Source organism: Columba livia, chromosome 1 (genome assembly GCF_036013475.1).
Source record: "Columba livia isolate bColLiv1 breed racing homer chromosome 1, bColLiv1.pat.W.v2, whole genome shotgun sequence".
Taxonomy (NCBI): domain Eukaryota; kingdom Metazoa; phylum Chordata; class Aves; order Columbiformes; family Columbidae; genus Columba; species Columba livia.
The window spans coordinates 85,478,576-85,609,507 of NC_088602.1; the positions used below are offsets into that span (position 1 = coordinate 85,478,576).

A 130,932-nucleotide genomic window follows, 5' to 3' on the forward strand; every position below is an offset into this window, starting at 1 on the left:
AGCCACAGTAAGAACCAGGGGCTGCCCTGTGGGAGAGAGCCTTCATCTCACAGTATGCACCTCCTGACTTAGTGTCACCTTCACGGAGCTCAAAGCTGAGCAGATGCTCTGCCAGTCACAGGCAGAGCACCTCACAAGGTCAGCAAAATATTTCTCTCTTTAGCGATTGATCATGAGGCTGGAGGTAATACTGATTTTCAGATATGCACATCTTCAGCCTGCAAAGGTGTGGCAGGATCCTGCTGGTAATAACGTTGGTTTTGACCACCAAACCAAAGGCTCGTGGTGATTTCTTCCAGATTTGTCACAGTTTGGTGATTCTCAATATTTTAAAACAACAAATCATAGTTTTAATTCGACTTTCTTGTAGATTGCCCTACAGCCTTCTTTTCTGTCTCTTAACCAGAAACCCCACAAGGGCCTGCACTTCCTTGGATGACTCTGTACTGCTCTGTGGGCCATGGCTCTGGGGCCAGCATCATAGCTCTGCAGGCCACCCTTCTTCAAGCCCTCCTGAACACGATCCAGAAAACAGAGACTTTGATATCTAACTCTGGGTCCTAACCCAGAGTTAGATATCAAAGGAAAAGATGGAATTCAACGGTCAGTGGAGCTGATAAAAGCTAATGGGCTTCAGATGGAAGTCTGGTACTCCTCCCTGCCCACCATCATACCTCTTTGTGGGGAGGATGGGACAGGTTGCACTCCTGAAGAGTCCATAGGTTGCCTCCACTAGATGAGGTATGTCAGATGGGCTCTGCTCCCCTCCTGTCTGCAGCAGAAAAGGAGAGCTTCCAGTCCAATTCCAACTTGCCAGATGCTGTGGGATGCATCCATGTTTCCACAGCTCTTTATGTCCCTTCTCGTTTTCCATGCTGTCTTTCCAACCAGATTCATCTACTGCCAGATGTTTCTCACCTTGCTGAGTCTGTAGCTCATGCAGCTGTTAGATTTTCGCAAGGGTTTAAACATTTTACCAAGAGTAGCAAAAAATTTGACAAGACGCTTAACAGTTCTGCTGTGGCTGACAGAATGCTGAGTTTCAACAAGAGAAATGGTAAGGTTCTTGTTCAGCTCACTCCCATGACGCACGGAAAGCTAAGAAACAGCCAGGCAGGCAGGGGAGTGATGGCTCCATCTGGAGACCCAGGATGCTGAAGGTCAACTCTGCAACTCAGAGATGTGAAAGATGGGAATTTTGAAATGAGAAAAATGGCATTTTACAGAAATAAATGTAAGCAGTTTCCAGGCAAGCATCAGGAAAATACTTTCCAAATGCCCATGCCAGCTGGACAGAGCCTCTCCTGGAAGGTGTGCATGCACAGAACCCACAGTGGTGAGCAGCAGATCTGCACGGCAGGAGCCACAGCATGGGCACTTGTGGCCTCCCCGAGCTCCAGGCCTTGGTGCTTCCCACAAGAAAGGAGAAGTTGCTACTCAGCAGGAGTGGGGAGGCCACGTGTCACAGTACTTTGGGGTTCCTGTTGCATCAAAGACTTCCTGACCGATGCTGCAACTACTTCCTCCACCCTCAGCATGCAAATGACCCCTGCCACCCATGTTTGGTGGCCACCTGCCCTTTCCCTGGGGGGATGGCAAGGCACTGCAGCACAGCAGCCAGACAAGTAGTACCCCTCGCAGTAACCCAAACCCTGCAGACAAACCATCTGCCCCCTAGGGCTCTCCTGGCTTTGATTACATCGAGGGACTGAAGGACAAGGGGTTCCTGATGGGCTAGGTGAATACGAGTCAGCAGTACACTGCTGCAGCAACAAAGGCAAATCAGATACGGGGCTGCATCTGCAGGGACATTACTAGCAGAAAGAGAGGGAGACATGATCATCCCTCTCTACTCAGTGCTTTTTAGATCACATCTAGCACATTGTGTCTAGTTCTAGTCCCCACAATTCAGCAAAGAAGTGCACAGACTGGAGGGGGTCCAGAGAAGGGTCTGAAGATGATCATAGGGCTGGAGAACCTGCCTTATGAGGAGAGACAGAAGTTAGATCTTTTCTCCCAGGAGAAGAGAAGACTCTGTGGGGACCTCCTCACAGTTTTCCAGTACCTAAAGTGTAGCTACAAGTTAGGCACACGTTCTCTCTTTGTAAGGAGTCACATAGAGAGGACAAGGGGCAACAGGTGCAAGTTGCACCAGGAGAGATTTAATCTTGACAAAAGAAATAATTTTGTTACAGTGAGAAAAATCAATCACTGGAACAACCTCTCCAGGGATGTGGCAGAGTCCCTGTAGGTTTTCAAGACACAACTGGACAGAGTGCTAGATAATCTTCAGCTAGTCTCCCTTTACCATGGACCAGACAATCTTTCAAAGTGCCTCCCAACCTGGGCTGTTCTATGCTTCTATGAGACTTGTCCTGTCTCCAGATGCTGGGCTGCCTCCAGGCCTTTGCATCTCCCGGACACTGTACAGCCCCATTCCTGGGCATTTCCCCTGCTACCCAGGGACACTGTCTCCAGTTGTCCCTCCCAGGGTCCTCTCCCCTGCCTCTTAGGTGGGGGAACCATGACTGCACTGTCACCAGACAGCATGTGCCCTTGACAGGAGAAGCGTTGTCTCTGCTTGCAGATCCCTCACTGCTTCTTTTCTGTGTGAAGATTTGCTTCCTTGCACATCCTGCCATGTCCTCCTGAAAAAGCAGAGAATAAAAAGGGAGACAAAACCGTCACTGCGTTACTCCTAACCAGCAGGGTGCAGGGAGTGGGAGCGGCTGTGTTTAGGAATGCACCTGAAGGATTTTGGATATCCCACCCACACACCCATTCAGCCCGTGGATCCAGACTCATCTGTGTCATTTATACTAATCTGTCCCCTAGCACTGCAGAGCAGTCACCCTTCACCATGAGATCACACAACTCCTACACCCACAAGAGCACACACATCACCAGGCACAACCCTGTCCCAAATAAATCATGACTAATCTACCTATTATAGAGGAAACGGCAACAAATCACCTGCTGACCAAACAGAGCCAGGGAAGTGCATTAGAAAGCGTGCTGCAAACCATGACCAACATGGAAACATAGACTCCAGCTACAGGGCAGGTCCCAGTGCTGGAGAGACAGTGCTGATAGTTACCAAAAGGTCTTGCTATACGTTTATACGCATCTCTGTTGCCCATGCTGTTCTGCCTGAATTTGGAAACAGCTCCCCTCCAGCCCAGTGAGAAAAGTTTCTGCACTGGGCTTTCTAACCTCTGTCACATCAATGGGGACCAGATCTGAGGATGCTGTCCCAGGTCACACTGTTCTAGATCCTTCATTCTGCTCCATAGCATCTGCAAATTGTATGGAGGTGGAAATGCCTGATCCAAAGCTTAACCAGCTACCCTGAAGGTTCAGAGTGAGTTTTTGGTCCTAATTCATTACTAAATGCTGGGAAGTTCATAGCACCTTACAAGCCTACTATTGAAGCAAGTGCAATAGGGAGAGAAATAAACCAATTTCTGTGCCAAAAGTGAATTCAATTTTGTAGAGAAACTGCATAGTCAATACCCAAGCATCCTGTGATCAAACTGTTCCAGTCTGCTCTTTTTCTTCCCTAACAGGATTTTCCCAGCACTACTTGCCTCCTCAGCCTTTCATTGCTACTAAACCAAGATTCCCAGACAATCTGTCCCACTGCTCAAAACAACTTTCTGTCTATCACTAACAGGTCTGCAGCACCCATATGTCCTGCAGCCTCCACTGTTAACAACAGTCTTAATCTTCTTCCTTAACACCGGTTATCAAAGTAACACTGCGAGGCAGGAATAGATGCTGAATTTCAGATCATTAGCAGAAAACAGAACCAATTATGAAAAAAAAAAAATAGCCAAGAGAAAGAGATCTTACACTGGATTAAAAATAGTTTTGTTTTTTTGTCTTTTCTTTTTGTTCATTCTCATTATTTCAATTTGGCGTGCAAACAGCAAGCTCTGCAAGCTCAGAAGGGAAATGTGCCTGGCTAGGACGGTGACAGAGATGGCCCACACAGGGACGTACTCATCCCACTCATGCCTGCGGTGTGGAGGAAGGTGTGCCCAGCACCAAGGTTTGTTCTGTGGGCCTGGGACACCTCCCAGGGAGATGTAGGCAAGATGGGCTGAGGAGTGGGCAGAGTTGGTTTCTGTGCTAGGTGGCCATTGCTGCTGGGCATGTGGGATCAGAGGCACCACTTGGACCTGAGGAGGCAGCCAAAGCGTGACAAAAGTTGCTTTTCCCATGCAAATTAGTTCAATACTTCATAGGCTAACATAGGTCACGCACCTCCTCAGTGACTTGAAAGCATCCAAGGAGAAAGAGTGTCCATCAGGCACCTGCATATCCCCTCATTGGTCTTACTGAAGGGGTGTAATTTCCCTTGGCAGCATCCTTTCCTCACACCTTGAAAAGCTTGGAGCTGGAAACCACCACCAAAGGAGAGACATAACCACTGCCATCGCTAGCATGCACTTTTGATGGTAAAAGCATGGCAGGTACTGACAAAACAACAAAGATCTGTCCCAAAGTGGGCAGGAGGAGAGATGGATGCCTGCAAAGTGAGTGTGGCTCTCAGCAAGCACTAAGAAACAACTGAATCTTTGGGAGATAAAGCACAGCTCTTCCATCTCCCCGTGAGAGAATATTTTGAGAAAGAATAGTTTCCAGCTGTAAGGGAAAACTGAAACCCAGCAGAGCCAGGGGACAGCTTAAGCTGCTGCTGCCCCACTGCTAATTGCCCAGGCTCCAGCAGCAGCCTCTTCATCAGTGACCATCACCACCCTGGTTTGTGCCAGAGGACAGCACTGGTGGCCTGGTGGGTGACGAGCAGGGGAGATTGTTCACATGGACTCAACAGCAAGTCAATAGCTTCCACATTGAACATTACATTAAGATGGATTGTTTAAATGCCTTGAGAATTTGTTTTGGCTGGGTCAACCACAGGGACTCAGGGGAGGGAAGAAGCAAGCTAGATACAATTTCCTTGACTATTAGTTGTTCTTCAGTGTCTGAAGGGCATCCAAAAGTGTTTATCATCAGTAGGCTTAAGTTCATTATGTGGAGTTCTATAGTTAGGATATGAAATGCTTGGGGGAATCTACAAATAGGCACCTCCCCAAATAAAAAGTTGAAAGCAAATGTGAAATAAAGAGGGAATAAGAACAGGGAGTGTTTGTATGAAGAAGAGCAGCCACAGCTCGGCTACAGAAAAACTTTGTCTATTCCAAGTATAGCAAATGGGAACGAAACTCTGAGTCAGACCTTATTTGTCCTATTAATTTGGCTGAGCAGAAAGTCACAACAGAGAGGGAAAAAAGATACACAAAACTGCTTTAAACAGCTTAAACTAAAACCAATCATTTACCAGCACACAGTCACAATAAAAGCAATTAGCATGCAAGATATTAAGAACATATCCCATCTTTAAAATGTCTATGGGCCACAAATAGAGGTGCACAAAAGATAAATTAGGAACAAATCTCAACCTCTTATGCCATCAATTCTCAAGTTAATTATCTGATAATCACCATGGCGTTCATTTACAGAATAAACTTCCCATGTAAATTTAAATCTGCATGTAAATAGAAAAAGAGTTAATTAACAAAACAATAAAGTACCCAGCAAAGTAAACACTCTGCTGACTCCACTCCCCCATTAGTGGGAAGAGTCTGCTGGAACTTTGTGCTGAACTCCCAGACTAAAGCACTGAGGTCTGTACTTCTAGCAGCAAAGCCCCACGAGCTGTCATGAAAAATAAGTTGCAAGTTTGTCAGTGGTGAGGAAGCCCAAGAAAACCCAGATCCCAATTCGACACAGCTTATCCTTATTTCTACCTCCATCAAATAAAGCACATAAGCCTCCATGGAAATCACACGCACGCATCCTGAGCTGAATAGGAATAGGCAAAAAACATGCTTAAATATTTTGAAGAATTAGATCCACAGTCTTGATTTCATACTGCTGTAATTCCACAGAAAAAGGTGGGTTTTTTTCCTGAAAATTAAACTTATTTTGGGTTCAGCAGAGAGATTTTTCGCTTTGATTCTCACTTTCAGAGCCACTCTCCTCCTGTCTCCTCCTCTAGAGATGTTCTAAAAAACCAGATTTCTGATTTCTTTGCATGTTTCACAGCAGACTGCTGTGTCCAAGCTCCCTGATTTGTTACGCAGAGAAAATTCTCAACTACACTATTGCGATGCCATGAAGTCCTTAAATGGAAGATACTGTAGAAAAAGAAAGGATAATCTAAGAACTTCACCTTGCCCGGTGGCCTACAGATTAACACAATTTGCTTTACTGAAAGAGGATTCTAATGCTTTTAGAAGTGTTTTTAGATAATGGGGGAGAAAAGGGGGAGAAAAGGGGGAGAAAAGGGGGAGAAAAGGGGGAGAAAAGGGGGAGAAAAGGGGGAGAAAAGGGGGAGAAAAGGGGGAGAAAAGGGGGAGAAAAGGGGGAGAAAAGGGGGAGAAAAGGGGGAGAAAAGGGGGAGAAAAGGGGGAGAAAAGGGGGAGAAAAGGGGGAGAAAAGGGGGAGAAAAGGGGGAGAAAAGGGGGAGAAAAGGGGGAGAAAAGGGGGAGAAAAGGGGGAGAAAAGGGGGAGAAAAGGGGGAGAAAATACGGAAATTTGAGTGAGTGTGTGTACATTTTTTTTGCATCTTATACAGTTATATGTATATCTACAAAGTAATCATGGAATACAAACATTAAAAAGGTCTAAACGGTCAGACTATCCACCACCTCACCTTGTCGGAGCAATGGCCGAAATCACAGGCCTAAAGCAGAAGCATTCATATGTAATACTTCCCCAAACCCTACCAATTCACAGCTCAAGGACTTACCAGGATGGCTACTTCATGCTTAGCAATGCTCAGTAGCCTCCCTTCTTGATTGTTTTCTCCTGGGAAATCAAAAATTATAGCACAACAAGAGCTTTCCAACTTCATGTTGTGTGAAAAGCCTGGTCCTTTTCATTCCTTTTGTTTTGAGGCTGCCCCCAGCTAGCTTCTTCACCATCCCACTGCTCTCATGCAGGGGAAAAAAAGGAAAGCCCCACCGCTGTTGATCTTTTCCTTGCCATTTCAGACCTCTCTCACTGCCTGGGGTCATCTCCCCCCGACTGACAGGCCCAGGTGGTGCAGCCATTCCCCACCTGAAAGCTGCACCGTGGCTCTCATCAGTCACTGCCAGCTCTGCCCCTGCCCCTGCCAGGTCAGCTGTGCTCTCTGGACAGACTACAGCAGGGGCAAAATGTAATTTTAGGAATTTTAGACTACTCTTACATTTATGCAGTGCTAAAATTACACTCAGCCCATTGAAGGCAACGGTGAGGCCGATGTGGCCCCTGGTGTAAATGAGTTTGACACCCCTGGACTACAGCCATAAGATTTTTCTCACCCAGATGTTCACTGACTCCTAATGGAACCTAATAGGTGTGTGAGCCACTCATGCCTTTTTCAGTAGCCAGACCATTTCTTCCTTGCTTGGTGCAGAGGTCAGTCTTCCCAGCTGTCTGCAGGTCCCTCAGCCTTCCCATGTCTGGCTGGTCCAGCATAGCAGCTTGCAAAGCTATCCAAGCCTCTGAATATCTACATGAGATATACAAACTCTGGCCTGCTCCTAGGACCCAAGAGCCTTGTGTTAGTGAAGAGTGTCATAAATATCCCTTTAGACATCCATTCTTCAAAACAGGCCAGGTCTTTGCCCAAAACAGAGTCTCAAAAAGATGGTTGCCCAGTTCGAGCTACTGGGCTCTCAGATCACTCCTTCTGGCTTGATGACCCCATTCTCAGGAGCCTCAAAATGGCCTTGTCACTCAACTCAGAAAAAATTTTGTCCTGCTCAAGTCCAATTAAATTCTCAAATGATAGCACAAAATGAGCTACTCGGCCTCCCATACCTTTGCCTCTACTGAGGAATGCACCAAACTGGTGTTCACACTGAGAACAAAGAGCAAGATAACCTTGCATATAAAAAATGTGTGCATTAAAACATAGACAAGTAACAGTAGGACAGTATGTTCATAGCTCTCCCTCTAGGCACAGAGGGGCAGGGGTTTAGCCACAGGCCCAGCTTCCCAAGGACAGAAAACAGGGGAATTTGTGCCACACCGATAGTGGTGAGACTTACCCCGCGACGCCCCCATCCTTCCTCCCTGTCTCTTTAGACCTTCAGTAATTCCTCTCTGAATTGCCTGCCCCTCCTAACATTATCAGGCAGAAGTGTACGTCCCACTTCATTAAGCCTGTAAGCCACTGGCTGGATGATATCTGACTTGCATCCGTTTGCAATTTAAAACGGGCATTTGCTTCAGATCAAAGCAGCAGCGGCAGCAGGAACAGAAATTAGCATCTCACGGTCTCTCTCTCCCCGGTTTCATCGCCACAGTGTGTCTCCCTCATTACCAGGGAAATGAAATGTCTTTACAGTTCAGGCTGCCTCTGCCTTTTATCCCGTGGCCACCATGTGAGGCATTACCACCACATTTAATAGCGATTGGTCATGGCCCTTCTCTTTCAAATGGGACAGTGGGCCTCTCCTCCCTATTAGCATCCCTTAAGGGGGGTGCGAGGTGTCACAGCCCCTCCTGATTTGCCATACTGCTCCCAGCATTCACCCATTCATTCCATCACATTTAAAATAATGATAAGAATCAATGTTTTCCCTCCTGCCAGTGAATTTTCACACTTAGTCGGCAGTCTCAGAAACAAATGCTCCTGCCACCCCTATGAGGAGCAGGTAACAGCACACACAAGGCCAGAGACCACCAGCCCTACTGTGCTTTGCCTTCACCATGGTCCTTAAGGAGCGGGGTGAGGACAGCACCCATGGTGAGGGCAGGCTCCAGGGATGCTGGAGAAGCAGCTCCCTTCCCTTTCCCTTCACTTTTGCCCAGCAGCCCAGGCACACAACCTGCACTTGGTACCTGCAGGACAAATGAGCACGGTGTCAATTAAAAGACAGAATACTCTCTGCTTGGGTTATTCTTTTTAAATAAAGCTGCTGATGGAGGTGAGTGGTTTGCAATGGCACTAATGAGCTCACACCCACATATCCCTGGAGAGCTTACTGGCACTGGCTGTGCAGGAGGGCTCAGCTCCCTGCCAGTGCCACTTATAAACACAGAATTCTCCTTAGAAACATACAGGAAAAAAAAATAATGAATGAGTGAAAGCAAGAGAGCCACGATGAGCACATACTTGAACGTGTTGCCTGTTTCCTGTCTGGATTGCAGAAAAAAAAGTAGCGCCTGAACCTTGCTTAGCAGTTTGCATTTCTAAATAGGAGCTGCTAAGGAAACACACTTGTGTTTGGTTTAAACAATGCCCATGAAAGGATTTTTTTTTTTTTTAAATGCCCAGGCAGGTAGGAGACCATTAATCTTGTCAGTCCCACCCCACCACAACCAGCCCTTTTGCTGGTGAGTGCAGCTGAGCTGGTCCCCCCTGCTTGCTGCCGTAGCAAAGCGAGTCAGATACCACATCACCCCTCACACATCCTTCCCACCTCTAGCCCCATGGTCTGTACTGCTTCTGCCTTGGAAACTATCACTCTAGGGCAAGGGCCGCCTTTTCCTGCCCTGTTCAACAGGACTGTAATCCCCTATTGTCTGTAAGAAGAAAAGAGGGAGGAGGCAGAGGACTGGAGGAGAAGAACCAAAAAACAGCAGTAGGCAGGTACGAAGCAGCAGTTTCTTAGTGGTTAAGGAAGGTTTAGAATCCTAGAAGTGATTCTGCTTTGTCTTAGTTGCCAAAGACCAAGGGTAAAGGGCATGTAAAACAAGCAGGGGCTGCAAGAACCAGCTAGGATGCAAAATGGCATCAAGTGAGACCAAAGCACATACCAGAGCTGCATCTTTTATTTCCAGTTTTTAAATATTTTATCACAGGAAAAAAAAACAATGTCAGATTTGAAACTCAGAGTTAACAGGAAGTAATGAAGCACTGTTGCACTTTTTAATACTAGAGTTAGGTTATGGTTGGACTCAATCCTGAGAGTCTCTTCCAACCAGAACAATTTTATGATTCTGTGCTTGAGACAGGACACCCCGGGAGAACTCCAAGTCATTTGTTCAGAGGCATTCATGGAAAGTTTTGTAACCTGCCTCAATAGCCTTGGCCTGGCAGTACAGGACAGCACGCTGCTGCTGTACCTCCTGCTCCCAGGGAGCAGGGCAGGCCAGGAAACCCTGAGCCATTGTTTGACAGAGGCTGCAAAATATCATTTTCCATGTAAGCCACTTCCCACCGCTCCTGCACAGCAACTAACCCATCACCCACCTTCCCTCCTCACGGGATAGAGGAGCCCTGCAGCAAAAGGTCCTCGGTGCACCCATCTCCAGGTGAGAGAGTCAATGGTGCGATCCTGTGTCCCACTGCATGTTGGGTGAGCTGCCTTGGTGGTGACTGAGCACTGGCCTTGCTCCTGTCCTGCCACAAGGCAGGTGCCATGAAAACATTCCAGGAAGGCGACACAACACAAGGGTTATATTCCCAGCTGTCCCACCCTCACGTCATCCATCGTCTGGAACAGTGAGGGTATGCTGAGCTGCAGGGTGTGCTGGCTTGCTTGGGAGGTCGTGCTGCTCTCCCTTTGCCTTACAGTTTTTGTATCTTCCTATAGAACCACAAGAGCACAACACAGCTCTTGCATTTCTATAGCCCTGTGTGCAGCTGCTTTCCAGGGGATTAATTCCTCTTGGGCCCAGCTCTGCATTGCCCTGTAGCCCCTTCAAACTGCTTTAAAACCTATGAATGGACCCTGCACCTTCCCACCACACATTGCCCTCACACAGGACGTTCCCTGGGCAAGGGCACATCGGGGGGACAGGTTGTGATGGAGGAACTGCTGTGCTGCAGGGTCCGCACTGTTGCACTGTTTTTCCCCATGGGACTCTAACAGGTAAATATGTATTTTCTCAGTTGTTCTAATTTACATCAGAGGCTGGACTTGGAAAAAAGGTGGTGATGGGGGTGGGTGAAGGTGGCCAAGAGCCCCGGCAGCAAAATCAACACCATCCCCTGACCCACCAAGCACATGTCTCTCGCCCTCTCATACATTTACCTCAGCTGAGCGAAATGTTCTCTTTAAAAATAGGACTGTTTTGGAGCTTTTGCTGTGATAAGTTACAACTCTTTCTAAGTTCACTCATGGAAAAAAATACATCTTAAAAAATATAGCTGAAAGGTTTGGCAGTGATCCATCAAAGCCAGAAAATAAAATAAAGAAGAAAAAAGCCCCGCCACTGTAAAAACACACATTCTTCTTGCAGATCCCTTCTTGCAGTTCTAGGCACACTTTGCAAACTTAAATTAAAACCTATAAACCTGAGTGAACAGAAAAGCTGCTACTTACACAGGCCTCTGCTTAACTGAACAAAAATGGGCCAGGAGAAGAAAGTGCCCCATTAATGAAGAAACCTCCCTCTCCCTGCTTACTTTCTTTCCCCAGTCCACCAGAAACAAAAATCTTGTGTTACAGTAGAATCTGCAGCTTTTTAAGTGAAGATCAGAAGGCAGCACAGGTGCCTCCACAGGCCTGCAGTGGAGTTCTCTGGTGGCTGAGTGAGGGCTTGGGGGATGCACTAATCCCAGCCAGGTCACTCATGGGGCTTGCACGGAGACTGACCCCCACACACGACTGCTGCAGTAGGGGAAGGGGCTGTCCCATGCCGCCACCTCCCCAGCACTCTGGTAATGAGTAGCAACCTAAATAAATCAGATTTTTGAGCAGAAGGCTGGTTTTGATGAGGTTCACCCTAAGACAAATAAAGAATAGGCTGTCAAGACATCTGTTAGTGGTTTGCTGCAGTCACACCTGAGGAGGTGTGAGACACCAAGTGAAAAGGGAAAAAATATTTTTAAAAAGAAGGGGAAACTGAACACCCGCATCTTCTTAACTGCAACCCTCAGGGAGATACAGGGATAAAGCACAAGCACATAGAAGAATGCAAGAAAAAAGAAAAAAAACCCTTTTTTTTCTGTTTGTTTCAAGCAATAATAGAACATGTCAGACCTATCTAATATGTCCTGCAAGAAGGCTTGAAAGCCTTGTGGGAAGGGGTAAGCAGTAGGTATCACATATTCTTGACTTTATGAAGCTTGCGGAATACGCTCCCAAGGTACACTTGTAGGCAAGCTAAGGAAACAATCCAAATGAAAACACAGAGGGACAGCACAAAATTGGTAGACAAACTATATGCACAGGTTAATTGGTCATAGTTTATGGTCAAAACTGGTTTCTTCCTTTCTTTCCTTTCCTATGCCCTAGCACACCTACCTCACCTTTCTGTATCCTCTTATTAGAAGCCGGGCACCAGGCAGCTGGCATACGGCTGGCTCAGGGCTGGCTGTCAGGCGGCCCACACTGCAGCCTTCCCTTGGTGGGACAACTCACCTGCCTCCTCTCCTTCATGCAGCTACCACTTTCATGAAACCTGTAGGAGTCTGATGCCCTGGGAGCATCTGCTTCTCTGTCAAAACAGGCTGAAACTGGTCCATGAGTTAAGCATTATCGAGACAGGACTAAGACAAACAGACAGCAGGATCTTTCGCAAACTGGTACAGAAAACTGTTCAACAGACCCGTGCAAATGGTGCTTCAATTAGATAGGAAAAGTCAACAGCCTGAACACACAGTGGAGAAGCAACTTGCTAGACAGCAAATCTGCAGGAGAGGAGCCTGCTGATTGCGAGCCAAGGGCAAACAGTGCCGCGCTGTCACACGCACACAGAAAATCAAACATCCTACTGGGATGTGTAAACGGGACATAACCCATAAGGCTGTGGGGGAAATCTCTGCAGAGAGCCCCACGTGTGGCTCTGAGCACTCACGCTGTGGGAGAGACAGCTGGGGTCAGGGCAGCAAAGGGAAAAGCTGCACAAGGTCCAGAAAACATAACCCGCAGGGAAAAGCTGAGCAAACTGGAGCCAGCCAGTACAGAGGTGGCTGAATGGGAAAAAAAGAGCAGCAGTCTTAAAAATTTTGCAATAAGTGCTTTTTTAATAAAAAAGGGACTGAAGCACCACCCAGTTCCTTAGGATACAGGGCTAGGAGCTTTTCTAATTGTAAGTGGAGGACTCAAACAGATGATCTAAAGCAGCTGTGGTGCCTCCAGCCCTCCCTCTGGTCAAAGGAGGTGTTCATAAACACCTGCCTTGGTTTCCATATGGGTGCTTTTGTCTGAGGACAGTGCTTTGAGTGTCCTTCTGACACCTGACCTTACAGTTTGCTGGGACCACATCCCACTTTGTACGAGTAGCGGTTGAGTATCACTTGAGTTATAGGGACTGGGTTGAAATCTGCTTTCCTCTAATGCATCAGACCATCAGCCTTGAGCTAGCAGAGCTCCTCAGCCTTGAAAAGGTGAGCCTGAGCTGGATCCCAGAGCATAGAGAAGCTGCCCTGCAAGCACAAATATGGCTTTTATCTTACATGGTGCAACCTGGAAGCATCTAATACCAGGTTCCAGCTGTGAAACTTCTTGATCCACAGACAGCCCAAGCATTAGGGGTTGGATGCTGTCTTCTCCTACAACAGTTGCAGCAAAGGTAGGAGCTATGAAGTCTTTGTACACTCATCTCCAAGACAGCTTGGTGTCCACTTCTTCCTTCTGGGATCCAAGACTCCATGCAAGTGTCTTACTTGAGTCAACAGGATTTTGTTTTGTGGATAGCTGTGGTACTGCTATGGACTTTCTTCAGCACCAGCCAGCCTTGCACAGTCCTCAAGTTTCTGCAACAGGTTTTGTGATTAAGACCCATTTCCTTTTGGAGAAGGTGCTCTTTGGGTATAGGCACTCTCTCTCTATCCACCAAGGGATAGTGGTGTCTGAGAGCTTCTCCAGCAAAGGGTAGGCAAGGGCAAAAGCAGTGCCTTAAATGGGAAGCCAATATGCCATTTCCAGATCTGCCACTGATTTTTAGCCTGCACATCACATAGATTTTGTCAAGTTACCTAAAACGAGTAGCAATTTTATACTTTTGTGTCACAGAGCAAAGAGCTGGTTTTCCCCTTATGCCTGTAGAGGACTGTCCTGGTCTCCGCAGTGGGAGGCAAGGACCTCAAATATGCCACAATGAACAGAGTACGAAATGGGTGCGTACCTAACCTTAAAGACAGCCATACCTGTTAGGAAAACCCTGTTTACTTAGTAATTCAAAGCCACTTTGTTCTACTGAAAGTATACATGTAATTCCAAAGATTCATCGCAAGAGCTACTACAAAACAATAAAAAGCCCCTCTGCAAGTGCTCCGTCCTCTGCAGCTGTCCAGTTCCACTCCTTCAGATTACATCTGCCATTACAGGACAGCTAAGTTGTCTTTCCAGCCCCTTGCAGTTCCAGCATCTGGGTGCCTGTGACGTTGCCCTTCTTGCTTTTTCTGAATTTGAAGTACCAGCAGAAGACAGCAAGGGCCAAGAGAAGAATCAGAACCAGCGGTAAGTACAGGATGAAGTTCAGCAGTGGTGGGGATGAGCAGATCCTGGACAAAACAGTTGACTCTGGATGAAAAAAGAAAAAAAAAAGTGAGGCTCCAAGCTACTTTGAGTTTCTCCTACTGTTTCTGTACATAATCTTCTTATCACTTTTCCCTCAGTCTTCAACAGCTACCAGTTTTTAAGAATTCATACAGGCTACCTGAGGAGAAGAGGGAGAGAAACCAGAGAATTTACTTCAACTTCTTGTTTTGGGAGGTCAGATAGGGCCCTAGCTTGTTCAGCTGAAACATCTCACCAGAAACAGCATGGCTCTCCAGCTAACCCATTCCACACTGGGCTCAGTAAGAAAAAGCCACAGACTCTTCACCCCCTGGGTCCCTGCCTGACACCAGTGACAGCAGGGTGAGGTAGATGTCTGTCAGGGGCTGCACCATTGAACAAGGAGGGACAAGAGAAAAGCAAAGGACATCAGATCAAGTAGGTCCCTCTCTTCCTCAGACACATGCCTCTCCTTGCTTCTGCTGCTCCGCTGTCCTGTTTCAGCCACACTGAGCTGCAGGCAGCTGTGAGCCTCATCCCCAGCAGCTCCTGCAAATCAGTGCCCAAGCTGAAGTGGAGGCTGCCTGTACTGCTGGTGAACCCCCTTGGGTACTTCAAAAAATCATGTTTGATCAGTCCCATGCTAGCTGAAAAGCTCTCATTTGCAGTCTCTCCATTTTTGTCCTGGGCTCCTTACAGCCACCTGTTAATTGGACATAAACATCTTTTCACTTGACATGTAGCTTCAGCACCACAGGCTGACCTCAAATGCACCTGTCCTACCATGAAGGGTCATGCCAACACCTTTGGGTCTGTTATATCCACCTCAAAGTGTCCTTCCTCAATTCCTCTCTTTACTCAAGACACATATGCAGACAGTTTACACTCGCTCTGCAGAACCATGCTGAGTGTGTGGGTCTGCTGGTATGAAGCTGTCCATGGAGGACTCACACAGCCTGGTGGGCTAGGTGTGACCCTGGGCATGAACCAGCCTGGGGGCTACTCCTCACTGTGTAACCAGCTTTTACCTCTCTACTTCTGAAGCTCGGTGCACCATCCATACAGATGGAAGCAACATTTGCTTTCCCATAGGAAAACAGGTAGAAGTCTCCACTACATGAATGCCTCTGTGGTACCAGGGAGGTATCCTAAAGGGCAGCATCAGGGATTAGAGATAGTTACTCCTGGTTAGGGGTATACTTGCACATGGCTGTGTCACTGCCCCTCAGAAAACTCCAAAACATTGAAACTCATGAGCCAGAGGGACATTTCAAGACACCTGCATCACTGAGGTAACACACACACAAAAGAAGACAGGGGAAAAAAAAAAAAAAAAAAAAAAGAAAAGATAAAAAGAAAAAACACCCAGCTAATCTTTCGGATTTTGTGAAAACCACTTGGCAAAAACACTTATATAAAAATTGGAGGAGAATTTTCCAGCAGTTACTGAGTAATTTTAGCAATGGTTACCCTACCAGCAATGGGTAACAAGAGACAGAGGGAGCTGATGAAGGAGAAATCTGAGTGCTAGGGGGAGCCATGATGGACAACAGCAGGAACATAACAGCAGAGGGATGAAGCCCTGTCAGTCCCTCCCTCTGCAATTAAATCCAGATTAGCTCTGCTGTAGGCACAGAGATGTGAGTAGGCTCCGTGCCTGCCTGTGCCAGCAGCAGGCACATGGAAGGGCTCTGGGTTCTCCAGGGTCCCCTGAGCTCTTCCACCTCAGACAGCACTGGTAATTGCTGCAGGAGCTATAGCCGCATGTGGGCACCCAGGCTGGCTTTGGGCATGGCACCTCCAGGGCTGAAGGCACAAGCAAAACTACAGGATCCTCTCAGCTGGTGCAACATGATTGATTTCACTGTTCATATTTTTTACTCTGCATGGGTCACCTGAGCCTCTGATTTCCCCAAAGAGGCAACAAGAGAGCACTTTTTTCCTGCCTGTTACCTCCCTAAAAACATTGTGTGTGCTTGACTGAAACCTTAGCTTTTATTTATGTGAAATTCTGCATGCAGAATCCAGCTTAGATAGATCTGCACTCAGCATGCACTCCAACTCACCCCAAGAGGACAGAGGCTGTTTTTAGAGATCTCACTGGAGATGGACTTGCCAGAAAAATCACATCAATAACTTTTCCTCAAAAAAGTTAGCATTCTGGCCCCAATGGCACAGCTGAGAGCAGGGGTTTGTGCCCATGGTACCGCAGAGAGCCTAGAAGCTGCAAAGCACTGCAGACACAAGTACACTCAATGGTACTCTTTGGACCACATACCTCACAGTTGAAGTGCTTGGTATCTCGTCTGACCACCACCTCCAACAATTACAATGCCAAGCATCTAGGTTTCAGTCCTGGCAGATGAACAGGGATCTCATTGCCTTCCCCACCAGGTCCATAGCATAGAATCATAGAATAATAGTTTGGGTTCAAAGGCACCTTCAAAGGTCATCTAGTGCAACCCCCCTGCAGTGATCAGGGACATCTGCAACTAGATCAGGTTGCTCAGAGCCTCATCCAGCCTGGCCTGGAATGTCTCCTGGGATGAGGCATCAACCACTTCTCTGGACAACCTGTGCCAGTGTTTCACCACCCTCATTGTAAAAAATTTCTTCCTCACATCTAGCCTGATTCTCCTCTCCTTTATTTTAAAACCATTATCCCTTGTCCTGTTGTAACAGGCCCTGCTAAAAAGTCTGCCCCATCTTTCTTATAGGCCCCTTTTAAGTCCCTTGAAGGGTTCCCCTCTCTCCCCAGATTCCAAACACAACTCTGGCAATCTCCTCAGCACTGATGCCATCTGCAATCCCTTAGCAAAGGTTCCCAGTCCCACTGCACCCTTGCCACTGCAACCAGCATAACCAGCAGAGAGCTGCCATTATTTCCCCCACAACACCCCAGCACTGCTAAGGGGGCACCAGTGCAGGGCGAGCAGCCCCTCACACCCAGCAGCATTACCTGGCGGGATGGTGGTGAGCTGGGTGTACCCTGAGCGTGCCCGGGCATGCAGAGCCCAGTCCTGTCCCTCACTCTGCTGCTGCCACTGCTGCACCTGGCAGTGATACACGCCAGCATCGCCCTCCTCCACACTGCGCAGCGTCAGGCTGAAGTCTCTGGCGGTGGGCCGGAGGAGGTGCAGCCTCCTCACCAGGACCTCCTGGAAGTACTTGATGGAGCCGTCATGGTGGAGGGTGAGCAGAGGCCTGATGTGGCCACTCTTGTCCTGCCGAAACCAGGTGGCCGAGAGGCGGGCGGCAGGCAGGCGGGCGCCCTGCAGCAGGCAGCGCAGCGTCATCTCCTCGCCCTCCCTTGCCGAGATGCTGCTGTTGGTTTTCTCCAGCTGCAGTTCATGCTCTGGGATGGGATGCAAGCAGTAAGAGACTTTGAGGTGTTGCAATGCCATAGAAATGCTCCTGCCTGTGCCCACAGGCTGATAGAAATCTTGTGGAGCAAAGCGTGGGGGACAGGGATGGCCTTTCGGAAGAGTCTCTGCAGGACACCCACAGACCCTTGTTCCTGTGACTCATTCTCCCTGGGGTGGTTTTTTTCCCCTTATCATCTCTGACTACTGTTCACAACCCTCTGCTGTAATATTTTCCACCCCCCTCCAAATAAGTGATAAGGCATCCTTTGCATCAGAAGCTATTTAAGAAGCTGGAATTCTCTGATCCACTTTACTTAGGGCTGCAACCTGTAAGCCAAGCGAGGCCAAGAAATGGAAGAACTGAGCAAGGGAGACCCACTGTGCACCCCAGCCACGTAGTCCCCAAAGTGGCAGCAGCTGAGCCCTCAGCCTTGTTGTCAGCAGCAATGTGCTGCACAGTAAGGAGAACCAAGTGCCCTGCTCCAGGATGCTCAGGAGTACCAGGAAAGGGCTTCTTTATTCACAGCACTGTACAACTAACCAAGTGCACCATGTGTTGGAGGGAAAAGAAAATGCCATGATTCACTTTGTTAGAAAGCATTAGACGTCATCTGCCCGTGGCAAAAATACCAGCTTGGTTGGCTTGGGAGACTGTGATAAATCCTCCTAAATCCCTTTTTCCTTTTGAGGGGCACTGACACCTCCTGCATCCCTAAATCTCACATCCAAGGCAGGAGCTGCTGCTTCTCCTAAGCCCTGACAGCTTAGGAGAGGCCTGTCAGGGGCCCCATTGTAACTGATCCAACCTTCTCTAGCAGAACATATACAGGAGATAACCACCTGCTCACCTGGGAGCTTGAAGTCCAGCGTGGTCCTTCCCGATGCTCCCTCTCCGAGTTTGTACCAGCTGTCCACCAGCCAGAGCCATTCCTCTACCACACAGTAGTACCTGCCCTGGTCCCCGGGGTTCGCAGAGAGTATTCGCAGCCAGAAAACGTTGCTGGACACCCTCTGGCTCAGGAACCGGGACTTTTGTGCAGGAGAGCTGAACTCAGCTCCGTATTCCAGTATGCTGCTGTAGTTGGCCCTTACGATTTGCAGAGGGGTTGCATCTGCTGGAGAAGGAGGCAGGACGTACCAGGTAATGGTGAACTGAGAATTATTTGGGGCAAACACAATCTTGCACTCAATGGCTGTGTCAGCACCGTCGGCAATCTCCACAGAGCTCTCTTTTGTAGCTACCTGAAGCTTGCTTTCTAAAACAGAGACAAAAAAAAAGAAACACACCGGCTGCAGCTGCCAACACAGGGCTGTTGGCAAGGAGAGGAATAAGGATGGACTGAGAGACCTGCCGAAAGAGAAGGGAGGATGAGGGTGTTCAGGGGGGTGGAGAAAGGAGGGAAAGAGCAAATTCACACACCCTTATCTGAACTGTGGTGTGGAATTACTGGGTACTACTGGGCACGGGAGTAGTGGAAGAGGCGTCTGGGGAACCACAGGGCAGGAATAGGGGGATGTAGGTAGGTACTGTGCTGGAGCTTGCAGGCAAAGCCTCTGTCTGAAGTAAATGTGTCCATCTGCCACTGCTTCTTTCGGCAGGCTCACACGTAAGTGACAAAACCAGCCCATGGCTTTGGAGGCTGTTAACAAGTGTCTTATCTCAGAGAGACTGCAGAGCCTGCTGAGTTTCACTGGCATTCACCATCTCAGGGCAACCACATCTCAGAAACCACATAATACAGTCCTGGAACAGGACCCAGGAATATTACTCAGCCAACCTGCTGAAGTCCAGGAGGTTTTTTCAGGTACCTAGAAGTGAACTCTGCCAAAGGGAAAGAAAAAATACTCCCAGGTATTTCAGTTGGAGACTTTGCTCCTGTTTCAAAGGCCACAGGAGAGGAGAAGGCAGGACTAGGGGAGGTGGTGGACATTGGGGACAGCCTTCCCATGTCAGACACACAGATGTCCCTTCCCCAGCTGCAGCTGCGGTCACACACCGCTCTGCCATATCTCCCAGCGAAAAATAACTGCAGAAAAGATGTACCAAATGCCTCCCTCCAAGGGAGATCCTCCTGGCAGTGCTGCTGTGGTCAGGGGCAGTCAGGTAAAACCCAGGACCTTTCCCCAAAAACAGAGAGGCTGCCAGCACAGGAGACAGCAAACTGCCCAGGGGTACCTCTCACTTGAATAAGGCCTGACCTGACACCTGACACTTCCCCAGAGCAGAAAATGCTCTGGAGAAGAAAAGCTACTAGAGCTCAGAAAGGAGCCACAGGAACCACTGCTGTGAGCACTCGATTTTGATGAGAAAAATTGCTGTTACACTCTCAGAAAAGATCACCTCGAGAGGAAGCAAAGCACTTGCTGCAAAGCCCCTTTCTTTCGGCTCCAAGTCTCCTCTTGTTCCTGTTAAAGATCAATTACTGAAAAGGGCAAAGCGGCTGCCTGCCTTTTCCTTAAGCACAGAAAGACGTGGTGCTGTTTTCACTTTGAATTCCAATTTAATTAACCAAGCCGAGCCTCTTGCTGCTGGTCTTGCCGTGAGCCCTGCCTGCTGATGCCATGCTTTCTGCCCAGCCCAGGAGCAGCGGAGCAGGCAGGAGGGCAAAGCCACTGCAAAAACCCATACAGGAGCACCCCTGCTAGGGCTAGGCAGCATCTGCCTGCCCAGGGCACTAATTATGGAACCCCACCAAAGGTCAGATGCTCAGCTACCTGAAAAGTTGGAAACTGAAAGGATCTGTCCTCCCTCCCCTCCTGTTACCCCTCATGCTTATCCCTCCTGTCTGAAGTTATAAGCCAGATTCATGGGGGCATTTAAACACCTAAACTGCCGACAGACACCGAGTGGTAAATAAAATGCAGAAGCAGAAGTCTAGAACTAGAGTATCTCTGCAGGTTCCCACCATGAGATTTTCTACATGAAGGAACAGGCTGGTGATTTTCATGATTTGCAGCTTCATTTTCAGCAGCTTTGCCTTATCCCCTTGCTGCTAGAGCCGGCTTCCTTCCCAGATTTACTCTCTACCTTCCTAAATATCCTACACCAGCTCATGCTGCCTTTCTTAGGGAGACCATACTAGAGCCAGCAGCCACCTCCCACCATGCCTCCCCCACTCCTAGTTCTCACCATCTTCACAGCACTGCAGTATCCAGTAATGGCTGCAATGCATTTGAGGCCAAATAACTTGCTCCTCCGCTGCTCTTAGATGATCTCCTCTTAGATGATCTTAGATGATCTACATGTGTTCATCTTAATGCCATTTACACTACTAATGTACACTCACAGCCACTGTCTGTTGTCATCCCCATCCTCACTACCACCCTGCAGAACCCATGACCCAGCTGTCTGTCACTCGGGTAGTAAGACAGAGCACCCCAGCACCCAGTTCCGCGGGGGTGAGGAAAGGGCAGCAGTAGAGCAGGAGGGAGTGCACCATGGTAACGAGCCCGAATAGGGAAGGCAATGTTATCAGCTTATGCTACAGCAAACCCAACAGTTAAAAAACATGAAAAATGCATAATTTCGGTTCACTGACTTGCGATGGCAAAAACCTAAGGATTAGGGGAAGGAGTACTTTATGTATGAAAAAAAGAGCAAGAACTCTCCACTGCTGGCAAAACAGACACGGGGAAAAATAAAACCATATTCTCACACCTGCCCCACATGCTCAGAGTTTTTGGTCAGGACAACCCCTCCAGTTCCCCCGGCAGCCCCAGCCGAGAGCAGGGCAAGCTGACACTGTGCTGCTGCCAGGGCTGGCGGGGAGCAGGCACAGGGCGGGCTGGCCAGGGCTGCGGTGCCTTTGCAACATCTCTCTTCCATAAGAGGACGAGGCTCCCTGCACAGCGCTGGCAGGCACGGCAGTGTCACAGACCCTGCCTGCAGAGGTAGCCATAAAAGGGAACCCCAGGCAGGGACTCCGTGTGAGCAGTCCAGCCATGCCCGGGAGGAGATACCTTTACCCATAGCCCCTTGAACCTTGGTGGATCTGTGCTGGCTCCCAGCTCAGCAGAAAGCCCAGGAACTTTTCTCACCTCAAATACACCAGGGGAAGCTCAGGGGGACACATATATCCCAGCACCAGCTTCAGGGGCCAGTCTCTGTCCATCGCCTTTCAGCCCCACACAAGCCCACACCATGGGAGGCACCTCGCACCACCAGCATTCACCTGGGTTCCTTCTGGATGACTATTTCTTCCCAGAAACAAGGCTTAAAATCCTAGTGGTAAGGCTGATCCCTATATGCTTGGCATAATTTGCAAACAAATACATATTGCTACTCCTCAGCAGCAAATTTGCTTCCAACAGTGTTGTCAGGAGCCGTGGGTGCTGAGGAAGAAACAGGACAGGCAGGACCATGTCATGTGGCCCCACAAAGTCCTTTTGGTTTGTAAAAGGGGCCTATAAGAAAGATGGGGCAGACATTTTTAGCAGGGCTTGTTATGACAGGAAAAGGGCCAATGGTTTTAAATTAAAGGAGGAGAGATTCTGGCTAGACATGAGGAAGAAATTTTTTAAAATGAGGGTGATGAAACACTGTCACAGGTTGCCCATAGAGTGGTAGATGCTCCATCCTTGGAGACATTCAAGGCCAGGCTGGACGGGGCTCTGAGCAACCTGATCTAGTTGCAGATGTCCCTGCTCATGGCAGAGGGGTTGGACTAATGAGCTTTGAAGGTCCCTTTCAACACAGACTGTTCTATGATTCTATAATGTGACCCTGCTGGGGACACCCCAGCTGTCAGTGGTCCTGGTTGCCAGAGTCACATTTGATAGATTTAAAGTTGCAGAAGGAGAAATTTCTGCTGAAGCACCTGTGGCGCTGCTTACCTGGCAGCACCACCTTTATGCCCACAGCATTGGATTTGGTGGTGGCTGCTGGTTGCCCCAATGGCTGGCTGTTCCTCCTCCAGACCTCCACCTCGCACTGGTACGTCCCCTCATCAGCAGCTGCAGCATTGAGGATGCGCAGCCTGAAGGAAGAGGCAGCCTTTGTCAGCTGGGATTTCTCCTGGAAGTGTGGCAGTGCTGCTCTCCAGGCCACCGTACCACTGGGAAAGACCTGGACTAGCTCCTGGTAGTGACTGGTGGGTGGGCTGGGCTGGAAGAGCCACCTCACAGACACCGGGACCTCCCCAAAGGTGTAGTTGGCACCTGCTTGGCAGACAAGTTCAACACTCTGCCCGTATCTGACACTGGCAATTCGGCTTTTCAGCGTGGCATGCAGACTGAGACCTGCATAGAAGGAGAGAGCCCTTGGCACCGGGACAGAAACCCTGCCCTTTGTCACCTTGCCACCACCCTTCCCATGCAGCACTGTCCCTGCTGCCACACCACCGCAGCCCCACGGCAGCCACAGTCCTGCTGCTCCTCTGCCAGTGCTGCTCTCCTCCAAATTGCACCATGTTATCTTCCAACCCCAAATGGTCTCTGGGCCTCTCCTACTTCACTCCCCACCCTCCCTCCCACCAAGGAAACCCTGAGTACCCCCTGCTCTTCCAGGCTCCCCAGTCCCACTCTGTAGCATGGCACCAGGGATGCACTGCTGATGCTGCTGTCCCGTTTGCTGCTTCTTTCCACCCTCCACAAATTCCTGACAACTCCTGTGGCCCCACCGGTGCTCTCTGGCACTCAGCCAAGCAATAAAAAAGTAAAAACACTTTAAATCACAGCTAGAAGCTGTCTCGCCATAAAGGCACCCATTCCAGCAATCAAAAGCAGCAACGGCGTGGGCATTGCACACTGGGGAGGTGAGTAGCTCTGTACTCAGACAGGAGGGCAGGAGAAGCGATCAGATGCCAGCACCAGGGCTGTATCTCTGACAACAGCCATCATACAACTCAGCAAGTGCCTTCGTTGAGCTTAATTACTGTAAGTAATTATGCTGCTAGAACAGATATTTTGTATTTCAAGTTAAGGAGACAGTCAGAAAGACCTGCTGAGCCAGCCACTGCCTTTCAGGTCTCTAGGCATTTTAGCTGTTGCATCCCACTTTTCTCTCCCAAAACATCTCATGGAATACTCAAACACCCTGCTAGGAATGAGGAAACTGAAGCACTCCAGGGCCAAGAGATCAGCTCCAGGTTCCCCTGCAGCAGCAGCAGCGTTGCTCAGGGCACAGCAGACCTCTGTCCTACCCACATACATCCACCCGTTTCTCCAGCCTTGCCTCCAGCATGTCCAGCTTGAAAGCCCAGAAATAGGAGTGGCTCAACTCACCCATAGAGATGACTGTCACTGTTGTCTCCCCCTCCTCTGTCCAGCTCTGGCCTCGGGACCACTCCGTCGCTTTGCACCCGTACCGCCCACCGTCCCCCTCGTCCAACGTGTTGGGGATCACCAGGGTGAACATGCCGGAGCTCGCTTTCTCCAGTCGGAGGCTCCCCCGAGTCCTGCTGTCCTGGTAGGCACTGCCCAGGCTCAGGGTGCCGTCCTGCTCCATGGTGGCCACCAGCACCCGGGGACCTGGGTGCTGCGGTGGCAGGTGCCACCACCGCACAGACACAGGGCTGGTTGCTCCTTGCACCTCACAAAGGAGGATCAGGGCATCTCCTGCCACGACCTGCGGCGTGCTGGTGGACACAGACAGGTGCATGTGTCTCTCTGCAAACAACAGTTACTGCATGGGAGGGGACCTTGTTGTGCTCCTCAGAGAAAGCCAGAGATAATGTGGCATTAAATTGAGACACTAGATAAATCTTGATATTGGAAAAGGAAAGGAAGTATCTGAAATTTTCAACTAGCCTTTTCTTATAACTTTGGAGAGGGACTTACGTGTCCGGATTTTTACTGTCTTTCCTGGGACATGGATACATAAAGAAATACTTAAGAAATGAAGTCCCAACAGGCAGTTCCTGCTACATCAGAATAGTCATCGTCTAGCTGTGACAAGGAAGCAAAGAATCTCTGACACGTCTGTCTTAGAGTGGCCTCTCACAAGTCATCCCTCTAAAATAGGGAGACAACTCTGATGGAAATGGCAATGATTCCCCACAGTCCAGAAGCACCTGTTCTGATGGGTCATCCTGTGGTCCTCGGGAGTAGCAAGAAAAATTGCTCACAACTTTCTGTACCAAAGACACAGGAAGACCCAACCTCCCCAGAACTCTACCTACTTGCCCCAAAACATATAGCCAAGAGACTGAGCTAAAGTTTTATGCTTTGTTGACAGCTGCTGCATCTCTCATGTTAATGTTTTCCAGAGTAAGCATTGTTCCCTTTATTATCTACCAAAATCTATGGCATGTTTGCACTCTTGCTGCAAACAGCAGGTGTCCTGCCCCTGCCAAGATGATCCCAGTCAGGGATCGCTACAGGCTCTACCCAGAAGAGCAGCCATCAGGATTTACTAACCTATGGGCTTCACGTTGACTTGGATGCCTGAAGAAAGATTGGTTTGGGTGCTGTGAAAGTCTCCAGTAGTCTTCACCTCCGAAACAGAGCAGCGGTATGTACCATTGTCCTTCAGCCCCACGTCATAGACAGCGAGGACATAAATTGTGTTGTTTTGCTTGAATGCTTGGAGCTGACCCAGCTTGGCTCTCTCTTCATATTCTTTCTCCCAAATCAGTACCCCATAGGGGTCAACCCTGGCCACTTCCACACCATTGAGGAGCCAAAGCACCTGGAAGTGCCTGCTGCTGCTCTTCTGGGCTCCCACCATGCAATGTAGCTGCAAGGTATCACCTTCAGAAAGGGAGCTTTTGGCAGCAGTGATGTCCACGGAGAGGTCTTTGCCTGTGGGCAATGAAAAGCAAAGAAGGTCATGGGTGCCCCATGCTTCCCTCCCGCCTGGCAGCACTGATGGCTGTGCAGAGGGAAACAGGAGAGAATTGTCTATTGAAACATTTTCTTCCATTCAAAGTGGTGGTTTTAACTCTGCTGTCTGTGATGGGAGAAGGTGTGTGGAGGGCTGGCATTCACATTGCTTGCCTGAATCTGATGCTGCTGTCCTGCATGCTGCATTTCTCGCTAGCTGAGGCAGGATGTGGGCAAGAGACATTCTTCAAGTTGGAGAGGTTTTGGGCTAGTTCCTACAGAAGACAGAGATCTAAAGACTTGTCACAGCACTGGGAGGTCAAAAGGAAGCAAGAGGAGGTGGAGGTCATCTCCTAGTCCCTGTCCTGCCTCCTATACTGACTATCAGCAGGTGCTGAGCAAAGATGGCAGTGACAGGGGGAGCACAAAGTCATCTTACCCCTGGCAGACTCTCTTGGGCTGTCAGCCACACCTGAGGTAAGGACGCTGCCTCTGGGTCCTATGATATGATTCATCATCTTCGTGGTGCAGGCAGAGATCCACAGGGTGCCCCGAAACCCTGCACCATGACCCCACACAGCAGTGTTATGGCCAAAAAACAGGAGGTAGTGCTGAGCCCCGAGTCCCTGGGCAGGCAGCCTGGCTCACAGCACTCCATCTCCTTGGATCACTGTGGTGTCCAGAGTCTCTAACAACAAGGGCAAGGCTACGTGCTGTAGTTTGGAGGTAAAATAGAGCAGCTCCCAGACTGCCACTGGAAGGGCTCAAATAATTTATTGAAAGCAGAGTGTCCTGTGAATTTAAACACCGGTTCATAAACAGTTTGTGAACATGAATCCCAGCTACTGCAGATATATTTGGCATTCACAAATATTTGCTGGAGAGTTTATAGAAACCACTGTAGCAATGGGCCACGGTCAGAGTGGTTGCTGGCTCCTGGTGTGACGGGGTGCTCAGCCCTTGCTCTCCCATAGAGTGCTGGAGGGACACCCCAGCCCCACAGATGTGATGGAGGGCTTGTATGCCCATGGCTTCCTCCTGGCAACACCAGCAGCTCTAATACAACCACCATATTGTCTTCTTACCACCGTCACATCTCTTCTACCCTTAAGAGCTACCACAGGGCAAATATTAAACTCTGACAAGGTTTCTCTGTCTCTAAACAATCCTGTGGCACTGGTACCCAAAGTCACATGCTACCAGTCATGATGAACCCTCTTAAACAAGCAGATGAAGGAAGGTGCACCAACTGCCTTTGCTCGCCAGGCATCAGTAATGGAAAGCCATTGCTGCAAACAGTACGTGACAAGTGGAACAAAGCTTTGCCTGTCAGCCAGGCTTCAGGAACAAGGCTCTGACAGTAGGAGACCACACTTCCTTCCCTCCCCCCTATACCTTGCTCCCCCAAACCACACGTAGCGTGCTTGGTCCTTACCCATCCATTTCTTTGGTTTCCTGCTCTGACTCACCCCCGTCCCATGAGACAGCAGTTCCCTTCACCAACCCAGCTCTGCAGCCTCCTCCATCCACCCCAAGGCACGGGGACAGGGTACACCACCTCCCCAGGCAGGTTTGGAGTGAGAGGCTTGCTCCCGCCTTACTGCATACTGCTGAGTATGTTAAAGGGCACCAGCTAGACCCAGTCTTCTCTCGGCTGCTTTGAGGTAAAACTGGTGGAAAGAGATTTTTTCCCTTCCTCTAGACACAGCTAACCACATGCAGCTGGGGGAAAGAGTAGGGCGAGGGACCACAACCAGCAAAGGGCTTGTGGCAGGAGGGATGGCAGGCAGGGTGCTCAGAGGAGCAGCAGCAAACACACAGTGCTGTAACCATCCCAGGGGAGTGCGGGGAGAGAGGTTTTCCCACTGGCCCTGGGCAAGGGGATGCAGAGCTTGCAGACAGCAGGAGTCATGGGAAGCTGAGTAGAGGAAACAAGAGGTACCTGGCAGAGATAGGGTGGAGTGGGGGAGGATGGGCAGCACTGGCAAGGGACTAGTTTTCAAACTTAGCTATTTTAATCTGTCTCATACATGATAGCAGGTCTAAGTCTCCTCTTTCTAAATACCCAATATTACGTTTTCCTAGAGCACAAGCCAGCAGCTTGGTGCACCCACTTCAAAGCCCGGTCTGACCCACAGCCCCATTACTGCAACAGAAGAATAACTAGAAGGAGACAGAGGGATGGTCTAATAAACAGCAACACCAGTTGCTCTGGAAATCAGTAGACTGGTAACAGCACAAACAGACAAGCCACCTCCAGCAGACACTAGAGCCATGCAGCACACGCAGCACATCCCCGTGTCCCTTGGTGCCTGTGGCCGAGGCACCAGGATGAGCAGCTGACTGTTGTGTACTTCAGTTTTTGAAGCCACAAAAGCCTGAGGCACTCTAACAACGTGGTTTTCCGCACACTGGAGCTTAACACTGCCAAGGACCCAGGCTGCTATGGGCACACACTGCTCTCCCTGCTAACACCTCACGTGGGCCCAAAAGTTGGCATAATTGCTGTTGGCATCGGAGTGTCAGCTGCATGAAAATTCAAAGTGAGAAGCACCAACAGCTCCTGAACTAGAGGCTGTCATGGCCCCAAGCACAGCCCACCCCACTCAGTGCCCAGTGGAGACACCAGTGTGGCCCTGGGCTGCAGAAGAGGGAGGCAAAGGCCACTGAAGGCTGCTGTTATGGAGCCTTGAATGCACGAAGGAGTGGAGCCAACATGGGAGTTCATAAGGGCCTTACCCTGGCTTGTGACCACCAGCGATGTCGTCTTTGTTTGCTTGCGGGAGATATCCTTCCACATCTCATCGGGATCCTCAATCCACTCGGCTGCCTCGCAGTACAGCTGCCCCTGGTCAGACAGCTTCACCCCCCCGATGGTGAGCTTGTACGTCGTATTCCCAACCTTGCTGAGACGCACATCCCCCGCCAGAAACCTCTGTGTGTAAGAGGGCCCTGGCCTCAAGATGAAGTCCTTAGAGAGGGTGAGGACCTCCTCAGCTTGACTTGCTTCTGCTCCCTGAAGACGGTACCAGCCAACGGAGAGATGAGTGTGCTGGGTGGTGGACTTTGACACCTCACAGGTGAGCTCCACTGCTTCCCCTTCATCACGGGTGAGGACCTGGGGGGCCATGGAAGCTGAGAGGGTGTCTGTGATCACTGAGCATGGGGGAGAAACACAGAGAGCAGCAGGTCACAGGAAAAACAATTTCTTGGTCTCAGTGGGCAACCTGCTTGTCACCACAAAACTGAAGCCAGGCCTTGAGGGACCTGACAGTGTAGGAGAAATATCTTTTGTAGCTGATTGACAAGGCTTCAGACTACACAAAGGTGTGAAGTGGTTAAAACCTCAGCAGAGAAGGCGGCACAGCAAATCTCTCTGCAGTACCCTCTTCAGACTAACTATGGGCAGGATTAATTTGGCTGTCCCGAGGAGATTAATGAGCAGCTTGGCACACTACCACGATAAAGGAGGAAACAGGGGTGAATACCAGATGGAAGCACTATACCACTGTGTAGACTTGGTGGGCTCTTTGCCTCTCCACTCCATTGCATTCCATCTCCCAGTGCTCTCCAGGAACTGCTCCCTCCTTCTTTCTGTGGGTATCCCACTTGGATTAAGTCCCATACCCTGACCTGGGAGGACACCAATAGCTAATGCACAGAGACTGAAAACTCCTGTCCTCCTAAGCATTTGTCTGTGAAATGCTGTGACTGTGACAGGAACTGAAGTTAAAGTCAGGCCATGGGACAGCAGAGGCTTCCTCTCCCTTTCCTTACCCTGACTGGGAGACAACAGCCAAAGCAAGCTGTTGAGGGACATTTGGGCATCCCAACCTTGGCCACCCAGGGGTAGGACAGCAGTCTCACAGTGGGGAGAGAAAAAGAAAAATTGGTGCCCACCAGTCCTGCTAATGTCCCCTTTCCCCAGCTGCCCCTCTGTCAAGGGAGCAGAAGATGAGCAGTTCTCCCCAACACCAAGAGGGGGACACTGGAAGCTTGCCTGCCCCCCTGCCTGGCAGGGAGTGAGGCACTCTTTGAGGACTCACCTGAGAGGTTTGTCTTAGCGCTGTAACTCCCAAAGTACCTCTGGTCGGTGTTGGGCGTGTGGCACTCGTACTCCCCGGCGTCCTGGTCCTGCAGCTCGGTGATGTGCAACAGGACAGCGTCCCCCTGCACCCGCTCCACGTAGATCCCCCGGCTGCGCACACGTTGGGTGTAGATGGCGTAGGGGAAGGATGGGTCGACGGTGCTGACGATCTGCACCTCCCGCTCAGGGGCCGAGGGCGAGTAGATGGACCACTGGAAGTTCTGCTCCGCTGGGCCCTGGTAGCCACTCACCTTGCACCACAGTGTGATGTGGGACCCCTTCACACGGTAGAGAGGTCCCTTCTGAACAGTCACCACCCGTTGGCCAGTGCTCAAACCTGCCAGCAAACAGTCAGCACAGGCGGTGTTTGCAGGGGTACATGCTACCCGGAGGCTGCACACCCAAACCAGCAGTGGGTCTGGATGTGCACAGGACCACAATGTAGTACTGAAAAGATTTTCTGTGCAGTCTAATTCTTTGAAGCACCAAGTCCAAGGCACTTCACAGCCCTTGTGATTTTAAGAACAAGCCAGCCCTGTAACAGCAGACCTCCAAACTTTCTTGTCTCCTAGCACACTGGGTCACACGACAGATACCAGAGCCTCATGGCCAGAGGGCTGTCAAGCCTGTTCATGGCTGGAGAGCATCTCTCAGCCAGCTGTTCAGAGGGGGCAGAAACCAGGCTGAGATCACTGAAGGAAGCTTGTAGTGTGTTAAAATTAAGAGAACCAACCACTCAAGCTCTGTACAAGCTGGGGAAGAAAGGGAGCATGTCCAAGAGCTGACCACTGCCAGATGAGAAGTAATGCAGAAGCCAAGGGACATGGGACAGCAGAGGGAAACAGCAGGATGGGTGCTGGTGTTCCATGGACAGAAACTGGGGAGGGTGTGGGAGAGGTTGCCAGCAAGAGCTCCTCCAAAGGCAAGGGGCACTGGGAGGCCTCCATTTCTGCCTGCAGAAGGTTTGGGGAGGTGATGGCCACCCACACATCTTTCCCTCCCCCAGAGATCCCACTGGTGACCCCACTGGAGACCCCACTCAGTCTATCCTGGTGCCCAGTACATACATGAAGCAAAATGCCCACAGGACATGGGCATCACGTGAAAAAAAGACCATGGAGACCGGGCCAGGGCAGAGAGCACAGCCTAAGAGACCCTCAGAAAACCCCTCCCAAGGGAAGCGGAGGGTGAGGTAACCCCCTCTGCACCTCCAACAGCCACACAACAGTGTCATGCATATCAGCACTGCTGGCCACAGCAGGGCTGTCCCGGTGCAGCCCCAGCAAGGTGCCCTGCCGAGCCATCCACCCACAAACATCCCGTCTGCCCCAAGGGGTTGCTTCACTTCCCCCTCATCTGCCCCAAGAAAGCCCCTTCCATGGTACAGGGCACTCACCCGGGAGGAGAAGGAGGAGGAGGAAGGCAGCTGCCAGGCACCACACCAGCCCCATGGGAAAGGTCTCCACGTGGGTCCTCTCCCCAAGGGGTGGTGGAAGGCTCTTGTGGGTGATGGTGACAGTCACCCTGCTATTTTGAAAGTGGCTGGGAGGAAGCTGTCTAGCAGTGGTGGTTTCCTCTGCTTAGAAATGGTGGGGAAGGGTTGGGGAACGGGATGCAACAGCAAAGTAACACCCCTCTGGGAGGTGACAGCCAGCACCCCAGCCCCATGTCGCCTGGGCAAGGGTGATGCCCAAGGTCCCTCCTGCTGCTGTGTGCTTGCCAGGTGCCTGGCACTACCAGCTGCTGCTTTGCTGTCCCACAGCAGCTCACAGGGTAACCCTCTGCCTGGAGACTCCTGCTTTGTTGTGTGGAGTAGCTTGCTTGCTGCTAACAGAGGGGGCAAGGGGTCAGACCTTGAGGAGTGATGGGAGCAGATTTCTAGGGCTGAAGCTCCCCTCAACTATTTATTTTCTGTAGCTGCAGACAGCAGCATGATGTCTCAGGTACAGGCTGGGTTGGCACAGGGCTCCCCAAGCATCGCTGACCAAGCTCTGCCCTGGGGTGCAGTAGGGCACCCCAAGTGAGGCGTCTCTCCCACAGCACTCCCACCAGCCACACAGCCAGGAGACCCTCCCTCATAACAGCCAGCCCAGGTGGCTCATCGGCTCTTGGAGGATCACCACACAGCCAGAAATGGGCCAGGAACACTCTCCTGTGAGCACATCCCATGGGCAGGCACCTGGCTGCGGGGCATCCCAGACCAGCACGGCTCATGGGGGAGTGAGACTGCGGGCAGCTGCACCAGGAGGGCCCAGGCCAGGAGGCTGCTGCCCACAGCCCCAGAGCCAAGCGTGGTGGTGGCATCACAGCGTCAGCACCACGTAGCCGGGGGCACACTGCTGCTCCTCCAGCAGGTGCCAGGGACAGGTGGGAGGCTGACGGGGGACACATGTTGGGGAGGGGAAACCCAGCGTCAAGGGCATGCAGCCAAACACTAGGGAGGGGCTCAAACCAGACACAATCTCTGAAAGGATTTTTTTTAGGGTTTTTTGGGGGGAAGAAAGTGTTTGCTCTTCTGTTCTGATTGTTTGTTATTTTTGTTGTTGTTATTTTTTTTTTGTTTGTTTTGGTTTATTTTTTTTCTTTCCCCAGGAAGGATGGTGGCACAAAGCACTCACCCCTGAGCCACGCTGCTCCTGCTGTGCTGCCAGGGCATTGACTGAACAGCTAAATTAGCTCAGGGATTCACAAGCAAAAAGCAACCGTAAAACAAGTCCTTTTGCTTGATCCCACGGGACTCCTAGAGGGAATGAGATTCATGTAATGAATGAAAACAAACATGAGGTCCCTCCTTCCCCCATTTAATAAACTGATTCATATGACAGCCTGCAGGGCCAGGAGGTGGAGGCAGAGGTTCCTTGCTGCAAGGCTCGTGCCTCCATTAACTGGCTCCCCGTTATCCTACATGCACAACTTCTGTGGCATCACACAGCTCCAGAAAGCCAAATGCAGGATGGGGGACAGGCTGTTACAGCAGGCAGAGAGGTCACTGCAGGGTCTCACCTGTCCCCTTCCACCCACCCTTGTTGCAATGGAACAGAGCAGAGGAGCAGCACCCGTTCTGCAGGTAGGAGGAGGGTACAAGGCAGGGCTGAAACCCTCACACTGCCTCCACAGAGGAGGTGAGCGGGTAAGACAGAGGCTGGCAAGTGGTGGGGTAGCCCAGCACACCTGTTGGGAGGAAGGACTCATGTCCAATGGCAGAAGGATACAATCACACACATAGCCATAACTGCATGGTAGGCTTCTGTTCCCTGCTAGAGGATGAAACCCTCCCATCTCAAAGAAAAAGGATGAAGCAGTTTGCTTTCCAAGAGCAACCTGCTGCCAGCAGTGCCCGTGGGATGATACTGCTGAAAGTGAGCCAACCCACTTACCAGTTTGGAGGAGGGAAAAGCATCTCAGTTACAGCGACAGAGTAAATGGAAAAGAAACTTGGAGTTCAACCTCAGTGAGTTTCCAACAGTCAGTGTGCAGATAAACACACACACCGGGACAATTTAACTCTAAGCTTGCAACTCTAATGATGCACGAGTTGCTTTTTACATTTGCAATAGAGAAACTGGGGAGAATAGGATTGCCTGGCCCAGCCCTATCACCAGCAATGATGATGCTCTGTGGACAAAACCAACAGCTCCCTCTTCCTGGGACTGTGCAGTCAAAAACTTACCCTCTTCCTCCCTGGGAAATTAGTGCAACCAGACATATGGCAGGGCTATTAACCACACAAACCAGGGTAAAGGAAGAAGATCAGAGAATCCTTTACAAAGATATGGTGTTAGAAACCACATCAGGGAAGCCAAATCCATGGGGAGAAAGATCCTTTTACTCTGTTTTCTTGGGAATGGTACCAGATTGGAAGTGAGAGGGAAATATCTTTCTTGGATAGCACAGGGGGTCCCTGCCTGTACCTACAAGGAGCAGAGGATTTGCCTCCTACAAGCCAGGCAGTGCATGTGCCTATGCACCTCACCTGGTGAGCTAAAGTGCTGCACCAGGGCTGTGGGGATTGAACACTATTGACCCTTAACCCTTGGCAGGTCTTGAGCAGTAGGGCCACCTCTTAGCACATCCCAGCAGGGTACCACCGTCCCACTCCAGAGCACAAGGCTGGAGGTCAGGTTGCCATCAGGACTGGCTTTGGCTTTCACGCAGTTGATGACCATCTTTAGTTGCATACCTCCATACCCATTCTCCTTCTTCTTGCCTCCCTGGATCCCTTTGCAGGCACACTTTTTTGATTCTGCTCAGCCACTTTGGTCCAAAGCTTTCCAGAAAAACACCATCAAAAACGCAGCATGGAAAGTTCTACCAAGCTCAGCACAGCTAGGATGAAGTTAGACTCTACCTAAAAGAGCACAGCAGCAACACCCATGGTGACTTGGAGACCTCCCAGACAGGAAAGTGCTGACCAGACACTTGCCTTAGACACTGCAAGGAGCCTGGGGAGGGATAGGGATAAGGAAGGATTACTCCCACAGCAGGGTAGAAATGCTGTGGAGGAAGTTGTTGAGGATGAAGGAGAAGACCCCATGGTCAGTGTTGTTTTTTAGAGGGAACAGATTGCTGAGACCCAAAAGCAATTATGCAAGTATAGAAGAAAGGCTGCAGACCAGATTCCCTGTCTGGCTATATGGCCCCCATGAGCTCCTTTACCCCATTTGGATGCCTGGGGTTAGGGCAGCTGTGGTTTCGTCTGCCTGCAGCCATCACATTCATTTCTGGTTTCATGCATCACAGCAGAGGGCACAGCCTACCACACCTTCTGAAAAGTTAGCAATGAACCTCACCTTCCAAAGCAAACCAGACGTCAAACCATGACTTAGACAAATCCAGCTTTGCACAGGATGGGTTTTCAACCATTGCTAAGGTTGCTTGCTCTGGCAGAAAAAAAAATCCTTAGTGAAGTGAGGGTTCCCCCATGAGCTTTTGGCATTGCTATGCAAGATCCCAGGTGAAAGCAAACTGCTCTGGGAGGAGCACAAGCTCATGGGACTCTGCTCAGCCCCTTGACTCTACCATCCCATCACTCTACATCCACACCAGCCCTCAGAAGTGACCTGCTCTCTGCATCTCTGCTCATACAGACAAGCACTCTGGGGCTCCCCAAGCACTGAAGCACAGGTGGCAAAGGAGCTAGAGACTAATGTGAAGCAGCAAGGTCCCAGCAGAGATGTTGCAGGGAGCAAAGACAACACAGGGACTCCCTCATCCTTCGGCTTGCACAACCTGCCCTGGAGCAGTGTGAATGGAAGCCCTGCTCCCCAAAGGTTTTTTGAAGGCAAAAGGCACGCAGTTCCTGCTTGGCTATAAACACCAGTCAAGGTGCTGCAAAAGGCAGCCACAAAAAGCTCCTATATTTCAGCCTGCTCTTGTGACCAAACAGAGAGGCAGAATACAGCCCAGGGGCACAATCTATAGGCAAGCTCTCCAAAAATGCCTCCTCTGCCTTTGCTTCATAGATCTCAGGAGGCACATCCCCTTGCCCAGAAATGTCATTGTCACATACCCACAGTAACCAGGGAGAGGCAGAAGGACAGGAAGGGATGGAGGCTGCAGCCCCAAAAGTGAGGAGCTGGCGCCAGGCAGGGTAGAGGGATGCAGGGAATAGCGCAGCATTAGCCGGGATAATCTGGCAGTCTTAGGGGACGCGCCAGAAGCCTACAGATAATCAGGGGAGCTGGCGCAACAGACTTTGAAGTCTGCCATCAGGTTTTCTCAGCCCGGCTCAGACATCAAAGGCAGCTGGTTACTTCCCCCAATTACAGAGCAGGAGCGGGCCAGCTGCCTGGCTTCCCCAAGGCCGGCCGGCTCAGCCGCGATCCTTCGGGCACACACTCGTGGGCAGAAACCTCCTGACAGAGCACAAATGTCCAAATCCTCCAGCTCCTGCTGGAGCCAGGCTCGCTTTGCTGGGAGTTTGCCTCACAGCCACGTGGGCTTTCACCTTGTGCTGCTGGAGCAGAGTGAGATCTCAGTGGATAAACATCTCCCCACCTACACGCTGCTGAACCAAACCACCCACCAGTTCCAGGGAAACCAGACAGGGGGAAACAGGGGGAAGCCTAAAAAGGGTGAAGAAAATAGTGACCTTTTCTTATGGTGTTGAGAAGGACTGCTTCTGTTACTCAGATCCCGTGTGTCCTGGGCCCTCGTGGGACATGGTTCCAACGTACAGCAAGGACAGAGTCTTCATGAGCAAAACCTGTGGCAAGGACAGAATCTTCATGAGCAAAACCCACAGCAGCAGAGAAAGGCTGTTGTGATTGTTTTGCACTGAAAGGAACTGTCATCATTGACACAGAAACTGAAACATCATTAATAATAATAATTTTTTAAAAAATAATTGAAATCTAAGAGCAGAATGGGCTGGGAAGCAGAGAAACATCTGTCCTGTGCAGCTGCAGCTTTCTAGGACCATGGTTGCTCTCAGTAGTGAGCAACCAGGCCTGGCCGAGGAAGAGAATGCCCACAGCTCTTATTTTTGGTGAACTGGTGCTTGCTGGCATTTGCACCATCATTTTACTACAAAAAGTCAAACGAGAAAAAAATTGGCCATGGCACTACCGAGACATTAAAGTCCTTTAGGAAAGTGGGATGGGTTATTCCTGCTTCCCCGCCACATCAGCCAGCAAACACAGTTGTTCCAAATCTGCTGAGCCTCAACCACATCTCATTTCTTATCCTACTAAAAAGTGCTCTTTAGTTTGCCCCTCTTCTTTTCCCCCTTGTATTTTTTCTAAATCTTCTACCCACACAAAGGGCTGGAAAGCTGCACTCCTCTATAGCCATAGTTCCACCTGTCTCTGTAGTTTGGCCCAACGGTGCATTTCTGACATAAATCTATTGAACATCTCATCTTTGCAGGCAGCAGAAAGCTCAGGGGGGCGACATGCTGCTGAGGACCAGGAGGGTTGGTGCACCAAAGGCGCTAATTCACCTCCTCCCTGCCAGCTCCTCACAGCACCCCAGGATGGAGCCAGCAGTGCAGCCCCTCAGCGAAGAGGCATTGCTCAGCAGCTGCCCTTGCTCCTCTAGCCTGTGGGGCTTGGCTCCCAGGGGGCACAGTCTGTCCTCTGTAAATCCCAGCAATCCCCCGCCACAGCACACGCAGGGCTGTGATAAGGTCATTGTGCAGTCTCTAACTGCAGCCCCCTGCCCAGCTCGGCTCCTGCATGGCACCAGGAGCTGCTGTGCGCCACCCCCGGACCTCTCTGTGCTGGCATTTGAAGCAGCGTCAGCATCTTTTAAGCAAGCAACCTCATGACAGGCTGCTTGAAGCAGAGCAGCAAAGGATTGCGCCTGGTAGTTTTGGTTCCCGATGGACACAGTGAGGGCAGAGGCCGGGGAAGAGAGGAGGGAGGTTAAGAGAGGGAAAGAGGGAGAGCAATCTCAGTGAGCTGTTGTTCAGTAGGAATTGCTGTTGGGGAATACAGAACAGTATTACATGTTGGGAGAGAAGCTAGGTTTTAATATTAAGCTGCTTATTTAGGTCTCTAAGTTATGGAGATGCTGCACTTCAAAACTAATTAGATTGACAGAGCTTGGATTCGATTACAGGATTTCCAGAAGCAAGAGGGTTTAAAAAAAAAATTAAATAGCTGCCCTGGAAATGTTAGCAAGGGAATTAAACAGCCATTGCTGCAGCCAATTGTGAAATCCATCTAGCTGGGAAAAATTACAACTCCAGCTGCCAAAACCCATTGCACCAGTGGATGAAGTAGGGAGGTGCTCTCCTAACAGGCTTAAGTGGAAGATGCACAAAATTTGTGCCTCCCAGTACTTAAGGTAGGCAGAAGGTCTCTCCAAGGCCCTTCAGGAAGTACATGCCTCCCTCTGATGGCAGCGTGTGAATCTGAAAGTACGTGGACTTTTCCCAACCCTGAACTCGCTGCAGTGAGCGGAGCATCCAGGAGCTGTAGGCAGGCAACTGTGGGGCTGGGGCTGAAGGGGGAGAGGCTGTAGATCCCACGGGGAAACACAAGGACTACATGGGGAAACCACACTGCCTGCACAGACAGGAAGTCCCATCCTCACAAGCCAGAACACCAAAGCACTGTCTGCAGCAGCAGTGTGCCCAGCCCAGTGCTATGAACAATGTGGGAATAATACACAGCTATGCTCCTGAGGTGATAAAGCAAGGTAGCAATGGCAGAAGTACACTCACAGCTCACCTAGCATCAAAGCCTTTGCTCATCTACCTGAAATAACTCCCCTTCCCACTCCTCTGAGATCATGGGAAAAGCAACAGTTTCACAAGGCTCAAAAGCAGAGCCAGAGTAACCCTTTTTAAAGCCCCAGAACTGCCAGCTTCAGGTCTTCTTGAAGCTCCTACAGTACCCTTTATCTGTGAATATGAAGCTTTTCTTCAAGGACACATACACAGGTGTCCAAAGAAACTTAGCTTAGGGCCTGAGAGGTTGCCAGGAGGGCCTTGACTCAAAATGTAGTATTAGCATGTTGTTTAGTGGTCTGTTTATAGCTATCAGTAGCTGGCCATGCAGTAGGTATTGTTCCTATATGCCACCTTTTTACTCTCCTCAGCACTGGTTTGGGTAGAGCACTCCGGACAACACCGCCCCATGTTGCCGTTGTTGCTGCACAAGCATCTCAAGAGCAGAACACAGTGCAGGCAACACTGGTGCTGTTGCTGCTGGTATCCTCCGTTTGCACTAAAGTAGGATGTCTTTGCTATAGTCACAGAAACACTAAGATAGATATACAATAAGCCAATCAAGTTTCCTTCAAACAAAAAGCAGGAGCTGCAGTGAACTCCAGGGAAAGCCTGCAGGGTGCACAGCTTTGATTAAATGGAGATGTCAGAAAGAGTTGCAAATGTACAAGCTAGATCTCATTTCTTTGAGCTTGGACTGTCAGTCTTGGTGTGAAAGCAACTCCTTCAGTGTTGCCACTGAAGGGCTTGATAAAGTATGCACGCAGTACTGCAACACGGCAGCAGTTACCTTACTTTTGCCTGGCACTTTTCACCTAAGAGAGCCTACAGCACCTTCCCTGCTACTCTCAGACACTTGGAGAACATCTCTCACCACTGAAAGTCTTGGTCAAGTTGGGAAGAGATGACACTCAGATGACACAGTGCTGCCACCACTGACACAAGGTAAGGGAGGGTTTAACCACAGCAATGCCATGCCCAAGGCTCCTGAGAGCCATCTTGTTAACACTCTATAGGCAGTCAGGTCGAGGAGGGGGAATTAAGTGAATAGCAACTTACGAATGACTTTTCTGGATTAATGCAGGGGACTGTGGGAAACAGATGGAAGAGAGAAAAAAAATATAATAGTATCAGGCAAGGACATCTCAGCATGCACTTGAAAGGCTGCAGGAAAGCCATCAGCTTCAAAAGGACCTCAACATCTTATTTCTAAAGAAAATGTAGGCTTCTGCCAGGCCAGGCACTCAGAGCTGAAGGAGTTGTCCCTGAAACAACCACAATGGACATTTCTGAGCCAGAGGAAGAGGCTGTGCTTGTCAGCCCACAGCGATGGGGTGGTGAGGGGAAGAGAGTTGGCAGTGACAGAAAACAGCTGGTAAGTCTGTCTGTGTGGAAGAAGGCCAAACACCCGTTAAAGCAGAAAGACATACAAATCCTTTTCATTGCTAGAAGACTCACCTTATGGCAATGATTTTGCTCTAAGTACTTCAAGACGACTGTACACTCACTAATGGTACAGCTACTAGAAGAGATACCTTCAGAGGGACTGGGCACTGCGGATAACACACCAGGGACCTCAGTGTGAGACTTGGTTGACTCCAGTAGTCACACGGCAGAAAAGCTGCACAGCTGAAGACTAGGAGCCTGCGCAAGGATAAAAACTACAATTAGAGTGGATTGGATCCATCCTGGTAACTTTCATCCAAGGACTATTCTTATACAAAGGCAGAGATGTTATATAAGTGAAAAAAAAAATAAAATTAAAATCCATCCTGGAATTGTTTTCACAAAAACATAAATTATGTGAGAATGGTTGTTAACATTTATCTTGCCTAATTCTCATGTCCTAGGTGAGCAGCATGTTCTTTTACAGCTAATGGTGAGAAACGGGTAACTTCACGTTCTTATTCTAAAACGCATGTCTCAAGCAGCTCAGATAAATTGCATTCTTTAATCATCTGTTTCTCAAGTCCTGGGTGGCTAGCCTGGGTGTTAAAGATGAATCCCGTCATTGTTATCTTGAGAAATGACTTTGTTTCATACTAGCTACAATGTTCGGCACAGTTGTCACTTGTCTGGAACTCATAGGCACTGAGCAGCACTTCTGTTACAATAGCAAGCAGCCGCTCAGGAGAAAGAAGAGCAAAACCATCTTTAGACAGAAAATCTGTCCCTTCAGCTTTGGCAAAGGGAGTGTGAATGTCTCTTCAGAGTCACCTCCCCATCAGAGATGCTTGGTTTCCTTGCATATTGTCTGGGATCCTCATGAGGAGAGAGACAGCAAAACATTTGTGTGCATGTATGTGTTGTGCCAGCCTTGCAGATGATTTGCAGTGGGTGCTGGGCTGGAGTTCTGCAGCTTGAGCTCTCAGCAGACGATTCAAGGACACACCAAAACAACATACTCTCACTCTCCCCCAGAGAGATGAGCACAAAAGAGCCTGGTCCTTTAGAGACACAGAGAGACAAAGGCAAGAAGAGACTCCTAAAGGGAATGACGGGAAATGAAAGAGGGGAGACAGAGCTAACAAAGCATGGAGGAAATGAGCAAGCAAGAGTGGGGACAGAGAAAGAGGATGAACCTGAACACCAAAGGGGAGGTTAGTACTACTGTACTTGCATTCAGGACCTGCATTGGGCTGTGACACAGCTTTCATATACCCAGGCAGATGCTAAGCAGCACAGATATTTTCCCTGTTTACCATACCTCTAGCATCCCAGCCACTGCACACCATGCTGAGGGCCTTTGTGGAGCTGAAGTCAGCACAGAGACAAGAGCCACAAAGGTAATACCAGTCCCATCCTCTCAGATATCTCTGTGAGTTCTCAGATGCCAAATAACTGGCAGGTTCATACTGCTGGCTCCACTGGAGAAGTTCTGGATGCATCCTCCCCTCTCTGTAGCCCTACCCTTTAAGAAACTTTTGGGAACTTTGTATCTTTGAGACTCCCTATGTCTGTTGAATATGTCAAAACATTGGCAAGATCATACAAAGGAACCAGAGGGCATGAGCCAAGTTAAGTTGCAAACAAGAAACAGAACTTCATGTCCATCTATCTGTAGCTCCATTATTAACTTCTGAAGCCAACAGAGGTGCACTCAGACTAAGTCTGTGGACTAGTCTAAGGCCTTGTACTTGCCAGAGTTTATAAAATCCCACATGGACAAAGCATGGTATCATACTAACTTGCTTTCACAAAGTCTGCTTTGGAAAGTCCTGCCTTTCTACCCCCTTGGCAGAGGTGGAAGCAGACATGCACTTACACTTACGGCACTTTGTAGAATACAACTCGGCTGCCGGGGAGAGGGAACAGCCTGTTTGTGGTGGCTCTTCTGAGGGACCTGGAAATCTGCAGAACCTGGCTTCCTCAATAGCACAGGCATCCCTCTGGAGCTCTCAATATCAATCACCTGCTGTCTACAGCCTAATGCTGTTTCCCTCTGTAATGGAAAGAGATCCCTGGCAAAGGGCTGTCCGACAGAAAGCTACGTGCTGTATTTAAGGTGTATTTATCTCACTCAAGACTGAACAGTGGCTTTTTCTCCAGTTGTCACGTTCCACGGCTTCAATCATTTGCTAAAGGCTCTTTTCTTGAAACACCTGCTGTGCAGACCTCAGCCCCCTGCAATCACAGAAATGTAGAACATCCCACTGGAAAGACAAAAGCCACACATTTCCTTGGAAGGTTTGCATGACCAGGCTTTACCTCCACATAACGAGGAGGAGATAGGTCTTCTCATGCATCCTGCTCAACACCAGTCAGCTTCAGCCCAGCAGCAGTTTTAGGACTGGCCCTGACCTGAGCAGGCAGCCAGAGCCAGTCTGCACAACGGGGCTCTCTCATAGACCAAGCACAACCATGCATGTTGCTCAAGCCTGGTGCTATAGAAGTAACTGAACCCACAGGCTCTGGCACAAAAGTGCTTTTCAGACCACCTCTGTAACAGTAGCCAGCTAGATACCTCTATTGGCAGGTAGGTGAACCTGTGGCAGATACAAGGTGATGCTGGAGACTCGGTAACTCCCATCATTCACCACAACACTCAGGCATTTACTTGCAAGTATTCCCCTCATCTCCAGACTTTAAGTTTTGGCTTTCTTTATTGTGATAAAATCCTAGCATGCTTACAAGAACAGTATAAAGATCAGGTCATCCTAGGGGGTGGGAGAAGCAAGAGGATTTCATAAAGTTAGTCCAAACTTACCAGTAAGCTGTAACCTGCACAACTAGAGGCCAATGACTGCTGTCCCACTAGTGTGCTACTCATTGCCCGTGTGTTAAACATCTGCAGCTGCCAAAGGTTCTGCTGTGGGATCAGAGATAATTTATTATATTTCTCTATCTCAGCTGATGGTCCCTGTCACCCCTTATCGCTTAGTGCCACACACTCTACAGAGGACATCTTTCCATGCCAGCTGCAACTCCACCATCTGGAAAGAGACAGATGGTGGACAGTTGACACCTTCCTGTCAACTGGCCTGCACTGCAGCCATCTTGGACATAGCATAGTCTGGACACAAACCCACCTTGCCAAAGCCTGTCTTGACCTCCCAACATCACTTCTGCCTCAAGCAACTTCTTGTTGGAAAGCAAGTCACCTCCTTGCTGTGCTGTCATGGTGTCCTCACATAGTTTCTGGGGGAGAGGGGTAGAAATACTCAATTCAGCCATCGGCAAGGCAAGCAGGAAGTTTACTTCCAAATACTGTTTTTCCTCATGGTACCTTGGAAATGAGAAGCCTCAGGAAGGCTTCAAGGAAGACTCAACATCTAATGCCCACGTTTAACAGCAGATTTTAAACACACACTCCTAACTGCAACTCCTGGTCCCAGGTAATCAGAAGGAAACTCACCCAACAAAAAGATTGATTTAAAATGGCGTAGAAACAGGACAGACTCAGAAAACAATTATGTTCCCCAATTCATGACACAAATATAGGCAAATATTTAAAACTTACTGTTAAAAATGGCTGATGCTTATTTTACAGAGTAAGCAGTGCTGGAAACAGGACTGTAAGGTTTGCCTCAAACAATAGTGCCTGTATACACTTGAGGTACATGGGAAGAACTGCCCATAGCTCAAACATCCAGACTCACAGCACAGACATAATCAAAAAGGCTCGCTCTTTATTTTAAACATAAAAAGAAATATTTTACACATCATTGTTAGAACTATTCGGTACCTGCATTCCAGAGTTGTGCCCAACACTTTATTTTATAACTTTGAAATTAAAACAAAAGAAAGAAAATAACTTGCCTTTCTGCTATATGATGTTCAAGCTTGTTCTAGATCGAAATTCCAAGTGTCTGGAGGAATTTACCAGCTTAACCAGGAGATGTGGCAAAGCAAACACAGGAAGATCAACGTGAGCCCTTAGGATACTTTGACAATACCACAGGTTGCAGCAGGGAGGATACAGATGCTTGCACTGCATCTCAGGCAGCTTACTCTCCTGATACTCTGCAGGTTTAATACATGACCAGATGCACATACACTTCCACTCACACAAACCCCGGTCACACAGGAAATAATAATAATAAAAAACATGAAAAGTGACCTAGATATTTTTTTTTTCATTAGAGATAAGATTCCCACTCTATTTTTTTAAAAAAGGAGATAATACAAAATTGGCACAAGTAGAAGGAAACCTGGGGGTTAAGTGTAGCCCCTCAGCTTCTAGCCTTCCAACTACAGCAAACACAGGGTGGAAGGGGATGCAGCATTGCCTTCCAAGGGGCTGGCAGCAGTACAAGCTAGCAGCAAACTTGCTTCACTTGGAATGACAAAGATGGTTTGTTACAGGCCATGAAGGAAGGTCAGCATTAGCTAAGGACATAGGGACCTTTCACTAGAGGAGCAGGGAGCCCTGACCAAAATAACCCTGAGTTTTTTCCAGCAGGGAGAAAGTGTGCTATGTTGTGTGCTTGGGAAGAGCTGGCAGTTCCCTGCTCATTCATTCCCTAATTATTGCGTTACAGTCATGATCCTCTCTCTCCAAAACTTAACCAAGAGCACATAAACAAGGAGTCAGTCTGCAAGGACAGAAAGTGACTGATGCTGTGCTTCAAACTTCACCACCACTACCACCCCTACCCAAGATGTCCCCATGCAACAGGCCTTCTGTGAAGAAAGCGGATGTTAATGCAGGAAAGAAGCTGCTAGATCAGTATGGGAGGGACAGGCAGCATCCCAAACATCAGAATGGTGTTTCTTAACATCCAAAGAGAAAGCAAGACTTCACTACAGCAGACAGACATGAGAGGAAGAAAAATTCTTGCTGCCGAAGTAATATCCGAGTGAATCCCTTCCTTAACTCTCTTCCTTTGGAAAGCATCGCTACAGATTTCTGGGCTTTCACAGCAGAAACTAGAGACTGCTTCTGCCCTGCTCCTCAGCAGAGACAGCTACATCTGCCTGCAACACAGGCCTTTTCAGAGCTCTTCCAGAAAGGAAAACGTCATGCCAGAAAGAAAAGTTGCTACGAATGTTCAAGCCAAAGTCTTCCACAGGTTTATATTGGTTTTGGGTGTCCCCATTTAGGAATAGTACATTAAATCTCTTAAAGAGTCAAATAAGAAGTTGCAAGCCCCAACTCTGTAAATCAAGCCAATTTTGAAGATGTCTCACATTCAGCTTCCAAAAAAAAAAAAAAAAAAAAAAAATCATCGGACATCTCTATGCATACATACGTATACATTTGTGACTGCACGTGTGTTTGCATGCAAGCAGCAGAACAACCTTCCCAGAAAAGCCCTCACATCAGCCAAAGGTCACAGTGTAAGATAGGAAAAAAGCAAAACAAACAAACAAAAAAACAACAACCTACCTGTAGAAAACCTACCACAAAAACACCCTGGATTTTGGAATAGCTGCAATGTGGAGTTGAAGATTCCACAAACACTTACGTAAAATGAAGCCTTCATAGCACAGATACTACACCTGCAGCTCCCCTGGAATGTGCAGTGGGATGAGCTATTAGTGAAGCAGATTGTCTAGCACTTAACTAATGTCTAGACTGGCAACAGCACACCACAGCCAGTACCTTCCATGTATGCTCTCCTTTAGCGTCTTTTATCTTAAAAAACTCCGAAAAGGATTGAGCCCTGGCCTCAACTCCACATTTCTCACCCTTCTTGATGCAAGCCAAACCCTGGCTGTGATGTCAGATTGTGGTATAGTCCTCCTTCCTTGTTTGTTTATACACAGTATCTTTATTCTGACTTTTATTGCTTAAAACACCAGCTGTGCTGAGAAGACAGAACTGGGAAAGGAGCTGCTCCTACTCAGGAGCCAGGTCAGTGTATGTGGAAGACCAAAGCAGGACTTCTATACTCTAGCACCTAGGAATAGGTCTCAGACCCTTGGGGAAAGCCCTGCTGCAGGCCCATGCACAAGACCAGGACCATTGGAACCTGAGGGATTCTTGCAGCCTTCTTGGGCTTGATCCTATTCCCACCCTGAGCTGCAGTTCAGCTGCTGCAGATCTCAGACTGCTCACAGGTTCAAGGCTTAACCACTGAGTGACTGGAAGAAGTAGCACTGGAGTCTGGTCTGTGCATTTGGTAATACATAGTTTACAAGCCTTCTCTAAATATGATTAATTGGACAACTGCACACAAAGATCCATCTCATTTTTTTTTCTTTCATAAGAGGGGCAAGGTCTCTGTTGAGCCAAGCAAAAGGCTGGCCCTTGTCCTTAGACACCATGTGCCCTCCTGCCAGAAGCAAAACAGGGTCTCAGGCACAACGTGAGCAGCTGTAGTGGGGAGAAAAAGTGGGTGGGGAGCAGGTGGCCACAAGCAGACATCCAACAAATGCTTGCCTGAGGACTGACTCTTCAAGGTTGCCAAGTTAGCCCCTGTTCACCACAGCTAAGAGCTTTGAGCACTGAAAATAAAATTTTTAAAAGTATTTTAAAAGCGTCTCAAAGACCTCCAGGCAAAATATGTTTTGTGGTTAACTGCAAACCTTTCGAAAGCCAGGGAAGGGAAGGCATGCTGACAATCATAAAACCAATCATTTATTGGAACAGCCTTCTGAGGCAGCAGCAGAGGAACCTTCTCCAGCCTTCAACTCAACACGGAGAAGTCTGAGAGATACCAAGGTGGACAAAGGGAACTGGATGGTGTGTTGGGGGTAGAGGGGAAAAGTAGACTGCTTAATACAATGATAGTCTAACACTTCTACCAGCCCCTTTTTCACACCCACTGCCCTGCCCATCATGCTTTCATACAGGGATATCTTTGCAAAACCAAGGCGGGGGAACACTAAACAAGAAAAACAGAACAAAACACAAACAAAAAAACTTAGTGAATTTTGTCACAGGGCCCTGCTGAAAGAAGGCTCAACAGTTTGCACATTAAAAGGACATGATCCCTATGCAGAAAGTGCTGCTGGAAAAGGAGAACTCCGAGTTGCTAAATACGGCCTGAATGTTCTCAGGACATGATGTGTAACAAGGAGAAGCTTGAGGTCCAGGCTGAAATCAGAGAGGAAATGCATTGTCTTGTCTGGGCCTGCGAGTGAGTGTCTCAGCACAGTCCAAGAGCCCTGTGAGTCTCTCCTGAAATGCAAGTGTGTCCAGCTCTCATGCTCAGTCCATCTCCATCGACATCAGCCGGCGACGCTCTCGTCTTGTTTCCTGCACTTCCTTCTTGCAGCACCAACGAGAGGTGCAGTAGCCAATGAGGCAGGATAAGAGTCCAATGACAGTGGCCAGGCCGATGCCAATCAACAGGGGATACTTGAAAGCATTCAGAACTGAAAGAGAAAGGCAAAGTCATTAGATATCACTCAGAATGTCAGAGACGCCCTTTATTTGTTCTTGCATAAAAAAGGAGAGAATCTCACATTATTTCATCATGGCCAGATTAATTACTTCAGAAGGAAATTACACTAATTTTCCTTCCTGATTTCTGTCTTCTGAGGTTTGGAAAACTGGTCTCTTACTGGAGTCCCCTACCTCCTCACCCTAATTCTTCCTCCACCATTTCAAAGCCTCAGGGAGGAACCTTGGAGCGAGAGAAGAAAGTAGAGGTAGTTCCAAGAGATATCCCATTATCTGTTCCTCCAAACAAAAGCCTTGCAAAGTTTCCCTGTCAGAGGCAGCCTGTGGCTGCACTCTTTATAATATGTTTCCAAATGGCAAGGAGTGTACTCCTTTACACTTTGCTTAATTAGAACTACTCATAGAGTGTATTAACTGCCACTCAGCAACCCTGTCTGATCAACCTCTAAAGTTGGTACCTAAACAAGAAATTTGATACGTAGGCACCTAATGCTCAGTTAAAAGGCAGGGTCAAAAACTCTAAGGACAGTTATAATAGTTATCTGCACAGCAGGGAGAACAAAATCTTTAACTCCTTTTAAGTTCATGGAACTTCCCAACGTGACCTCTCCTGGAAATACTGAGAAGAAAGCAACTAGTTCAAAACCCCTCCTGCATTAATTTTCCTCCTTAGCTACGTGCTGAATGCAGCATCTAGTGTGCAACTTCATGAAGTCTAGCAATACTTGCAACTCAGGTTGGAAAGCAGACAAGGCATTCAGTGCAGGAAACAGCACGTCTTGTGGTTAGGAGAGGGAGGAAGGAGTCAGAGCTCTAATCTTTTGTTCTCAGCTTTGATATTAACCACAATATGACTCTAGTTGAGCATGCCCCATCTGCAAACCGAAGGTTCCTCCTGCAGGCAGCAGATGGGTTAATACTTGCAGAGAATAGTACATCTTGACTGAAAGATGCCCCAGCTGTGCAAAACATCACAAAGAGGTGATCAGGAAAGAAAATGCTCCAGTCTTATGACTATGATCTGTTCAGGCCTAACTAGTCTACAGAATCTGGAATCAGCAGGTGGAAACAATAGAAAAGGATAACAAAATCTAATAAGATTATCACAGGCACCTTTAAAAATAGTAATGAGGAATATTTGTCACAGAAAGACATAACAAGGTGTTAAAATGCATAATGCATGTTGCAATCTCTTACCATCCATTTTCACAGATAGAAAGATAGGTTTGGCTTTGATGTCAGGTTCCCGCTGCCACACGCCAGTGGCAGATCGCACCCACGGGGTCACTACACAGTAGTGGTTCCCAAAGTCATGGTCTTCACAGCCATGCACGCGGAGCCGGAATTCCAGTGGGCTGATTCTCTCCAGGCTGAGATCGCTGCTCCCGTTTCTCCTGCTCTGCGTCACGATCCCTTTTCGGTCCAGTGAGGCCAGCCAGACGGGCTCTCTGTCCAACGCAAAGGAGCGCACAGCAAACCAGGAGACATCAAAGGACATATCATCTGCGTTTGTGGACAAAGAAGAATTTAAACATGTTGGTGAACTCTGAAAAGTATTCAAAGTGCCACTTCTCAGCAGAAAGGTTAATCTTCAAGCAGCATAGCCAGCACTGGTCTGACAGCAGAAGAAAAAAGAAAAGAAAGAAAATAAAAAAAAAAAAAAAGAAAGAAAAAGAGTATGCTCTGACCATGTCCTTTCTAGGAGGATTCAAGCAGCAAACTGCAATGAAATGCCCTGGCAAACAGCACACAGCTGCACAGAAAGGGTGACTTCCTACAGGAACGACAAAAAGGAGATAACCTTGCTTTCCTGCCTATCCTAAAAATTATTTTTCATCGCTGATCTGAGTTTTCACCAAGCAGGTCTATAGTGAAGAAGTTCTATAACTATGCTGAACCTATGGTAAAGAGGTATTGGAAGTGCTAGATGTTTGCTAGCAGAGAGCGATTTGCAATCACTACCTTTGTTCAGGGCCTACTCAACCACAAAGTCCGAAGGCTCTTTCCTGAAGGCCTCTTCCTTATATCGAAGTCTGCCTAAATAAATACAGAGATTCTACACAGAGCACAAAAAATTAACTACAAAAGCGCAAAGCATTCAGGAGCAAAGCCTGACCATTAAGCTTTTATATATTTTTTTCCAGAGCTGTGGGTTACTGTCATGCCTCACCAGGAACCACACTTTATACAAGTTTTACCACCCAAGGAGTTTGTCTATAAAGCACATTTGCAACACCTTGCACATTTAAACATAGCTGACAGGTAGCCAGAGTTCGTCAGTACATCCAGCTCTTTCTATGTTGATGCAAGAGATCCTATTGGTCCCATTAGCAGATCTCAGTCTTAAACCTATTAGGCTGACATAGCTGAGTATCTACTTTAAAAGTCAGGGCTATTCTTTGCTAATGTGAGCCCAGCAACACCTGTCATACAGTCTGAAACCTGGCATGACCCAGTGCACATACAGGAAAGCCTGCTCACTTCTTTCATCAGCAGGTCTTCCTCCCTGGCACGTTCTCAAAGTGACGGGCCCAAACTGGAAACAGAGGTCACTATTTCTGTCCTGAGTTTTGGGCACTGGTAGAATGTGTGCACAGGGCTTAACCTTTTCACACCTCAGGCAGTCCCAGTGATTTTGGTGATGTATCAAATCTCCATTTGGTAGTATAGAGATGTCTGAAAAACAGAGTGTTAGCAAACTGAAATTTAAAACTTAATTTTCACCTAATTGAGTTTGCTCTTCTTTAAACTTCCACATTTGATCTCCAGGCTAATGGCAAAAGTAAAGCCCTAAACCTGCTGCTGTACACAAATTCTTTGTAGATATAAGTGAAGATTATTTTTAAGCCTCTATCAGGCAAACTAACACTTCAGAAAGAAAGAGAATCTTAAAATAATATTTCAAAGTAAAGGGATAGCCTTAGTTCTGCTACTTGAAGTATAGTATCAGCTGGCCAGGTAGAACATTCCCCCTTACTGCAGACAAAAAAAGACCCACTGTTTGGGGTATAATTAACTTCCCTGTAAGGTGCAGTTTTTGTTACACACATCTTAAAAAATGAAACTAAAAGATGAGAAAGCAGATGTTCCTAGCAGAGACACTGGCTGACCAAACTGGTTTGGGACACCAGCCAGCTTCCTGCCCTGCCTGCCATGGCAAGCTCTTCCAGGTGACAGCACAGAACCTCAAGAGAGCACCTGGCCTGTTTCACAGCACTAGAGCAGGAGTAGGTCTCCTATGTGGGGGTCAGCATAGGGCATATAGACTAGCACCCTTCATAGCAATCACTCTTGCCTATCATACTACAAATCCTACTATTAGTTACTTGGCATAGCACTCAGACCACTTCCCTTGAAAGCAAAGTTAATAAAAATTACCATAAACACATGTTCAGCTAACAGGACCAAACTCTGGCCATTGCTTTGTGTACTCATCCAACTGCCTGTGGGAAGCAGGGCCTCTGCTGGAGAGAGCTCTGCTTCTATAAACTACTCTTCGTCTCTGCTCCCTGTTTATGCCAAATAGGGTAATAGCACCAGTCCACAGGCAGTCACGTTGGGAACAACCAATTCCTTCCAATTCCAAATCAAGACTGCCATTAGCTCTTTTGTTTCCAGGTACCACAGAAGCATATGGACACCTTCCAGGCTAAGTCAAACTACCCCAAACAAACCATTGCACTTGCTAAAAAAGGTTTAAACAATAAATTTAGATATTAAAAAAAAAAAAAACCAAAACAACAAAAAACTAGCCTTCAGATTCTTAGGCAACTTGCTACCTTTGAAGAATCCCTTCTCTTCAGCCTCAGTTAATTTGAGAGTCCCTCCCTTCCACATACGAAGATGAGTGCAGGCACTTGCTGTCATTTTGAAACAGCTGAATCTATCTTCCATAATTACAACATGGGACAACAGTATTATGCCAACATATTTTATTAGTCAGTATACACAGTGTGCAATTAGTGACTCACTACAGACAGTCAAAGAGAGGATTTGGCTCTGAGTGCTCTTTGTCACCATCCTCCTTGAATTAGCTTCATACAGCAAAGTCATCCGATTCATTTCTATGTATCTCTGGCTTTCATGCAACAAAACCGCAGGAAAATTTAGCAAAATCAGGATATAAATCAGGTGCTGTCTAGATCAGTGATAAACATGCCTAGCAGCTCCCAAGTGCTAATATAATAAATATGTAGTCTTACTGACAAAAAAAAAACCCACGTCACATGCTAGGCTGCCCAAAAGCATCTGTACCATTCCATATACATCTTGCATTAATGTTGAAAAGTCAGTCTCACCATTTTTGTCCCCCATCTACAGAAAACAAATGCAACCACAAGAACCATGCTCACATTTAACACTAGCAAGGTTTCCTTCACTGGTTCCTTACATGCTCCACAATGCTGCAAGTGGTGTTGGACACCTTTACAAGGTGTCCCACATTATCATAACATCCCACTGCCAAGCTTGAAAGACCATCATGGACCTCAGTGCCCCCAGCTCAGGCAACTCAGCTGCTTCCGCAAAAGGACACAAAGCACTGGGAGCTGGATGCTTCAGAGCTCTGTGAGTAATAGTGGTGCTAGGCTTCCTCCCCTCCTCAGTTAGTGAGGATCATCAACATGTAAAGCACATCTTTATGCACATTTCAATTTGACACGCAGGACTAAGCTGTCTGGGTCTTAGCTGCTTCCCCAGCCAATCACTCCTCAAAACAGGGAATCCTATTTCTAGACCAGCTCTTAGGAACCATGCACTTCCACTGCGTAGAATAGAGCTCTCTCAGCATCTTGTTACAGTGCTGAATCACAATCTTGAGACCCTTTTTGTTTACTACATTTAAATGAGGTTGAATAGAGCTTCCTAGAGAGCTGAGCAAACCACTTCGAGCCATACAAGAGGTAAACAAGCTGGTTTTGTTAAATTCTCCAGAGTGCCCACTGGGTCTGTCTGAAGTAGATAAAAAACCACCTCCTTTCAGGCACAGTAAGTAATACTTTTAAATCCCTAAGCACATAGCCCAAGAAGGGGTGATCTGGGAAGTCTAGAGAGATCATTTGTGAAAATGTGTATTCAACAGAAATATCAGAAGCAGCTTTTATATCTTCAGGGCACAGAAGAACTACTATTCCCCCTTGACGCACACATACTCCCCTCATATCAATTCAAAACACCAACCACAGCTGCCAAGCCAAAGGAGCACTTCTTTAGATGGAGCACTTGCTGCCATGTACTAAGCTTAGTAATACACACTCCATTTCAGCAGGGTCTCAAAGAAGCAGAGGAAATTAAAGCATGCAGTCATGCCAAAACCCTTTCCACTCTTTTGAAAATTTCCCACAGGGTGGGTACACACGAACATACACATAGAGTATTGTGAATCGCCTCTACCAGATAAGGGGCCAAGCCGTAAGAAATGCTTCTAGAAATGAAGGGATCAATCTAACTGTAACAAATAAGGGCACTGACAAAGATCATGGGTCATTTAACTTCTCTTCCACTCCTTGGAAGTACTTTATTCTTCTGACAGGGCATACAAAGAGGGAGAAGAGGTGGCACCTGACACCTCAACTTGTTATAATAAGCATACATACTAATCCACATGCATGCTTGCAAAGTTGTTGCCTATGTGTACAAGAGCAGAGCTGGCTAGCATACCAAGTGCGTTTGAAGTGTTTTGGATGCACATTTAACAAGACATCCTATGAAATTCCCTGATCCTTCTTTGCTCACAAGAGGGCCCAAAATACAATCCCGCAGCAGGTCTGCCACCAGAAGAGTAGATGGCCTTTGAAAGCCAGTATGCCCCTGAGAAGAGGGTCAAATGCAAATGCTCTGCTCTCCTTTCTCATCACATTCCCAAATGGAAACACCATGCCTGTACTGCTGCCATCTGTTCTCTTCTAGGAGATGCTGGCAACTCTTGCTCTGTTTATCTGACTACCTGGTGCAGGCTTTCCCGTACAATGTGCTTCATTTCCCCACTGGGATGAGACAGCCCTAATATTTTCACAGTCTGTCTAATGTTTTTGGAACTCATTTAAAAAGCAAGTTCTCCATTCCAATTGTTAATTAAATTGTGATACTGACTGAGCACAGAGACAGATCAAAGATGGGATACAGGGAAAACGAGGATATGAGGAACTACATCTGTGTGTTGTCATATGAGCCCTTAAGGCCCTTCTTCACTTAACCTGCTCTGGTATCCCACAGCTCTAGCCCTCTCCACCTCTCAAGGCCAAGAAGGCAGACTGACAAGGGAAGTCTGCACACTCTACAGCTGTTGCATAGATTCCAGCTGTTCCCTGTGGCTCTTCTGCTGGTGTCATCCAGAGGACCAGCAAAGACTGGAGAGGGGTCAGCTTCTCAGGCCCAGATGGAGTATCTCCACACAGCATGGCTGGTTAGGCCCCAAATCCTGCTCATTCAGCAACTGGAGGCTCAGAGGATGGACCGAAAGGTTCCCTCAAAACCTGCCACTGGACAGGGCTCTGAGCAAACTGATCTAGTTGAAGATGCCCCTGCTCATTGCAGGGGAGTTGGGCTAGATGAGCTTTAAAAGTCCCTTCCAACCCAAACTATTCTATAATTTTATGGCCACACTTCACTCCTTTCTATGTGTATCTCTTGCCTGTGCCTCATCTGCCATGTTGCAGACACACAGACAAAAAAACCCCAATTCTCTCCCCACCAAAAAAAACCCCCAAACCATTGAGGCAGAGATCTGGCACATTCAAGATGACATTACCCAGCTATGGAACAGATTATGGTGCCGACATTTAAAATTCTGCACTGGCTGCTCAGGACTACCGGAAACAGCATCATTTCCAATTCCAGGCATCATCTATCAATTCAACAAACATCCATGAACCCTTATGAAGTTGCCCAGTTAAAACTTAATTGTGTTGATAAGCAGCTCCTCAAAGAGGCCACCTTTTTAGTTCGATCTCTTTGATTGTCCTTATCAGAGCTTCTCCCAGTCTTGAGCCATACAAATCCATCACAAAGCCAACTGCAGCAGAGCACTGCCAGGAGAGCCCCACTGTTACTAAGCGGCCTCATTTCAAGTTTTAAGTGGGTCAGGGATGCTGAGACCTCTTTCATAAGGCAACCCCAAGCTTATTTTAGCTGTCGAACACCAGCAGAAGCAGCAGCTGCTCCCTGCCAGCAATTATTGCTTCGCAAAGGAAGCCAGCTGCTCTGGGAACTGCCTTGCCACAATACCTGTAAGAGCTTGAGCACACCTCAACTAAGAGGCTTCCTGCTGAGTAGGAACCACAGGACAGGCTGAAGTATACGGTAAGCAGCAATGTATGCCTGCATGTACCCAATATGCCAAGCTATGAATCGTTTGACAGCAATAAAGTTTACTCAGGTTTTCCTCCCTCCCAAGCATTTCAATAATACAACCTACAGACTTCTATCATTTTTTCACAGGCAGCACACAACTGTAATCTAGCAAATTGCTTCCCTGCTACATTCTGATTTAATGGAGAACAGACATCCTGGAATTTCAAAGTGATGGGCCTTTACTAAGCTTGATACTTCATCTCATCAGCTACTACATTATGAGTAATATTTTCTGCACAGCACCTCTTTTGTAGTGGCTTATGCATAGATTTCTAAGTTTTGCATGAATCATGACATCTTTATATTTATGTATGTACATTTATATATTTATATTTACATACATATTTACAGATTTATTTAAAATACTTTTTAATATTCATATATATCTCTCTCTCTAAAACAACTTTAAAAAACTAAACTCACTCCAAACCCACATATTGGGCATTATAACCAGTTATTCTCACAGCATTTTGATGAAAAGCAGCTCAGGCAATGCTTGGCAAGCGGTTAGGTTTTGAACAATTCTCTGAACTTTTCAGCCCTTCATAAAAATTTGCCTTTAAAGTGTCCGCTATCCTTTTTACAGCAATTAAGTACCATGTTTCTTCTTCCACACAAAAAAGGAGCCTCACCGTGGAAGGCATCAGTAATAAATATTCATTTTTGGCATTTAGGCTGCAGTAGTCAATTATTGTGATATTTAGATTTATATTAAGCCTTAAATTCACTCTGAAGTGTGAACCTGACTGGCAGGTGACTTTAAGAGTTGTTTACAGGTGACCATTTTCTCCTAACAGATTTTGCCAATAGACATCCTTTCTAATTAAAGGGCCCCTCAGTTCAAGAAGGACAGGGAACTGCTGGAGAGGGTCCAGCGCAGGGCAATGAAGATGATTAAGGGAGTGGAGCACTTCCCTTATGAAGAAAGGCTGAGGGAGCTGGGTCTCTTTAGTTTGGAGAAGAGGAGACTGAGGGGTGACCTTATTAACATTTATAAATATATAAAGGGTGAGTGCCATGAGGATGGAGCCAGGCTCTTCTCAGTGGCAAACAACGATAGGACAAGGGGTAATGGGATCAAGCTGGAACACAAGAGGTGCCACTTAAATTTGAGAAAAAACTTCTTCTCAGTGAGGGTGTCAGAGCACTGGAACAGGCTGCCCAGGGAGGTTGTGGAGTCTCCTTCTCTGGAGACATTCAAAACCCACCTGGACATGTTCCTGTGCGACCTCACCTAGGTGTTCCTGCTCTGGCAGGGGGATTGGACTAGATGATCTTTTGAGGTCCCTTCCAATCCCAAACATACTGTGACACTGTGAAACAGGACCCATTTTCATGGCCAGTCTAGTGGCTGTAGGCTGAGATTGCCAGCAGTGGAGTCAGCTGGTACAGACAGCATAGTGGGGTTTATCAGTAAGAATTCTTTTTCCTCCTTCCTTCAGAATATTTAACAAAAACACCTTGCTTTAAATTGTGCTGTGAAAAGCAAACGTGGTCTCCTGTATTTATTTAGTTCTACAGAATTTTCAATGCTGGTTCTCAATTCTCCAGCCTCTCTCAAAGGACATACAGTTTAACTGCTGGTATTATTCTGCCCAGTGAAGACAAATGAGTTACAATTTAAATCATTTTGCCAAAATACCTGAATCAAGTGCCATTCCTTCTGTTGTGACGATACACAGCAAATCTGCCAGTTCACCCTGGTAAATCGTCGGGTTGTCAGAATGCACGGAGACATTAAAAACAGGACCTAGAAAAAAGTAACCACAATTATCCATGACAGGCTTTTCTTCAGTGTCCAAAACCTTTCTTGCATGTTTTTGAAGTATTCTCTGCTAGTTTGTAGACATAGAGCACTGAAGAAGGGATCAGCAATCATGTAAGTTTTTGCAGAAGTTATCCATTTTTAGCCATTAATTCATGCACTACAACAAGTACCCAAACTGCCAGACCTGTCAACCAACATAGAGGCAGCTGCCTTCTACCATCCTGCACAGAAGGAGCCAATCTTCCACTGGTGACTCCTCTAAAAGCAAGAGAGTTCATGTCTTCAGGCTAATCTAGCATGGATCTTTTCAGCTGAGGCTGTCAATAGGAATTCAAGTTAGAGCAAACCAGTATTTTAACAACACAGATGGTTCTGCTATGGAACTGAAACACAGACAATACAAGAAAGGCATCTGATAACACCTTCTTGGGGGTTTTCCTTCGGGCTCTGACACAGATAGCTTCTTTTGTAGAAGATGTCTCAACACCCAAGGGTACGGTAACTCCTTCAGCTGCAAAGTGGTGATGATATTGATGAAAACCACAAGGCTGTTATGAAATGCTCAGACACCATGACAACATGTGGTGTTTGACTTCTGAGATACATGAGTTAAAACCCAAAACTTCTGCAAATATTGATAACATATACATCTCTGGTGCAAAATTAACAAAACCACAACTCCTCAGACATGCCAACACTTCTTTGTTTCACAGGGCAGAAACTGAAGAATGTGTCAAAATACCCTTCGAGAATTCTCTAATAAACAAGGTGAAGGAGATTAGTAGAAGGAAACTGATGCTAATGGTGGCCTCCAGGATCACTTTGCGGGAAGGGACCAGGGAATCCAAGAAGGAACTTGGGACTCAGTTTAAAAAGTAACCCTTTTTACCCTCCCTGGATGTCTCAGACAGCAGCAGCAGCAACAAGCACAGAAAAGTGGTTTGGGAGAAAGGAAGAGCTGTTGGAAGGTTTGCCATCCTCCACTCTTACACACTACTGTTTAAATATAGGAACTTTAAATTTCAAATCCACTGAAAATCAGTGGCAAACAATGCTTTTGATGGAAAACATTTAAGGAAATCATCCAAGACAATCCACTTCTCCCTTGCCTTCCCAATAGGCCTCTGTGGAAAGCTGTGCTGATAACTCATCATACTGCACACACTTACCACATCGCCTCCAAGCTGAGGTTCTGGAAATAAACTTGCATGTGCAGTGAAGCTAGAGCTGACATTTTTGGTGAAAGTATTCTAGACTACATGGGCCTGGCTTGTTTTGGTCAGAAGAAATCACACAGCACACTAAGAAATGAATTCCAATTATAATGCAATAATTACTTCTGTGGCTTCTAAAATTCCCCCCACAAATTCCACTGGGCACAATGTGCTGCTCTTTGTTATACCATAAATCTCTTACAGCCCTCTTCTCTGCCCCAGCAGCAGTTGTACTTAGTACACAAGGGCAGTATGTAGACAGATAATCCCAGAGGTTTGTACTTATTTTGACACTCTATCCCCTCTATTAAAATCTAAGACTCCAAGTTACCCTACCAAGCAAGGATAAAAAGGTGGTAGAGATGCAATAGAGGTTATGTGTGGACTAGCAGCCAAGACTCCTACATGCTTGTGCTAGAACGTATTTAAGGAAATAAGAGACCCAGAATACTTTGAACTTTAGCTGTTCAGGTAGAGAATTCAAGAGCAGGCTTCAGCCCTAACTTGAGCTCAACATGATGGGATTCTTTTCTGGGGAAATGGAGAAAGATTATTCTGATTGTTTCCTCAGTGTCTATCCAAACTCTACATGAATTCAGTTCGTTTTCTGATGTTCACACACACCCCAACCATATCCTCTTTGCAGCCTATTTGATTATTCATCTACTGATAAAACAAGACATTCTACATAATTTTCTTTGGTGTTGTGCAGATAGAAGTTCAAGGTCCTAGAGGACTAAAGGCAGCACGACCAGGGCATTCCAGCCAACCCTAAACACAAAAGTCTCAAGCTGTGTGTGAACTGTCACAGCAACAGAAACAAAGAGACTGTCAAAATCTGCCAGAAACATCCCTGCATTGCCAGCAAACACCCTCTGCTGCACTGATCAAAAGCAAAACAGCACCATAATAATCCTGGTACTGTCTACAGCTTGCAGTCTATCCTAAGTCTCAATAGTGAGTGCAATGACATCACGTCAGGAACATGGGACATGTTCCTGCAAACAGGCTCTGTCCTGACAGGGATCAAGCAATGGAGGTTAACTGCATGATCCAAACTTTGTCAGGCTAAGAATGGGCTGCTTTACCCCTGCCCTGGCAGGGTAAACAAGGAAATACATTGGGTACATATAGACAGGACTTTTCAGGCTTTATTTCTAGGCTGAAGGTCCAGGCATCTAATGCATTCAAGAGACACTGGCTTCAAACCATGGCATGCCAACAAACCACTAATGCAGAGTGGAATCTGTGCTCTCCTGGTCACTGAATGTCACAAGGTAAAAGTGAAGTTTGTATGGTCACTCAGCCAGGAAAGGCCATGATCACGGTAATGCAGCATCCCCTACATACTCTTCAGTTCTGGGTCACCAAGTGCATCTCTAGCCTGCCTCCCACACAAAGAGTCAAAGCTTCCTACGCAGTAAGAAAGCTGCTAGGCAGCAGCTGCTCTGTCATTTCATGATTATACTTCCCCTTGGTAAGCCACAAACAGTTATCTCCCCTTGCTCATTTTCCTACTAGGGTACATCTTCTGCAAATTACCATCTGTACCTCCAGGGAGAAATCACTGTCCTGTGTTAGAAGAACTGGATTTCAACAGAGTGCCTAGAGATGTGTCAGTGGCTGTGCTCCTCCCTCTCCAGCTGCAGACAGAAAACAACTGGTTTTTGTTGTTGTTTTTTTTTTTTTAAACCTAAGCAAGCTTCATTACAGCAAAAGCTTATTAGTTCAGTCTTGAAAACTGTATAGTTGCAAACTTCCTAGGAGGAGCACCTTTCTTCTTTGGCAGTATCTAAGGCCTTTTGCTCACATGTCTCATGCCCTGGGCCTCAGGCTGCCTTCAGGCATAAAAGGACAGAATAAAACAACTTGATACATGTTTCCTCCCCATAACAAAACCTGAAAAGGCAGGAGTGCTGTTTGCAACAGAGACCTGTTAGACCTGAGCTGGACCACAAAGACCATTTAATCCCCTGCCCTCCATTTGAGTCAGAGTTGGTCACTACACGGCCTGGGAACGATGCACCGAAGCTGACAACACAGCTCTAATCCCTCATTAAAAGTTACCTGCATGATAACCTTCTCTATAGAATGGTTCTGGTCTTGTTCTGGTTTTGTTTAGTTTTATTCTAAAAAGCACAATGGACCAGTGCTTTTAGCCTGATTATAACTTAACTGATCTATTTCCCCAGCTTAAACAATTTACCCTGGCTTCAGCTGAACCTGTCTGGCAACAGCATGAGAGAAGCAGGAATAAGCTGCATGCCAGTACCAAACAAAAGCAGCAGCAAACTAGTGTTTGTTAGTGGGTTATAAGCAAAACCATCACCTTTTCTAACTGGACATCCAGCTTTACTGCAGGCTCAAGAAAAGCATCTCGGCAAAAAGCAGCACCAGGGCAAACACATTTTCAAGGCTCCTGAGGACCTTTCAAGAGGTCACAAATGTGCCACAAAAAACCCTTCTGCAAGGTGTTGATCCTCTTGTAGGTTTTTTGGGATGCTAGGTTTTGTTTTTGCCCCCCATAAGCATCACACAGCAGTATTCAAGAGACCCTGGATCTAGACTCCACCAAGCAGGGCTTGGCACATAAAACCCATGTGAAGTTTTCACCCTCCAAGACAAAAAAAAACCCCACAATCTTCTTCCCAAAGCTTACAGATGCAGGGATGTGGTAACAGGCATCTCCCTGTAGACACTGATGACACTATCAGGGTATCAAACATCGCTATGCTCAAGCACTTGCAGTGTTACGGGAAGGGCTGGGGAGGTAAGATGAACTCCTTCTATGAGATCTGAGTTCATGCTACATTAACACTGAGAATAGTAGAACTCTACGGATAACAGATGATGTGGCTTTGCTCACCTGGCCACCTGTATTTAACAGTTTGAAATACCTTTGTTGGCACATACTGGTCACTTGGGAGAATAAACAAACCAGAATTTAGTTTCAGTTGCAGGCTTGACAGATCAAGTGTGACCTGTACAGCTCATCAAGAACAAAGCAGAATTAAATTTAGGAAAGCTGCTCAGTTGTTTGGAAGCTGAGAAATAATTAGATTTGAATAACTTCAGGTATGAAGATAAGTGTCATGCCTGCAGCTGATTTGGATACTAAAAAGCACAGATTTACAAAACAATTCAGCATTCCCATTTCTAAGAGATAAGCATCAGCCTTCTCCTAGATTGCTATCTTCTGCTGAAACCTTTGATTTAGACTAAGCCAAAATCTCTGCTCCTCAGTACAGTAAGGCCACATGAAGCTTAGATACAACCTCTAAAATAAGTTTTCTTCTTTATTAAGGGAATAACAATTTCATATTAAAAAGCATCTGCAGTCAAGATAGGAATTAGAGGTTTCAGAGAATTTCTTGACTTCTGAATACCTGAAAACCACTATATAATTATAAACAGAAAGTGAAGAAACTGGGGTTAGAAGTCTCCTTGTTCAAATCTAAAATTGCTTAAAGAAAGATCAGGTTCCAGGATCAGGACCTGTTTGGTGTCATTTCTTCTGAATATCCCCTTTTATGGCAGATCTCACTGCTCAAACCACTGATTTTATGCAACCCAGGAAGGAAACTCCAGTATCTAAAGCCTGTAGTGATACAGTTTTCTGATAAAAAGTGTACTGGAAATTCTTCCACAAATGGAAATGAAAGGAAAAAGTTAAAATGCTGCACCAAATTTGGCTTATTACTTTGTGCTCAATCAGATTCACACTGAACGAGGCTGCAGGGTGGAAAGGAGGAGTTAAAGTTTATTGAGTTAATTTAATTTACTCAACTTAAAGATTTATATATTGGAGAAAAATAAAAAGCCCTGAGCCCTATTTACCTGATGTCACCCCATTCTCCCTGCTTTCCTTCACTGCTCAGTAGTCCAAACACCTTAAATCTGCAAGGAAAAGGCGGCAAAAAAGAGGGAGAATAACTAAAGCCAGTTAACATCTAGATTTACAACAGAAGAGATCCTAATTACCTAGGTCCTAGGTGACATTTTGGCCTTTTCTGTATTATTTTAGCCAGTACTTCTCTGCAAAAATAAGGTATAGTCTCCCCACAGACACGAGTTACCTTTATTTTCAGACAAGTAAAGTAAAGCAGAGAAAGGTCAAGTAACCTGACTGACAGCCGAGACCCAGAGCAGGCTGTTCCACCCCAGCAGCCCATGCCCAGTCCACTACCCAGCAGGGAGACCGCTGCAACTTCCCTGCTTGCAATCAGCCGGCACCACGAACCACAACGGGGAAAAAAACTGATGCAACCCACAAGTTCTCAGTCTTCCAAAATATTACTCATGTCTGCCCTGGCACTAAATCATCCACTCTTGAACAAGGAATCCCATGACCTGCCTCTCTCCAGATAACAAGCTACTTCACCCACACTATTCCAGCCTACTGCCCTCTCCCTGCTTCTTCACGGAGTTGTTCCCTCACAAATGTTACCCCAAGCCTCATAATAGCTGTTACTGGAAGAAGCCCCAGTAGTTCAGTCTGTGGTTTCTACTTCCAGCTACAAGTTAATGCACACAGGCACAAAGGCACACAATGACAAAGCATGTTCCTGCCCATTAACAGTGGCCGGAAAATACCAGCCTTTCTTGCCAAAGAGTTTCTGCTGGATTGCTCTTCATTCATTTCCATGATTAAGGTTTCTTTCCTTTAAGAACTTTCTATTCTCCTTTCTTGAAACTGAGCATCTCTCGGGGTCATTGCAGGTCATAATTTCATTTTAATTTGAAGTTTAACATCAATACTCAGCTCATATTTCAGCAGCTCTCAGTTTATCTCAGCTTCTTCCAAAGTGAATGATAATACATTGCTGTGCAATGAGGTCACATGCAGATGTAATCCAGAGTTCAAGATTTCATTGAGATGCTTCCCTTAAAGTTTTCTTTTATTTTTGCTTCTCCAAAGCTTTCCACCCACTGCTGAATGGCACAAGGAGAAGCCAGCTGAGAGCACAGCCAAATTCCAGATGGTTCTCTCTCATAACATACTTCTTAATATAAGATTAAAAGCTTCCTTCTCTCTGCTTCCCTCAAGGAAAAAGAAAATAAGTCACTTCTGTGGAAATCCCTCTGAGCGTATGGTGGGCAAAGACACTCTAAACACTAACCTGGGTTGGCAAGTTCAGGGTAAAAGGGATAGAAAATTAAAGGATGAATACCGAAGAAGAATTTATGATGCCAGGATAAACCAGGTGGATTTCACAGAGACCAAACCAACAGCAGGAGGCCACCTGGAGCCATTTGAACCAGAGATCTGTACACATACCTGCATCAGATAAGCACTCTGATCTCAAATGGGTTCCCAGCCATTTGACTCCCACCTTTGCTGGCCAGCTCATCTAAGGCTGAGGGCAAAGAGAAACACAAAAAAACAGAAACAGCCTCTCTCATTCACTGCTCAGCCCTTGCCATGCAAAGGCACTGGAGCAACACCTCCAGGTGAGCAGAAGACAAGTCAGAGATTTCAATGTGGGTGGGAAGGCTCACAAGCCTTACATAAGAAGCTGTCTTGATGCACTGGCTTCAGAACAGCAAGGAACAGAAGGCAGGTGTGTTCCAGGCTGAAGGCTATGTACACATATATCATCCAATAGCTCACAGGAGGAGGAGAAGACAACTTAGAGTTTCAGCAGAAATGATGCAATGAAATTAAGAGAAAATTTCAAGACAAGTCACTGGCTCTTGTCCCTCATATTGCTCAAAGATCTTAAAAAAAAAAAAAAAAAAAAAAAAAAAAAAAAAAAAAAAGAAAGAGATGGCAGGACCTTTGTTCTAGACTGGCAAAACCAAAAAGAATCACTGAAGAATACTGAAGTCTTCATATAGGAGAGCCTTCCCCTGCCCTCCAGATAACGTTTGTTTGCTTACAGCTATGGACACAGAGCAGGCATTCATTTTACGAAATTAGTAATTAGTCTAGTGATCCATGTTATTCATAAAGCCAGATCAGAGGATTCACAAGATCCTCTCTGGTCTTAAAAATATATCCAGAAGAGAACAATTTGCCATTGACTAAATTTTTGAAAGCTAATGACCTACTAGACTCCTTCTCACCATAGCCATCACCACCCCCAGACTTCCAGTGGACAAAATCCATATTTCATTTTTTAGTTCAGGAAGTTTCAAACAAATGCCTTTACATTAACATTTCAGATTGTTAACCAAATGGAATAAATACGTCCCTCTGCAACAGCAACTGGAGACAGAAGAGAGAAGGTCTCTGCTTGCAGCCAGCAAGTTCTGCCTTGAATGGAAAGAATCTGTGCAAGACATTTTCCACAGATGTTAATGGAAAAACATTTCAGAGCACTGCCACATTTCAAGCCTATTGTGGCAGGAAACACTGAAGTTTCATGTGCACAGTCCCCAGCTCATATATAAAAAGCTTACAGGCCTCCTGCTGTTCTAATAGATCACATTGCACAATGCGTATCCACACTAAAAACCCCTCCTTGAAACATCACTCAACTTTGATCTGGGAGGGAGTCAAACTGGAAGAAAGGATTTCCAATCCTAGCAAGCCTCCCCACTCCTATCAAACACAAATCAATAAAAACAACCAAGAAAGAAATTCCTCCTATTACTAAAAGCTTCATGTAAAACCCTTTAAGGGCTTCCTTCTGCTGAAAACGCTGTTTCCGTATTGATCATCTCCCTGCTCCATCCCTCTTGGTGCAAGCTGAAAAATGCTGTCAAAGTCCAAGCCTTCAAAGTAGAGAGGAGACTGGAACACCTTCTATTTTTGAGTTGTACTGTCTTAATATATCCTTCACCATGAAAACTTACAGTTAAAGTGCTTTTCTGCTACGCTTTGAGAACCCCAAGTCAGGAAAACTGCTACTGAGTCAATTGCACTAGCAGGGACAAACACACTCAACAAGCTACCCATCACTCAGGATTTAGCAGAGTGATGCTACCCAGCTTTTACAGTTACCTGGAAAGTTGCATGCCCCTCTGCTTTTTCTGACCCTGTCCTGTTGGTATAGTCTCTCCAATTTTGGGGAGCCTCTCATTCTCCCTAGAAATGACTAGCTACTTCAGGACTGCTGCCTTTCGCTGTTCACATTAGGGAAAATCTGGCACCAGCTTCTTTTACCGAAGAACAAGTTTGAGAGGTGCCCATACCACAGGATGCAAGACCAGGGCATGATATCTGAGCTGTGCTTTTAAGGCTGCTCCACAACTTTGCCACTTACCTCTAGCTCCCTGATTCACTCTTAGCTTGCATCAAAGACAGTACACCTCAGCACGCAAAGTAACACACCCACAAAACATCTTCTGTCTTGGATACTCAATTCCAAATAATTTTCCAAATAATAATTCTGCAGTTAGTCCATTCTAACTGTGGTCATCACATGTCCTCATCATGCCCAGAGATTAATATCCAGCAAGGATATCCGAGTAACAACTGAAGGGACACAAAGTTCATTCATCAGTTGAAGAAGGGAAGGTATTTGAAGAGAGATTTTGCTACATGCCAAGATTATTTTGGGAAATAGCTCTCTAGTAAATTGTGCCTGGGATCTCATTTCTCTCTTCGTTCTTTTCTAAAGAATGAAAGACTGACAGGGCTTCAGGACCATTCCTCCCTCTGCTCCTGGAATTTACACATTCCCAGGGCAGTGCACCAGGCTGCCTCCCTTTCTTCACTCCACACTCCAGAAACCCTATCTGGGTGAAGAGGCTGGGAGTAGAGAGGGACAGAAAAAAAAATGCAAGACTGCAACATGCACACTTCCCTCCACTGCATAGCTCACAGGTCTCCTTCTGAACCATCAATATTAATAGCATCCTGCCAAACTTCTTGAACGGGAGTTCAAAGTGACATAACACAAGCAATGTTGGGAGAGCCGCCAACCACCACTTCTGTGCAAGAAAGCCTCCACATAAGAGCTTGGAGGGGAGGGGTTTGGGACAGGTTTCATTCTTGCTGATTCCTTGCATCACCCCTTTGCAAATGCTGCTGTCCCACTGTGTTAGACCCAGATATCAATGGTAATAAGGCTAAAACTGTAGCCCATTAAACAACACTGAGAAGTCAACAAATCTACAGCAATATTAATCTGTGACAGTGCTACTCTAAGAGGCACTTGGAATACAGACAACTAATAGATTACTTTCAGCATAGTAACTTACCATAAAACTGAAAAAAAAAAAAAGCCAACCAGATATTACCTGGTACTGAGAGAAGCACTGAGATGAGTCAATGTCCTCTCTCTGGCCAGTTTAGGTCAGGCTGCACCTTCACTATGGTTTGTACCAGGATGCTACACTTCAAATCTTCTTACAAAGTGAGGTCCTCATTGCAAGGCTGTCCCCCTACACACAGCCCTTGTCCTTTTCCCAGTGTGCCTAGTGTAAGGAAGTTTAGTTTTTAGAAATGATCTCACAGAGAATAGTTACCTTTGTAATGGATGGAACCAGAAATCAGGTTGCTCTTGCCTAGTCACAGACACACCTAAAAGCCTACAGCCCCACTATTATAAAAAGAACAACTCACACGAAGAAAAAGGGATGTGAGGTGAGACCTTCTCCCAAACTGTGCTTGTGAATAGGAATGTGCTTGTGAATCAGAGATAAAACAGCTAACTAGAGAGCTCCAACATAGGATACAACTTTGGGCAACACCGAGAGCTCTTGAAAACTGCTCGTCACCAGCTTGGGTTATCAAATCCTAATATGAACCCAGTCCTAAGTGCACTACCATTACAAAAACAACTCCTGCAGCACTTCCCACTCACATAGCATGATAGAAAGTCAGTGTTAAAATCGATCTCTGACGAACCAAACCAATGCTATCCCTCTCTCCCTCCCCCCAATAATACACAACAACAGGCAAGCTTCTCAAGAAAAATCTTAACAGGCAGGCTATGTTACAGCTGAACGTGAGGGTTTCAGCAAGGATATGAGGAATAGGATGCACTTTTCTGGGTATTGACATTCCTCCCAATTTGTGGAGCTTTGTAGTCCATCCACAAGGGGCCTCTAAGGTCTTCCACTGGCAGGATACACTAGCAGAGACAGCTAAAATGTTACCATTGCCTCAAGCGGACCATTTTCTGCAATTACATCAACAGGAAGGTGTGCTCAGGCAATTTAATGCTATGCTATTCAAGTCTGTTTTGGAACAGAAACCCAGATTATATCAATATTCTTCCAGAGCAGCCACTACCTGACAGCAATCTAGTGACAAAGCTGGCAAATGTGGCAGCAGTTATTCCATACCGGGAATCAGCTCTGAGCCTGTAGGACAATAAAAGCTGCATTAGTAAAGAAAAAAGAAGGGGTTATGATTACGACCAATTCACTACATGTCTTTCTGTAAACAATCAATAGCACAAAGGACACAAGTACCAACAAAGGAGACAAGCAAAGCTCTCAGCCATCATACCATTTGGAGACCCCCTCCATGTTTCAAAGCGTAGGCATTTCCCTGAGACAAAGGAACCAGTGAGAGAGCATCACAGCATGGGCTCCCTTTCCGGCTTAGATACACAGTTGCCAGATTCTATACCAACCTGAAGTCTGGAAGTCTATCTGGATAGGGTTGGATAAGCCATTCACTGCTTCACGCCACATGCCACCACCACCTGGAGACCAGGCAGTCACCACGCAGCGATACAGCCCAGCATCAGAAATCTGGGTCTGATACATCCTGTAGCGGAACTCATTCTCCTGGACCTTCTCCAGAACCACGCCATCCACACGAGTCTGGTCCGTCCAGTCTTCCAGCCGCACTACTGAATCCTGGTTCAAGGAGATTATGCGAGTGGTTCCATTGGGATTAGACTGATCCGTCAGTGGCTTCTCTGCTGTAATGAGGACAGAATAGCGTGGCGTCTTGATGTTTTTTGAAGACACTTTGCACGTCATCTCAAAGGTGTGGCCTGCTACAAAGAATGGCTTCAATTTCACCGCCTCCACTGTAAGTGTGTAATCTGAAGAGGGAAGGAAATAAGCAGCAAGAGAGGGGTTAATAAATAGGTGCAGATATTTATGCAACACCTTTCAATCTAGAAGATTACAAATAAGCAAAGTACATTTTTTGGAGAGAGAAATCCCAGCACATTTATTTATACACATGTGGACTTCTCAGAATGCGACTCAACAGCACATACATACAAGTATACAACAGCTTGGGTCAAGATGCAAGAATTTAAATGAACACTAAATAGTGAACAGATAATGCAACATACAGGTCACAGCATGACAGGACCTCCAGGATTTCTTTTATTCAGGAGTAAATATATTAATCAGACAAGACTCACTCTCAGTTTTACATTGGATGTGGAAGAACACCCCCAGCAACAGGGTACAAGGACACTGAAGCACCCATGCCTAGCAACAACAGTTGCCACTAACTGAATCAGTAGCACTTAGTGTAGCTTCTTTTATTTCCCTTCAAAATCCAGTCTAACAGCAATGCAGACAATTCAGCTGAACTCCCAAGATCAGTTGAAACTGCATGACAAAAATTTGGTGGTAAGATGAGATGTCTCCATCCCCAGCATCCCCACGTACACATCTCTGTGTTGGAAGAGTTCAATACACCTCTGCCTCCACATGTGTTCTTTTCCTCTGCTTCTCATGCATTCACCTGAGTACAAGACTACCAGAAGCCTTTATATTTCCCAACAGCCCGTTTGGCAGCAAGACTGCCAGCAACACTTACTGTTCAGTTTCCTTCCCTCTCTTCAGCATTCTCCAAGTCTGCCAGCTCCTAATTCCCAAGAACCCTTTAATTACAGGGTTTGGGAAAATCATACATCTAGGAGCACAGCCTCAAGACACAAAAAACTCAAGCTCACAGTGAGAAACTGAGAAAATGAGGAGTGACTGAAATCAGAACCAGATAAAAGGAAAGGGTTGCTAGTTTCTAGGGTTGCTGGTTGCTAGTTTCCTGGCACTGTGATGAAGAAACATCCCACGCACTCAGGTTCTTCCTAAGGAAAGGGTGCTGGGGCAGAACACACAGCTTACAGCTACTTTCCAAATAAGCAGTATTGCAAAAAGTCAGCCAGTCTGACTTTCTGAATTACTTTGCTGCAACCTGCTCTCCCTTCCCCACATTATTAAAAAAAAAAAAAAGTGTAGACTACACAGATCACCTCTATGCAAGGTGGAACTTCTCAGGAAAAGGGAAATAAGCAGTGATGAGATTGTAACACATACTCCAAAACTGAACTAAATGCAGTAATATTTATGCCCTCCCCACAAGAGCAACAAGATACTTGTCAAGATTACATTTTGCAGTGTTTTGCCTTCAAGCAGCAGTTTTCACAATGAGTAAACACAGCCCACAAGATGAGAAACCCAGTATGACAACTTTAAATCAGTACTGTACAAAGCAGATCACAGAACAAAGCTATATAAAGAAACAGCAGGAACGGGAAGGCTGAGCTGCTTCTAGTGGTCTAGCTCAGCATAGAATTACTTGATAGTCCACACCAAACCCCCCTCACACTTCCACCTGCTAAGCAAGTGGGAATATAAGAGATGTACATTTAGACACTCAGGGTACGATCACAATTGAAGTTGCACACACAGAATCATTCTCTGCTTCACTGTGTGAAAACTCATCATGCATCTGATTCTAGACTTCAAATCCAGTTTTCCCTCATTTTGCATCCAGGAGATTCTGATATCACCCACTTCATAGGGTTGCAGCATTTAGGAGCCCAGTGCAGAACAGCTTGCTGAATATTTTAGAAATATAGTAGACAATTATATTTTGCCCCAAAAGCAGAAGCACAAAGAGCTCAGGGTACTTCTCTGCCATATACTGCTGCTTTCTAGGCCTTGTGAGGAGGCTCTGGGCAAAAATCCTTCCTGAGGCAAACTTTATTTACGCTGTTGATCTTCAGGCTGGAACACAGAGTCCTATACACCAAAAAAAGAAATCTTGCATTTGGTGTCTCATAAATGTGCTTAGGACAAATACCTTCACTTGATCAGAGCAGTACAGATGTAGCCGAGAAGACAACTCTCCCCACCATCTGGGCTCCAAATGCCTTACTTCAACTACTACCTGAGCCGCAGGTCAGGAAGCAGTACATGGGAGTGTCTTGTCCCCTGCTAGGACAGAACAAACTTTGTTCCTAGACATCCCATCCTGACTTTCTATTTGAGGGCAATAGAAAATGCTGCTTTTACCAATTATTTTTGCTAAAGAGAAAAGAGAAAGGAGTGGTGGTTGCATGGGACAGCAGCAGAAATGCCATCTGTACAGTTTGGGGAAGAAAACACCTGAGGTCCAGAGATGCAGCTGGAGAACAGGGGTAGAATTAGAAATGGTTAGAAATTAGGATGCTGAACAGAGAGCAGGCAGATATATTCTTATCAAAGTCCTTTCAAAGGCTTTTTCTACCATTTAAAACCCAAAGCTCCTTAGGTTAGATGAATACAGAAGGCAGAGGCAACTCCTCTTACATGATACCGTAAGAAAAGCAGACAAGAACAGAGAAGGGGACACAAAAACCAGCACATACAGGTGCTGAATGTTTCTTGTTGTAAGAAAGCCCAAAAAAAGATCAAAGGAACATTCCTGAACCTGCAATAATATTAGAGACCTGCATAAGTAGTACAGTAAAACAACCAAAAAAAAGTCCCATATCCTTTCAACTAGAAAAGCCTGGATTGCCATCCTTAACAGAATGGTTCTGTGCCAAAATTGTTCTCCTTCAGTAGCAGCAGATGAAATGTAATTAGCACTCCATCACCCGCACCTAGAAAAGCACATAGTTGTCTCTGTGTGTGACAGTCAACATTATGGGAAAGAGAAGAGACCAAAGATTTGGCACTTAGGTTAGAAATAACAGTAATCTGCAAGGAAAGTTAAGTGAGAAAACAAAGTTTCTTCATGTTTCCTATGTTAACATAAACCACTCATCAGATCTTTCAGCATAGGATGGGCCAGAAAGGTCAAAGAACACTTTCTTCCAAAAACTGCAGCCTAAAATCTCATTTCTACCCTTCTGAGAATTGCCAACGAAGAAATTTCTGTGCCTTAACCACTACCTGCCTGCTTACCCCTCCACATACACACCTTCAATCCCACGCAGAGTCTCATGTCTTTTTTGCAAGCTACATCGATGAAAAGCATGACAAAAGACAGCCCAGTCAGTCATATACAGGCAGCTGCAATCTGCAGAGTTTACATTGGAAAGTTGTAGGGGAAGAGATCCTAAGTAAACCATACCCAAAGCTTAAAACCAGTTTGGGCACTACTCCAAGACAGAGGACTAGTAGCAGAAGAAATTCTAGCCAAATGATTCAGATAAAATTTGAGTAATAAACTGTATTTCGGAGCCTGGCAGTGCATGCTTCTGCCTTCCACAGCTAGCCAGTCCAAGTGGTTAAGCCACACTGTAATCCTCCTGTTGCTCTCAACCACGAAGTGCATGCTCAGCTTCAAGAGTACTTCCTGAGTAGTGACTAAAGAGAATTTTCATGTAATCTAAACCAGTCCAATTTCTAGAGAAGCCTAACAGCTACAAGGGCAAGGAGACTTTAGGAAACAGCAAACACCTTCCCTGCATTCCACTGTCTCTGGTCAGAGAAGCAGCATGATGGCCATGGCTAGCTAACTCGAGTCAGCAGCCTCAAGCAACGCCTTCCCAATATTCATAAAAGCTTCTTCATCCCTTGGTGCACTAGCTTGACTGCAAGTACAGCGAATGCAACAGACATTAAGGTAATGACAGTTTTGCCTTCATAGAAGGAAGAGGCCATACAACACCCTGAGGTACAATTGTAGCCCCAGCAGCTCTGATACCAAGAGCTCTGAAAACACAGCAAGGACATGAAGGCCCGAACCACAGCCTGATACACATACATACAATGGCTCTCCCCACCGTTGCGCACACACAACTAGACGACCCTCCCTGGCCTGCTCCCCTGCCAGACAAAGAGCATAAAACCCTCACACAGCCACAGGGATGAGAACCCCAGCCACCCCCAAATGGGGCTTGTACACCTAACTCAACACACTTTCTTGTTCCTACACCTGAAGTGGCACATGCACCTGGCACCCTGGTGCCATGGACATGGCAAATTCTTTGCTCAGGAGGAACTGTAGGTCCGTACTATGCGGTGTCTATTATACAGCAGCAATGGTAGAGAAAAGTGGGTGGCAAAACTATCACCTGTTCTCTATTCGCAGGACTTTCTGAAAGATTCAGATGTCCTTGCCCCCAGTTAAATATGATGAGAGGGCCTGGGCAAACATTTAGGACAAGTAACATTACGTTAAATAGAATTATTTTGTAAATCAAAGACAGAAGTATTAACAAAACCCCAAACAATAGTACCTTTGAGATTTGGAATTTCACTTAAAAGGTAATGTTCTCTTTTGCAAAGAATTCCATGCAGTTCCAAAGCTGACAACACTTGTTTAGGAAACAAGCACCAGTTCTGCATTCCACTGCAAACAGCAACTGTGTTTTAAATATAAGCAGTACTCACACTCAAATTAATAAATAAAATTATATTTTAAATGACCAAACTTTTTTTCTGTGTTAAAAATCATCTACAGAGCTAGTCAAAAAAGGTTTCCTCCCTTTCTTTACCCCTTTTTACTGATTGGAACTTTTATTCTAGATAAATAAATAAATAGCTACAATATAATTGATGATTTTTCACTGTCAAGGTAAGATAAAGATGCTTTCTTTGTCATCTTGGCAGGGGAGAGGGTAAAAGAAAGACGGGAAAAAAAAATCAGGCAGATCATGTCAAAAACAACAGTGATCTATGATAGTGATTGGCTGCATTTGCAAAGCTGAGTAAGCAGAAAGACATGTGAGCATTATTGGTCCCAAAAGAACAAAACAGAAAAAGAACATTAAAAAAAAATTCAGTTAAAATGGGCAAAAATACAATTTATTATACAAGGCACAAAAAAAAGACTGACATTTCACATGATGTTTACATTTCAAGCAAGGGCTTCCTTATCCTGAACACCCCTCTGTGCTTACTGACTCACAGACACAACACAAAACCATTTCTCCACCCCCACCCCCCCGAGAACCGCTCTAAAGTTAACACAGATGATGCAAGTAATGAAATAGTTGGAAGAAAAGTCTCTACGCATGCACAAGCTACCCAAGGAAGAGGCAAATTTCTGTTCTCTCCTTAGGCAAACACGTGGGAGCCTGTTTGCTGGCTTTTATAAGCAGTAGGAGCAGTTAGGGACTCAAATCACCAGAGATACTTGTCAAAACAACAGTAAGAGAGCAGAGGCAGCAGCAGATTAACTCCTTCAGAGTTGCTGGTTACAGCACGGGGCTCTCAGCTGAGTCCAGAGCTCACAGGAATAGGTTATGGCAGGGGACAGGGCACGCAGAGAAAGGCATCTATGGCACGACTACTGAAAGAGCAGGGGCTGCGTGAGGGGTGGAAGGGAAGAAGGGGAAATCAAACCTATATATTGCCCTCCCTCCTCCACTTATATACATATACCATGCTTTTTCAGGAGGAAAAGGTGATTGTAGGAGAGCTCTCTTTCACATCATAAATCCCCCACTAAGTTTTGCCAACAAAATGTACTTTTCAGCATGGGGACTATAACATTTACATTTGCATTGCAAAATTAGCAGAGTTTTTGGAATAAAACCAGAAACGAGGGAATGTTCACACCTGTCATGGTTTGTTTTCCCTCAGAAATGTCAACACAGGCTGAGACTTTTCAACTCCAGCTGGTCTCTCTAGCTGCTCCGAGGGCGACGATCCATTATGCGTGCATGCACATACACACACACTCCGTGTTGTGGCATAACAACTGAACTAATTGTGACCAGCATTCAGCATTAATGAGAGATTTCATTCCTGCTGGAGAAGCCAGCTTCAGAAAAAAAACCTTTTCATGGACCACACTTGGTCTGGGGATGAAGGGAGTACCGAGCAAGCAGCCCACTATTTCTCTCTCCACTGAAGCAGAATCAGAGCAGTACCTCTCCAATTTGCTGTTTAGAGACTATCCCTAAACAACTTAAAACCGATTACAAACTACTTGTCTCTGAAATACAGTTCTCTGCCTGTGGCTGCCTGAGCTAGACTGTTAAACAAATCTATCTGGATAAATGCAGATTAGCTAAGCACAGATTTTTGCCAAAGATGTTACATCCCACAATAATACTGCTATTCCTTCTGTCTCTGTGCCACAGACCCTCTTGCATAACCTCACACCCAAGCCAAAAGGGTATCAGTCTACAGGACATCCAAAATACAGACATCTATTTTAAACCAGCATTAAGCAATTCAGGTAACTCTTCTAAGAAATGCTTCCACAGTCAGTTTAAATAAGAGTTAGTTCACTTCTGCCTAAAAAAAGGCCCAGAACCAAGCAAATCACCGGATGACTTTGCTCCGCCATTCAGTTATTGATACTGTGGTACTATTATGCCCATGAACTTCCTCAGAAGCACTCTCTTAACACGGGCTTGTAGGAGAGAGGAAAAAAAACCTCTCAAACTGACAAGACAGAAAAGACTTGAAGTGAGTGACATTCCTCTTTTCACCCCAAGACAACCCTGTTGCTAGCAGCAACCAAAATATAGAGACCAAAATACTCAGAATCATGAAAGGGGGCACTGATCCCAACATCACTGCTGGATGCCACCCTTGCCACAATGACAACCTGACTCCTGGAAGTCTTAGCACAGTATCTCTGCTTTGCATTTCCACTCCAAACTGTTGCATAAAACTGGTGAGTGATGTTAAGTAGTTACTTTCCTTCACAAATAAAAGGCCTTTACACAAGGTAACAAGTGTTTTTCCCTCTTCATAACACAGAACTCCATTTCCAAAACCAATCAAGCAGGCTTTCCAGCTAACAGCCATACTCAAGAGAAAGCTATCTGAGCTATCCAGATCTTTCAGTGAATAAGTGCAAGGTTCCTACCTTGTGTAGCCCAGGAAATGCTGACAGGTGCAGAAGTCATATCTTTGCTTTTCACCCAGGTGTTGTTGCGGTGCCTACTCCATGCAGAGATGACACAGAAATAATCCCCTCTGTCATTTTCTGAAGTCCACTGTATTCGTAAACTGAAGGTGTCAACAGCCTTTTTAAAGAAGATTATTTCCCCATTCTGAGTCCGCTCTCTGCTCCTGTCCCCGGGCAGCAGAGTCCAGTCTGCATCCATCGTGGCCAGGAGTTCCTCTGTCACCACATCATCACTATGCAGGCGCTGCCTGTAGTACCACGAAACAGTGAAGCGGATGTTTGCTTCGGTGTCCTGTGAGTTTATGATCCTGCAGTCGAGCTCTGTGGGGTCATCTGAAAACTTGGGTGTTTTAGAGGCATTCAGAAACACTTCATAGTCTGGCTCTGCAGAAGGGGAAACCCAGAAGAAGGAGGTTAGGAGGTACAAGCAGAAGGGAGAAAGTGCCAGGGCTTTTTAAGAGATAATGCTAACTTCTGACCTCCAGTCTGTGAAAGCACCTGAGCTACAAGCCAAGTGAGAGCATATGCATTTTTCTTACAAAACCTGGAGACTGGGAACTTGGGCCCCAGCTCTCAGACTTGCACCAGTCTGAGACAAGTACCCCTTGGCCTGCATTTCCAAACAAGACCTTTTGTTTCATATGTTTAGTCAGACCACTTCAGAAAAATCAGGACTAAGATCTTGTCAGGCAAAATAATTCCCTTCTTTAGGCCTGGCCCTAAGAACCCACCACATGGGTTCAGCTCCAGCCCAGCCAGTCACCTTCTGTACCTGTTCAAATGCCCGGGGCTGCCTGCAGCAACAGGAGACTGGTTATCCTCTAGCTTTGAACTGAATAGAGACATCCCATTTCCCCAACTCTTCTCCAGGATAAGAGGCCATTTCCCGTCCTGAAGTGCCTTCTTTTCCACACTGAACCATCCCATTATGTCTCTACAATATGGTTTAAGAACACTACAAAACAACTCTAAAAACAAAAGCCTTACCCACTCAGAGACCCAAAAAAAAGGGGGCTGGCACAGGTACTACCATTGGCACTGGCCACAGCCAGCACCAATAACGGTGCACAGTAAATTTCAGCAGGCAATATAAGAGTCGAAGATGCGTAGATCAGAAGAGCTCCACAGTCTGTACAGACCAGTACACGTTGTACAGCTATGAGGCTGGAACACCTTAAGCTTGAAAGAATGCCTGAAATTTACGAGTTAATAATGGTGCTGTAGTATTTAAATCTGAAATAGCTTGCTGTCCAAAGCCTAAAAGCGATAAGGCAGCCACATGACTATTTTCTTTCAGTCTACAGAGATAGTAAAGCAAAAAGATTACAGCAAGAACCTCACACCACAAAGGAAATACATATTTATTTACCAGTGTTAGAATATTTTTGTGCCTTGTTGTCTACTATAATTCAGAAAAAAGACTAGCTTTCCAACTGTTCAGACAATACTCATCACGTGGCTTTTACATTGTAAGTGTATTCAGCACTCTATATTTATTTCTCGCTTTATGTTTTATTTGGCATTTTGCCCTCCTAGAAACAATTAACCAAAGCTATAATTGGGACAGAGAAGGCAATCCAAGGCTAAAATACTTAGGCTTAGCTCACCAATGAGCCAAGATAATAAAGCATCTTAATAGAACTGCTGTGCAAACGGTGTGTACACATGCACTTTTGGACTTCAGATGCAAAGGATAAAAACAATTGTATCAAGCAAGCTGATGGCTGCTACGTCAGCTTGCAGCACGTCTCTCTCACCATTAAGTGTTATACACACAGTGTCCTTGCACCTATCAAGGACAAGGGCATTAATAGACACCAGACACTAGAGTATCTAGTGATACCGATGGTAAGTTTCTGCAGTGTAAAGGTAACGCACAAGCATAAAAGTACTGTTTATTTAAGTCTGTAGTACCAACATCAACGTAAGTGCAGATTTCTGTGCATTTTCAGTATAAGGCAAAATAAAAATGCACAGAATTCCTCTGCTGCAACCAAAGCACAGTTTGTTTAATAAATGTGGCCAAAATCCACTTTTGGTGTCACTCCCCATAGATCCTACAATTACATGACTTTTCCCATCTCATTCTCAAAAGACTAGTCTTCTCTGGGGCCTCATGATATATTGCTCATGCTCTGCAATTTTCTTATAATTCCCCCTTGCTTCCCATTCCACCCAAAACCAGAAGGCATTCAAGACCAATTAATATTTTCACAGCAACAAAGACTACAAAATCAGAAATGTACTCTAGACAAGAACACCAGAAGGAAAAAGTTGCAAGAAAATGGAGTACTTAGAAAATCACTTCAGGTTTGTTTTATTTGCAGGCAGGGGAAGGACAGCTAAGAAGAGTTTTGGCTTTGACAGCACCACTCCACATAGGCGCTTCACCCTGACAGACACTCAAACAGAGGATTTAGAAAGAATAAAAGGCTGGCTGGATAAACCTCATTCCTCCACTCTGTCAGCTGTCAAAGAACAGCCTCACTGACAGTTCAATGACTTAATACTCCAGCAGCTCTTAACTTCCATTAAGGAGGAGGAGTTAGTGAATTCTGGCTGCAGTTGAATACCTTAAATGCTGAAAATTTATTCTTTCCCTTGCCCTAGCAACCAAGCATCTGCTCAAGAGCAGATTTTATTCTCTCCTGTTCTCAAATTATGCCAAATTGGAACGGAAAGAGTCCTACGGTACGGGTATTATGAGAGTACATGAGCATGCAGTACACCTGTGCATGTATGAACCTGTGTGCACACATGCACACGCACACAACTGGGGGAAGGAGAGAACACTCTCAAGCTGCATGTGCAATCTGAATGGCTGAATGAGGACAGGAAAGGAAGACGTTCATCACTTGCGCGCTTCTAGCACACATTACAAGGATACTTGGAAACGGCCACGGCTCAACTGCTCCATACAATGCTAAAATGCAAAACTTAAAGTCATTGTCGCTAGGATTTAACCCTGTGACACAGCTATTTATTTCTGAAAGCCAGGCTTCAGTGTGGGCTCTCTATATGCTGGCATCATTCAGTACATTTATGGTGGAGGAGCAAAACCTTTGTAACAGGACAGTGCCACCAGTTTCGGATGACAAAAGGCTCTGAAAGGGTACATTGAGGTTTTCGGCCCAGAGACTTGCATCCAGTCAAAGCTGGGAACAAACATCAAGTGCTACAGCTCTGCCCATTCTCCCCCAGCTCACAGCTAGGTTCATCCATGTTTCCAGCACAACCAACATTTTGTGAATTTTAGCAGATGCAGATACCTTACCTACAGCATCCTGCAACACTACCCTGAGTTTCATTTCTTCTAAACTGAAGCTCTTCTCTTCCCAAGATTAAACTAGGAGATAGGATGGGTAGGCTGACATATCTAGACCTATCCACAAAACAACAGGTTTTTTAGAACATGTGCTGGAGTTTCATTTTTAGTATTTCTCCCAAGTAACTTTATTTCTAAAGGTATTTGCATAAAGAGAGATCTCCAGAGCTTAAAGAATTCAGCTGGGATAATGCAAAGCAAAAGCTTCACAATCTGTAGGGTGCACATGAGACAGCGGATTTCCAAAACAGATTCGTCTTGGGAAAGGCGCGTAGGGAAAGATACTGTCAGCCTGCTCTTGTAGGCCAGGTAGATCAGATAAGCCCATTGAATCTTTTAGCAACATCTTCTGTTCCTCATTCAGGCAACAAGTCTTAAATGAACAACTGTTAAACACAGCTGCTTCTAAGCAGCTCCTTGCAAAAAAGTGGATATTGATGGTATTAGAACTGTAAGAAAGGAAAACCACCAAGAACAACTGGTGGAAAAAATGGACAGAACAAAAAGATGACCAAGCTTCTGTAGACTTCCCCCCCACCCCCACCCCGCACTGGTGAATTAAAAGAACTTGCTGCAGAAATGCTGAAACAACATATGGAAGCCATAACTTTGAGTGCACAAATCATCCTTTGCTTGTCCAAAAAGGCTAAAAATCCACTCATCTCTAGGACTGAATGATGAAAAATGCATCACGCTGAGTGGGATGTTAAATACTGCAGTAAAATCTGCATTAGTAGCCACTATGCTAATCCATATTGCTGGCATTAAGTTAGCTACAAGCCAGGTCTCTCTCAGTCACACTACTCAACAGCTATGTGACATTGTCTCATAAAATGGACATGTGTGTTGAGGGAGGAGAATAAAGCCATATAAAGTCATGTTCCATTCTAAATGCATCAGTAGGTTGTAGTGTCTCTCTAATTATTGAACCCAGATACTGTACATACAGGTGATAGATGCAAACAAGAAACAAACTTGCACAGCAAAGGTTCTGCAAGGTCCCCTCCTTTTTCTGAAGGGACCAAGGAATGAGCAGTACATTACCCGTGAAGTCTGAAAGTAGAATCACTCACCTAATGCTGTCACCATCACACTGACTGGCGCAGATGTCCTCTCCACCACCTTATGCCAGCTCCCGTTGTGCAGTGGTACCCAGACAGCTGCTTGGCAGAAGTAGTAGCCAGAGTCTTCTACATCCACATCACGTACCAACAGGCGATAGGAATTCCTATCTACATGGCTCAGACTGATGAGAGTTGAATCACTGACAACAGAATCATGGTCCATGCTCAGCAAAACCTGAGCATCTGACAAGGTATCATCAGGTGATGCAGAAAAATACCATATCACCTCTGCTTGGAAAATACCACTCCTGTCTGTTGTGATGTTGCATGTAAGATCCAGGGAGTCTCTTTCGGTCACAGACACATTGCTTGTTGAGATGACCACATCTAGAGCTTAGAAATGAAGAGACAAAAATTCAAACAAAAATATATTAAAAAAAAAAAAAAAAAAGGAAAGAAAAAAAGAAAAGAGTCCGCTCTAGGTTATGCAGGACTTCAGATTCTATTACAGAAGCTTTTGAAGGAGCTCAGTAGCCCTACCTTCATATGCCTGTTGGTTACTGAGCTGTATTACCTATTACAAGTGAAGTATATGTCAGTCAAGCAAGGGATGTGTTGGGAAGTTTGGAAGCTGAGGGTGTTGGGAAGAAGGGAGGGAGAACGGGGTTTTTATAACTCATCATCAACTGGTCCACAAAGGCTTTGTCCCAATCACAGACCACACATGAGATTTGCACAGTAGGAAAATGTGTTCCATTCTCCCAGGAGGGTGCAGGTGTTTCAGTGCTATCTCTTAGAAGAGAAAGTATCCACTAAAATCACTAGGAGCTACATTAGAACTCAGTTTCTGCTGAAGTGGTTTTGAGCTCCTCTAGCAAAGCACATTTAGATGAGAAGCAGCCACAGCCACATGTTGGAGTCCTGAATGACCTCAGGTGTGTTGCAGAAACATGAAATGGAAGCAAATAGAAGACAGCAATAACTCCTTATACTGCTGACTCCTCCACTTACTGCTTTAACTAACACACACTGGGGACTTCAAAGTGATGCCAATAGCCACTTAAAACACATTTAACAAACTCCTCCACTGGCCAGTGAACATTTTAATATACATAGCACATATGGTCATAGCCAGCATTCAAACAGGACCTTCTGCATTCTGTAGGTTATGAGGCTGGCCACAGCTTTGTTAAAAGAAAGCCACAGGATTAAAGTGTCAAGACCAGTAGAAAAGCTGGTGAGCGGTGAACCAGGGGTGCTGTATGTGCTGCTTGTAAACCTCAGTGCAAATCATTCACCAAGTTACCTGGCCACTATGTCTCCACTTGCTCATTCCCTCATTCTACATTGCCTACAAATTAGATTTGGATCTCAGCACAGCACTGTACCCACAGTGTGTAATACAGCTGCTCTTAAAGTCTCAGCTTAGGCCAGGGCTGCTACATCAGTAGATCTTCTCAGCAGATTTACAACCAAGACCATGAGCAAAAATATAGATTCCTGCCTTAAACAGGCAGCTACATCTCTGGTGCAGATTAATGACTTACAGGTAAAACTATACTTACTACATAATAGGTGCCCACCTGTAAAAGCTTTCTAGGATTATCATCAGGAATGAGAGACAATATATAACAGACAAAACCAAACTCAGCAGCCACAACTGTTGCTATGGATAAGATCAAGCAATATTCATCTCACCATTCATCACCTGATAGTGCAGAGCGATCAAATTGAACAGAGGGGAGCAAGCCCCACCCAAGTGGTAAAGCAAAGTCCATGGTCTGATGAGTATCTCACTTGGACACCCCTCACTGTCTTATCATGGGAGTAGAATCAGTAGGAAAACCTAGTTAATTTAACAGACTAATACCAGAATACATAAAAGGACTCATCTGCAATGTTAAGAGCAGCATTTCTCCTAGAAATATTTCTGTCTTCATGAAACAGTGATGGGCATTCAGAATCTGGCAGTATATGTGTACAAAGAATTTACCCATATATATATTCTCAATACTCTTTTTTTCAGTTACTGATGTGTCTGAAGGCCTCACTTAGGGTTATATACCTGTTGTGCAAGGCACTAGTAAAAAAAGACATACAAGAACAAAGTCGAGCCCAAAGATGTCATTATTTTAGGAGATGAAAGTGATGGGCAAGTAGACAGAAAAGCAACAACAGGAAAAAATTAACCAAAACAACAACAAACAACACAGTTACACAAGTAACCTGTGCATGACTTTTTTCATTGGATTTGTTAATTCATCATTTTGTTTGTGGTGGTGGTGTTTTCTTTGGTTTTTGTTTCATTTTGGTTTGGTTTTTTCGTTGTTGGTTTGTTTTTGTTGTATTTTTGTTATTTTTTTGTTTGGGTTTGTGGGTTTTTTTGTTTGTTTTTGGGTTTGTTTTGTTTTGTTTTTTTTTATTTAGCTTCTACAAATTCAACCTCACAGTTTACAGCAGGTGAGAATAAGGAAAGTGCAGCAACCAGGCATACCATTTACAATTCAAGGTCATTTTAGTATGCAAGTGCAGAGGTCTCAGGTATCAGCACAAGATGCTATTGAAGTCCTACTACAGGATGTATGGGCAAAAAATATTCCCAAACATTTTGCTGGAGAATAACCTAACCCACTTAGCGTAACTTTTAAAAAAACTTCATGCCTCAGCCAAAGTGCCTGCTGAGCTAAAAATGACAGCAAAAATCCCTAACCAAAAATAAAAAACAAACACAACCAAAAAAACCCCCACACAAATCCACACATCCAAACCGCACTAAAAAACTTCACTACTACTGGTCCTGGCCATCCTTACCCTGTCTTCAGTCATTGATGAAAGCCCACCTACTTAAACTAAACTCTCCAGAAGTATGACAAAATAGAGAATTACAGCTCGAAATTGAGTCCTGCCTCAGAAGAGAGCACCTGCAAGCTTCACTGTGTAACAGACACCCTGAAAAAGGGAGGGCAGATTGATTCTGTCAAATTTCACAGGCTAAGTACCACCAGGATACTAAAACTACATCCAAATGAGCTAGCCAAAAAACCACAGCAGTTCTAAGATCTCCACATAGTGATTAAAGGATTACAAAAATGAAAATATAGCCTTTACTGTCTGAATACTTCTAAAATATTATAATAATCTCACATTTCCGAGGGACCATCACTGACTGTTTTTCTGCCTATTGAGTGACAAGATGCACCACACCCCGCTTTCCCTCCTCCAACTAGCAGTGGTAATGCTAATGCAATTAAGTGCTTAGTGCATCTACTCCTGAAATCCATATGGGTAGGGATATCCGGATATCCTCAGAACAGCACTATATGTATTTTTGTCTCCTTAGTCAAACATGTCATGATATGTTTAACAGAACCATTACTGTCCTAAACTGCTGCCAACACGATGGAGCAATCAGACCAGTGATCCAGTGTCAGTGATAATAAATTATCATTGCCTTCTCCCTTTCTCTTGATCTTTCTGTGCTATTTTAATAAACAACATACAGAAAAGCTTCACATCTGTGACTGAATCATAAGCCACTTTTATACGGCAAGTGCAGCTTTTCAGTGCTATGGGACAATTCTATGTTAATGAGAGAGCAGAAGGAAGGTTTGGGGTGTTAATAGGTTATTTAAGAAATACAAATGGGTGTCAATGTTTATTTAAGAAATACAAAACCCAGAAGCAATCTGAACTAAGGATGAGACCAAATCTAGGTCTAAGCATCTAAGAGGTTCCAGTCAACCCTCGGATGCCATCACACCCCTTGTCCCCAAAATAAAAGCTAGAGAAATTGCACCAAGCATTTTCTGTTGACTCAGATGTAAACAGGCGAGCTAACCAAACAACACTCTAGGCTCTCCTGGAAGATATCCTCATTTAGTTCAGCTTACCCAATTTCAGCTCTCAAAGTATCAGAGTCTGGACACAGCAGTGCTGTAGCTACAAGCTGTGACCCCAGCCCACCAGTAACACTCACCAGTCCGTTGGATTGCCACACTTGCGATCTCCACGCTCTTCTCCTGAATCTTCTGCCATGAGCTATCTGCTCCTCTCACCCACTCGCTCACAAGACACCTGTAGGCACCCCCATCCACTGATGAGGCCTGGGATACAGATAACCGATACGTGTCATTTGCTCCTGTGTCCAAACGGATATCTCCATTACGGTAGCGCTCCTCATAGCCTGGACCTGGCTGGAATTTGCCCTCATGAGTCAAAGATAGGATGTCCCGCCAAGTCGATCCACTTTTGATCTGCCAAGTCACATGCAGGTGAGTGTGCTCCGGTGAGGTGGTAATTGCTGAGCAGCGCAACTTGAAGGAGTCACCCTCAGACAGCCTGAGAGACATTGAGGAACGTGCTTTGGAGCCACTCACCGTTAAGCCATCGGAAATCACTGTTTAAAAAAAAAAAAAAAAAGGCCAAAAGACACAAACATCATAAAATGGAACCAAGAAGAGAACACCCACACTGACTTGTTCAGAGATGAGGCTGTAAAAATACCACAGAGCAACACCTGGCCAATCATTCCTCCTTCCACACATCAGTATATTCTAGGAACAAGGAAATTTGGCTGAAAATCCATTAAAGGAAGTGCTCCACTTTAAACAATCCAAGACAAGCATTCAAATTAATTTATCCTTCCCCTGATTTTAGTTTCTCATCCAAATGTCATCTTTCTGACTATTCCCATCCAGAACTATCTTGATTTTCATGGGAATGAAAGATAAGACACTTGAAAAATATAGTCTCCAAAGTTATTACTAAAGAACCCTAAATGAGAGAGCAAAGCTAGGACATGACCATCATATCAGCATGCTAAAATGGAAAAGGAAGATTACCTCCTTCATATAGAAAGATCCCTAAATTACACTATAAATAGCAGGGAAGACAGGGTACGTTTTTTACCTGAAGTTAGCCTCTCTACCCAGAGGCTTAGGAACATTAAATATTTGCAGACTAAGACTGCTTAGTTTTCCCAATTTTATTTACTAGGCAGAAAAAAAAAAAAAAAGGAAAAAGTGTTTATAGTAAACAGCCTTTCTTTGCTTCTTCACCTCACTTGCCTTTGCTGTTATACTTTCCAAATTTCAATTTTGGCTTTAGGAGAATTAAACAGAAACAGCGAGAAGAAAAAGAAGAAAAAATAAAAATCACAATGCTCATAAGTAACAGAAATTCAACAGTCTTAAGAGTACATCTATAATTAATATCAAAACCAAATTTAGAGCACACCTCACTCTTCAGAAATACCTTTCACTTGGACCTCTGCATCATAATTTCCCTGAACGGTGGCATCAGTGCTGGGCGTGGAGCATTTGTATCTCCCTTGGTCAGTTGGCTGGATGTTTCTAATCACAAGTTCCACAGCATCGTTGCTGCTCCGTCTCAGTTTGATATCCCCGTGGCCCACGCGTTTTTGGTACTCCTCAGAGGTGAATGTAGAATCCCAGGTACTCACTATCCGCAAGAAGTCAGTCTCCCGGGAGAACTCCCAGTCAAAGTTCTGTTCGCTGGGTCCATCGTAGTCGCTAACGCTGCAAGGGATCACCACCTCTGTGCCCACGACTCGAATAAGAGGGCCTTTGGGCACCCTCACAACACGCCCTCTGCAGAAACCTAAGCAGAAGAATAAAGAGAGAAAGAAAGAATACACAGTTAACAAAGGAATTGCCAGGAGAGACTCCAACCAAAAAAAAAAAAAAAAAAAAAGAAACAGAATAAGGCTGGGCACCCCACATACAAAAAGACAGAAATAGCAAGAACAATATTTCTCATTAATATTTAATCTCACTGGAGCAGGAGCCCCTAAACACACCATTTTACTGTGGGCAATCTTTGTTTCATTGTTTATTTAGTAACACATTAGGTAACAAAATACTGAGGGAGAGGAAACCGTAGGAAAGGAAAAAAAAAAAAGGAGAGAACTAGCCACTGCTCTAATGAGTACCAGTTTCTCTACTACAAACCAAGGTGCTATGTAAGACACTTAAACAACATTAACAAGTGGTTTTCATTACTACAATGAGGGCATAATCTAATCAGGAATTTTTATAACTCTTCTGCTGATATCAGCAGAGGGTTCAAAGTAGGAAACTAACTCTTCCCTAGCTTGAAGGCTCTAAGAATAGTAAGTTGACTTTCTCCAAAAATGAGCATAGTCAATCCTAACCTGAAGGGTCACAGCTTCTTTAACACAGGTGAGCTTCCCTGCCTTCCTAATTGATTTAAAAGGAAGAACTGATTTCAGACACAGTTTGCTCAAACAGATTTCTGCAATCACACCTGTTTCCAGCACACATTTCCTCTTTGGTGCAAGTCCCAGAACATGGGAGCATAAGCAGAGCAGGCCCCCTTCAGAGCAGAGGAATACACGGTGTTCAAATCATGTTTTCTGAGACTGTCTCACTAGAAGGGTAAGACAAGAACAGCAGGTCTCTGCAGAGGGCTGGCAAAGCTGTTATGTTATGCTCCAGGCAAAAGTGTGGACCACTTAAGCTAGCCAGAGGACCTGGCAAATATGCAGCAAGATACTTTTCTAGTTGATTTGGCTCTGTAGCCCTAAGAATAACCCCAGCACCTGAACATGGATTTTGGCAAGTTACTTCCCAAAAGAGCAAAGTGCTTTGCTTCATAGTTCCAACCAGAGAAATCTTTTCAGAAAGATAGGAATGCTACCTAAAGTTAGTCTCCAAGCATGAACAGCCTACTGCATCTCACCAGCTCCACATCCATAGCAAAATATTTTAGTAGCCAGGTAGAACAGAAAAACCAGAACACTGAAGGACAGACCTTGCTAAAACCAAGTAGATGGCTGTAACAATAACAAAAACATTTGGACCAAAAGGTTGATGTGAGATGCCACAGAAGCAAAGCCAAATTTAAACAAACAAGTCCCCAGCACACAAAGTCCTGCATCCCACAACTGCTCTAATTCACCAGCTACATTGGGAAAAACATCAGCTAATGACATGAATGCCAATATACTTGCTAAGCCTTTCCTTTCTATCACTCTGTATGTCATCTTGATTTAAATTAAGACCCCCTCCCCCCTCACTGGCTCAGAACCATCATGTCAATAGGTATCCAGGTGTGCACAAAGAAGTCAGTCTCCTGGAGAGAAACCACCCACTGGGGAACCTGTTACAAAGTGCAGCTTGTCCCCTCCAGAGCAGCCTGGAAAAGGATGGGTTAAAGAATCATGATTTCTGTGGGTGCTTAAAACTACACAAGCAGCTGTAAACACTGAGTATAACTACAAGAGAAAAAAACAATACTTTTCTCCCCAGTTACAGTTCAGCAAACCGAGGACTGATACTGTCTTTACTTCCCCAGTTCATAACTCCCAGCATGCTCTTTGCTTTGCAGGCTGCTCACGCATACAGGCTCAGTCATAATGGTCCAATTTCTTCATTGCTGTGACCTTCTGTATTCAACATTAGTACTTCATTAAACTTATTTGTAATGCAGACTGGGGTTAATCTCTTACCTCTTATATCCCTCCCAGAAGACGGTTATTATGTACCTGATCAAGTGATTGACTAGTTCTAATAAGGCAGCTGGACTTCTCTGCACCATTCACATGTGAAGTGGAGAGAAAAACCTCCACTGCCAATGTATTGTTCCACAACCAGGCGTCTCTAAGGACATCCCTCTAAACACAAGCACCATATAGTAAAATCATTGCTACAGAAAAATAACCAACAAAAAAATAAAGCAAGCTGCAGGGCTCTGATATATTTCCTCACTAGGTCTTAAGTTGCAGCCCCATTCAATCCTTCAACTTATCCTCTTACAGAAAGCGGTAACAGCAGCTGGTAAGCTTTAAAGCACTGCCTGACAGTCAAACCAGCTTCAAGTGTGAGAAGTCAACTCAGGATCCTGACTGAGGGCACTCCTCAAACAGTGACGTATCTCTAGAAAATACTCTCCCATGACACTAAAACAAGCAGACAACACTGTTCTGCATGTGTCTTCAGCTGTAGACCCACATACCGTGAACTGCACTAATCCAATCCAGAGGTGACAAAGGCATGACTAATGTGGCAAGGACTGCACATTTGTGTTTGAGATTAGCACCGACAGCTCAGTTTCTCTTCTTCCACGGTCACTAAAGACCCTTTGACACTGAATAAAGGTAGGGGGTGATTAGCACCTTCATAAGAGAAGGCAGGCCAAAGGGAAAGACAGGGGCACAGGGACCCCTCAATAGATCTGCTCAGAGTCCATACCCTATAGCTGTAAAGCAATGACAATCCCCCTTCCTCACAGCACAGTCTCACAAGCAATCCCAGTTTAACACAAAATTGGAAGGAAAGCAGTGGGACACGCTTCAGCAGAGAACAGGGACAGCCTGCAACAGTTTTAATTTTATACTTTATAAACAGTAACATTTGTTACTACTCAGATAAAGTGGGATTCTCCTAATGCAGAAGCACGGAAAAAACATCACATGATAAGAGAATGAGAACTTGGTGCAGAGCACCTGCTGTGCCCTGCCCACAGGTAAGGAGGAACGTGCACAGGGCAGACACTCTAAGGGTGAGCTGCATTTCTTGATGAGCCAGGAGGCTCAGTAGCCAGCAAGCTGTAAATTTAGCGTTCTGCCTTTTGTTCTGCAGCAGTCAACAGGAAGAGTAGCCCTAGTTACTAAACAAGGTGTTATGTTCTTTGCTGTGCATCGGGGATTAACATTTCATGTCACTGTAGCAGAGGCACAGAGCTACAGACTGATCTTGGCAAGAATCGAGCTCCAGTTTACTCGGGCAGATAAAGGAGGAGCTTTTACAAATATTTTATTCTTACAGTGTCCTGTGTTACTAACACACATTGCTTCCATCTTCCCAGAGCAATCAAAGTTCAGCTTTTATGATAGGAGAGCTTCAAACTCTAAATGTTTTGGAAACATTTATTTTTCATGACACCTAATATATTTCACCCTTAATATTAGGTGACATGTTCTTAATGAATTAACTTGAATACCATTTAACTATAGAGACAGATGGAGCAGGACAAAACAGCGTATACACTAATGACAGAAAATGACAGAACTTTGACAATTCAGTATTTTTCAGTATCAATAAGACCACCACAGATCCGTATTTAGTAGGAAGTCAAAAACTGGCTCTGTATCATAAACTGATGCTGGACATCAAACCTGCCTGAGCACAAGATTAATTGCCTAAATACAAATCTTTATTTTTACAGAGTTACCAGACCACCAGATGAAATTGCAAGGAACTATTTTCCACAACAAAAGGTAATGAAGCCTCTGTAAGGAAGCCTGCACACAAAGACAAGGGATGGGACTTGTTCCTTGGGCTCAATGGACAAGTGACAGGTCTACCAGGCAACACTGCTTTTGCAGGACTGGGCCAGAAACACCCAAAAAGTACAGCAACCAACAGAGCCTCCATGGTTGTTTGTCAAGCCCTTGATTAGAGAATTCTCCCAAGGGAACACATTAAATACTCCAGCAGGAACATGGGCAAAGTGTGGCTAAAGGTAGAATAAACTGGGGCCTGCCATATTAATAATACAGAGGAAAGATAACCCAGACATAGCCTAGGCAGTTTTGAGCTACTGTTTATTCCCTAGCAATGGTCCATGAAGTACTTAAATTAATTTGTCCCATCACCTAGATGCACCATCTCATTGCTGTCACTAAATGAAATCCTTTCAAAGAGGAGAACAAGGAAAGCAGTTGACTGAATAGATAGATTGTGAAGTCAATCCAAGTACATTAAATAGCAACCTGTCATTTTTAGGATAACCAAGAAAACAAGGCAGCAAAATTGTGCAGGATCTACAGAACGGACGGTCTGTTTAAACTCAACAAGCTACACAACTCCCCAAGGAAAGAGCTGGTGAAGATTTACATCAGGGACATAGTTATAGTTGAGGAAATTCTTCTAGGAGCTTCCAGTTCAGAGAGGTTTTGCACCTACATATCATTTACAAAAGAACAATATGAGAAGTAATCTGTGGAGTCACCTACAAGGCTCAGAAGGTATTCTCATTGCAAAGAAAACACTTCTGCTTCAGCCCTCTCTTGCACAAGGTGCTTCCTCCAGCCTGCGCTGAACAGCTCTATCTAATAAGAAAACATGTTCTCTTAGCAGCCCAGAGAAGGAGGTCAACTCTCTACATCCGCCAGCCAAAGGAAAATGCAATGTGACATGCAGTAGGAAGCCAATTAAAGCCAAAAAAGTAAGAGCTGAAGAATGAGTAAATTGGCTCAGACTAAGCACTCGAGCCTCTGCATCAGAAGGAACACACAGTCCATCTCGTCAACCAAGTCAGTCACGGGAGACACAGCGACAACTTTGCTGATGCCTTTCATCTCAAAAGAGCTTTCGTAACAAAAGGTTGTTTGATTTGCCAACTAAATGTTACCATGTCTGGGAAGGAAATACAGCAGTCGTTTCCAATTCACAACACTTTATGACAGGAAAAAAAATACTGCAGTCAATTTTGCAAATGGTGGTAAAGATTTGCCCATCATTAACTCCTCCATGTACTTTCAATCTAGGCACCACTTTGCTGCAGCACTGTGTAAATGAGGGGGTTGAGCAGGGACAACCCTTCTTGTGCCACACTGGAGAATAATAAACAGATTCCCCACCAGTAAAGCTGTGCACTCTGCCTCCTATTTCTAGCAAAATCCCAAATCTCCCATTTCTGTACTACACTGCTTAACTACAGTGCTTGTGATATTTTTACAAAATAAATGAAGAAAAAAAAAAAAAAAGACTTGATTTTTGCATATGTTTTTTCCCCACCAAAGGGAAATATCCATACAAATCCTCTTTCTCGATTTGGTAAGAGAACTGACCAGGCTCCTGCTGGGAGGCATTCAGCCACTTTCCCCAGCAGCAGGAAGGTGAAGGGACAGACAGCATGCCACACATTCACAGGCACTTCTCTGGGGAAGGAAAACCAAAGCATATCAACATGGGAGATTATAATCTTTATGTCTCCAATCTTTCCCTTTTCCCCTTGCCTCTCCTCCTAGCTCCAACTATCATCAGGCAACTACCCATCAAGAATGTCATCTGCAACTGTCTGGGAGAGAAATAAGTTATAAGAAACATGCCTATAATGTTTGAAAACCTTTCAATGTTGTTAAAGTTTGTTGTTGTTGTTGTTGTTTTGTTTTCTAAATATATAACATGATTTTCCTAGAAGTGTCACATTTACACAAACAGTATGTTGTTTCGGGACTTCCCCCTTTTTAAATGCAGTAAATTACATTTACTATCCTACACTGTATATGTAGGAGAGGAAAAGTCAGAGAGATTAAGTAGGATAAAAGCAATTTCTTTAAGTACCAGAAATTCAGCTAACTATTGAATTTTCTTTACTGGCCTTAAAAAGAAAAAAAAAAAAAAAATCTAAATAAGTGAGATGTCTCACCATTCCTGCTTAACACAGGATAACATCATACTCTTCTTTCCAGCACAGACAAACACCAGGGGTTGGGATCTGTGCTCAATGAAGTGGTACTCTCTTGCTGCTCTTTCCAAATTACAAAATTTAGATAGCCCTGACTGTCAGAAGCAACCCATACCTTACAATCAGACAGCCTGCACAGGGAGGGAAAAAGGGGCTCCTTTAAAAGAGACCAAATTTGATACCTCAGGTCAAAGCTGTAATCACCATAGTAGCCTGGAATCATCTGAAGCACACAGGGCTCCCTCCATGCCTTCCAAGCCAACAGTATTGTCACACCTCCCTGACTGTAATACTCCCTGCCTAAAAAAAGACTGATAGATTTTTATGGCTTGAAAGATCTGCAGCATATCATCTGAAGGTATCACAGAAGAGTGAATGAAAGAGTCCATGAGAGAGACATTTACATTGTTCTTTCCCAGGCGGCTAGGATTCTTTTTTTAGATAATGTAGAGCTCTTATCAAAAGGAATTAGCCTGGGTGTAATTGCTTAAAACCCATTATCTCTATCAGGATGAAGAAATGCATACTGCATCTTAAGTGAAGCTTCAGAAATGCTATCAAACTGCAAGGCAGCTGGATTGCTCTAATCTCCATGCCATCTGAAATATCTCAGAAAATCCACATCAAAAGCACTGGGTGAAAAAGCAAGTACCTTCCCAGCTGGACTCCACCTATATACCATGTGGATTAAGATTCATACGAAAGGACTATAACAGCATATTTTGCAGCACAGTTACAAACTGCTGTCTTCCCCATTCACTCCCCTCCTCCAACATCCCCCAGAAAAGCAAATGCCCCTAAGCAAATCACGAGGCTTTCACTAGCACACAATTCTTAGGTTATCATAGAACCACAGAATGGTTTGGGATGGAAGGGACCTTAAAGACCATCTAGTTCCAACCCCCCTGCCATGGGCAGGGACACCTTCCACTAGATCAGGTTGCTCAAAGCCCCGTCCAACCTGGCTTTGAACACTTTCAAGGATGGGGCATCTACAGCTTCTCTGGGAAGCCTCTTCCAGTGTCTCACCAGCCTCATCATAAAGAGTTTCTTCCTTAATGCCTGATATAAACCTACCCTCTTACAGTTTAAAACCATTGTCTCTTGTCCTGTCACTATAGACCTTGGTAAAAAGTCTCTGTCATTCTTATAACCCCCTTTAAGTATTGAAAGGCCAGAACAGTATCTCCCTGCAGCCTTCTCTTCTCCAGGCTGAACAACCCCAACTTTTGTAGCCTCCCTCCATATGAGAGGTGTTCCAGCACTCCTCTGCACCTCGATCCATGTGCAGAACCTTGTACTTTGCCTTGTTGAACCTCATGAGGTTTGCATGCGCCCACTCCTCAAGCCTGTTGGATGGCATTTCATCCCACCAGCAAATCAACTGCACCACTCAGCTTGGTGTTGCCCACAAATTTGCTGATGGTGCACTCAGTCCAACTGTCTGTTATTAATAAAGATACTGAACAGCACTAGTCTTAATACAGACTCTTGAGTGACATCACTTCTACTCATCCACATTTGGACACTGAGCCTCTGCAACTCTAGATGTAGCCATCCAGCCAAATCCTAATCCATCCATCAAACCCATCTCTCTCATCAAAACTTCCTTTGACAAGTCTCCAAAATGTAGCTGGGAACAAAAGGGGAAGGAGAGAAGGAAAAAAAAAACAAAACCACACCACAAACAAAACCCAATGAAATGCAAGAGTCAACATGCTGCTTCTTCTTGGGTGTCACCTGAAATACCTGTTCCTGCTAATGACTTTCATTTACTTTCCTCCAAACGGTCTCGCAGAACTCCATTTTTACCCAAATCCGCTTGAGCAGCCCATTTAGGTTACCTGGTCACATCTGACCCAAAAAGTCCATGGACTCTGTAAGTGGTATTTAGATTGTCATGCAACAGAGGTGATTTTCTGTTGTTCTGCCTCAGAAGCAATTTATGTTGCCAGGAGAGGTTGAATATGTTACATTCTAAAGAAAACAGTTGACAACGCAGTAAAACCCACAACTCAAAGCTGAAGGAAGAGCTAGCACAGTTGGAAACGGGGCTGCAAATATTCACAGAAATGCTGTATTTAAAGTGTCTTCACATTTTCTTTAGTGGAGAGGAAGAATGTAGGTATAAAACTGTAGTACAAATTCCCACTCAAGAGAAGTGCATACATTTAGCAATATTTTTTTTAAAGTCCTCAAACTGGAATATACAGAATTAAAATCAGTGCTGTTCTGCAACATCATTAACTTGCACTTTTCTGTTATCTTACATCTTTCTCAAGGCAAATGGAACTGAGCAGAGCAGTCCAAATCTATTTGCTCTATACTGCAATTTCCTCTGGGCAGAGACCAACCATTTTCCTTGCTCTAAGAGGAATGCAGCACAGTACTAGGATTAAACTGAACTTTCTGTGGATTTAACTGGAGAAAACAATCAGACTTGGACAGATACATATTAACTAAAATCATACACTGACTGTGAATATCCAAATCCCAGACAAGATCATGTTAAACTATAAAAGCTAATACATGGTTCAACCAGTATGATTTTAAACAGGATGTAGCAGAGATGAGAAAGCTGGGAAGCTAAGAAGAAGTATTTTTGTCAATAGATTTCTTTAAAAGATGCACATAAAACAATATCCATGTGTTTCACAAATCCATAATTTCACAACTTACACATTTAAAAAAGGAAATCCTGGGGCCCTCCTTTCTCCCCAAAATAATTTCCATTTATACTAAATTTTAGTATAATTTCCAATTACACTAAAAACAACAACAAAAAACCACACACAAACAAAACCAAAAACACACCATACATACACCAATAGCTGCTTGGGTTTTTGTGTGTGTGTGTGTGGTGTTGGTTCTTTGGATGTTTGTTGGTTTGGGGTTTTTTTCCTTTGTTTTTGGTTGTGTTTTTGTTTGTTTGTTCTGGGGTTTTTTGGTGAGGATTGTTTTTTGGGTTTGGGAGGCTTTTTTGGTTTTTTGTTTTTGGTGTTTGGGTTTGAGAGGGGATTTGAGGGAGGTTTTTGTCGGTGGTGCATTTTTGGGGGGTTTCTTACTGCTTAAATTTGGTGGCACTCATCCACTGCAATTTAACCCAAAACCCCATCCATACCAGACAAAGTCCTCTCTAAAGCCAAGTTAAGTCTAAAGGGGATTGGAAAATGAGATTAAAAAAGCCACATGCTTTCATAATCCAGATATTATTAAACTTAACCTGCACTTCACCAAAAATTTTTTTGAGGATCATTTCAAATCTCAGTACACAGAGACTACTTTCCCAACAAACTTCCCACTGAATAAGAAAAGGCATTGCAGTGGCTTCAGCAAAAACAGCAACAGAACAAAGCTCACTTAGAGAAGTCACAACATAAAACAACCCAACACACACACGAGGCTTGCAGACTCTCTGGTTGAGATCCCGAAGGGCAGCTTTGCTCTGTTTGCATCTGCCGTTGTGAGAGATGATGGAAGGAGGTGGCTGAACAGGGCAGCATATGGCACTGGCCCACCCTGGCTCCATGCTTGACAAATGATTCGCAGCCATAGGTGCCAATAAAGGAATGGATCTTAGTGATTATGGAGTAATCCTTTTCATCTGTAATTTAATTATCTAACAGTCCCATCTTCACCATATATAATCTCCAAGAAAGCAGCCACATTAAAAATCCCAACAACAGATGCACACAGAATTGGTGCTATGGCATGGGAAAGAGTGCCTGTGCCTCAGCAGTACACGTGGGTTAAGTGCAGTAGCACAGCTCTTGCCAGCTCTTTTACTGCAGAAGATGTACTTGGACAGATTAACTGACCAGTTTAAACTCATGCAGTAGAACAGGAGCAGTTGTGAACAGATTACAGGCATTCCTGGTTTCAGGCTTAGTGCTTATTTCACTGTACCACACTGTTTCTTTACGTAAAGATGAGAACAGAAGGATATGTAGAGCTAGGAAAAGAAGACATAAGCAAATGCAAAGAAGACACAGCTTGCGCTCTATCAACTGCTATCCCTGTAGCTCAGAAACTGCCCCAAGGACTTCATTCAGGCACCTACACCACCACCATATCCATACTGCTGTCTGCAACCTGGAAAACCAGAGACCAGTGTTTTCCAATCCCTTTTCTCAAAGCCCATAGATCCAATTAGCACTCAAAAGCAAATTTCAGGTCATGCAGTACAATACTGTTTAGTATGCTAATCTCTATGGAGCCTGCATGTTAGAAGCACAGATATTTTTCTCCTAGACAAGAAGGAATTGTATGCATGTGTGCACACAGATGATTTAAAAGACATCAGGGCTCTTCCTCCTTTAATACAAGATTTACATAACTAAATCTGTAATTGAGAACAGGACTGCAAGGTATTTACAGTACTTGTTGCTGCTGAGCTTTTATTATTTGCTGTGGCACTGACTATGAGAAACTCTCTTGCCCCAGAAAAGGCAGCCAGTCTGGCCTCTTGCATAAAAAAAAAAAAAGAAGTAGACACATGAAATTACCCCTCTTTCAGCAAGAGACATTCTTCATTACAGTATTGTTTGCCTCTTGCAAAGAGGAGGTCAGTGCTTCAGAAGGGGCAAGAAGAGGAAAGAGGTCCAGATAAGAAAAAGATGAGAGGTCAAGGACATAAAACAACATTTAGAAGGCACACAGGGATTCTGGTCAAGGTCTTCAAGAGGGTCTATGTAACCTCTACACAGACTGCTAAATAAAATTACCCCCAGATGGGTCTGCAAAACAACTGTCTTTAAAAACAGGCATGCCACACCAATCTTCACTATTTGAAAGAAAAATACCAAAACAGGCAGTCCTGAAGAAACAGGAAAAAGCTTCACCAAGAACGAGTAAATCAATGTGGTTGGTTGCATTAAGACTCCTGAAAATTGAGAATCAGGTATTAGATCAGTAGATGGAACTCAAGACAGCCTGCTTATTTATTTCACTAATATTTAAAAAGCAAAAAACCTTATCCCCCATCACGTAAAAATGTAAGACTACCACAACTGTCCACTTTAGCAGCTGACACAGTCCAAAAGGAGAAAAGGCTGGAGGGAGCAGTCAGTGCTGAGACCCCATGAATCACACAATGCATGTTTGGAGGTTTGCATTGGACCAGGTTTGGTGTCAGAGGCCAAAGATCCAATGGCACAGCAGATACCCTCCTAGAGTGACACTTTCGGCTCAGTTACATCCAAAGGAATCCTAATTGCACACTTGAGATTGCTTCCCTGTGAAAAGCAACATGCAGAAAGTGGGAAAGTGAGGAGATTCATCTCAGAAATTCAATCCTTGCCCCAACTAAAATGGTAAAGGAGATGCTCCTAAAGGACACTTAAAAGGCTGTTCGCATTTAACTTGAACCTCAATGCAGAGAGGGGAACTCTTCCCTAAATCACAAATATGAGCTACACCATGAACAAACGTACGGCTAGGATATGAAAACCACCTACACTTTGCAGTGTTCCTTATCCCTGCTCAACAAATTTAACAGCCCATATTTTCAAAGAAGCATGCAAGAGTCAAAAATTTGCTGGCATTCACTGCCTCCGAGAGCTTGAAGGCAAATAAGCTGTGTAATTAGCAGTCCACGCCTCTGTATTAAACCTCTAGAAAGCTGTTCTCACACATGAAAGGAAATGGTAATATACGTGGCTGCTGTTTAATTTACTGGAAGATTAATTTTACTGGACAAAGAGAAGAGACTTTCTGGAACAGGTGGGCAGGTATGTGCATGTAGGCAACACGCAAGAGATTCAGAAACCGGCAGAGAGCTGAACTACCTCATGCAAGAGGAGCATCTTGCACAACTCCACTCCCAATTACCCCAGTCCTGGAGAGAAACAAACCCCGTTGTACTTGCACCTTCTAGAGCAAGCAGGGAAAAAAAAAACAACACTCCACTCTTTGTGACCAAAGTTAGATTCTTCAAGAAATTCAGAGGTTAAATTTTCAAAAAAGCCCTGAGCATTAACATTCTGGGAAACCAAGTCTCTTTGTAAAGTTTCAGGCTTATAGCCTCAAGCCTTTCATCACCTCCAAAAACCTTGCCCTGTATTCAATGCAGCTATTTTGTTATCTCCAGTAGCAGAATAGCAAGGTTCATCAATTCAATACCTGGCTAAAGAAGTCCAGCAGTCTTCTCATGTTCCCCATCACAAATTCAAAGCCTCCTCTCACTTTAGGTTACATGCCAGCAAGTTTTCACTGTTACCTGTTTTGAATAACTTGCAGCATTTGCATTAGTACCCACTCTTACCTCTCCAACCAATACTGAATAGGCTCCCTGGTATGCACAGTAACACACAGCACTACAGAACATCACACACACATGAGCTTTTGAGGAGAATTTTATGCCCTTAGACATTTGAGAAAACCAATGCATACCACTGTAATAAAAGACTACATCACAACATATTACTGCTTGGAGTCATAGTACAGTTTGGCATTCAGACATTACCTACTAATTTTCAGATAAGCATGCCTAAATACACATCTTTAAATGTTTCCTGTTCTTCCTATTTTCAAGAAATGTATCCCAGAAGTATTTACTTTGCTGGTGTCACTGTCATGCTGTGTATAGGAAGGTCAACACCACAGGTGATAAAAGAAAGGCAAAGTTAACACACAGTCAGAGATGAGCTAATATGCACCATCACCCAGAACACTTCAGAAAATGAAACTTCAGAGATGTCAAATGAAACACCCATGAGGTAGCAGACTTTTGGAGGAAACATCTAAGGTTAAACATGAGAATACAACTTCTAACTTAGGAAGTCTCCAAGCTACAGATGGTCATGAGATGAAACATTAGGATAGTAAGAGGGTGTGCTCACTCTTCACTAGGCACTGCCAGAGACAAGACATGAGGCTCAATGAATCTTTAGTGTCAGCCTTCCCTCTCTCTCTGCTGCATCAGGAAGCAGGAGCTCGGAGGAAACACCTTTTACCACTGCTGCTCCTCAGTGGCACCCAGGCTGGCAACTAGGCTGTGCCCAGCAGTAAGAGACACAAAAAAAAGGAATGAAAGAACACAGAATTTTCAAGTAACTCTTAAAAATCAGAAGAGAGTGAGCCCTTTTGAGCATGAAACAAGAAAGACAAGTGGGTAGAGAAGCGACATGATATTAAAATGGCAGGAGGAGGAGAATACAGTTTTTGAAAGATGTCCAGAGGGAAAACGCTTAATTGTTTCTTTTCTGCTCCAGACTCCTTGCAGAGCTGTTCTAGGTTACACCATTTAGTAAGACAACGTACATACAAAATAAGTAGCTGTTAATATTTGGGTGAAACTTGGATATCCTGAAGTAATTCAGTAACTAACACTTCAAATCAGCTTACGCTGAGACAGACAGCAGACTGTATTCACCCCAGGCACCCTCACATTTTGCTATGTTGGGAAGAACAGTTATGTCCCACATTACATTGTTCAATAGAACAAAAGACTCTACAGCCAAACTTCATCTCAACAGAGAGCACGCCAGTCATTTTCTGGATCTTGAACTGGTACGTGTATGTAGCATAAGAACCAAAGACAACATGGCAAGTTCCAAATACCCATTGCAAAAGCTATTGCAGACCAAGTCTCACAAGTTTCTACCAGCCACTGCGTTAATGCAAAGAAACAATTTTAACATCAACTGAAAATAAATTATGTCTGGTGCAAACACAGCAGCTGTCTATCAGCATACAATACAGAACAGTACAAGAACAGAAGTGGAAAGTCCACAACCAATTCAGAAAGTCAAGGGTGTCAAAATTAACCTGGAAAGCTGTAGATGGATTTGGCCACAGACACTAGAATTAGCAGTTCACATTTTCAAAATGCTAGAGAATATTCTTAATAGTAACTTTTAAGCACCTTTGAGATTTCTAAGTAACAGATGTCTTCCTGAACTTCCCCCTTCACTTGAGGGCAAATGCCTCTCAAGTAACAAAGGGGATGTTCTCAATGCACAGGGAGAGCTAATATGCCCCAAAGGTGCTTCTGATTAGGCCCAGAAAGCTGGAGCACAAAATATCGCACTCCAATGTGCAGAGCAAGCCCTGATGCCTTTATCAGAACATATCCTGGAAGCCATATCAAGGAGACATGTTCACCCAGCCTTAGCACCAGGGATTATATTAACTGAGATATCCTTCAGATTGCAAACACAACATGTGAATGCATTCATAAGAAAACAGGAAGAAAACAGAACTGTGAAATACATTTGTACCACACGAACCTATACCCAGGAGGTGTTCATTTGGCACTTAGGCCTTGAACTCAGGCTGAAAAAAAAAACTGAACTGAAAGCCTGATCTCACAAATATTAATAAAAAAAAAAAAAAGAAAGAAAGAAAGAAAGGCATTAGATGCTGTGCGATATTAGAAAATTCCCCTTGCTCTCATGTTTATGATAACATTTGAAAATATAACATTCCTTGAAAAAACTCAGTGTTATATCTAACCCTTAGTGGGCAAAAGAAAAGGAGTTATGCCTTCATTAAGACTCAGTGATGCAATACGCATGTAGTCAGACTTTTCAATGGTTTCAAAATAAAGGATCCTCCTCCCAGCTATGCATCTAGTCACCTCCAATGTCAGCAACACACAATTTAAGAACCATAACAAAAACTGACTAGCCCTTCATCCATAAATACAGCAGAACTGTTTATTTCCTCTTTTAATTTCTTCATTGTTTATGAATTTGTACTTCAAAGTTTTAAAGTATTATTTATACTCCCTGCTCAATTTTTATTTTACTGGATCTCCAAATCAACTGGATTTAGCTCTCTTCTTGGTATGGCAATCATAAATCATGTTAACAGCACTATCCTATGACAATGTTTACTTATTATTAGAGAGCAATGAGTATTATTACTGTTACAAGAAAGTAACAAAGTACCTAGAAAGCACTTCTGCTGCGAGTGAAGACTTAAATAGAAGATGGGTACATACAGCATTTACAGAGCTCTAGTTAACTATGTAACTTTCCTCTCACCTCACCCTCTGCCTCCCCACTTGAGTTTTCAAAAATCAGAACAGGTTTTCAGAGATTAATGATCTAAAGAGCATTTCCCAGGAGCTTAAATCAGTTACAATCCACAACATCAAATTAAGACATTTCAAAGAATTCAAACAGAAGAGCACCCGCCGTAATGCAATGCAAGAGCAGCCTACAAATGCCTCCACTGTTTGTAGTTTTATAGCCTTAGCCTACCAAGAGTCAAAATGCAGGATACAAAGCACACAAATAGATCAGGTTTTGCCTTTCCCCAGACAAAACACAGATTATTTCAAGATCTTTGTCCCTTTCACAAGGAATAAATAAGCCTTGGACAAGGGATTGCTAGGAAGTCTTAAAGTACAGAAGCCTAGTCTGTCCCTAGATCGAAAAGAAGCACTCTCTGCCTTTATCATAAAAGGAGAGCCTCTTTGCCAAAGAGAACGGGTGGTTTTTTTTAAAAAAAAAGAAATTAAATCAGTTTAACACTTGAGTAATTATCTTCCCTGGGCAGTTTTGTTGAAGGTATTTGTATTTTTGCCTGCCCCATTCACACTACTGTACTTTCATCTATTAGCAGTTCAATGAAAGAAATTCCCTACCTGTCCATCACCCACAGCTGCTCAGTACAATCAGTGAGATCTCCTAGAATTCTCTGAGATCCTATAGAAAAAAATATCTCTACTGATGAAAAGAACCATCTTCATTAATCCGCCTGGCACACATATTCTTCCCTTCTAATCATTATGGGATTTTACAATTCTAATAAAGCTGTACGTGCATCACATTGTCCAGATTACAAAACCTCTGGTAAAAGGAAGCTCTCAGGCATGGTGCTGTAAATCAAAAAAACTTCTTATTCATAGCTGATAAGCGCTTTATGAAAGGGTATGGGCATAGCTGACTGCTAGGGAAGAGTCACAGGCATGGTCAGTCAACTGGTTAACACTGAAACAATCATCTGTTAAGCAGCAGAACTCAGTTGAGATTATAATCAGAATCCTGCTTTCTACAGGAAGGATACATATTTATATACTGTTTAGCCAAAACTTTGAATGAAACCCACCCAAATAGATCTCTTATAAGCCAAGGCTATAAGTTATCCACAGAGAGCCTGAAACAACAGCAGAGGTAAAAGCTGTGTCCTTGAATGCTGACACTGGAAGTCACTACCATGGACTGTTTCAGCATGTATATATTTTTATGGAAATGCACCACAGTTACATGTTGAATTGGAGATGTCAAAGCCAGACTAAGACCATAAGGTAGTACTGGAGTTACAAGAAACATTCTGCAGCAAAAGTTTAAAATGAGTCTCCTTAACTTCTGTCTGTAAAAGGGAAGAAAAAAAGGACACACTTCCTCAGCCTAACTTCACAAGCTCTTACTAAGCCTGGATGTCACTCCTCCTGTTTCCTCCTTAAACACCAGAAATGCCAAAGGACACGGAAAGAAAACACTAACTCATTCCAATTAGTTTCTGTCTCAACGTTAAAAATCTTGTACAACAATCTGAGCGTTAGACGATGCTACAGGGAGGTAGGATCCAGAAATGAACAGTGGAATTTCTATAGACTATCACCATAAATTTAAAGAATGTTCTGTCAACTAATTTATTTCATTTTTAAATCTTACTTTGTTTTAAACTCCAGGAAAAACTGTATAATCTAGTAGCAGTATTTACATAACCACAGTGGACTAAGGCAATGTTCTTTAGAGATCTTTCATCAGTCCAGCTGATAGAGCCAGAAGAGACAACATAGAGGTCCATCTTCTGAGACAGATTCAGTGAGGAATCTCTGTAAATTTTCACATGCACTGTTTTATCTTTGCTATCATCTTGCATCAACAAGCTCAAACTCAGCTCCAGGCCCACAGCCTCTCATGGTCCTGCCCTATCAGAAGTACACACTCCAGTGCTTCTACGCATAGTGACTTTCCTGCAGAACAAAACATCCAAGATGACCTGACAAAAATCCTTGCTGGCGTTCATACTTCTGATGCTGCAGAGGAGACTGTTTCGGTGCAAGTGGATTCAAACAGAAGAAAAAAGGCAGGCAAGAGATTACTTCATGCACAGAAACAGATGTTCTGAAAGAGAGCAACAGAGAGATTCCACTCTTCCAATAATGCCAACAATATATACCGCCAGATAAGCAGAATTCTCTATAAATGAGTGCTATTCACATTTGCCAGGAGATATTCTCTACCGTTTATCTATTTCCATGCAAAGCATGCATGCCATCTTTTTCAAGACAAAGGAGAGCCACCTCGGTACAGACAGACTAGCTAGGAGACAGCCTCGGGTCTCTGCGGCAGAGGCTACCACAGCAGAGCCACAAATCCTTGCAAGCTCCCATTAGCTGTCCAAGCTACACTCAGTGTATGAACCTGCCATTTGCAAAGAATGCCACAGCAGAACAAGAACACAGCCATACTTGCTCCATTTTACACATCTTTAGAGAGTAAGTGTCCAAACCCAGCATGACGAACCCATACATGCTACTGCCTCTGAGGAAGTACTAGAGCTCTGTTTAAAATAGGGTAAATAAAACACTCAGGAGCAAATCTTACATCAAATTGCAAAACAGTGGGTACATGCAATTGCCAGTGAGGATTCTAGGAGTTTTGCTAAACAGACAGGAACAATCACCAGGATATTTCCAGTCATCATCTAGCGGCATACACCCAGGACTATGCGTAAGTCTTAAAGGTAGGCATTAATTACCACAAGCTAAATATCTCTGTGGCTGTATGTATTCAAATCAATCATCAATTCACGAGCCTTTCAAATTTATAATGCATGTAAAAACAACCAATTGATAGGGAGGTGCAGAGGAAAGCGGTGATGTTAAATAGTACTGAGAAGCACTCAAGTAACTTTGAAGGCCAAAGTTCTTCACTCAGCCATGCAAACACAACAGTCAAGAACAGGGCAAACTGGGCTGTCCCCTTGGCATCCTCCATGTGCATGTGTCAGCCACAGCTCATCTGCATCTGGCTGTTTTGTATCAGAAACTGGGTACTAAGCTCACTCAGCCTTTTTCAGGGAACAACTTGTTGACTAGAACATCACCCAGTACCTGCCTGCTATTTTGCTCACACCAGTGACATATATTCACTCAACTGAAACAAAACCAGTAACTCATTTTACATGAGACCAGCAGAAAGGTAGGCACAAGACTGGATTCATATGCGCACACGCAATGCAGAAAGCTCCGGCTTCACGTTACCAAACTGCCTGAGACCAGCTGTCGTCCACCACCAGTTCACAACATGGGCCCTTAAATAGAGATCTCTTTGTCCTCTGACAATCAGTACAAAGCTTCAAGCCCAAAGCTGTCCATCACATTAACCCCCTCAAACCTGAGTTTGACAGCTAAGCAAGGAGGCAGGGGGAAAGAATACCTAACCTAAATCAGTCTTCTCAACAAGACTTCAATACATTTAATGCACACAGATGCAAAGAAAATGGTCCTAAGGAAGTCCTGCATTTGTCATTGCTAGATTTTCTATGAGATCATTGCCCCCTCTCCTCACACCCAGGTACCCCAAGGCACCATTTTTTCATTTTACTCCACCTCCTGTGTACCCAAGGTCAAAAAAGATCTTACGCTACCAGGCCAAGATTAAAAAATTATCACTGTGAAGGTAAATGCTCTTCATCACTATGATATTCACAGAATCTGCCCCTTGTGCCCTTGCCTCCTCCCTGCAAAAATCTCCAAACATCTTCCCACCCCCAAGCACAGTCCACTCCTCTTCCAGGCTCACCTTGTAGCTCTGTGACTGATGATCTCCCCAGCAAACATCTACCTTGAACACATTGTTTCAGCCCAAGTGGTATCACAAGATGTCACATGTTAGCAGCCTCCTTTGAGGTAGAAACCTCAGTTGCAGGGCTTTAATTACAACAAAAATTTGTGTACTTATGACCGTCACCCGACTTTGGACTCCAAGCAAGATCCTACAGCAACAAGGCACCTCTGACACTGGAGAATTACTGCTGACCCCAAAGCATCACTCATGTGAAAACAGTATTCACACTGGACTTTGGCCAAACCCACGTGCACCAATACCATAAGGGCCAAAAAAAGAAACACAGAAGAAAGAGAAGCCAGCAAGTTACTGTGATGGCATACACATTGTCCATAAAACCACTCTGAGGGGCCTAGTTTCTTATTCTGGGCAGGAATTGCTAAAGCAAGGGAAGGACCCACCTTACAAGTTTTGGTATAGAAATGCCCAGTGCATCTGCAGGTCACTTGCCTTTTCCCAGATGCACAAAGAGGTGTCTCTACAGCTTCAGATGGCGGGGGCGGGTGGAAATCATCTCTCTATATGCATACAAACCAAAAGCTGACCACTCACACCAAGAGAAAGGTCAGTGAGAAATATTTCAGATCATCTTTAACAGCTCCTTTCTAAGTAGCTTTGGCCTATGTCCATTGATCCTTACAGGTTTTTATCAGGCGAAGTCTGGAACTGGTACACTCCCTGCACCGTCTGCTCATGAGCAGGAACAAGCGTACCAGCTGAAGTCTAATTTGTTCTTTGGCTGTTTCGGAAGGACATCCCCACCCAGTAACACTATTCACAGTACTGCAGCCTCCATCTCACCCCTCCCTTTCAGACCCAAAAGGCAGACACCAGCATCAGTTCAGATGCCACAGCATACCCTGCAGCCACACACATCACAAATCAGTCTTGTTTTAAACTCTGCAGGAGTCTACAATCAGATATACCATCTACCTGCCAGTGGTGAGCAGAAAACTTTGCTTAGAAAACGAGGGTACTTCTAGATTTGATCACAGAGCTTTGAGAAACTTGTGGTTTTTAGTAAGGCTGTTTTTTTGGTGATAACTGCCCCAACCTCACCATCTCACACAGACACAACTTTAGCTCATTCTTCCATTTTAAACAAGCTATTCCCTCACTTCCCTTTCTCTCTGGGAAAGGTGTCCGGCTCCAGTACTCTCACCTTCCTTTTCCCACCTCTAATTTCTAGTAACAACCACACTTCTGTGCCCATTGACTCCTGGCTATATATGCTATTTTCTCAACCTTTTTTTTTTTTTTTAACTATGTAAACAAACCCACAAACATAGGGATGTCAACAGCTTTGCAAATATTGACAGGTGCCTATCAATACTGTTGCTGGCAACCAGGGCTTAGTCAATAGTTTTAGTGTCCATTCAGCCCTGCTTTGTGATAGACGTAAAGACTCAGGCTTACCTTGCTAACTCTCACCTCTAGACAATCACAGAGCGGTTTTGTCTCCGGGAAGCTGTCATGCTCTTTGTTTTCTCACTAATGAAGACTACTCCAAGCACTTAAAACTCTTTAAGCCAAAAGGTACAGCATGCTTTGTCTAGAACAAAACCCTAAGATCAAAGGGAAACAAGGTTGATGCAATACTTATTACCCCATGTTAATTTAAATCTCCATATGAACTGAATATGAACAAGCACGCTCTACATACAACATTAAAGCTCTTTACATAGACATAAATTCCATCCACTGACATCACCTCCCAATACACAGTATGTCACCGGGCTTCTAGAGAACATAACACTTCTTTTGGGAGATGGTGAAGGTTAAAACATCTAGGTAAATATTACGGATGGTGCTCTGAAAGCACAAAATAGTTTTGTGGAATGGTAAAAGGCAAAAGAAGATGCATCACCTCTCACACTCAGAAGAGAATTAAAGCACAGACAGAAAAACTAACACTTTCCTGCTTGTCCTAACAGTTTCCATTAACAAATAATTGCCTATTTTCACCTCAGCATTACTGGCAGTATTCAAGCACAAATGAATACATGTACTGATTAGACATACGTTTCTGGGAAAAAATGGTGTTGAAACTTAAATGGTTATTCACAAATTATGTGAATTATAAACTTTTATCAAAATTATTATGGTTGGTATCCTGAAAATTTAGGAAGCATCCCCTATTAGTTCAGCATCTGTTTTGTATTTAGAAGCTATTATTTGCAAACGCAGGGGTCAGGCTGCTTTTAAAGCAGCTCCTGCCAATTCTCTTTCACAGGGCAGATTTAATAGCAAATTCCACTGCCACAGGATTCACTGTGTAATAATGAAGGGTAGCGTGTCAATAGATGAAACTGAACACATCAATAAGAAGCTGGCAGAGGTCCCTGTGGATGCCTCTCTTGCAACAATAATTTTAATGCGTGTAGGAGAACAATGACGTTACAGCCTGCTCAAAGATTCCCCACAGCCACACTGCATCAAAGACCCACTGAAACACGATGCTAAATCTCTGCAGTTGGAGCTAACAGTGGAACATGTAAGGAAGCAAAGTCCTTTATATTGGCAATTTTTCTTTTCAAGAGTGGCAAACCTAAGCAGAGCTAGCTTTTGTCAGAACTGGACTCTTGCTAACCAACAGGAGCCCCAGTAACGGTTCCACTAAACTCTTTTTAATGGCTACTGATATGGAAAAAAAAAAAGTGACTCAAAAAGCATGAAAGCATGCAAATTGCAGCCATGAAGCAAGCCCTAAGCAGCACAGCTAAACCACATCTTTAAGAAAGTCAGCAGAAAGGCAAGTCCAGACTAATCAAGCCTGTTAAACAGAGAATGCAAAAGTTCTTTTTTATTATTATTATTTCTGAGAGCAACTGTAGCAGCAGGGCTTGTTTTACAAGCAGCATGAAGTATAGGACAATGGTGGACACCTGGGAAAAAGCCTAAGCGAAGAACTGAAGCCAAAGAACAAAAGTTAAAAACCGCACAAAGTTTACATTGATTTTTTTTATAAAGCCACATATAAGAGATATGATTTACACACTTTGTGTGCTACAAGCAGCAGACTCTCTCAGCAGATATGATCAGTGATCCACACAGACAAGCAAGTTGCTCCGGCATTGGCTGATTTGGCAGAAGGGGGAGAGAGAGGAAGAAAAAAAAAAATTTCAAAAGACTTTACAACACATTTCCAGAAGTCTGAAACCAGAATAAAAAAGGAAGCTTCCATTTTTCCACTTCTCTGCCCCCAATTCCAGCTATAAAACTTTGACACCTTAAAAGCAAAGACAGTGTTTTCTTTAGGGACCTGAGACTAATTCCCTACCGAGCGTTTACAAACTGATGCTCTTCCAAGTCTTATGATGTGGCCAAATTTGGAGTTTTTTCCTAAAAGCCACATTCTTGAGGCAATGTGAACTCTCCAGCCAAATTTCTAGCTCTTCCTCTAAAGCATGGAAGTGATAGAACTTCTCAGTTTAGATTATTATTTGTTTAAGAATGAGGAGGGAAATTTGGCCAAAACATAAAAGAATTTAAAAAAAAAAAAAAAAAGCACCGTTTCTCTCTGCCCCCATCTGAAGTGTAACACTTGGAAATAATGGAGCTGTTGGGGTGGCAACAGGGAAGTGGAAATGTAATCCCTAGGAAAAAAAGGTCAACCTATGATAGATACCCAGCCCAGAAAAATTTCAGCATGAATGCCTAAAGTCTTGCAGAATAACAAACAATTTAAGATATAGCCCTCATAACAAGAAGTATCATGCAGATATACTACAGGCATTGCTGGCAGCCCTGCCTATCAGCAGCTGTGACAGCTTGCCTGGGAGCTCTAGTCTTTAATTAGTTCTCATTCCTGAAGTTCACAAGTTAATTAATTCCAAAAAACCATCCTCAGATCCTTTTTTAAAGGAAATCCTGTCCAGGACTCAGTGTCTTAGTCACCTATTCTTCCCACAGCTCAGCTAACAGTTCAGATTCTTTAGAGCTGGGGTGTCAAACTTATTTTCACCAAGGTCCACATCAGCCTCTCAGTTGCCTTCAAAGGGCCAAATGTAATTATAGGACTGTATAAATGCAGAAGTAGCTACATTTAAACAGTCCTGACATTGCATTCGGCCATTTGAAGGCAACTGCAAGGCGGATTTTGCCCCGGTGAAAATGAGTTTGATGTCCCTGCTTTAGGGCATCCATGTAAATTCCACCTGGCCACAGAGATTACCACTAGTCAAATACTTCAGCTTACTTCAGCAATTCTTCGTATTTCTGCAGCGGTGTTTTGCCGTTGCTGCATACAAAATATATTGTTCTCCAGGCTGCTTCTTCAGACCCTGTCACCAGCATTACCATACTGCTTTGTAACTTTACAAGACTCAACAAAGGCATTTAGCAACACTGGTTCTACCTGACTTTAAACTTAGAATGCCATATATTTGACAATGGTTTCCACTGGAAACCCAGTTTTGAAACGTCTTCCAAGTCCAGAAGAGGGTGGGGGAAAAAAGAGAAAGAAAAAAAAAAGAAAGAAAAAAGAAAAAAAAACCAAACCACAACCCACACCACACACATCCTTTTTTCTGTTTCAGACTTCAGGTAGAAGAAATCAATTATGCTTTACAATTATGAAAGCTTATATGCAAACAAATAAGTCAGTTTCTGATACAAAACTAAAAAACCCTAAAACTTTCATAAGGTTCGTAACTTCTCTCCTGCTTCTTATTTCAAATATGCTGATGATCAGGAAAGATATATTCAAGGCTTTTGGTATCTGATCAGCTATTTTTCAGATCATCCTATTTGAAAAGCAGGATAGCCTTAAACTGATTTTATACCTTTGCCCTTTGCAAAACCTATCACATAAGGTATATTAAAAGTTTCTCATTATTTTTAAAGCCCTTTTCAGCAGGTATTTAAGCCTTTGAAGAAAGCTACAACTGAAGGTTTTCTAAAGAATCAACTGACCAAAAAAATGGGCAAATGGACAACTGAGTATCGCACTGGTACAAGCTCATTCCTTCTTTAGGGCAGGATACACTAACTCAGACAAAACCTACTTGTGTTACAGTCTCTTAGATCCAGTTTCAGGGCACCTTGTTCAGGTTATGGACAAAGGTCATGCAAGAAACATTATTGGACAGATATTGAAACATTGGTATGCCTAGACAATTTTGCCTTAGATGTCTCTAGAAAACAGATTTTGTCACTTACTACTGCAGATCTCCTAAGAAAGCAGGACATCTAGCAGGGGCCTATGAAGTAACTAGAACAACTTCAATAAAAGTCAAAGTATTATAAAGATAATTTTCTTTGCATTATGATGTAGATTCTTACTTTATAGTCCACCTAAAAAATCTTTCTTTTGAAACTACTAGAGACCTTGGTAGACACTGATATAACCCCTATTTTGACCTAGCCCATCTTAGTAATGTTTTCTTCAAGTTCTTTCCAACTAAACTTTCAAGGGATTGATTTCTACACATAATCAGAAAGAATTCACATTTTCAGACGATGTGTCCACTTCCCTTCCTCCTAAAACAGAGAACTCCACCCCCCAAAAATATATCAGTGCAAAGCACCTAAAACCAGATAATTAAAATGTTAACTCTCTGTAAGTATCTTATTGAGATATGTAACCATGTCTCTACTAAGAAAATACACAGGTCTGTTTGACAAGAATTATGGAGAATGGAGAGAAAGAACAAAAACGAAAAACCAACACGCACACAAAAACATATCAACCCATACATTTATTAGATGTGAAGGCTGAAATCTCAAATGTCCCTGAATGTTTATACAGCTAGACGGATGGATACATATTATTTCCTAAGTACACTTCCCTCTAATCAAGCATGTGGCTGCTTTTTTAAATGACCCCTACTGCTTACCTCAAATCTTGTTCAGGCAGGTTTATACCCCAGTTCAGGGATTAAAGCCAAATACAACAGAGGCTACCTAAAGAGAGCAAGCTGTTGCTATGTTGAAATGTAACAACCAAGAAACCTGGAGGACAAGGTCAAAGAATCGCAGAAAAAACACCCAGGCTCCCTAAAAAGGAGCCTTGGACAGGAACATACAAAGACACAAGAGAGCCAGAAAAGGTGACTAAGCTATCATTTGCCAATCCAAAAGAACACAGGAGGTAAAAAAAAACAAAAAACCACTCACTACACTGTTCGCCCTTTGATTCCCACACCTTCCCACAGCCTACACACTAACAAAATACATCAGCATGGCAAAACCACAAGGAATGTGCTTCCTCCTCAGCAACAGCACCTGCCCTATAGTGCCTCACCAACCCAGTTCCAACACTTACTACGTGCTTTTACCGCCTCAGCAGTGTGCAACTGCTACAACCAGGACAGGCTCATTGGCAATTTCCCTTTGGGAGCCTTTTTAACCACCTCTAAAGCTACAACAAAGACAGGCAGGCCCAGCTGACAACTCCTTTTCTGAGTACCAAGCGAGGATCTGAGCCTGCCTCCTTCCAACAGCAGGCAGGCAAAGGCACCAGCAAGGGAACAGGAAGCACGTTCCACTCTAGCACACCTTGGACGCTCCATGGGCAATCAGCCTTACATCATTTCCCTGCCCTAAACCTTGAGGCTCTACCATTTTCTAATGCTTTCACTTTAGCTGCAAATGCAGGGAAAGATTAAAGCATGCTTTTCCTTGAAGTTCATGATCACAATAACTTATATTAATTACCAAAAGCTTTCTATTGCAGAGCTGGAATTAAACCCTGATTCAAATGACTAATTGTTGTAGCTTCTGGGGAAAAAGAAATAATAAGAATTTCAGATATGAGTTGTAAGAAGCAACTCTATTCACGTATACACAAGGCTCCTGGGGATCTGGCATGCTGGAACTGACTTTCATCATAGCGGACAGCGAGTGTCACACAGGTCTAAACGGTAAATGGTAGCAAGAAAAAGACCATCTCTGGGAAACCTAGCATCAGTGGATTTCCCCCAGGATCTACTGAGCGCCTGCTCTCCTCAAGCCCCATAGCACTTAAACAAAGAACAGCTTTTTTCAGATACACTGAAATCCTTATCTTCAATCTCAAAAAAGAACCGGGGCGAGGGGGGGGGGGGGGGGGGGGGGGGGGGGGAAGTCCGAGAGCTGAAAGGCTTACTTCACAGTGTGAACCTTGGTAAACACCAAATACCTGTTTTGTTTTTTGGATGTTTCGTTTTCCAGATCATTTCACAGGTCGATTAGGCAGACTGACTGCAGAATGAAATCACACATAAACCAGGCAATAGAAGTGCAAAACGCCCTCATGTCACCCCCTCTTCTCAGGATCTAACCACACCAGAGGAAGGAAGAAAAGAGTGAGACTAGATCAAGCCTTAATCTCAGGATCCACAATCTCTTTACCAAACAGTTTATAACTGTACTGGATCCAGGAAAAAGGATGAGAAAACATCATTATTTGTCACAGCCAAATGCTTCGGCTATTTATATCCTTTTGCTGGGTTATTTCATAAAGATCTGAACAAAATAGTTGAGTGTAAGTACACGCAAGGGATGAACTCTTCTATGCTTGAACTCCTTCCCTCCACCTTCCTTATATAAGAATTCCTCAACACTTGCAGCACCTTAGTTAACAAAAAGCTCCAACATGTCTCTCTATTAGAGAGCTGCTAGAAAACACATGTTCACCAAAGCATACTTTTCCCATCCAAAGTGAGAGGAACACCACCTTCCCAACCTTCTAACATCTGGAATATCTCATAGAAGCTACCAAGTAACGGTATCAGAAGACAACCACACCTCAAGTAAGACTGAAAAGTTATGGGGTTTTTGTTTGTTTGTTTGTGGCTTTTTCTGCACACAAAAGCAGTTTCAATTTTAACAGCACCATTCCAATTAAAAAATAAATCCCCAAAAGACAACTCAGAACATCCAGACAAACCATACCATGGAACAGTGGACAGATATATGTGCATGAAGTTCTTCTAAGTATCTGATCCAAAATTAAGAAGGAAACAATTTTCCTGTTGCACATCATCCTTAGTTTTTTTCTAGTTTTTGCTTCATGATCTTGAATATCTGAGAATTCCAATTTTCTGCTTGTCCTACTAAAGCATTCTCTTGAAAAATTTTATTCCCTTTCTGCTTGTAAATAAAAACACTAAAGGTGTTGTCCCAAATTCTTTGCTGTTTCCCCAGCTGGAAGAATGCTTATAGTGTAAAGATAAACAAGGTGACTCATTTCAGCTGCAAGTAAGAGAAAGCACAGTAGACAGCTTTGTGTGGTAGGATCTTGACTTGTAGATAGACACCTCTCTGTCCCGATTGCCTCACTGCCTGCAAGCAGCCTCAGGAAAGAGACTAGGACGAGCCCAGGTTTAGGAGCCGACTTTTCAACTGTAACTACCTGCTTTGCAGACCTGGCTATGAAAGCTTCATCAGCCAAACCACGAAGAAAGTGCTTTGGCAGACTTAAAAAAAAAAAAAAAAAAAAAAAAAAAAAATTAGTCATAGAAACATCAAAAGTACAAGCACAAACTAAGTCAGCAAACAGAGTTTTGTTTAAAGAAGAGTATTGCAGCGTGGGGTTGGGGCACTGTTTAGCTACTCACTCCTTCCACCCCAAATCTGGAAAACGCTCCAACTTACTACTTGCAATTAGTCAAGTGTCCTGAATCAAGAACTGCATATAGCAATTTGTGGGGCACGCTTGCTCTCCAACACCTGAAGTACTGCACAGAGCAAAGCGCTGACACGTAATACTACACCTAACTATCTTACCTGAACAATCTTCTTGTTCTCTTGTTAAACTCATTGCTACTTTGGTAACACTGTTAGCAACAATGCTACAAGTCCAGTGTTGAAGAAAAAAATGAAGAAAAAAGAAAAAAAAAACAACACACCACCCTCTCTTTTGTGTAGTTCTTACTACGGTCTTTATTTCTGCACGCTGGCTGCCTGTCATTGACACCGGTGAGGAACAATGCCACATGCTAAGCAAATGACAGCTACACAACTACGTGAACATGGCATAAAACATCACCTACACAATTATCTGTTATGTCTTGGCAGGAGAACTTCACGGCAGCAGCAACAAACCCCGAGAGCCAGGAGGGGAGGGCGCAGGAGAAGTATCGCTTCCCCAGAGCACCTGTGTGCCTGGACAGCCCGGGCTCCTGCTGCCGGCATGTGGGGTGCGGGGACCCCTTCCTGCAGCCTCCCCCGTGGAACATGCAGAAGAAAGATCTCCCCTCGACCCTGAAACGAGTCACTTCACGCTCCGTGAAGTGAAATGTCACTGCCCTCACCTTACAGCAGCCACAGCCCAAGCACCAGGTAGTGCAAGAGCAACTACAGCTGCACCGCCGCAGGACCCCGGCCGCCCGTGCAAACCCCTCGCACCGGGGAACCACGCCAAGCAGCACCTCCCAGGTCCCATCCCTATTCTGAAGAGGCCCCTCGAAGTTCCGGGGAAACACTCGGCAGCAACCCGCGCCCCGGCCCTTAGAGGGAGCAGCGAGGGCCGGGGGGACTGCGAAGCCGTTAGGGCTGCGCCGGCCGTTAACGCCCGCGGGCGGGCAGGGAGAAGGAGAAGGCGAAGGCGGCGACGACCGGGCCAGCCGGGGGACGGCACGGCCCGGCGGGCAGGCGGCGCGGCAGCGCCCCGGCTGAGCTCCGCCGCGCCTCAGGCGGGCACGGCACGGCGGGCGCTTCCTCCCCGCCGCGGAGCCCGCGTCCGTGGGCCCGACCCTCCCTCGCTACCTGCGGGCGCGGTGTCCGAGCCCGGCCCAGCCCCTCCGCCCGCCCTCCCCGCTTGTCCCCCGTCGCGCAGCCCCCGGGCTCACCGAGCAGCAGCAGAAGGAGAAGGAGAGGCAGGCAGGACGCCCTCTCCCCGCGGTGCCCCATGCTGGCAGGGCTGCGCAGGTACCTCTCCCTTCGCGAGGGGGATCGGCGGTGCACACGCTCGCCTCGCCCGGAGACCGGCAGCAGCGCGCTCCCCGGCCGGCCGCTCGCCTCCCCGCTGCCCTGCGAGCGCAACGGAGCCGCCCGCCCCGACCAGCCGCGCCGCGCGGCGCAGCCAACCACAGAGACAAACTTTCCCCAGCGCCCGCCCCCGCGCGCCCCCGCCCGCAGGTAGTGGGGGCGGCGCGGGGGTCCGGCCTGGCCCGGCCCCCACCCCCGTAAAGGGGAGGAGAGCGGCCGCCACCGGCCCGCCAGCCGTGGAGCGGGGAGCACCCCGCTCGGTGGGCCGCGCCGCGCTTTCGGCCTCCTGGGGCTGCTTCGCACACGTGGCCCGGGGATCCCCGGTGCCCGGGCGTTGGGAGGGCTCGCCGGGGGGTCCCCCTGCGGGGCGCCCCGTTGCCGGCAACGGGGGTGCCCTGGGGAACGGTTGCTGGGCCCTGCGGGGGTGGGGGGGCCGCCACGGCGCCGCTTTTGCCCCATCTGCGGGGCGGCCCCGGCAGTGGGGGGGGGGGGGGGTCTGGCCGTGTCCCCGCCCCTCGCACACGCGTGAATTTCCAGCGTGGGAGGCGGTTCATGCCCCCTTAGGGACACAGGCACGCCCACAGCGTGGGGTGCCCTTTGGCCTCTGCCTGTACACACGGGCACAGAAACACCCCACAGACGTGGAGGCATCACTCCCACCTCGGTCCCCGTACACAAACCCCAACTGGGAGCTGCCAGCAGGTTCACACACCCGCCCCAGCACGGAGGCTCACTCGCATCCAGTCACACAGCCCTAAGCGCAGAGTTCCACTCACATACCTGTTTCATGCACTCACACTTTCAAAAACAACAGCTGGGTGGGCCCACTCGTGTTGCTGCCCCCCTGTCCCGGGCACACATGCCGGCAGTGGGCCTGCCCCTGCTTCTGTCCACTTCTCAGAGCTTTCTGCTGGCCCTCACTGCTGGGGTCAGGAGGGGGAGAGCAGGGGCAGCGCCCAGCCAGGGGTGCACAGCTGCCCTCTGCCCCGGGTGGGCCGTTCCCCTCCACCTATGAGGGGCAGCTGCCCCACACCCAGCAGTGCTGCCCTATTTTGGGACTGGGTTTCTTTCCCCCTGCCTGCATTCCTGCTAGAGTCAATGAGGGGCTGCTGCTGTACAGCATTTGTGCCATTGCTCGCTGCCTTTCCTCCTGGCCTGCTCACAGAGATTTTTATTTGCTTGGGGATTTAATTTCCTGCTTGTTTGTAAAAACAAAGAACTGAGGTGCTGGCCTGCTCTCTAGTAACTTGGACAGTTATCTGCTTTTTCAATCCCATTGCCACATTAACTGCAAAATTGGTGCTCTCCTTGTATGCATTTTGCTGTTTGCTACCCAGGCATCCTTCAGGCTACTGGATTTTCTGTTGTTTGGTAGAGCCAGATCTGTGTTATGCATTTCTCTGTGAGGGGAACCTCCAGATCCTACACATGGTTTTGGGCTGCCCCTCCTGCACAAAGTGGCTGGTATGGCTTTATGCTACAGTCTCCAACGCACCTTGGTCTTGAGTATGCCTTTGCTTGGGCGAGGTTGTTTGCTCCCACTAGCAGGAAGTGCATACTGTGTTCATAACTAAGCATGGTTATCAGACTGGATTTTAGATTGGACTTTGTTATTAATTCTGTAATGCTTTACAGGAGAGAGAGTGTTGCCTGATAGGCATGAAACAAGACCCTTCTAAAACTGATGAGGAGAACTTTCACCCTCCAAACACAATTACTTGAGTTCCTGCACACAGCAGATCTCTTTGCAAAGCTGCAGCTGTGAGGCACCTGGAGGATACTTAGTCCTGTCCACACTGAAGTTCTCTGAGCTCCCAAACTGCAAATGAGGCTGAATCCACAAGCATGACTGAGAAAGGGCAGCCCAAACTAAACAAGACTGTCTTCATCTATGTTTACAATACCATCATTTGCCTGTTTGTTCTTGCTGCCCATTTCCGATCATTCGTACCTCCTCCTTTGGCCAGCAGTCAAACTCTTTTTTTCCTTGCTGGAAAACATCACTTCTATAAACAAAGACATGCCCCTTACATCAAGTTAAAAAAACAGGTTGGAAGATCTGTCACTCTTACTGGTCAGCTTCCATTACGTGGCTAAACTGCTGATCCTTCATCAAACTCTAGTCCTGAAAATATATCCTATTGTGCCTCTTAAGCTTTGCTGCAGTGATACCAATACATCCACAGTGATGCAGTCATGGATGCAAAGCTCGCCGTACGCACAAGGCCACTGATCCTGCAGAAGCCGCAGTCCCCGTTTGCTCTGTGCTTCCGGTTGCCTGTGCTGTGTTGATAGCTGAGGATCACTGATCCAGGACTTGAATTACAGTGCTGAAAAGTTACAGCAGTGACTTGATGATTCTTATGATGTCTCTGGAAAGATTTTATTTATGACTGCTCAATTTGGAACTCCCTATTGCTTCTACTGTAACTGCCAGGTACTGGCACCTACTTCACCACTGCTACGCACTTTTAGTTACACTGGTGTAAAGAACAGGTAAACCCCTGCTGTCCTGACCTGTGCTGTGTGGTGTTCTCAACAAGTGTCATCTCACTATTTTACTTTGTGTTTGGTAATAACCACTTTCCTTTCCATATAGTCAGACTTCCAGACAGAATGGGCCACCGTAACCCATTAATCTGACCCATATCCAGCAGCTGGATCAAAGTGAGTTTGAAAGATAACACGTCTTGTCTTAAAGACTCCAAATAATGGCAAGTGTCTTAACCCACCTACTACTTTATTCCAATGTTTAATTATCCTTGCTGCTAGGAAATTGCTTCTTTCAAGGTTGAATTTGTCTAACTTCAGCTTTGAGACATCAGAACTTGTTATGCTTTTGTCTACAAAACTGCACACCCATCTCATTTTCATGGATAAGTAACTATACACGATGCTCCCATCACCTCTCCTTGCTAAGTTGAATAAATTGTTTTATTTGAAGCCTCACATTGTAAGATTCAGTTTCAGCGACTGCAGCATTTTTCGGACTCTCCAGTGTTCCCAAGCGCTTTTGACCCTCTGGAACCCACCCTGGATACAATGTCATTGTTGTCTATATACACATGCTGTGCACAGAGTAAATATCACTTCTCGGTTGTTGTTCAGTTTTCCCCTTCTCACATACCTAAAAATGGAATTAGACCATTAACTGCCCACCCTGCACAGAAAGCTTGTGGAGTCCATTACCCATGTTGAATCCCCAAGTCTCTTTCTGCATCTGTGTTTCCCAAGAAAGCATCTCTATCCTGCCATTCATCACCAATGTTCTTCCTTCCTCCCTGCATGGCCTTGCAGCAGGGTGTGTCAAAATACATTTTGTAATATTGTGACAATTTAAACAGGTATTTGATGTCCCTCATACAGTTTGAGAACTGTTTCTCAGAGGCTGATAAATCGCCAGCGTGGATGACAGAAAGAGCAGGCCTGCAGCTGACCGCTGTGATAGTCTACCTTTTCCTTCAAAGCCTGTTTTCTTCTCTTTTTTTGTGTGTCCTACTTTCAATGGATTGTTACATGTGTGTGATTATGTCATTTTTCCCGCTTGCCAATTCCATTTTGTATAGTTAAGCTATGAGAGCCAGACTGAGTCAAAAGCTCTCCCCGAATATAAAGACAAATATCTTCCTTTGGTTTTGTGCTTTGTCCATGTTTATTTATGAGATGCAGAGTAAATATGTGGTCAGTTGTTTGTTTCTCAGGAGGGCATCCCGTTTGACTTTCAGTGTTTAGTGTGTTGTTGTTGTTGGGTAGATACCACAATATAATTCAATTATTGATGATGCTGCAGAAATGTTTGCCTACATTTCTTCATACCTTGATCTCTGCACAATGCATAGGCTGAAGGCATCTCTCATTTGAGGGTAACTAGATTAGCCAACAGAATCTTAGGGAAGTATCGAGATGGAGTGTTATATTAAACACATTATTATGCATGCACATATGTGTGCGTGAGCATGAACACACACTGATCCTAAAGAAAGCCACACGCCACCACTCCCTACTTGCACCATTCCTCCAACACACGCTTGCGAGCTTTTGCCAGGTTTCTCTCTGGATGAACATGGATAAACAACTCTTGTTGTCCCCACCTTGTTGCCTGAGCAGCAGAGGACAAAAGTAGAGATTGCATAGCAGGCCCACATATAGTATGGAGTGCAAGGGTAAACAGCATTCACAAGTCCCACACATCTCCGACCAACGACAGAAGGACTTGCCCTGGCAAGGACCCAGAACCTTGCTTAGGGGCAGAGGCTGCGAAGTGCTGCTCGTGTGCAGTGCAGTTTGCTGGCTGCAACCTTTACCAGGGGAGTAATCTGGTCCCATCGCCTTAGCTCCATGGGGCCCCTTGCTGCTGGTGTGTGGCAGCCTTAAGTTCTCCACAACAGAAGAGAGGGAGAGGCAGACAGGCAGATAAGGCCATGCTCAACTGCTCCATCAGCAGTATGACAGCCACTAAGGGCAGGAAGAGCACTGTCAGTGGCTTCCAAACTGCTTGCATGAGAACCCTGGGGAAAGGAAACGGCAGCACAACGGTGTCCTGGAGACATCTACATGGGGATCTGCCATCTAGTGTCTTGGCTGCTCATTAAAAACCATTTTCTCAAGAGCCAGGGATGTTATCCCCAGCGTGCTGGCCAAATTCCACATTACTTGATTTCATTCTGCCTGTAGGTTCCCTTTGTGTTTTGGAGCGGGCACAACACTCATCTCTGTTTCCTCTTCTCAACTCTTGTTAGATTTCACCTTGCTCAAACAGTTTCCATGTTCCAGCCAAGGGGCTGCCCCATCATGGTTGTGACTGACATGAGCCCTATGCCCTCGAAGGCATACAGTCGTTTTTGTGAAATGCTTGTGACCGTACCTGGATGGAAAATATATGTCCCCTTGTCATTTCTCTCTTAGTAGTTGAACAGAAATATGGGCAACAGCAGAGTGCTCACAAAGAACTGTGAAAAACTGAGCTTACCCATTATGTATTATGCATTAAAACCTGTCTCTATTGAGCTGTCCAAGATAAAGTTCTACTGGCATTTGATCAAAAGAGTAGGAAATTACCTTGATTTGTCCTGGCTAGAGCTGGCTGCCTCATGTAGAAAAGTATTTGTGAATAAATTATTTGCAGATTGATGGGAAAAAAGTGAGTAATTTATTTGATGAATATTGTTCAGCTGGCTATTGAGCTAACCAAATCACGAGGAAATAATATTGGTGAATGATTTACTTGAAAATCTAGTAGAAATTTGACAGGAGAAAATGGTCAAACAAACTATTTGCCACTATTATTCAAATGCCAGCAGACCCAGATACTGTTCATGCACTAGTAAAGCACACCCAAATGCTTCAAGCCATGGTCCTAAGAAAGATATTGAAATATGAATTCAAATGTTCAAATCTACCCTTCACCTTCTTAAAGGAGGTTCTCCTCAACCATAGCCCAAAAGATACCTATTAATGAGCACAGAACAAATTCTACATTTGCAGTTATTTATTCTTATTTATTATGAAGATACTCTGGAAACTATCTTGCCTGATATAATAGCTATGAAAATTGAGTACCTTTTACTTCTCCACTGCCTCTCTTCAGTGGATCTCTAAGCACTTTATGAATTTCAATGGGTTTAATGTTACAGCTGTTCTGTGAGGCAGGAAGGCATAATGAAATCCAGGAAAAGTAGGAAGCACACATCTCATGCTACATGTTTCTTTACATCATAAACTCTCAAACTTCATGAACGTTTTTAGAGTAGACCCCTTTCAATAGAGCACATCATTTGAAGACTGACTACATTTTTTAAATCTAGCTGCCTGAAGTTTGGTTCCTAACTACTTAAGCACTCATATACAGCTGCTTTATATTACATCCTGAGCTCGTGTTGAATTTCATGGAATTATTGAGCACTAAACACATGAGAAGAAAAGCCCATGTATCGTGATATTTCTGTGCACACATATAGATTTAGCAGCATATCTCTCGATCCCTGCCTGTGTGTTGGTCTACAGGTTAGAGCTATAATAATGAGGAAACAGGCGGGTTGTAGAGATTTGTGCACGGCTGTGGGTTGCACATCCATGTCACTGACACCACATGAGCAAACCACATGTGAAAAAGTTATCCAACCTGCTATGCAATAAATGAGACATTCTCCTACTTCATGCCTCTGTTTTGCACTGCCAGTAGCAAAGCTGCAGTCCCTCTGCTGCTTTTTGGTTGAAATTGTGAATGCTTACTACCCAATATGAGGGGCTGCACTTCAAAGCACTAGATAGGTATTGAAGATTTGGCGTTAGATGTTATGGCAGCTCCCACTATGGCATAGCCAGTAAGGATAAAATGAACACCCTATTCAAATTATTGGACATTTTCTTGTCAACTTCAGTGCAAATAGGACTTGATTTCTAGTACCAAAGGGAGCATCAGCTACTGAAGAGTTAGTGAACAGAAAGTACATGCTAAGGCAGTATATGATAAAATTATCCCCCAACAACTTGCTGTCTAAGCTCCTACAGAAGTGAATAATTAAAGAAACAATCTAAAACATACATATTTTTAAGTAAGGAAGACCAAATATCAAATTAAAGATCTGCTGTCAGCCTAAACACAGATAAACCATAAAAACAGAAATAAATATTTGTATGATTGCTGTTGATCATTAGAGGCAGTTTAAAATCCAGATTTTCTCGAAAGGATTTTTGTTCTCTTTCCCACTGGCATGTCTCCTCTCTTGAACTAAGAAAAATCAAAAGGAGTCAATTTTGCTTTCAGGTTTTCTCTCTTGCTGCGTTGTGACTGCAAAAATCATAGGGGAGGATATTGCTCTGTTTTAAAGGAACAGTTTTCATTAGAAACAGAGAAGGAAAACAATAGAAACATTTCTGTTGGCACTTGTTTGTTTTTATACGGATTCTCCTAGGCAAAATTGAAGTCACGAAGGAGGGGGCAGTCTCTGCTTGTAACATGAGCAGGTACAATTCTTGCCCTGCTCCAAATTCACTCTCTTGATACAGTCCAGTTACACTCCATTTGGGGAGCTTGCTTTTTTTCACTAAGGTCAATCTCAGATTAGCTCTTCTTTGTGTTTTTTACCTGCGGGACTGCTGTCTTCCCACATCAGAAGCAGGCTCAAATCCTTTTCTGACCTTGATTGCAATGAGTAGGACATTCATGAGATGATGATAAATCAGATTAAATCAGAAGCAGTAATAGTGCGTTTCTCTGGCTGGTCCCAGAACCTCACATATAGTTACCTTCTTCTACACAAGGTGCATAACCCAACCTTGACTTCAGGCTATTATGAGACATGGAAATTACAGAAACAAGAAGCCAGGAGGCCTACGCCTGTGCAAGACTGAAATGCTACACATAGCATACATGAAGCTGTCACCTATTATCCTGAGTTGATTTAATATAATCTATAATCCAGGGATGAGAAGTGAGCACCATAGGATGTCGCAAATCCTTCTCATACAGCAAGACAGCGTTGTCACTGTACCGAACCATGAAAGAAGAAACTCGCTGTCTCTTCAAGAGAGGACTTCTAATTTCTTGACCGCTGCGACTAAAAGAATCTTTTCAAGTGCATTTATATTAACAGGAGTTAATTAAGAGATTAGGCTGGGGCTGGTGATCATGACCCCATCTGACAATCTGGGCACAGTCTTTATTAGCAAGAGCCTAGGAACAGGAAAAAGGCATTATAGGAGTCAGTGCAGACACTGCATCCCCAGGAACAGAGATCTCAGTCCGAAGGATGATCCAGAAGTCAGTCTTCTGGGGGCGTCTTTCCTCCCCCAAATGGAACTGGAGGAGATGATATGAAGAAAGCTTTGTGTTCTCAGACAAAGATCAGGCAAAGCCAATGAAGTCTCGGTGTGTGATTTTCAGGTTCATTTCTAGCTCACAGTGCCAAGTGAAGATATTAGAGATGCAAAATACATGCAAAATAAAACCAACATGAAAGTTCAATGACAACTGGCAAACTGAAACCTCTGCTTTTAATCGAGTTCCAGAAACAAACTCTGAGAGCTTGATGCACAAATAATAAAGAAGAGCAAAGGAACATGTGTACTTATTTTATTTCCAGTCCTTTTGGCATTCTAATTGTCCAGCATCTCCTGACTATTGCAATTTGTGTCTTCTTCCCTCTGTTTTGTTTTCGCATCGGATGACCAGCTAACTAGCTATTGAGCCAGCAGAGAAAAAAAAAAAATGGGTCAAAAACTGCAGATGTCTCAGTATTTGTGCCCAGGGGACATCAAATAACAAGCTGTTACAGACTGCCTGCAAATCCACTGGTTGGCTTGTTATTCTTGAGTGTCTGCATAAGGCCTCATTGATTCCAGTTTGGCACTTTGCTCTTGACCCTGCAGCATTTTGAGGATATGTGCAGTACAAAAGGCTCATCAGCTCATCCAGCAGTTCATCTCTGAGTCTTGGATAATGGTCAGGGAAGCAACTCAGATACTAACTTTCTCAGAGAAGCTGTATCTCATCCCAGACCTTCAGATGAACCATCAGCTGGGGGCTCCTGCAGTCTGCTAGGACATTGGTCCACACAACTGTGCCTTTGCAAATCTTGCATCCTTGAGGATGTTCACTTCTAAAAGGTGCTCCTGTATTGGCAACACAGCGAATGTGCCTGCTGATCATGTGGTTCACCAGGACAGATGAAAAAAAGAAACCATCACAAGGTAAACTAGAGCACAAAGTCTCTTTGCCTGCTCTGTGAATGCAGGGACTGCAAGCAAGGAAATACATTCAGATTCAAATCACGATACATAAAATTCTCACTAATTTAGACCCAAGAGTCTTCAGAAGAGGGCAGATTTTGGCACTTTGTGAGAAAGCAGTGTGCATATAAAGTCACTGGAAAATGTCCAATAAGGCTACATTACACTGTGTCCTTCAAAATACACTTCTGTGACTGGGGATAGTTGCTGTTATTCATGAATTGTGTGTTTTATAGCAGAATAAGGAGGTTTGGTAAAAACAGTACAAATAAATATTGTTAGCATTGTTTCAAAGACACCTCCGATTCAGCCTTTGCACATATGGGTGGGCACAACTGGGCAGGTTTGCGTTGGGGCTCTGGCTGCTTTCTTGTATCCCTGAGGAAATCAGCCTTTCCCCATTGGTGGAAGGGATGAGAGCCTGTGCATTCCCCACCACTCAGACTTCCCATGGGCTTTCACACCAGCTCTTCACCCACCACCATGGCAGCAACGCTGTGGAGAGATGTCTCACGCAAACAAGATGACCCAAGAGCGAGGGGGATTGAAGAGCGGGGAAGGACTGGTGCGAAAGGGAAGTATCACAGCATTTCCAGGGCTTGTCACGGAGGATCAGGGCAGCTGGGTAGCCTTAGAGACAGAAATTGAAGGTGTGTTACGGGGATTTACATGCTGGTTTTGGATGCCCTGTTTCAATTTAAAATGATTAGCAATATCTGTGAAAGCCCTCAGGAAACTGACTCCTGTTTTTATAAAGGCATCAGGCGAAGCATAGGTCCTTTCTTTTAGCAGGAATTCCCTAACCAGTGGCTGGAGAAATGTGTTGCTTTTCTCCTTGCTGAGACTAGGCAGCTGCTGTGCTTGCTAGATTATCACCCAGGCTGCATGGGAAGATTTGATTTAAGGCAAGCCTGGCTGATGACTCTCTGCATGTAAAACTTCCAAACAAGGAGGAGAGAGCAGCTGCAATTACAGTTTTCAATTGGGAAGTGAGAAAATAGAGATAATTTCCATTTCTACAGCAATGTGAATAATTATCAGAAAGAAAATGGTTGACTGGCAGCTAGAAGCCTTGCTCCTGTTACCTAGAGCAATGGGCCAGTAACAGCAGCACAGATTAAATCCCTAGATGGAGGGGTCAACTTCTGAATGTTAAATCTCCTTTTCCCATTCTCTTGTTCGTTTGTTTTTCATTCTCACTTGGAATTTACATTTCTTCCCCCAGAAAACATTGTGGTTTACAAAGTTTGCACGTGGATATCTCTTCTGTGATTCCATGTTGTCTCTGCTTACATCTCAACAGCTGATTGAACAAGACTGTAAGCCATTCAGGCATTAAGTCTCTATAAAACCCTGCATCCGTTTCTAGATTAAAAGCAATAATATTCATTCTCAAGAACATTTGAAACCCAGCCATATTTAACAGGTGATGGGAACTCCCCATGAAGTAGCTTTTCATACAGAGCTGGTTTTCTGTTGCTGTCACAGACAGGGACTCCTAGCAAATTTCATATGTCCAGAGAGTGACAAATCCATGACAATAGCCTTCTGATGTGTCAATAAAATGCCAAGCCATTCATGTTCTGGCATACAAATCTGGACTTATTTGTCTGAATGTTGCAAATAAAAGCAACCCTGCCATCTAAAAGAAGGTGGTGCCCCATGTGAGTAACGCCAGCTCAGCTGAGCTACCTGACCATTGTGGAACAGCAAGTCCAGTGGTGCTCAGCTCATCCAACTGAAAATCCACTGAGATCCATTTAGCACTGAAAAACCACAGGATCTGAATTCGAATGATCAAGCAGTCAGCTTTAAAACATCAGTACAATCTGCTACTGAGCCCACGGGCTCTCAGAAATAATGAGTGTTAAAACACTCTTCAGAAAGGAAGGTCTCACTGATATCTTAAATACCAGGTAATGCCTTTTGCATTTCTTGTTGAGCTTCTGTAGCTGGTCTCTGACTGCTCCTGTCAGCACATGTTGGAGCACATCTCATGCCTATTCAAACAAACAAAAGAGGTTGTCTCGTCTTTCACTTTCTCCTTCCTCCATACTGCAGGGAATTACTGCTCTTCTCCATTCTGCTTCTCATGTGGAGAGAGTAATTTTTAATTTTTTTATTGCAGTAAAAATAACACAAAGCTTCATGAATGAAGCTGGCAAAATACAGAATAGGACTTTACTCTTCATGCACAAAGATAAAATGGTAACATAATATTTAATCAGGGAGTGAAAGAAAGAGAAGTGAGTTCATTAACTTTTCCCTTGAGTGAAAACTCCTGTTTTCATTCTTCTTTTATTTTTATTCAAATAATTTTCAAGAGAACACCATCCGTATGCAAATGTGTATGTGTTCTCAGAATACAGCTTTCTTTTATATAGATGATCATGAACCCACTCCAATAAAGGGAAAGAGTCAGGATTTTTCCACAGAAATAATTGGCCAGGCAGCCAGCATTAAAAGCTCTATTAACCTCCAATTATCTCTTCCACATTCCTGAGAGCTTGTATACTTCAGTGGACAGTGTTTTGCAGCACCAGATATCACAGATTCAAACTGCTTTTACCCAGGTTTAATCTTTTTTTTTTTTGTTTTTTTTTTTTGTTCTTTTTTCCTCTATCCGCTAGTGACAGCAGAAGAGGAAGAAGAAACTTTAGCATTTAATTGATGGTCTTGAGAGCATCGGAGGCTCCATGCTGGCTCTGTGAAGACCCGTGTTTCCACTTCTGGATGCCAACAGGAGCTTCGGATTTTGCCTGGAGTGCGCTCAGAGGCAGGGCTGCCCGTGACACAGAAGGACAAGGGAAGGGCAAACAGGCTTTGATTTTGAATGATGGGCAAACATCATTCAAAAGATGACGTTTGAATTGTGCCATCATGCACCAGAGACCTGGGAATGTGATTCATTTTACAGCCAGGGGCCAAGGGCAGGGGAGAGGCTTAAGGCGACAGCCTTCAGCCACAGTTTGGGGAACTCTGAGCTTTGACGTGATTGCTCACCTTTACCCCCCTCACCTGTTGAACAACCACCAGGTACCAGCTCCCCGACTGGGGTCAGGCATCAGCTCTGACTCTTGTTAGCCATCCTCATTATGGGGAGAAACACTCTTGTCGAGCAAGCACCCCAGTTAAAAGAAGACACATGAGGAAGAACAGCAAAGTTTAGCAATGGGAGTGCCTGCTCAGGGGCACTGATCTGGACTGTCCCACTGAGCTCCACCCTGGCAGCTTCCCCGGCTGGACTCTGATGGCAGCACACTCCAGCCCTACAGCACAGAGCACAACGACAGCATTTAATATGTCCTGAAGGTCTGCTGCTTCTAGAGGAGCCTGTGTTGGGTCTCTTCCAAACAATCCCACTTGCGGGTGTTGCCTCCACATACACCCACTTATAAAGCAGTTTGGTTGAGCAAAAGTTTTAAAGAGGTGCAAAAGTGATCACTAAAATATCCCAAGCAATTCCCACACCCCTCTGTGACATAAGAAATGTACTTGTCTCCTATCACCTGGACCTGTTATTTCTGGATTCTTCCTGCTGTTGTTTCCTTTTAGATAACCATTTTATCAGAAGCCACTAATTTATGAGGAGCAGACAAAAAACAGGAGAGCCAGTCCCTTCGTTGAAGACATTACTTCTGTCAGATTAGTATCTGAAAAACAACTAGGAACTTCTCAATGAATCTTTCTGGAATATTTCCTAAGCAGCTGGTGATTCTTTCTGAGTAATAACAGAAATCTGAGAGGAGAAACTGCAGCTGCTGCCACAACAGAGAGAGCTTATTATGAGACATTGCGCTCTTTTGTTTTTTTCACTTCATTTGTTTGGGTTTTGTTGGGGTTTTTATTTTTGCTGGAGTGATAAATTACTATGGAAAATCCACACCAGGAAATTGATATATACCCCTATCAACAGGCAGGTTCCCATAAAACTGTGGATGATGTCAGCTATTTTGGTTAGTAATGTTTTTGTCCCATGTGACTTTTCCATTCCCTTGCTACAGGACTCAAATTTTGCACTGGGGGCACTGAACTGGGATCTGAGCAATTTGCCACCAGTGCCTGCGTCTTTCCAGCACATGCTGGCTCAAGTTACCTCGATTTACATGACACAGTGCACCATCATCACAGGTGTCCTCATCTCCCTCCATGGCTAATGCATTTCAATACTAAGCCTTTCGGAGAAAGGATCATATGTGCGTTGGATTTTTAGGCCCTATTATAATACAATAACTGATAACAGGGTACACTGTCTGTAGTAAAATACGATTCCCAAGGCTGCACTTAAGGCAGCCTTTCGGTCCTTAATTATCCGACACAGAATCAGAGAGGAAAGAAAGAAAACCCAGGAAAAACGGAGCTGCAGGCATCTGCTCCTGCAGTCCCTGGGGAGGAAACCCGAGCTTCCAGCACCGGAGCCCACCACCACGCAGTGCTCCTCCTGCTTGGAAAACATGGGGGTCTTATGCTTGTCTTGTACCCAGGGCCAGTAGGAACCAAGAGATTATGAAATGAGATATTCTCACGGCAGACCTAGCCCAGCACTACCAAGAAAGGAAATTCAGACAAGTTCAGCTTTTTGAAAAGAATTACCGGAGCTTTTCAAGTTCCACAAAATGCTATTTTACATTTGCATTATAAAGCCATGTAGCACAGAGGCCAAGAACCGAGGGGGAATACCTCATATTGTAATATAGATAGGCTTCAAGTGGCTGCAGGCGTGCTATGTGACTGTGAAGAAACTTTTAGTCACCAGCAAGCTTTGCTGAAGCACCTCTGATATCCTCCAACCTCCTCCATCACTGCAAAGCACCTAAATAAAATAAAACAAATACTACCACTGAGCAAGTAGGTTGTTTACCCCCTTAGATATTCCATGCCCTCCTGTGGAAGCTGTGCACTCTTTTCTTCACGACAGTTCACCTGCTGTGCAGGTTCCGTTAGGCATTTGTCAAGTCCTTTCCAAATCTGGAAACACTGATATGTCACAGAAATATTTCTTTGTTCAAGTGTTACTGGGTGGATTAATTGCAGTACCTTCTCAAATGACAACTTAATCTGCATTAGCAACTCACCTGCTTCTCAGTGCAGCTACCGTGCGTATGTTGGGAAGCATGGATGAGAAATTAGGAGGCTGAAATAATTTTTAGCCTTCCTGTCTCTCTACATGTCTTAAGCAACTTGCATAAGTGGCTGGTAAGCATTTGCCACAGTGTAGTTAAATGCATTATGAAAACAAGTCAACAGAGAACCTAGGGCTGGTTAGGCGATTTTTAAAACTTTCTCAGGCAATCAACTAGACCATATCCTCCTAAGGAGCTGAGTCCCTAAATTATTTGTTGATTTTAAAAAATGTAGTTTTAACCAGCAACGTGACTTTGAAAACAGTCCATTGTATGTCTTGGAATCCAAACTGCTCTGTGACACAGACATGTTTCATTATTGATTCAACAAGTTTCAATTCCATATGGCTTCAGTTACAGAAAAACCAACTGGAGCCTTTCCTTTCTTGCACAAAAGCATCGTCAGCTAAACTCCAATAACAGCAGCTTTATTTCAGGAATGTGCAAGGAGTGGAAAGAGCCTAATTGAATCTGATTTGATAGCTTTGCCAGTTTTAAAAATTAGCGTGGATTGCAGTTCCTTCTCGATGAAGAAAAAGGAAATAAAAGAGGCCAGATTCTGAGCTGGTGCCTGAACTGATGGCCTGATCCCATTTTACAACTGTGACAGCAGTAGTTCTAGAGGGGCAGCTCCTGAGGAATGGGACAGGACAGTGTGTGGGCAAGTGGTGAGAGTTCTGGACCGGTGAGAACCTCCTCTATGGATCAGACATGAATGCAAACACCACAGCGTGGTGGTTTTGATAAATCCATGCTGCAGATTTTGGCAGCCATGGACTCTCTGTTCTGCTGGCTCTGACACCAACGATCTTCTCATGAAGGCAAAGCCATTCCTTAATAGAGTCCTGTATGGGATCACAGTAAATGAGTCTTCCTCCTGCAGCCAACACCCACTCGAGTCAACAGGAATGTTTTTGTTGACTTCAAAGAACACTGACTAGGCCCTAATTTATCATTAGAACCTTTGAGTGTAATTAAAACCATATTGTGTAGAAATGGACAGTGGACACTGTTCCTTAAATTATGCATTTTTCTATGATTGCTTGGTCAGTAGGACTGATGGTGATAATAAGAACATCAGAAACAGAAACATACATTATGCCTATGCTGTGAGCCGGTCAGTGGCTTCCAAGGCATTGGGTGATTTAAGGAATCATGGCCTTGCCTCAGTCCAAGCTTTATAAAGATTCACAAGGAGAGAAGTCTAAACCTTCCCTGCCTTTGGCATCCCTTCACTTAGTTGCCCTGTCACCTTCTTTTCAGTACATTGTCTCACTAGATTGTAAAACTTTTTCAAAAAGCTTGGTGCTGGAAGCCACTCTTTTGCTGACAAGTAACGTCATTTGCCAGGAAGGCAGAGGGGTCCTGAGGAAGGGAACTGGGACCCAGATTACTCTGAGAAAAACAAAATCTTTATGTGGGAGGAAACGAGATCTGAGGGGCTCCCTGCCTACAAGCCCAGTGTCAGCAAGGTTTCACTCCATCTCCTTCCATGATAAGCCTCACTGCTTTTGACAAGTCACCAGGCAATCGCAGATGAAATCACAAGCATAACCCCAACTCCAGCTGGCAGTGCCTTAACTGAGACTGGCAGCAGCTGATTTTCAAAACAGCGAAAAGGTATAAGAACCTCACTGACGTATTGCTGGGAGGGACGGGGCTGTGCCTGCAGCTCTGGCCAGCCATGAAGCATCACAGCTGTACTGTCTGCAGAGCCAAGTGTGGAGGGACGCATGGCCAAATCCTGCTTTCATGTCCTCCTCTGGTACAGAAGAAGCACTGTGGCAGCTCCTGTTTTCTAACCTAGAGTGTCATTGTCCTGCTTTTCTTCATTAGCCTGCATGATGCGGTGACAGCAAGTCTATGCATCCTGCCTCTTGCTGTGTCATGGCAGAAGCTGCAAGATGCCATTCCCACCCCTGGGGACTGAGCATGGTGCCCATTCCCATGGATGGACTGCTAAGGGTCTTGTGCTGCACTGTGCTTGTTGGAGGGACTAAATGGTTAGCTATCTCACAGTGTTTGTACATTCAGAGACAAACTAAAAATGGACTGGATGTGTTTGCTGCATCTTTTTTAGCTAGAACTGCCTGGGTACAGCAAAACATAATAGGTTGTTCAGTTGCTCAAACTTGTATCTGTGTATAATCAGCCCATGTGCTCAGCTGTCTGCTAAAGGAAATCCTTCTGGAAGCCACCAAGATGGGCTTTTCTTCATGAAATCTCATTACTGTGATAGGTGGTAGCAGTGTCTATTATGCAGGTTGGCATTATATTCAGTTTCTTCTAACGCTGCCTGACTTTAACTGGCTGGGCTGACATCTTCTGTGAGAGAGAGGTCTTGCCTCGGGCTGATGGATTCCTCAGCCTTTTGTACTACACGCTATTCAAATCCGGTTACTCTGGCCCTATTAATTTCCTCTTAGGTTCTTCTATAACACCATTATAATGCTGAAGTGCTTACAGCAACTCCTGCATTTATTATCACCAGCTCACCATCTGATGGGAAGAGGCAGTCATTTCTGATACCCTTTCTGAGCTGCCTAGCTCTGCCTACCCAGGGATCAGCATGTTAGCAGAGCGTTCAAGGTTCAGAGCAGGGCTGTCACTGATTTCTACCACTGCAGAGATCGGCACTCCCCTAGGACTTCAAGATGGGCACTGGGAAACAAGAGCACACAGAGGCAGTGAATACCTGTGAACGCCTGGTTGAAGTAATGTCCATGATATCCCACAGGCACACAGCAGCGGAGGCAGGGAGAAAATCCAGCTCTCTGGGACAGCACTCTGGAGTCTTGTCAATGAGACAGTCTCTTCCTTCAGCCTCCACCTCAATGACTAACCACCTTCCAGGTTCTCCAGTGAAAGGAGTCCAGGTCAACTGGCAATAGCCTCATCCTTCCTGATGTTCTGCTGTTCAGCCCCTCCATAGCTGCACTAAGAGAGGCAGGGCTCCAGGGATTAAAATAGCAGCCAAGCCAAATGCTCATAGAGCCCAAAATAAGACTGCACAAGGCAACCATTATTCTGTCTCTCCTCCTTTGCCATCCTGCTTGTGGAGGGCTTGCTTTCGCAATCCTCAGTATTGTTCTTTTAGCATTGTTGTGCCGGGGTGTCTGAGGGAAACACATCTCACAGAAGCTGGCCATCTTTTGTACAGACTTCTCAGTGGTAGGTCTGGGACAGATGCCAGGGAAGAGCCCAGGAGACAGGTACCGGCATCCTTGGGAGGCCTGTCCCTCTTTTAGAAACCTGGGTGCTGGAAATCTCAGCTCTGCTTCCTGTGAAACTCCAGCTGAGAGCAGGCTGCCAGACCCCAGGCACCCAGGAGAGGGGCTTATATTTTAGAGCTGCCTGGAGAGGGTCTCAGGTGTGTGCCTACTCAAAGCAACCACAGCTCCTGGAGCCAGTATGTCCTCCTGCATGGAAATCAGGTGTAGGGAGGTGGGGACCTCTGCTTACTGAAAAACTCAGACGTGGCCAGGATGGGCACCCAAATTCAGGTGCCAGAAAGACTTTAGGCTGAGATAACAGAGATGCAGCTGCTGGTACCAGAGATCACATGCCCAAGAGCACTATTATTTTTCCATCCTGGCATCAGGTTACACTGGTTTTAATATTTAAAACAATGTTTCAAGCCTAAATTCTTCCTGCAGCCATAACATAAACAGAGGCTCCTGGCTGACATGCAGTCTCTTCCTCCTCCTTCCACTTATGTTATCACTGGTCCTACTTTATCAAGCCTAGCACTTTCACCTTTCACTCAGAAATGCCACTTGAGATTTTTACACTTATAAAAAGGCATCAAAGCGTACCTCACAGTCTATTGGAGCATGTGGTGCTCTTTATCCTAGGAGCCCATCTTCACTGCTGCACTGAGCAAAATGGGCAATTCTCCTTCTGCAAGCCAGCTATTCAAATCTCAAACAGGTTGTCCTTTTTTTTTTTTTTTTTTTTTTTTTTCCTGAGCTGCAGTTATTACAAGCTCTGTTTTTCACAGGCTTGTTGTTGTGCTGGATCAGAAATAACGATGCATGGCTACTGAAGGTGGAGCCCTGTGTTTTGCTAACACTTTGGAAGACGATGCCATCTGTGACATGATTCAGATCAGTGGTTTAGTGAAATTCTGTTGGCAGGGAGTTATCCACCAGATTAATGTTTCAGAAGTTCCTGTGCTTCCAAAACGATGCTTCGCCTTCCCTCTCCCTCTGCTATTTTCTTTCACGTCTCCATAGGTAGGCCCTGTCAGATGTCATGAGTGCCTCGTTAGCATGTCTGGACAAGGCAGAAAATACAGTCTTTGCTGGCAAAAACCCATGATGAGCAGCTTGAAAGGGCGCACAGAGGTCCTGCTCCTCTGCTGCTTTGAGCAGGGCGCTGAGGTTCTACCAAAGCCTGTATCATGGGCACACAGCGAGAGTCCTCTCCTCGGACACCCGATCCCCACAGGGGATCCTCAGAGCATACGCAGAGCATGGTGTGGAAAGAAAATTTGGTTATTTCATGAGAACTGAATTTTGTCCATCTGAAGACACCATGGCAAGTTGTCATGTACCTCTGGGATGTGCCCCATTTGCATAAGTGAGAACAAATTGAAACCAC

At 45.2% G+C, this 130,932-nt stretch overlaps 2 protein-coding genes across 3 annotated transcripts; both read right to left on the reverse strand.

Moving 5' to 3' along the window:
* Positions 1 to 9,798: 9,798 nt before the first annotated feature.
* On the reverse strand, positions 9,799 to 31,681 carry CD101 (CD101 molecule). Of its 2 annotated transcripts, XM_065065292.1 has the most exons (10): positions 31,063 to 31,681; positions 29,626 to 30,003; positions 28,319 to 28,735; positions 25,175 to 25,558; positions 24,041 to 24,424; positions 22,652 to 23,056; positions 18,667 to 19,074; positions 17,413 to 17,808; positions 16,732 to 16,808; positions 14,340 to 14,477 (listed from the first exon to the last, which is right to left on the reverse strand). In XM_065065292.1, the coding sequence occupies exons 1-9, from the start codon at positions 31,115 to 31,117 to the stop codon at positions 16,780 to 16,782; spliced, it is 2,856 nt and encodes a 951-aa protein (XP_064921364.1). In that variant the 5' UTR covers positions 31,118 to 31,681; the 3' UTR covers positions 14,340 to 14,477; positions 16,732 to 16,779. The 2 variants fall into 2 exon arrangements, with proteins under 2 accessions (XP_021155326.1, XP_064921364.1); XM_021299651.2 differs by lacking the exon at positions 16,732 to 16,808 and having other exon boundaries at positions 9,799 to 14,477; positions 31,063 to 31,678.
* Positions 31,682 to 42,948: 11,267 nt separating this feature from the next.
* Positions 42,949 to 112,938, reverse strand: PTGFRN (prostaglandin F2 receptor inhibitor). The gene is made up of 9 exons (XM_065065300.1): positions 112,339 to 112,938; positions 83,556 to 83,921; positions 82,279 to 82,698; positions 78,312 to 78,695; positions 73,872 to 74,297; positions 66,493 to 66,912; positions 55,623 to 55,730; positions 47,828 to 48,133; positions 42,949 to 46,602 (listed from the first exon to the last, which is right to left on the reverse strand). The coding sequence occupies exons 1-9, from the start codon at positions 112,934 to 112,936 to the stop codon at positions 46,436 to 46,438; spliced, it is 3,195 nt and encodes a 1,064-aa protein (XP_064921372.1). The 5' UTR covers positions 112,937 to 112,938; the 3' UTR covers positions 42,949 to 46,435.
* Between the last annotated feature and the right edge of the window lie 17,994 nt (positions 112,939 to 130,932).

Excerpts from the sequence above, each read along its gene's own strand:
- CD101 (XM_021299651.2), bottom strand. The coding sequence starts at position 31,117 with ATGGGGCTGGTGTGGTGCCTGGCAGCTGCCTTCCTCCTCCTCCTTCTC. Across the intron at positions 23,057-24,040 it reads AGTGACAGTCATCTCTATGG|GTCTCAGTCTGCATGCCACG; the intron begins GTGAGTTGAGCC and ends CCTTCTATGCAG. Across the intron at positions 14,478-17,412 it reads GCTCACCACCATCCCGCCAG|AGTCAACTGTTTTGTCCAGG; the intron begins GTAATGCTGCTG and ends TTTTTCATCCAG.
- PTGFRN (XM_065065300.1), bottom strand. The coding sequence starts at position 112,936 with ATGGGGCAAAAGCGGCGCCGTGGCGGCCCCCCCACCCCCGCAGGGCCC. Across the intron at positions 48,134-55,622 it reads AGGAATGGCACTTGATTCAG|ATGATATGTCCTTTGATGTC; the intron begins GTATTTTGGCAA and ends CCACAAACGCAG. Across the intron at positions 46,603-47,827 it reads TCTATCTGTGAAAATGGATG|TTCTGAATGCTTTCAAGTAT; the intron begins GTAAGAGATTGC and ends TTTCTCTTTCAG.